At 32.5% G+C, this 144,179-nt stretch overlaps 5 protein-coding genes across 5 annotated transcripts; all 5 read right to left on the bottom strand.

The window, feature by feature from the left end:
• Nucleotides 1-42,423: 42,423 nt before the first annotated feature.
• LOC129224264 (uncharacterized) lies at nt 42,424-47,617 on the bottom strand. Its single transcript, XM_054858692.1, has 2 exons — nt 45,519-47,617; nt 42,424-42,514 (listed from the first exon to the last, which is right to left on the bottom strand). The coding sequence occupies exons 1-2, from the start codon at nt 47,615-47,617 to the stop codon at nt 42,424-42,426; spliced, it is 2,190 nt and encodes a 729-aa protein (XP_054714667.1).
• Nucleotides 47,618-48,480: 863 nt separating this feature from the next.
• Nucleotides 48,481-53,060, bottom strand: LOC129224263 (uncharacterized). Its single transcript, XM_054858691.1, has 4 exons — nt 52,452-53,060; nt 52,163-52,355; nt 49,183-52,064; nt 48,481-49,071 (listed from the first exon to the last, which is right to left on the bottom strand). Exons 1-4 carry the CDS (start codon nt 53,058-53,060, stop codon nt 48,481-48,483), a joined length of 4,275 nt encoding a protein of 1,424 aa, XP_054714666.1.
• A 24,143-nt stretch (nt 53,061-77,203) lies between these two features.
• LOC129224262 (uncharacterized) lies at nt 77,204-79,349 on the bottom strand. Its single transcript, XM_054858690.1, has 2 exons — nt 77,909-79,349; nt 77,204-77,379 (listed from the first exon to the last, which is right to left on the bottom strand). Exons 1-2 carry the CDS (start codon nt 79,347-79,349, stop codon nt 77,204-77,206), a joined length of 1,617 nt encoding a protein of 538 aa, XP_054714665.1.
• A 3,371-nt stretch (nt 79,350-82,720) lies between these two features.
• LOC129224261 (uncharacterized protein F54H12.2-like) lies at nt 82,721-84,004 on the bottom strand. The gene has a single exon (XM_054858689.1). The coding sequence runs from the start codon at nt 84,002-84,004 to the stop codon at nt 82,721-82,723; it is 1,284 nt and encodes a 427-aa protein (XP_054714664.1).
• A 1,862-nt stretch (nt 84,005-85,866) lies between these two features.
• On the bottom strand, nt 85,867-86,713 carry LOC129224259 (uncharacterized). The gene is made up of 2 exons (XM_054858686.1): nt 86,706-86,713; nt 85,867-86,356 (listed from the first exon to the last, which is right to left on the bottom strand). The coding sequence occupies exons 1-2, from the start codon at nt 86,711-86,713 to the stop codon at nt 85,867-85,869; spliced, it is 498 nt and encodes a 165-aa protein (XP_054714661.1).
• Between the last annotated feature and the right edge of the window lie 57,466 nt (nt 86,714-144,179).

Below are 144,179 nucleotides of genomic sequence, written 5' to 3'. Positions count from 1 at the left end.
TAATCGTAAGGATAATTTGTTTACGTTAAATATATTTTGCTGTGTGTTTTCTCTTCTTTATGCGCAAGCATTTAAAAATTAAAGAAATGCTTAAAAATATATACAACATTGAATAAATTAGAGTTTATTTATAATTGAAGTTCAACTTTAACCTAACATTTTAAAGAAAACTAGTATTTCGAAATGTATCAAAATTGGTACGAAAAGATGCATTATTATTTCAGGTGGGGGAAAAAAGCATTACCTAATGGTACGCTGTATTGGTAAGAAAAACAAAATATTAACCGAAATAGTTGCGATAAAAGTCCAAAAGCTATAATTTTCGAGCGTTCTTCGAAAACCCACGCGCTTTGTGCCACCCTCCCCTATACTGGAAGAATTTTGGCTTAATATTTTAACTGAAAGAGAGTGCTCAACCCCCTCCCCCAAAATTTATAAGTTTGGGGAGGGAGGTTAAAAATACAGTGAACTAAAAAAACACCACTACATATGATAATATACACGAGTAATATGCATATACATTGGTTGCGTTCGACGAAACTCACCGGTCGACCGGTAAGTAACTGGTTACTAACCGAAGCGTTCTATGATCAACCGGTTACCACAGCGGTTACCATTCTAAGCAATTGATTGGTTGATTGGAGCACGTGATTATTAACTGTCACGTGATTAACTAACCGGTCGCTCCCGGTCGAGCGCAACCATTTTATGTTCCTCTTAACCGAAAAAAAAACAGTTTAGAAAATAAATCTATTTCCTATAATTTATTGTTAGTTGTAGTGTTTATTGATCACATGTTGTAAATATTTGTAAGTTACGCATTGACTTTTTAATTTTGAGAATGTAGTTCATCGATGGAAAATCGATGGTCCATCCAAAGCTAGTGGTTGCCATGAATGGACCACATGCTAAAGAATTTATTTTTAATTTTTATTCTTTATTGTGCATATATATCATGAAAGTGAATATTATTATTAAAAGAGAAAAATACTGAAAAATTGCTCCTATAATTAACGTGAAATTTAAGTTGGATTTATTTTCTAAAAAAATCGAAAACTGTTATGTGGTTCATTGACGGCAACCTTCCCCTACATTCGTTAAGCGCGTGGGTGAAAATCCTGATTTAAATACATACAGCTGTTCTTTTTTTTTCTTTTTTCTAAATTTTAAACACGGTTTTTGCCACTTTTATTGGTTGTTGTTTTGATTTGGCAGTAGTGTCAGCGGAGTTTCAGGGAAAGTCAGTTAGCGGAGATTGTAAAAAAAAAGAGCACTTGGGCTTTGGTTCAGAAAAAATCCTTGTAAAATTAATGTAAGTCTTTAACGTTTCTCTATAGCTCGGTGGTTCCCTTAAGTCCGTACATAATGCTTAACTTGGAAAAAAATATATTTGGGGAGCTTCCCTTGGGAAAGGGGGGAGGGACCCACCAAAGGAAAATGTGGCTTAACACAAATTCACGTTACATTTGCATTATTTCTACAACATCAACAAAAATATTTCGTGGTACGGCGCGGCGTGCCTTTTTCCCGACCACTCCCAAAAAAATTGCCTTTCGTCCATACAATCAAAAATTTTAGGCGTCCATCCCTTTAGACCCGGGAGAACTCGCATCAGGCCTCTCAGGCCCGGTCATTACAAAACTACACTGCGAAAAATCACCCATTCAACGGAATTGAATGAGGTCCTCAGTAGCTGCGTTCGAGGTGACCGACATACTGACCACATGCTTTTCACAAATGTACATTACCCCTTTTCCCCAGAAAATTCCGGTTCGGGTCTCAGAGGACCGGAGCGAGCGCTCACGCTTTTCATTTCAGATTGTGAATGTAAAGGAAGAGGTTGTGAAATGCATCGCTATTTAAGCTACAAAGATGAAATGAAGAGGTTGCAGACCTTGTTAGTTGAGGTTTCAACTGATGAGAACTCCCTTAATGAAGATGATGAAGAAGAAGTTGACACAGAACAGTAAAGCGATCATCAGTAATGCTTAGAAGAAGATTTAGTTTCATGTATCATAAAACTTTCTTAAACCTTACTTTTTAAAATATATTTTAGAGGCTGTTTATCTATTTATAATTCAGTGTTGAAAACACATTTTTTTTCTGTTTTGCAAACTTAATTTACTGAAATGACCACGCCGGGCCTACGGAGCCCCCCGCGAACGTTCGTGTGACGAAAAGTATCGCGAGTTCTCCCGGGTTAAAATCTCAACATTTCTCCCGGGTTAAAATCTCTACATCTTGATTTTAGAAACTACAAGACTCCACAAAATAATACAAGCGTTTAAATAGGTTCTAAATGTGATAAATATACTTTAATCCGAACTTTTTTCTTGAAACACTCAAAAAAAGTTCTTGCATAACCGCTCCTTCTTGGAGATAAGCTTTCAATTTTTCTTCACAGAACTAAACTCCACAATGACCTGTGCTCAAGGGTGTATTAAAACGATTTTGTGTACCCTTTTATAGTAATTTCAACGAACTTAAGTTTTAAGGAAAGTTTGAATACACAGACTAAAGTAGTGCTTCTTTTAAACACAAAATTTTCTTTTCTTAGAAATAAGTTGAGGAATATATTTAGGTTCTGAATTGTAGTAAAAAATATAACAATTTTCTTCAATGAGAATTCGATGAAAATTCAATGATGAGCGACCATGTTTTTGTTTAATTTTAATTTTTTTTTTTTTTTTTTGAAAAAATACAGCTGTTGTCATAACAGGCAAATTAGCTGGTAGCCGTATTGCGAAACTATTAAACCTGTCAAAAAATATAGCAAGATCTTGAAAAATAAATATACGTATAATGAAAGTTTACTGTAATAATGCAGGTGGACCAAATGATCTTTTAATTTTCTACCTCGAGCAAAGTCATGCGGGTACGACTGGTATAAAAGAAAATGAATACAGGTATTAAAAAACAGCAAACAATTACAGAAATTTGTTTTACGTAAATTATGTAAATTAATAATAATAATAATAATAATAATAATAATAATAATAATAATAAAATAATAATAGTAATGATAATAACAATAATAACAATTTTAATCGCAATAATAATAATAATAAAACGATAAAAGTAATTATAATAACGATAATAATAATCGCATCATACCATGCAAAACTATTACTACAAAAAAGCTATTCAACAAGAGAAATATTCAATATTTTCCAAGAATCAGCGAAAAAGAGAAATGTAAATTTATTAGTTTCGCTCACACAAAGCATTTACAGAAAATTTGGGAAAACATTTCATTGTGTCTGAGAGAATTCAATTTTAAGCCAAATAACGACAAAAATCCTGGTGTTTGGTTCAATCGTGCAAAGAATAAAATACTTTTGTTCGATATTGCTAAAGAATCCTGGAGGAACTCTTGCGTACGCTTACCATTCAATGTGCGTAAATTCTTCAATAAAACTTGGAATAAGAAACACTTTATATAGTTCTTTTATCTATATATATAAAAATGGAGTTTGGTAAATTTGTTCCCTAAGATCTCAGAAACTACCCGGCAGATTTGCCTGAAACTTTCACCGTTTGTTCTTTTTGGTACTGGGGAGGTTTGTAGACCAGTTCGAAAAAAATCCGATTGATAGTTCCTTTTTTATTCCAATTTTAGTCCCAATTATCGCATAAAAGACCCAATATGGGGGTGAAAAAAACCGTGTACATATCAAAATTATGTATCCATCGAAAGCGCTAATTTTTCTGCTGAAGATGGCATCTGTTAGAAAATTCTAAGTTGTATAAAAAACGAATTATGAGCTTTTTTGTTCCATGTTCGAAGGCTTTCATCAACCCAATTCATTATTTAGTGTATCATCTCAACTCCCAGTTGATAGCTTGAATTGTTGTATTGTTGAATATTTTTGCGTTTCGCCTGACTATTCGAGGCTTTTCTCAAGTTAAATCTTAAAGAAGAGTTTTTCCACAAGATTGGCAACTGGATTTGGCTGATTATCTTCCATTTAAATTTAAACAATCGCCAAATTTTACTACTTAGTTTGTAAACATTTCGGATGAAACTGTTTAGCGACATTTTATGGTGACCAAAAGTATCTCAGCATCTGGTGACAATATTTCTTTAACGAAAATTAGTAACATATACCGTTTTACAAAGTAATGAGGAGGAGCATTATCCAACGTATCTCAAAACGATTCCTGCAAATTCGGTAAGATTTAAAATCACACAAAGAACCCACAAAAATTGAAATTTCCCAAAGTAACTAAAGCAAGTATAAAGGGATTACGGATACATTTTTTTAAACAGTTCGTACTTCAATAGACATACAGAGAAGGTACGACTCCAAGATAAAAAAAAAAGTATTAACTGATAAATCTTTTGAAACATGTGAAGTTAAATTTCATATTTCGGAAATTGGGTTGTTTCCTTCAGTCAAAAATACTACTTTTTGTCACTGAAATTGATAGAATAAGCAAAAGAAAAATAATAACATGGACCCAGAAAATACTCTCATTTTCCCAACAGTTATTTTTTAATTAGTTTTTAAAAATGTCTGATCTTTCGTGGTCTTTATGACGTCACAAATGATGCTCTTTGGCACATCTTTCTACTACGTTTCCACGTTATGCGTTCCCAATAAGCGAATTAAAATTGCGCTCTACGCTTGCTATCATCCATATTGTTGCCAATACACGTGAGTTAAGATGCGAATTAAATATTTTGCTCTGTGAATGGCAACACTGAATGGCATTTCATTATTTGTGATAACATCGGCAGGAGCGTAAACCATGAAAGGACACCGATTTAAACATTTTTTTTAAATATTAAACTTAAACATTTTTTTAAAAAAATGGTCAGAGCCTATGTTTTTAAGCATGCTCTTTCAGAAAAAAATACTTTTATAATTTTGGAAACGACCCCATTCTTCAATTTTATATATGCTTTAATTTCGTGCTTTCGTTTCAAAATGAATACTATTTTTCTCTTTATAACCTTTTGCTATTTTACTTTTATGGGTAAGGAAGAAGCTGGATTTTTAATCATGTCCAAAAGGTGTGTTTTAAATTCTTTCATTTAAAGCAGAAAACAAGTGCAAGTAACGATTGTTTCTCATGATTATTACTGATCCAGGCAACGCCGGGTATTTTTGCTAGTTCTTATATAATCCATGTTTTCAATAAACATTTTTAAAATCTCGTCTTTTTTAGAATGTCGGCTAATTAACTAAAACCTGTGTATAACGATATTGTCTATACCGATAACCTGTCTATATATATATATATATATATATATATATATATATATATATATATATATATATATTTTTTTTTTTGACCCCAGCAAAATGTCTGCATGAATAATCAAACTGTCTACAACGATAATCTGTCTATTACGATATTTTTTTTAGGCTCCAACAATATCGTTGTAGACAGGTTTTGCTTATGTGGTTAAACTATAAATTTGATTTTGTAGTATCATTTTTTAGCCTACTTTCCCAGTAAAAGTCAGAAAAAGAAGAAAAAAGCATGAAAAAAGGCTTAATGCATTTTAAAAATATCGCGATAAACAAAAAAAAAGTCAAAAATAAACAAAATAATTGAATAAATATTGAAAATTAAAAAATTGGAAAGTAGGGTATTGAGATGGGGGAAAATGTCTGTCGGTCTGTCTGTCGGTCCGTCGGTCTGTCTGTCTGTCCCCCCTAATAACTTTTGAATGAACAGTCCGATTCGAACAAACTTTTTTTTGTTCGAAACATCTCCATGAGGACACCTCATTCCCAAATTTCACGTTTTGATTTGAACTGTTTTTGTTCAATTTTGAACAATTCAAAAAACCTTAACATTAGCGCCTACGGGGAAAATCAAGGCAATTCCGAACTGTGAGGCGAATTTGCTTCAAACAAACTTTGTTGGAAAAAGCTTTTGATAAAAACTTGTATGTAAAATATCTTTTTGATCTGAACAAATTTCCGTTCAATTTTGAACATTTCAAATCCCTTAACATTAGCGCATACAGGGAAACTGAAAGTTAATATAGATTTCGTGCTTGAAGACAGATTTACTTCAAACAAATTTTGTTGGAAATAGCTCTTGACGCCAAACTCCAAACTCCGACTCCGAGAATTTAGGAGCACTTGACTCCGACTCCGACTCTTGTGCCTGACAACTAATCGGACTCCGACTCCCTGACTTCGACTCTGACTTCGTAGCTTTGGCAAAAATTTATACACGGAGGACAAATGACTGACTCCGATTCTTGGATATTCGACTCCGACACCTTTATTCCAAAATGAAATTGACTCCGACTCCGCAGCTATGTTATAACTGTGAAATACTTATTCTTTATATGACTTGTTTTTATTTTATGCTAAAGTTTTAATTTAAGTATTCAGTTTTCGTCGAATAAACTCGAAGTCATTTATGTTTCTACATAAAGATATGCGCAGACGATTTTTTTTTTTTTGACAATTAAAATTATTTCTTTAAGTTGACGTTTTGTTGTTTTTATTTATTTTAATAAGTGCATTAATTCATTAAAAAAAATATTTTTGGCAACAGGGGAAAAAGAAACGATTTTTTTTTTTGATATGATATTTTTATTTTAATAAGCTTATTAATTTTAATTATTATTTTTTCGTTTCTAAAGCTGTTAAAGATTTTTTTAACGGAAAAAAGTGTATTAGCTGCTTTGTTTAAAAAGTGCTGTTATTTTTATTTGTTCGTTTTTTTTTTTTTTTTTTTTGTAACAATTTGCGAAAATTCTTGTTTATTTATAGGTGAGAGTGGAGAAAGTCGAGACTTTTTTCTTACTTGTTTTAAATTATTCACTTTGGTTTTTATGTTCGGTAAAAACACGTTAATATATTTTTCTCCTTTGTGCATTTAACCATGCCACTATAAACTTAAAAATTTTCCACCTTTTTTTTAAATTATTTTTTGCTGCACCATCAAGTGTATGAACCTTCTCTAGATAGGGTAAGACGAACCTGTGTATAACGTCTTTACATAATAAGAACACAAATACCAAATGTTTATGTTCTTGGTAAACTTGGAAAAAGCTGCACCAATTTCATTAAATGTTTCCGTTTGTGTTGGTAAGTGATAGGAAGATTTATAGACAGCTTCGAGAAAAAAATCGTTAATTAGGTTTTTTTTTTTTTTTTTTTTTTTTTTTTTTTGCATTCGAAATTTAATTTTTCGACCATACAATGGATATTTGTACTTGAAATAATTATCATATTGTCTGGATTTTAGTTACTTGGGAAAGCGAAACAGAAATGGCCCCTTTGAAGATTTTCTACCAAAGAAGGACCATAATTAACGAGGGAAAAAGTTAGAAGCATTTTGAGTGACGGAAAATTAATTTAATTTGAAATTTGAATTGTTGGCATTTTTCTTAAAATATAGACAGGTAAAATTTTTAAGTTCTTTTTAGACGATAGATAAAGTGTTTTACTGTTTGACCTGTAAGCCCCTTTATTCGCAAATGTCAGTCCTAGATGCATAATTCCAACTGAAAAAAATGTTCAAAATCATATTCAGAACCCAGATATTGAAAGTTTGAAAAAAAAAAAAAAAATCGGACGAGCAAGACAAAATGTTATTTTTTGTATTGCCTATAATTCCTAACTTTTATTCACGGAAAAATTCTCTATTGAAAAATAATTTCAACACAAAATTTTTGACAATAGTACGATCAATATTCATTCCAATTTCATCTTTTGCATGGTCCCTAAAAGCTTTGAACACGAATATCTCCTCGAACTTTGGTCGCCCAAATGTCAAACTTGTTGTATTTTAGTAATACTTTTCGATGGAAATTATTTCCCTAAACATACGTAAGTGGATCTAGGGCCCGTATAAAAAAGTTAAATTGTGTATTTCTTTATTTTATTTTATTTATTCTTTTTTTGGAAATATGCATCTAGTACTAACGGTTGCAAAAATTGAGGTCTTTCAGGTAAAACGGGAATATCCTAAACACATATATATACATAGTATATAGGTGTCAAAAGCACCCTTAAAAACCTCCCAAGGTGATAGTAAACGACGCCGCAATTTTTCGACATGAAAGCATATTTTCACCTAGAACAACTATTTTAATAAAGTAAGAGAAAACAACGTTAGAAGAAGCGTGCTTCTTCTAACGTTGTTTTGTCTTACTTTACTGTTCAGCACAAAGGTATTTATTTAACTATTTTAATATTGAATTTCATTATAATTCAAACGAAGATTCTATTTCACCACACAACGTATGCTACCCCCAATATGCATGCTTGTAACGCATCTAGTAGTATGAAATCAATAATACACCAGTAAAATGTAGTGACCTTATTTTACTAGAATACACCTAATACAAGATCGTTCTTTTTATATAACTAGATTTCATGAGAACATCAGGGAATCCGGTAAACGAGAAGAAATACATCGGAAAACGATATCGAAATAAATGCTGTTTTATCGCATTTTTTTTTATTACAGTGCCAAAACTAACTACTAGAAACGTGAATTGAATTTTGCATCAGTTCTTTTAGTGTGGATTCGGGATTTCATTTTTTCCCCATAAGAAACGTGGTTAGAATAAATTTTTGGTACACTACTATTTATGAGCGTAAAGAACTAAAAGAGAAAAACGGGGAAATTGTGTCTTATCTTTATTTTCCCTATTAAGACTCACAAATGGCTGTTTAGAGTCTAGGTTGATTTATACTATTAGGATAATAAAGTACTATTGCATTATATTTGTTTGTTTTTATTTGCTATACATGTTCAAAGAAATTAAAGACACAAAATAATTGATTATATGTAAGGATTCTATGATACTTTAAAGCTAACCGGAGAACCACTCAAATATTGTAATAGTGAAAAAAAAATATGTAGGTAGCAGTTGAAAGAGCATATTGAAACTTTTTTGACAAAAAATGTCATTGTCCTCTTACCGCCGTTCCGAGGTATGTAAGTTAAGGGGGGGGGGGGGGTGCAATTTCAAAAATGCGATTTTTTCTTTTTCGTTTCGTCTTGTAGTAAAACATTTCAAAAATATATTTTCAAAATTTCAAGTCGTTTCGAGCAAAGTTCTCAAAGTTATCAAGCAGAAAACAACTGTTATGACAAATGCGGATTGCCAGGATGTCAGTGCTGCTTGCTTGAGGTTAGTTAAATATAATATAAATAAATAATGGGAAAAGAAAAGGCTGAGAAAATCGAAGCTTCTACAGGGACTGTCTTCTATGGAACTAGAATTGATGCTTTTAGTTTCTAAAACTTTAAACGCGTTTTTCTGAAAACCACTTGTTCAGTGTCGGTGTTCACTCCCATTTTAAAAACCAATTGGCCGATACATTTCAAATTTTGTACACACATTAAAAAACCTCCCCCATATATTGAGTTTTAGGGAGGGGGTTTATGCGTTAAAAAAAAATACCAGAATTTTTCGTGAAAAATAGCACTTTTAGTTTCAAATGACCGCCAAAAATTTTAAAGTCAAACAAAAAAAGATCTGAGAACGTAGGGGGAAGGATTAATTAATACTTTGACTAAATTCAAATATAATTTGATTTCAGATAAATGTCAGCGGAGATACATTGAACATCACAAATCCTCTTTCTCCAAAGGCGCTCCAGGAAAAGCTCTGTCACCGGCTTGTCTGTGGAAGTTTTTGATCACAAATTTGTAGAATATTCTTAAAACCACACAAAATAATACAAAAAAAAATCTAATTTGAATTCTGAAACTTTGAATTCGAATTATGTTTTTCGCAATCACGAGTTGCGACAAGACCATACTCATTAGAGTTATTGTTTCTATAAATGGCTCCCCCCCCCCCCAAGCATATCCCTCCTCCTGGGTGGTTAAGTGTGTATAGTTGTGTGTGCAGGCTTAAGTGTGTGCACGTAGGCCTGTGTATGTGTGTAAAGGCGCTCACGCGTTGGCGAGTGTGTATGAGCATGCGTGTGAAGGACATAGACGCCACCAACCAGCAGAAGTGGATTCCGGGGGACAGTGCTCAGGAACAGAGCAGCCGTGCCGCCGCCGCGCCGGTGGGCGGTGGTGCTGCTGGTCCAAGCTGAAAAATAATCCCAACGTCAAGGACTGTCAAATGAGAACAATAAGCAATCTTGATTGCTCAAAAAAGGTTTTAATAAATTTAATCAAACCATTTTCTTTTTAAAAAAAGTAAAAGAAGTGAGCTTTTTGACGCTGAAAACCCTCTTCCCCCTTTCTCCCTTCCATTAAAGTCTGCTAAAATTGAAAAAAAAAGCCCCAAGTTTAAAGAATTGGAGAGAAAATTGAAAGTGAACGTTATTTCACCGTCTGCATTGGGAGGGACCTGAAATAGGGTATGTCATAAAAATGCATGTTTTGATTTCGATTTGGAACGTCTGTTTTCCTACCTATCAACCAATTTTGAGCTGATAGGTATGAAAACAATTTTTAGAAAATGAATTTTGGTTACCGGGAAAACACATTTTACGTAAAATATTAAGTTTTCTTCAAAAGATAAAATACAACTGCTTAAAATTGTTTCTTTACTTTCACAAGAAGCAGGAGAATACTAATATTAGTACCAAAGTAAATGAACAGTGATTCTCGCATCAGAATTGATAGAATAGCATACTGACTGAAGTTTCGGTCTCACAAAATGACACAGCATAATAAGAGGATAGATGCTGATTCAAAGGCTGTGTGCTGGTATGATGATATTGACTCTACCGGTAGACAACTAATGAACAATCCTTCGCTTTCTCATATTGAGCATTTTTTTGTCTACCAGTATAGTCATTTACAGAAAACCTGCAGCCGGTACCAGGTTGTGTGCTGATACAATATTATTGATTCTACCGGTAGACAACTAATGTGCAATCCTTCGCTTTCTCATGTTGAGCATTTTTTTGTCTACCGGTGGAGAAATTTCAAGAAATCGTACAGTGGCAGTGAAAAAAAAAATATTGCATCACCCACAAAATCTAAATATTTTTAGCATTTATAAGTAATTATGAAATATTTAACGGTACTTGCATCATATAACACGAATTGGCATCGGTAAATGACGCAAGCTATTGCGTAAGATTGCATCATTCTTCTATTTATAAAAAACCAGTGGAACGTTCGACGTATTCGTTTACGATCTGGACTTCTGAGTTTCAATATGCCGAAATACGTTCAACTGACACCACAAAGGAAAAGTGTTGCCGTTGCATTGGACAAACAGGGATTGCCGTCACGTTTCATAGCAAAAATATCAAACTGTTCGCAATCGACCTGTTGTTCGACTACTGAATAAGCTAAAAAGCACCGGAAGCACATTAAGAAAGAGTGGCAGTAGTCGTCCACGAATATCCTATGCAGCGCAGGACAGGTATTTGATACGACTCAGTCTTCGGAACAGACAATCATCTTCTACAGACCTTAGAACAGCATGGGAAAACGAATCGGGTGTTCATGCATTCACGTCTACTGTACGAAAACGACTGTGTGGTGCGGATTTGGTCGGACGTCAACCACGAAAGAAGCCATTGTTGACCAAAAAATGAGGAAACAGCGTCTAGACAGGGCAAAAGTTCACCAAAGATGGACGGTCGATCAATGGAAATCAGTTGTGTTTTCGGACGAGTCCAAGTTCAATCTGCATTGGTCCGACGGACAGCACACAGTTAGACGCCGCAAAGGAGAAGAATATCATCCCGTCTGCATTCAACACACAGTCAAGCCTTCCGTACCCCAGATGATTTGGGGATGTACTTCTGATCAAGGAATTGGTGGACTTCACTTTCTGCAAGGAACAGTAAACGCTCAGGTGTATATTGGCATTTTAGAGGAGAAATTATTTCCTACTATCCGGGATCACTTTACTTCTGTTCAAACGTCATTTTCCAGGATGATTCTGCTCTGTGCCATAGGGCAAAACTGGTAAGTAACAATTTAAAACCTTTTATTCTGCCATTAGACTTAAATTGACATGGGGTTAAGTAAATTCTTTACTCTAAACTCACACGCAGTTTTAGAAACAGAAAAATGATCATGTGGTCAGCAGTTTGCCTTGGCCCAGAAACAGCCCCGATTTAGATCCGATCAAAAACTGTTGCAATAGAATGGGTGTAGAAGTGATGAAACATAAGCCAACATCACTTGCAAAACTCCGGGAATCAATAATTCGTATCTCGCGCCATGAACTCAGTACAGAAAACATTCAATCACTCATCCGTTCAGTGCCCCGTAGATGTCAAGCTGTTATTAAAGCTATAGGTGGACCAACCAAATTTTAGGTTATATTTTATGATGTTCAATTTCCATGTTATACTTAAAATACACCGCCAACTCAGTTATTCCATCCGATGACTGTTCCTATTCCGGGCTGATGAGTGCTAAAAAGCACGAAACTGCAGTCCTCGGATGGAATAACTGAGCTGGCGGTGTATTTTAAGTTCTTCTGCCTTAGCCCTGGATTTAGGGCTGTAACTTACTACAGAATTTCCATGTTACTTTTGTTTCTTTTTGAACAGAAAGACTGTTACAATTAAAACTTCTGCTTACTTTTTCGTCGTCCACTTGGCAACGTGGATGCACTTTACATTGTACTTGTTACAGTTTCGGTCATGTATTTCCATAAATAAAGTAAACGATTATCGGATTCCTGCTGTTAAATAATTATTTCATATGATTTGCAGAATTTCACATACATTCATCGTTAATCGGTCGACCAAAACTTCTCACATATCCCATTGTAGTGAAAAAGCGATGGTGATGCATTTTTTTTTTACTAGCACTGTACAACCGGTATCAGTACTTAAGATATGGCTACAACCATTAAGCGAGTTGCCACAAACATATGACAGTCGTAGGTATTCGTTTGTATCTATAGAAATCCTGTACGTGCTTGTGGGGCAAAGGGATATTTAGCAACTGCTCTTCCATAGCTTTCGGTCTTAGCGGAAATTTAGTGAACGATGAGTAGTTATAAACAACGGGTTTAAGAAATTTTGATAAAGTTCAGAAGTTTTGAAATTTTGACAAGTTAAGAAATTTTGACAATTTTCTTGAGCACCTTAACATTTTAATTTTTGCTCAAAAATAAAACATCCACACAAATTTTAGACTAAAAAAAGATTTTTAGGGGTCGCTACCGAGCTTCAAAGTTTTGAAAATTCAACAGTTTTCCTAGATCGATTAAACTCCACGTGTTGACTTAATCCCCTAAAGTTAGGGTTAAAATTTCAACTCTCAAACTACCACCAAGCAGGCAATTGCTTCGTTTAAATCTAGAAACAATTTTCATCCGGCGTACCTTAACGTGCGATGTTCTATTTATAATAAAAAAACATCATACTGTCACCTTTGTAATGAGAGAAGCTGAATCCACATATTTAGTCAAACATTTGTAACTCAGAGAAAAATAGCCTTAACATCTTGGTTATAGGTATTACGGTAAAGGATATCAATTTTAGGAGCAATAAGTATAGTTTATTATTGCTGAAGTATGCATTGACTGTTACCCCCGGACCACACTCCAGTTAAAGAGTAATTTGTTATGAACAAACATGCGAATAGCTGATTAGGTTTTCTGAGAGGCAACAGCTCTCAGCATGCGATTGAAAAGCATTTGATCTCGAAAGCATTGCGAGATGTAACAAAACTACAGATATGCCAAAGTAAAGATTTCCTTTCAAATGATAAATAGGTAAACATTATTGTAAATAACTAATGTTTATAATCTATATGGACTAAATTTTTTTGTTCCTGGATTATTTTAAATTTAAGGTGCTGTATTAAATTCTATATAGTGTGATGTTGACATTTTCTAGAAAAATAAAGAAACGATGAAGAAAGAAACCTTTTTATTAATATAAAAACGAGTAAAATCAGTTCTTTTATAAAACATTGGATATGTGTATAGGTCAGATTCAACTGAAAAGTACTTTTTTTTATGGAATAGGAGAATGTACGATGTCCAACTTTATCCGACATACACATATCAAAGCTCACAATTCAAAAGAACATGACCCTCAAAAAATAAAAATAAGCCATATATTAACCCTAAAATATAGCAAAAACATTCCTTTCATTTTACATCCGACTTTGTTCTTGTTTTACCGGCGTAATACTTTTATTTATCACGAAACATTACTTTATTTTCCAAAATAAGATTAAGAACATCCACTTCTTTTGCCGTTTGGAATTCAATCCTGTTTTCGACTTTTACTCCCATATGAATTATGAGTGATAAATGTAGATAAGTTTCAACATTGTAAAGGGACCATCTGTTTTCTGACGCTATCATTTTATCTTTGCACTTCATCTATCACTAAAAACTTCCTACTACAGAAATGTAAAATAAAAGACACCAAAACGTGTTTGTGTAACGGTTTTATACTATGTCGCAGGGTATTTTATCATTATTTTTTGTAATGTACGTATAAATAAAAATAATAAATAAGCAATAAAGATACAAAACAATTTATTTTCTAAAAACATGATATTGGCAAAAAAAAATTTGTCAGCAAATACAAAGGTTTGTGCTGTTTATATATTTGCGTAATCCGTTCTTGGGGTACTTTTCTGCGCAAATGCTCTCCACAATTTTAACGCACTGCTTTCCTGTTAGTAATATAACTCAGTGTTGAAAGAATAATTTATTTTTAAACTTCATTCAAATGCCATAGATCATTTATCAATAACTGTACGGGATATTGAAAGCTAAGTTTACGTGCATATTGCTCCAATTTTTTACGAATATGTCTACGTTTTTGTCGTGTCTAACACTAAGCATTAGTCATTTTTTTGGTGCAAAAATATTTGGAGTTGGAATTGTTAGAGTTTTAGTTGTAATTTTAGTTGTAGTTTTTGTAAAAGAGTGAGTTATATTTCGATAAATAACAATTTTATTAATAATGACAATACTGTTAGCTTTATTAACATAGCACTAAACTGTTTATTGCAGTAAGTAATAATTTATTCCACTTACATCGTTTGAAACGTAGAAAAAACGATTCAAATCGTCTAATGAGAAAAAACAAAATTCGTTTGAAAGCTTTTAATAATAAATTTTGGAGTTCCATGAGCAAAATATCCGTACGCCCCTCCCCTCTCCTCATTTTGATAGTGAAAATATGACTTATAAAACTGCAGAATGTGAGTGAAACTTCTAAAAAATTGCGAAAAAAGTGTTTAAAGTTTTCTTTTCTTTTTTTTCCAATAATGAAAATGTATTTCGTTTTAACTAATCAAGGTATTTTATTCATTTTTAAATTTCAATTCAAATGATTGATTTAAGTTGTGAAAAAAATACTAGACATTCTTAGTTTTGTAATCAGTTTTTATCAGTAAACTAGCTGCGTGCCCGGCGTTGCACGGGCTACCTAAAAAATGTAAGAGCAGTCCAGTTGATGCTTTTTAGTACACTGACACTAGTTTCTAACGCGTTAAGGAATAAATAAATGCGCGTAAAGCAAGGTTTGCAAAACACCACTAAAACATATTTTTGCCAAAACACCTCATCAACGTTAATAATCGTTATCAATGATACAAGTTATGAGTACATTTTCAGTCAGCACAAAAGGGGAAAATATATGCATTATCAACTATAATCTTTACTCACGTTAAACTGAATTACATCTGATAGACTATATCGGAAATATTTATGCACAATAACAATCCGCTTTTTACATAAAATAGTCTACTACCCGGCGTTGCCCGGGTGTTTATTAATGCAACATACCACTCAGATAAATATCTGGATAGATTCTATCCACATGGTCGTACAAGAATTACATCAATCCGTTTTCCAGGTACAAACCCTCAAAGAACTCAAATAACTTGTAAATCACTCATTTACTTTACGACGTGCACGGTCCTCCTCGAAAATGAAAGTTATGTCATGTGACGCGTATTTAACAATCAGGCTTGAACAAAAAAAAAAAAAACAGCAAAATTTTGCTGCAGATTACGGCAAAATAATCGAAAAGTAAACAACTTAAACACCCTGATTACAGGAAAAGCCTTAAAACAAAAGCCTAATTTTATTTCTTTATATTCGAGAAAAAGAAATGGCAACAGATCTTTCATCTCAATGATTTTCTTCACGCTGTAAATTTTAATAAAAGCGTTCATCCGGAAAGTTGAGTTGAAGCACTGAATAATAATTTGAATGGAGGAAAGCCTTCGAAAAATAGGGATTTGATTTTGAAATCTAAGAGTCATAATTAATAGTTTTTAATTGATATCTCCGCTAATTATTATCGGAGGATTATGTTAAATAGCCAAACATGAAGACGGGAAGATGACGAATCCATCGATACCTGGTTCGATGGTCAGTTCACTGTCGTTCGGGAGAAGAAGCTTGGACATAGATAGATAGATAGATAGATAGATACTCAGATTTTATATGTATAAGATTTTAAAACATATGTTCAGATTTTCAACTGTTTCGGATTTCTGGGGTTAGGATTATTGGGTTCTACTGTAATGTAATTGATTTTCTTTAACATAGTGCTTTAAAATACATAAAAAAAACATTTCTCAAACAACCCCTCCAGCAGAGGTGAAAAAGACTTTAGTTAGTTAAAGTTTCGTTTAAAAAAATCAGTTTTTGAAGTTACTATGAACATTAAGAAATTAAGAGATATTTTGATAGCTTTCTATCATTTAGTAAGCATAATAGAACTCTCAAAAGAGGATACAGTGGGTGTTTTTCTAAAAATAAAAAGTAAAAGCAATTTTGGATTTCTGACCAAAAATGGCCGCCAGGAGGTTTAGAGGAGGAATTTTGAAATATCTCCCCTCCTAAAAATGTTTGTAAGGACATGTTCTATATGCATGCCAAGTTTCGTGATTTTATCACAAAATGCTGTTTCCGGCTATATTTTCTGCCAAATATTTTTGCTTCTGCGTGAGTACTTTATACTCTCACACCATGTTAAGTATTGCATTATGATTTTATTATCAACATTTCTGATTAGTACAATTTTGAATTAATCATCCTCAATACCAAGTTACGTGGTTTGTTTCGTTTCCTCGATATTGCCAACATGCTTAAACTTTAAACTCAAAATACATTACACTTTTGAAGATCTTTTTAATTTTAAATATTTTCGTTCCTTTTTAAAGCTATTTTAGAGGTTTTACATGGAAACAAAAATGTGTTGCATATTTAAACAATGCTGCTACTTTATTTCTTTGTTTTTAATTTTTCTAGAAAATAGCTTAGAATTTTAAATAGGTATGTTTAACATACTTTACAGATTTATTTAACTAAGATTGATTAGATATCAGAAAGTTTATGTTGGTATACGGGATGGTAGGCTCGTTTAGTTTTGGACGGAACTTCATATTTTCTTATTCTTTACTGTTAATAATTAGTGAAAATTTCAATTTTGAGCGAAAGAAATGGGTTTTGCATCATTACATATTGTAAACAAATAGCATTTTCTTCTTTAATATACAAGCGTACGTATTTTTAAAAATTCAAATATTAAAAATTATTTTCGAATGATAAAATAAAGAAAGGAAAAGTACAGTTTATGATGTTTTCGACTAACATCCCTTTTTGAGAATGGTTTCCTAAAGAAATTCCACCTGTTACAATAAGGAGGTTATAAAAGATTTAAGTTCATCCGTAGAGCTTAATACTTTAGTATGTTTTCATTTTTTTTTCAAAAATACAAACAATGAGCGTAAGAAAAAACAGGGCCTTAAACTTTTTTGGAAAGGATCTTTCATCTAAAAAAGAATAAGTTTGAATCAGAATATTTTCTCAAGAGGTTTCAGAACACAAAATAAGTTTTTGATATATTTCTAAGGTAATAAAACTTAAAATTTACCTTTTAAAAATAACTATTAAATGAATTTACCTGCTTTTGAGCATTTTTTGATTTTATTTAAGCAGGGTGTTAATAAAGTATTTCACAGATAAGGAACATGTATTTATAAAAACTAGTAGTACCCGCACGGCTTTGCCCGTAATCGAAAAATTAAAAGGTCTTTTGGTTCGCCTGTATATTTACAAATAATGTATGGTGAATTTTCTCGCCAATTGGCTTGTACATATGTTACGGTTCCACGTTATGATAATATCGTATTTCGCCAATTGGCTTGTGCTCATGTTACGGTTCCACCTTATGATAATTTCGTAATTTACTCGTCCATCTTATGATAATTTTGCTCTTAAAATTGGAATAGAAAAATAACCACATCAAATTTTCAAAAAATCGCTTCGAGGTGCACACCCCCATGCTACAAACTAACTTTTTCCCAAATTTCATGAAAATCGACCGAACGGTCTAGACGCTATGGGCGTAACAGACATCCTCCGGACAGACTTTCAGCTTTATTATTAGTAACTAGTGGCACCCGCACGGCTTCGCCCGTAATAGAAAAATTAAAGGTCTTTTGGTTCGCCTGTATATTTACAAATAATATATAGTGAATTTTCTCGCCAGTTGGCTTGTACCGACATTACGGTTCCACGTTATGATAATTTCGTATCTCGCCAATTGGCTTGTGCCCATGTTACGGTTCCACGTTACGATAATTTCTTAATTTATGATACTTTTTTTCTTAAAATTGGAACAAAAAAAGAACCACATCGAATTTTCGAAAAATCGCTTCGAGGTGCACACCCCCATGCTACATACTAACTTTGTGCCAAATTTCATGAAAATCGGCCGAACGGTTTAAGCGCTATGCGCGTAGACATCCTACGGACATCCTACAGACATCCTACAGACATCCTCCGGACAGAGAGACTTTCTGCTTTATTATTAGTAAAGAAGAAGATGATAATTTCGTATCTCGCCAATTGGCTTGTGCCCATGTTACGGTTACACGTTATGATAATTTCGTAATTTATGATAGTTTTTTTTTTCTTAAAATTGGAATAAAAAAAGAACCACATCGAATTTTCGAAAAATCGCTTCGAGGTGCACACCCCCATGCTACATACTAACTTTGTGCCAAATTTCATGAAAATCGGCCGAACGGTTTAGGCGCTATGCGCGTCACAGACATCCTACAGATATCCTACAGACATCCTACAGACATCCTACAGACATCCAGACATCCAGACATCCTCCGGACAGAGAGACATTCAGCTTTATTATTAGTAAAGAAGATAGACTTTTCATGATCTCAGCGTAATTCTATTTTTATTTCTATCCTTATCGCAATAGTTTTTCCACTATAGTTACAATATTAGCTAAAGGTACGAAGGTGGCACTAACAGCGAAAGCTACATGTGGTAACTATAAAGAGAAACATTTTGCGTCACCATGAGAGAGATTTTTACGGCCAACCAAGAATCTTTTGATTTAACACCTATTGTCAACTCTTATACGAGTATAATTAAGAAAACGTCCGTCAAGATATGACAAATGAAAATTGCTTCTACTATTCTACTTTTGCACGAAGCAACTGCCTGTTTGATGATATTTTGATATTTGAAATTTTGACCTCAATTTAAGTGGATTAAGCTTAAACTCCAGTGGATAGCCTAAACTCCAGTGGATCAAAACAGTGGAATTTTCAACCACTTCCACCGTGTTTTGATTCTTCATTCCCGAAAAATGACTGTCTTACCAGTGAAACAGTTACCGAATGGAGTTCAACCTTGTCACGATAAAACCTTTCCCTGCATGTCAAACATTTAAAAAAAAAACATATTATCAAAGTATCATGCCGTGGCACGAGTTTCATTGTCGGGTTACTCGATCATTGGCTATTATTTATATAAGGATTAAGTATTTTATGACAGGAAACTTACTCCTTAGAACATAAATTCTAGCGGCGCTACAATTTATGCTCTGGCGCGAAGTTGAAAATCGTCTTTATCTTCTCAGAAATACGAAAGATGCACATGTAGAAGTATGATAATGCTGTGAAATGAACTTATAGAGATAAGGGATCAAAACCGAAAAATAATTATTTTTAAATCTTAAGTCTTTATTAATGTTTTTTTTTTAAACCAGACTTTATAGCCAACTAATTTATTAAAACATAAATATGTTTCAATCATAAATTTGTGTTTCATTTTTTTTTCTAAATTGCACTAGAAATTAAGTTGAAAAAATTACAGAGAGCGCCCTAGATGTCCAACTAATAATATAGGATTATCTCCGAGATCTGTTAACGAACGGAGGAAAACAAAGCTACATGACACTTGGCGAGCTGTCTGCTTGTCACAGGAACTATTGGTTACATCGCGATTTTGAATAAACATTTTGTGGGTAAAATACGTTTTTTGATAATAGAAATTTCAATGTATAATCGCGTTAAAAAATCTCATTAAAAAATCTAAAGGGAGAAAAGTACAAGCCAGATCAGCAATTTAACAGCTGAATGATGAAACTTTAATGTGTTGGTGAGAGACAAAACAGCATTCCTCTTTGTTTACTTCAACCATTTAATCTTCGTAAATAGGGCACGATGAACATTGATAATCCTATATTTAAGCGATAACTTATGAATTCCAAACAGACAAACTAGAGAATTTCGAGGTATCATGCCCCGCCGAATAAAATACTCAGGCAACTGTATTTCGTGGTTTCAGTCAGAGTACGCCTGTCTTAAGTTTTTCAAGATCATTTGTGCATAAAGAAGTTTTACGCTTACACTACAGCCATTTTCGACGAATTTTTAGAAGTAATTTCAGATTTATAGCAAAGTAAAAGATAAGAGTGACATTTTTTGACGCAATTTAAAACCGTTTTCCATTTCAATTTCCCAACATTTTCATTTTTCTAAAATATAATTGATTTTGATTTTGATTTTTCACTTCGTTCCTCATATGATATCTGTTGGTTTATTAGCATTAATTTAGTTTTAGTTGCATTCATTTTAAACCATTTTTGTAAAGTATAACAAGTTAAATGATGTTACCTCAAGTGGAGTATAGTTGGACGAATTGCCCAACTGTTAGGGCAATATAGGGGAGAATTGTCCAAAGTGGGTAGGTTTTCGAAGAACGTACTAAAAAATTGCGGTTTTTTAATATTTATCGCAACAATTTCGGTTAAATTTCATTGCAGGGTTCTTGAATTTCATAATGTAAAGCGATTTTTTCATTTTTCCGAACCCAATATTTATTTATTATCGAACTTGAGAAACTTCTGAAAACCCCATTTTGCCCTACCAGAGAGCCCAAAGAGGGTAAGCTTAACTAATTGTAATTTGGTACATTTGCAAATCAAGTTTGAAGTTATAAATGATTAATATAATTGACTAGCTACCTGCCGTTGTAGAAATATGTATAAAAAGGTTGCAGATTTGTTTATAAACATAAATAAATTACTGATTAAATTAATAGACAAATAATTTGCCATCCTAAAAAAATACATTTTTAAAGTAATCCTATTGAAATAGAGAATCTAAGTCAGCACATAAGTCAAAAAATTATAAATAACTACGTGATTAAATCCTATACCCGTCTTTTGCTCGAAGGCACATTTTTTATTTTAATAATTAAAATCCTAAATTTAAAAAAGAAACAAACGAAATGACTATCGTAGTTTGTAGGTGGAATGTATCAGAATAACGTAGTATTATTAACAATAAAAAAAATAAGCTGATCTTCGACTAATCACAAATAACAAAACTTCATTTTTTAAGAAATGTATATATATATTTTTTTAATTTTAAGCCTGGTTGCGCCATGCAGATTCACTGCTGCTTCGCTGGGTCTGATTAAAACTCGGGAGTTTTCATATAAACATGACATACGTATGCATCGCTGCTTACAAACCATGGGGCGGGGGGCGGCATACGAAAGCCTACCCGCTTCTCCTTACCCCAAAAATGCATTTTGTTTGAGACTTGGTTTTTGGTCACAATACATTTTATACAGCATCTGGACCTATACATTAAGAGAGACTGGAGGCATTATGTTTTATTTTTCGTTGACATATCTTTTTCTTCGTTTACAAAAAGTTTCTACTTTGGTGGAGCCTGAAACCCGACTATCTCTATGTGTCAGAAAAGGAATGAACAACAAAATGGCTGAAACAAGTACGCATAAAGAATCACACGTTGATGACAGTATCACTAAAACTGATATTCAAAAATATTTTTAGACGCATTATTTTTTCGTTTCACAAGTAAAAACGAGCTGATGTGTGCATCACATGACTTCCTTTTACTCCAATATAATGTCATTTTCCCATTATTGGCAATTTTAATGTGATTCAATAGTTTACTACCTAAATATCACCACCAGTAGCCAAATTGAAACCAGATTAAAAAAAAAAATCAAAAAATTTGTTGCCAAGTTGGCGACAAACTTAGCGACCAAAAGGCTGGCGATATATTGCCAAGTGTCCGCTAAATTATAACACCACTTAAGTATCCATCTAAATTAACAATGATTTACCCCCAAAAAGGAACAAAAGACCCCTTTAGAAACACCCGACTGCAACCAAAAGGGGAAGTGCGCAACTAGACCCCACTAGGAGTCTACGTACCAAATTTCAAATTCTAGGACATACCGTTCTTGAGTTATGCGACATACATCCGCACATACGCACGTATATACATACGCACATATAGAACCACTCGAATGCAACCAAAAAGGGGGGTGCATAAGTAGACCCCACTACGGGAACTAGGACTCTACGTACCAAATTTCAACTTTCTAGGACATACCGTTCTTGAGTTATGCGACATACATTCGCACGTACTCACATCCGCTTATACGCACATGCATACATACGTACATACGGACGTCACGAGAAAAGTCGTTGAAATTAACTCGGAGAATGTCAAAATAGATAATTCGAGTGTTTATACGTTCTTAGACACTTATCCGCGTGTGGTCGGGTTGAAAAAAAACCTCAACATTTATTCGGGGGTGAATAAAATAGAAATTAAGGGCGATTTTTGATTGAAATTTTTTTCGCGAATATAATACTTCCTTTTTTGTAAAAGGAAGTAAAAAACAATTGACATAACTGTACAGCACGTTAATGAAATTTGTTAAGAGTAGAACGAAACATAACAGGAAAACACTAATTCTTAATAAAACTTCTACTGAAACGCTGTTTTCCTTTTTTGGTTGCAAGTTTGTGCCTTAAGTAGGGTCCTTTAAGTAAATTTATTACCTTGCCACATATATGGGTTAAAATGATAATTAGAATACTTTTTTTAATAACACTGGTCAACAAGGTTTCTGTTCATCATTAAGTAAGTGGTGACTTTTATATTTTAGGGTGTGCTAAAAAAGAATATAATAAAAAAATCCTATCACCAACAAATTTTTGAAAAATTAAAAACCTTTAAAATCTCAATTTAATGACATTTATTCAATACGTGTTATTTTTTTTTTCATTTGCCATTTTAAAATCAATTACGAACCTTAAAACTAGTATAAAACGCACAAAATATATATAGTTTAAAAAGTTGTAGAAGAATGGTAGAGAATTTTTAAGAAAAAATTAAAAAAAAAAAAAAACACCTCCTAAATTTTATTTTTTTTATGTAGCTGTAAATACCTTAACTGCGGATGCTATATTATTGGCACTAATACAAAGTTAAGGAGGATATAACATTCTAATAAGATTCCAACAGTAATCCCAAGCTTATTAGGAGAACACCGTCCGTGATATCCCGCTTAGATTGCAGAAATATCCTTATGGAAGCGCTTCCCATGCTTGTCGCTCACAGCTTCCATGCTTTCAGGAGGAAACATTCAGTGACATGGAACATCCACATTTTTTGTAATTTTTTAACATGTCTTAAATTAATTTTTCGCAATAGAACTTTTATTATTCCTTTAGAACTGTGTCACAACATTTTTGAAATCAATCCATGACGTTCTTTCTAATAACTTAAACTAACTTCAAAACTTTGGTCCTTCATAAGCTTTCTTATATGTGGTTCAATGAAAATAGCGTCATTAATTTTTGTATAAATGAGTGATGGGAACTGTTCGCACAAATATTGAAATTCACACCCTTTTTATCCATTGATTTGACGAAATTCTTCATCAAACCCAACTTTATGAGTAAAAGTGGGGGAATTTTTTTTAATCGATTAGAGGAACGTTTTACATGTTTTTTTTTTTTTGAGCAATCACGATTGCTTATTTCATTTGACTGTTTTGTTGTGCTATCATTGTATTTTCCCGCTAGCAGTCTCTGCAGCACCACCATCCGTCGGCCGGCCGCCTCACGATGCTGTTCCTCTAGCGGAAACCGTGTCCAGGTTGCGTCAATATCTTACACGCATACATACACGCACGTACACACACACAAACACATACATTAACCTGCACACACATACACAAACACATACACACACACGCATGCATACAGACACCTACACATACACATACACTCATGCCTGCACACAGACACAAACACATATGCCTACACACACATACACATTCCCCCACACACACAAACACTCGCACACACAACTACCCACACACTCATACCTGCACACAGACATACACACACATGCCTACACACATACACATACCCCTACACAGAAACACTTATATCCCCCCACACACACAAACACACACGCCTACATACACACACACACTCGTGATTGCGAAAAACATAATTTGAATTCAAGATGTCAAAATTCAAATTGATTTTTTTTTTCACCTGCAATCTAATGTTTGCGCTCTGGCCATTTCTTTTCTGATATAATGTTCATGTAAATCGCCCTACTGTTCCACTCAATAGAAAATAGCAGTATATTGTTTAATCAAGTAGCAGACTAATGAGAGCGGTAATTTCGTAAAGAAAGTGTCCATATGCTCCAATTATGATGTGAAAAGTCAATTTCATGAATCAATGTCTTCATATTTTCGTAGGATTCTTTCATTGTGCAAGAATAAGCTATGCGAACCGAAGGCAGAGAATTTCCACGCGCCGAAAGACAACTTCAACTACCGTGATTGTGCGTGAAACCGAAATGATACGCAGTGCCTAGCCCCATCTGCTCAAGGTCACATATATAAAACTTATCAACGTGGATTTTTTACTGCTATAAGATAGCATATATGATCCAAAATTTATAAATAAAATTTCTTAATATTGGAAGGTCATGGAAAATTTTTGCATGCATATTCTTTTTCAGCACTTTGGAATCTATGAGAAACACCCAAAGTACATTGAGGAACAGAAATTTTGTTAAAATTTGTTTTTCAGTGTAATCGTTCTTTTACTTAATCACTAAAAATATTTCTTTTCATTTGAACAAATAATAATGATGAAGCCATAAATGAATAAAAATATTTAGCAATGAATGTATACAGAAATAAATAAATAAAAAAACTTATTGAATGAGATAATAAATAAGTGAACCGATTAATGGAGAAATATGAGTGACTAAATTGATGTATGAATACGTAAATGATTTAATTAGTAACTGAGCAAATTAATAAAATAAATCATTTAACTTTGCCACGAACGCACTAGATAAATTTTATTAAACGTTTAAAATTATTCATTTTTCTTTTTATTTTCTAGTGGCATATAATGAACAGTTACAACAAAAAATATAAAACATGTTAAAAAAAACGAAAATACAATAAGAAAAAAACTACAACAGAGTCAAATCTTCTAACATATCTCTCGCCTCCCAGTAACGCTCAGTGAAGAACTGGTTTGCAGTACATGATCAGTGCAGTGCGGAGTCCATCAGATCTTCAGAGCTGCACGGAGTGCATATCGGAGAAGAAATAATTAGATCAAAGCATACCATGTAACAAATATATAAATTAAGTACATAACGTCAATTATTTCCTTGCAAAAATATATATATTTTTCATATGCCACAAAAAATTACTAATCAAATTTTCAAAATGACTTGCGCAATCATACTTTGGTCTTTTAAAGTTACAGGTAAATAGGTGTTTCTGTTGACAAAATTTGATAGAAAATAGTTTTTCTTTAATGGGGGTGAATTGCTCAACAAAATAAAAAAGCATAAATATATTTAAAAGCTGCACAGCCTGACTCTAGCACATTCATCAATGTAATCTCACTTTTAAAAAAATAATAACTTAATCATTTAATTGCAACTGAATTTACATTTAAGAAATAAATTGGTCTTTAAACACTTGTGTATACTACTTTCGAATGATCCATTTATATATATATATAAAAAGTAGTTTTAAAATTACATTTAAAAAAAATCGGAGAGGCTTTTCCTCAGAGAGGTTTTTTCGTGATTTCTTTTTTCCTTAAGAAAGTTTCAATTCTTTAGCAAATAAGTCTTTAAAAGTGTTAATGGCTGTTAAGAGCTATATTATTTGATTATGACACTTTTAAGCCATCAGCAATTAAATTAGAAATGATTTTATGCTTAACAGATACTATCAACATCCTTCGAAAAAGCATAGAAAAAATAAATATGGGTGAAAGATAAACTCGTAATTCAATGAACAAGAGGAAAAAAAGAAATTATTTATTAAGCTTTCAAATATGCTGCAAAAAATACCCCTGAAGTACTTTATTGATCATAAATTTCTTAATGGGTTCTCAGGGAAATTACGGAATCTTTTGAAAAAAGTATATAAACCAGTTAACTTTGAGGACATATTTTAAATTAAAAAAAAAACAAGATATGTCCAACACCTGCATTTTTAAAATTTTGCATTTATATTAGTGTTTTAAGAGGGTACATTTAAAAAAGCTTTACTTAGATGAAAGATTGTTGAGAAAATACAGAAGGAATAGTTATAAAACTATCTACCCAGCTGATTGATTTCTTTTTCTAGTAGTATATCTTTTCATCTTCAAATGGAGCTGATTTTAATTATAGGGTAGAGCCGACTAGTTGAGATATTTTTCGTATTTTAATTTATTTTTATTTTTTCTCTTAGTCTTTTTAAATCGGCAAAAACATATTAATATTATTTCATGTTTGCGCACGTAACCAGGCTATTTTTAACTTATAGATATTTCCTACTTTTTTTCAAAATAATTTTTGAAGGTTAAACTTTCAAGTGTATTAACCTTCTCCACGTTGGGGCAAGTTGATATTTGCTTGAGGCAAGTTGACACCAGTGTATAAAATCTTATATAATGCAATTTAGGCACTATAGAAGAGTATTGTATCAAGATTATATAAGTATTTCATTATTGAAAGATATTTCAAAAGTAAAAATTAAACACGTTAACTGATAAATGCAAACAATTAGTGTCTGAACTATCAGTTTCAAAGAGCTAATCAGAATCAGAAAGTTCGAAGTCAGATGCAAAATTAATGCAAAAATACCATTTTGAGTCCTATACCGGTGTGACTTCTCCAGTTGTTTGCTATTTTGATTCAATGTGTGGGGTCGGTCTAGAAATTCTTTCCCAGACCACACTCATCGTGAGAAAAACCTGTTACGCGGGTGTTTTATATCTGTCACCAGTATGGGAGCTGGATAAGTATAAGACCACACGTAAATACGGTTTTTGCTCCCCTTTTCTGAGAAATGTTCGAAATTAGATCTTCAGAATAGCTGAATTCTATCCGAAGCTGGACATTTGTTGTGCACATAAACTTTCTCCGTTTGGTGTGATATGATGTCTGTGACACTATAGGGAACATTTTTCAGCCATCTTGTCAACGCAGTTGAAAACCACAGACAGCAGGAGGAAAAGATCTTAACGCATTTTGTCAACATCGTCTGACTGTTGTAAACAGGGGTGCATTCCCCGCCAAACGAATCCCCGTATATAAGAGAAAGTAAATAGGTCAAAAGGGGGAGACTCTCGTAATGCAAAAAGCTAGCTGATGAGTCGCGGAGTGTGGCTCTCGCAGTTCAAAATATCTTTGTAACATTAAATAATCTGTAATTTGTAATATAGCTGTAAATATTGATATGTTGATTAAACGTCTCTAAAAGACCATGCATTCTCTTGTCGTCTTTACACAAGAGGTGGAAACGGTACAGCTTAAATTGGTGTCAGAAGTGGGGTACGAAAGATAACCCTGAACTGACTCTTTGCTCATAAAGAAAACGAGGGGAGAAGAAAAGTCGATGCTTGCTCCCGCTCCTCGAAGAATTCCCGAACAGCTATTTGAAGCGGAGTTTGTTTCCCTTCTTGCGAAAAGGGGGCTTTTCGTTTTCGTCTTCTTGTAAAGCGGAGAAAAAGGAGAAATGACGAACGAAACTGAAACTTTCGCGTCTCTTAAAGATTTGCTGTTCGCTTTGTGAGTGGTCAACCTGACCACAAGATTGTGAGATCACCCTGATCTTAGGATTGCAGCGTTGGAAACGGTCAAACTGACCGAAGGTTTCTGAGTTCTCCAGGATCTCGCTATTTGCGCTGGAAGGGTCAAACTGACCATATGCTGAAGAGATCACCTTGATCTGTGCACCGTTGGAAACGGTCAAACTGGCCGCAAGTTGCTGTAGCGGAATCCAGTCACGGAGGCTTGTGTTCGCGCTGAAGAGAGGGTCAACCGGACCTGTTTAAGAGCAGAAACGCCGTCAACGTTCTGCTTTTGTGATCATATTGATCAACCGATAAATGGTCAAACTGACCATACTGTGAAAAGGTCAAGCTGACCTTCAAAAAAGTGTGTGTGTGTGTTAGTGGACAAATCTTGCCGAAGAAAATCTATTGTGCACGTGCCAATTGTGGATTACAAAAAGAAGAAAGGCGCTCAAGAAAATCTGGGGTATGTACCTTTGCTTTTTCTTGAGTTGTCATTGACTTGTTGCTATATTAAGTTTTAAGTTTTGGAATTAGCTTAATTCTAATTAGTTAAATGTATGACAGTGCAAATCTTGTACGGGAAAATTGTGTACATTTTAAGTCATTTAAAAGTTAACTGTGGAAACTCAAGTACGAGTACATTAACTTTCTTTTGCTTTCTAATTAGCTAATTAAGTAATTTCTTGTTGTAAATTTTGTATTCTTTGAAATGGCATTCCTCGGAAAAGGAAAGAAGCAGGATTTGCTAATCCTGGCGGAGAATTTATGGGTAACCGTTACTCCGGAGTGGAAACTTGTCGAACTTAAAAAGGCAATTACGAGTTCCGACGATTACGAAGAGGATTTTGTTAGGACCCTCTTCGAAAATATAATCTCCACTAGGAAATTAGAGGAAGAAATGGCTGAAAAAGCGAGGGTAGAAGAATTACAAAGGGCTGAAAAGGCGAGGGTAGAAGAATTACAAAGGGCTGAAAAGGCGATGGTAGAAGAATTACAAAGGGCTGAAAAGGCGAGGGTAGAAGAATTACAAAGGGCTGAACAGGAGAAACAAAGGGAACATGCATTAAAAGAAAAAGAAATTCAAATGAAACACGAGCTAGAAATGTTAAAATTAAAATGTGAAAACCCTTCCCTTTTTGAAAATAATAATGTAGGACCGCCATCTATCGTGTCGCGCTTAAACATTAAGAAACTAATTCCTGAATTTGATGCGAAACAATCGGACATCAGCCTATATCTGGTGATCTTCGAGCGACAAGCAAAGAGAGCTGAAATTCCCGAGGAAAATTGGGTCGCTCATTTGCTTAGCTTGTTGCCACTGGATATAGTGCAGCTGATCGCGAGGGAACCCGAAGAAGTAGCATCGGATTACCATCATGTAAAACAAGTGTTGCTAAAAAGATATAAATTAAGTTCAGAAGTCTTTCGACAAAAGTTCACTCAACATCAGAAGAAACCCGAAAATTCCTGGAAAGATTTTACTTTTGAAATCACAAATTATTTAAATGAATGGTTAGCGGGGCTGGAAATAGAAAGTTTTGACCAATTGAAAGAGCTCATGGTAGTGGATCAGTTAAAAAAACGTGCCGGTCCAGAAATGAAAAGTCATTTTCTAGACGACTGGACTAGTTACAAATCATCCGCCAAACTTTCAGAACAATTTGATAATTACGACGAAGCCCGAAAACATAATTCAAAATCTGAGGAAAATTCTAAGAGAAATTTTAAATTTTCTGCGGAAGGAACTGGTTTTAAAGAAACAGGAAGTAAGACGGGAGAATTAAAACAGACATCTAAGTCGGCAAATTCTTCTAACGTGCAAATGCGGAAAGATTTCGAAAAACGCGCGGCTCCGCGGTGTTACTACTGCCATGAGGTAGGCCACATTAAGCCTGCCTGTCCAAAACTGGGAAAGGGAGCCGGAGTGGAGTCTGTCAATTGTATCTATTCTGAAATAGAAACTATAAATTTTATAAAGACGGCAGAACTAACAGAGGGCTTGATTTCGTACACCGAGGGTACCGTGGATGGGAATCCGATATATTTATATCGGGATACAGGATCGACCATTGATTTAGTCAACGCTAAATATGTAAAACAATCGAGTTGGTGCGATCAAAAGGTAAGGATAAGGCAACCATTAAGTCTGGATTTAGTAACATTACCGTTAGCTCAAATCGAAATTTCAGGACCTTTCGGTACAGTGAAAACAAAAGCCGCAGTTTGCGGAGATGTGTTTGATCGAAATCGGTATCTGTTGGGAAATCGGACGACCGCGTTGATCAAAGAAAGGACCGGCTATGAATTTTCCCTGGTAGATTCGATGAGCGGGAGCCCCCCGGGTTCTGATATGAATTTCTCACTGACCAGATATGGGAATGGGGCAGTAGTTGATATAAATTCAGATCGGAAGGATATCCTTGATGACAAGAAAAAACTGGTCTTTATGTTGAGGGGCAGGTTTTGGTTTCCGGAACAGAGGAAAACTCCTCGCAAGTGGTCCTTTTTGATAATAATAGAAATGAGTTGAGCACAGCTCGCAACATGGGTTCAAATCGTGATCTGAAAATTAGAAAGAGGGACGGCTCCGAAGCCGAAAATACGAATCAAACAGATTCATTCGATAACGTAATGCCGTGCAATCCTCAGGAAAACATTCCATTAAAATGTAAACATTTTATTGAATTAGGAAAGGAAATTGTGCCGGTTCTCGTTACAGAATTAGTAAATGATTTAATTAAGAGTTTTGGAAATTCGATAGTACTTTGTTCGGATAATACAGAGGCATCTTCGAGCATAGGGAAGTTTCTTTATAGGATCCCGAAAGCAAAACTAACTGCTATCAGCACGTCCAAGTGTAGAGTTTCTCCGGGGCGAGAGAGAGGGAACGCAGTAGCTCTGCAAGTAAAAGATCATCGCTTCTTCGTTTTTCGGAATCCCCTTACGCGGGTTCAACTTAGGATACTTCTCAAGTTACTGTGTTTTGCGCATTATACGAAGTGTCGCGAGCGGGAAGGATTCCTTTTGGAACGAAAGAAACGAGTGACCTAGTTTGTTTTGCTAACTTGGGGGAAAGACTAGCATATGTCAGGATGCCGGTAAAATATGCTGAATATTTATGTTAAATGTTGTTAATCTTAACTATAACAAATTGTATAATTTTAAATTGCATTGTATAGTTTGGTTAATTGTTGTGTACTCGTACTGCGTTCTAATGAATAGCACGTTAACAATGTTCATGAATAATCAAAGTAGTTGGATGTGCTTACTTTTAATTATGTTATGTATGAACGCGTTATTTTTATGATTAATTTTGTTGTTGTTTTCTTTTGTAATTCATATATGATTTTTCTATTTTAATTATATGACCCTTACAAGTTTCGCACTGTGTTTACATTGAAGAAGTAAATTTGTAAAGTTGTTTATTTGTTTTAAAATGTAAATTGAGTTATTGAGTCAATTACAACTCCAGAATTAGCATAGTACTGCCTATAGAAGTGCTATTTTTGTAATCAACTGTACTTGAGTGTCATCACCAGAAAAATGAAACTTTTCTCTTAATCGAAAAGTTCTTCTAAGAGGGAAGGAGCTATACCGATGTGACTTCTCCAGTTGTTTGCTATTTTGATTCAATGTGTGGGGTCGGTCTAGAAATTCTTTCCCAGACCACACTCATCGTGAGAAAAACCTGTTACGCGGGTGTTTTATATCTGTCACCAGTATGGGAGCTGGATAAGTATAAGACCACACGTAAATACGGTTTTTGCTCCCCTTTTCTGAGAAATGTTCGAAATTAGATCTTCAGAATAGCTGAATTCTATCCGAAGCTGGACATTTGTTGTGCACATAAACTTTCTCCGTTTGGTGTGATATGATGTCTGTGACACTATAGGGAACATTTTTCAGCCATCTTGTCAACGCAGTTGAAAACCACAGACAGCAGGAGGAAAAGATCTTAACGCATTTTGTCAACATCGTCTGACTGTTGTAAACAGGGGTACAGGGGGGTCAACATGATATGTACATCTTTAATGTTTCTTGATGTATTCACGACATTGAAAAGATGCTGAATTTATATATGGATTTCCAGAATATTATATAGTTTAAACTCTGCTGCTGTAGTGGATTGAATGTTATCCAGGTTGCACCAGGAGGAGGCTCACTATATTATACCCCTGTAAAAAAGCAACAGGAACTGATTGACTCTATTATTACTTTCTTCTATATCTAATATATAGAAGAAAGTATTGGATTCGTGCAAATTTTCGAATTTTGACGGATTCGAACGTTTTGAGGTGTGCTGAGTCCATTTCAACTATTTTTGGAAAATGTCTGTCTGTCTGTGTGTATGTGTGTGTATGTGTGTGTGTGTATGTGTGTGTGTCACGTCTGTGTGTGACCAGTTTTTTGTGGCCGCTCTACAGCAAAAACTGCCGCATGAAATCGAACGAAATTTGGTACACATATGTGCCCCTATGTGAACTTGTGCCCATTGGTTTTTGGCGCGAATTCCTCCAAGGGGGGGGTGGAGCAATGGGACGTTTTTTGAGTTACGCGTGCTTGCTATTCCTCAGGAAGTAACTGGCGGAATCAAACAAAATTTGGTCCATATGTTGCCATTAACAGGAACAGGTGCTGATTCAATTTTGGTGTCAATAACTCAAACGGGGATTGAGCTACAGAACGTTTTTTGTCGTCAATTGTGACTGCTGTATCTCAAGAAATAATAAACGGAATGAAAGAAAACTTTATCGACAAGTAGCCCCTAGAGGGTATAAGTGCTGATTCTATTTTGGTGTCAATAGCTCAAAAAGGGGGTAGCGCAATCGCCCGTTCATTTTTCCCATTGTGAGTGCCCTATCTCAAGAAGTAATGCTTCGTTCTGGTTGAATTTTGGAATATATGTGAATCCATATGTAAACAGGCTTTGGTTCAATTTTGGCGCCAATCGCGCCAAGAGGTGCTGATTTATTTTTATTATCATTATTTTTCAGCGAATAAAAATAGCTTTATTAATGCAACAATAAGAAAGATAAATCGTAATAGATTGTCGTCTGCGTTTTTCTCGTGATTTTAATTGTATGGAAATGATCGGAAATATTATCTCAATGATTTAAAATTTTTTAATTGTTGCCATCTTATGTTTGTTAACAAATAAAATATTTTTAATTAATTCAAGCAATGCTTTTAAAATAACTTTCAATTTTCGCTCTTTGCTTTGCTTTTGCAATAATTCAGACATTGGGATGGTCGTCAAGTTTTTGCATGTGTAATTTTGTTTTTGTTGGGAATATTGCTTCCTCGTCAAGAATGGGGAGGGTTAGAAAAAAAAAGAAAAATATAGAAGAAAGTTTCGTGATGGCTACAACATACTAGTCTTTTTCCTTGTTTTACACTCGATCCTTTTACACTTTATATTTTACATTTTTGTAATTTTTCATTTCACATTTTAACTCTGTACTTTTTTAACCTTTTAATTTATAAATTCTTACATTTCACCTTTTTATGGTTTTTCTTTAATATTCCTTATATATTATTTCTGTAGCCTGTTTTTGGTTTCTACGCCAAATTTCCCTCAATTCTTGATCGATTTCTTTGATTTATGGCTTATTTTATAGCTTATGGTGCTGGCTACTGACGAAAAATAGACCCAAGGTCTGAAAATTGTTTCTTTTAGCCGAAAAACCTGTTTTAAAGAACCAGAATAAGGTTTTCGGTCAAACTTATAACTTTAATTTGCGCTATGACCGACAGAGCTGAGTAGCTTGATCGGCAGAGCGTTCTCTTCGTAACCATAACCAGGAGATAACGTGTTCGGGCCCTCGCACAGTGGGGCAGCCTAATGTTAATTTTGGACATTGGGCGGAAAATTAAACCATTTAGTTTTGCATTTTTACTGTTGTATTGATAAACTAAGAACATATTCCCACTAATCTTACTAGTTTTTAACATTATTACCCGAAGATAATACCTTGAATTCGAAGAATTAACTAGCTACTTCGTTAGAAGACAATTTAGTAAACAGTAGATAACTTGTTTAAGAACTGTTCAAATTTAATAGTGTGATGTGCTGGGCTTTATGCACTCCTAATAAATAAGAAAAACACCCAAAAACGTTTCTTAGAAAATACGAAAATTTTGGAGATAATTTTCAAAGTATTTTGAATGTATTTTTGAATTACGAAAATCGCTAACAAACGCTAACAAAACTATTATATCCCAAGCATTGTAGAGAGTTTCAGCTTTCATAATCCGGTTTCAGTTTTTGCCTAAACCTGCCTATTCAAAAGACATTGAAAATTAAAGATAAGTAAATATTTTACTACGAGGACGACGAAACGAATACGAAATGAACGTTGCACGAAACGTATTATTTACGTTGGTTTTTTCACTTTAATCAAGCAAACATGTTTACAGTTTTCAGTTTGTTTACTTTTTATTGCAAATTATTTCAATTAAATACTTCGAGGAATCAGTTTCATTGTGTCATTTGTCGACAGTGGGACAAAATCATATGAGATGCTTAGAAGCATGGTTTCGTTTGCTTATTTCGGGGACTACAAAAATTGGTACTATTTTGAGTTATAAGTGACAGCAGACGAAAAAGACACAATAATCTCCCAAAAATGCTTCTCATAAATTGTATGTACACAATAACAAACACATCACAAAATGAGTAAAAATGAAAACAAGGAGCAGGCATATTTTGAAAAGATCAAAATATTATACATGTACATGAAGAAAAGTGTTTTTCTTCAAAAAGCAAACGTTTGTCCTTAATAAACATCTAATTTCTTTTAGTACATTCTATATTAGAACTTACAGCAAGCTATTTACTTTTTAGAGCATTAAAAGCTATTTACTTTTGATTTTAGTCCAGCAAGTTGTCTAACAAACAAAAGTAAACACTTTTTAATTTAAATATCCATTTAATACTTCACCAGATTTATCCAAAATAAATTCTGAAGGAATTATCATGCCTAAAAATTTCATCTTTTACTCTGAAGTATCATCGTCAGAATCCCCAAGTTCAGCTATCCAATATCTGAAAGTAATCAGTGACGCTTCGGATTTTTTTCGTGTATGCCAAGTTGTAAAAAGTCATTAAAAAATAATTTAAAATATCGTCTGTTATTAAACAGCCATAAACGAAAAAACTAGAACAATGTGATAAAAAATGAATTTAACTTTAATGTTTAATCTATCGTCTGCTCATGCTTCATTTAATGATATTTTCTAAATAGGTCTTGGTATTAGTTAGAGTTGTTGTTTATGTTCTAAAGATTTCGCTTATCAATTATTGCTATTCGGTGATCTATAAATACGTTTCTTGTGCAGTCTAAAGTTTTGTACTTAAGAATGTAATTCTACAATGGCTCTAGTGTATATGAATTCTAGTGTACGCTCGCTTTGGTAAGCAAACTTGAATGATATCGGTGCTTGACCCCATAGACTTGCTGGTGAAAGATGAGTTTCAAAACCAACGTGGCCTTTTTATTTTTTTAAAGACAAATTCTATTCCTTTTACCGATTACGACCTGGCTCTGGAAAAATTTATTGACACTCTTGGTTCTGAGATTACAAATACGACAAAGACGAAATTAAGAGATAAATTGAGAAAATGGTGCAATTATTTATCAACGAAGTGGTCTTCGTCAAATAGAACTTTGGAACCGTTTCTCAGGAAAAATGAACAGTGGCTGAATATGGATTTGTCTTTTTTGGAAGAATTCATTTATGAACTTGTGCCTTGTTCATCAACAGGTATTTCTCCTCCATTACGCTCGAAATCGTTTGAACATTTGTCAGATCGACAAAAACGCAGAAAAACTGAACATTGAAGAAACTGTTCCGACGAAATGTTTAATTTTGTCTTAAACAAAAAGCTCAGGTCTGACGACGAGGCAGTATATATTTTTAATTTTAATCCAAAACCATCCCGAGCATATTGAAACAATAAAAGAATTTTGTGAAAATCTCTCTAAACCTAATAATATTCCTGATTACAATGAAAAAATGTTAGCCATGTATGCAACTGCTAAACTTACGCGGTTTCAATATGATGCTCTCAGAAAAAATGCAAAAGATTTGGGCAGGAACATTTATCCGAGTTATAAAAAAATTCAAATTACTAAAACAGAGTGCTATCCTGATAATGTAAAAGTTACAGATTCCGGAGTTAACGTAGGTTTACAAAATTTATTAGATCATACTTCTTCCCGATTCATAAAATTGTTATCTGATAAAATTGAAAAAAGCTCCCCTCAGAACCTCACTATGATATTAAAATGGGGATGTGACGGTGCTTCCAACCAGTCGCAGTACAAACAATCTTCTAGCACTGAAATAGATGACTCAACGGTATTTATTATTAGTGTAGTCCCCCTTAAAATTATCATGAAAGATATAGATATGGTGGTTTGGATCAATGAAAAGCCTTCTTCTACTAGATTTTGTCGACCAATAAGTTTCGAATTTGTAAAGGAAACGAAAGAAACAGCGACAAATTTCGTAGAAAAAGTGCAATCGCAAATAGATACCCTTCAGCCATACATACTCGTAGATCAAGATCATGTTATTACCATAAATTATGAATTGCATTTAACTATGGTGGATGGCAAAATTTGCAACTACTTAACGGAAACTACTTCCTCGATGCGTTGTTATATTTGCGACGCGTTACCTAAAGAAATAAATAATTTAAGTGTGGTGAACAAAAAAGAAATTAAAGAAGACCATTTTAGTTTTGGTTTATCACCTCTGCATTGTTGGATACGTTATTTTGAATGCCTCATACACATTGCATATAGGCTTGACTTCAAGGAGTGGAGTGCGAAGTCACCTGTCCACAAAAAATTGTTACAACAAAGAAAGACAAGAATACAAAACGACTTTAAATCTAAGCTGGGATTGATGGTAGATTATGTAAAACAAGGCCATGGAACATCCAACGACGGAAATACGTCACGAAAGTTCTTTGCGAATGCAGAATTATCAGCTTCCATTACCGGAATAAATCTTGACATGATAAAACGATTTTCAACGATTTTGCAAGTTATTTCATCTGGATTCACGATTAAATTTAAAAAATTTGAAATATATATGAAAGAGACAGTTCAGATGTATGTGAATGTATATGGTTGGTATTTTATGCCCGTTACAGTACATACTTATACACGGACCCAAAATAGCTAAATATGCTATAGTACCAATCGGTCAACTCTCCGAAGACGCTCAAGAGACAAACCATAAGTATTTTCGATCGTATAGGGAATTGCATTCAAGGAAAACGTCCAGAATAGATAACAATAGAGACGTTTTTAATAATTTATTAATCAATTCTGATCCTCTTATCTCAAATTTGCGTCCAAAGATTTGCAGTTTGCACCACAAAATGTCACAACAAGTGAAGAATTTGCTTGAAGATGATGGAATAGAAATTGGCTAAAATACTGTTACTTATTTCTTTAAAAATAGTTTTTAAATGTTAATTAAATATTTTATTTTGCACTAATGACTTAGTATTTGATTATCTTTACATTTTAAATAACAAAATATTATCACATTTTTAAGTAGAAATTGGTTTTACTGAAATGTCCAAGCTCTCCGTACACTTGCCCCACTGTGCCTCGTCCGAACAATCTGCAACAAAAAAATTAGAGAAATATCGCGCATTACATGAACACTGAATTAAATGGATAACAACTATGAGAAGGAAATGCTCCTTGCTGATATGAAAACATTCAGTGATTTTGTGCTAAATTACTTCGAAATTGCACGTGTTTTTTTTTTTTTTTTTTTTTTTTGAAGCTTTGTCTCTGGAAAGAAAATTAAAGCATATTGTAAGCGAAAATATAAGTAAAAGGTTTAAGATTTCAGACTACAATAGAATTGTTTTTTGTTCAGCAAAAAAATAATAAATCGTATATTGAAATATATATTCTTCTAATGAGTTTTTGACTCTTTGTACAAATAAATAAAATACTATCTCAATTTGAAGGGTAAAATATATATTTTTTCTTCTTTTTGCTAAAAAACAAATACCTTATCACATTTTTACTACATTCGAAAGCATAGTTCAATTTATTTTGTATTTTAACCGTGCTGTTAAATGATGAACACGTGCTGCCATCTAAGTTATAACGGTTTAAGCAGCCTGCGATAACAAATTGTAAAAATTTTCAAAAATAAAAACATTTTTCTTCAATATCTTATCTTATATATTAATCCCCTCTCATTTTAAAACTTATCAGGCTGGCCAATGACGAAAAAAAGACTTACGGTCGAAAATTCAAGTTTTCGAAATCGCCTCTTGCTGTTTCAAAACCTTGATGCTGCCTGTAGTTCTTATGCATTTTTTAAAGCAAAGTTCTAATGCAGTTTTCCATTTTTTACGTCGCTTTCGGCAAAAAAAAAAAAAAAAAATAGCCTGTGTGTGTGTTCATATTTTAATAAAGCTTAACAGCACTGGACTTAATTGTTCGGTTTAATTGATAAGTTTTTTTCGGTAGAGCGTTTGGCTATAAACTATCTGAACTTCGGGCAAGCTTGGGCTGTCCGACATAATATCAAATTTATATTAGTATTACGCATTACATGTGCTCATAACATACACACCTAATAAAATAAATGCAGTGGGAATGCTACTTGGTGTTTCGACTCCTTTATGCAGGCTACAGTTATCATTCGGATAAGTTGATTATTAATCGAACTGTGTTCTTTGACTACATCCAGACCACTCAACATAATGTAAGCATAAAAAAGTATTAGATTTACCTAAAGAAATCCTTTTTGTGCAGAAAAACATTTTTATTGTATGCTAAAATGTAGATGTTTCTAATAGCAGTGTTCGACCTTTTGTACAAATGAAAAAATACTACGCCCGATTAAAACTACGAGTTTCACTCAGTAAACCTTTAATTTTTTATTCGCGCGAATACGATATAAAGCATTAAAAGTATTATCAACTTCATTAGCAAGAAATTATTTTCTACTCCTCTGCTTTCTGCTGAAAAAAAAATACATTTTGTCTACGTTCGAAAAATTACACTTAAGAACGGACTCAGTTCAACTGGTTTTGGTTTTGAATTTTAAGTGTTCGATTAAAAGAGAAACATGTGAGGGCATTTAAGCCGTAACGGTTAAAGCAACCTTCTATGTGAAATAGTTCAATATTCAAAGATAAAAACACTTATTTTCAATCAAAATTATTACTTCTCTAGAATGTTTGCTTCAATCGCTACGTGAGATCTTGGTCATTCTTTAATCAAATTCCATGCTTTGCGAATAATTTTAAATCGTATCATGCTGGTTAATGACAAAACACAGATGCATGATCTTATTATTATTATTATTTTTTTTGGCAAAAAGCTTTTTTGCTGTTTTTTACTACGCATTCCTTCAATGAATAGCTTTCGAAAAGGAAGGCGCAATTGCTAGGTTTGTTGGGGTGTCGGGCTGTTAGTTAGAATGGCGCCAATTCGAATGCGTGCCAATAAATATCTCTTTAATGTTTCTTTTTTTCCCGTCAGATGCTGACATGTGCAGGACTGTATTTGCCACAACCTGTTTTTTCACATGCACAATTATTTTTTCACGAGTCACCACTCAGCCACACTTTTAATGACATTTATGTTTGCATTGAAAATATGTACGATTAAAAGGGGAGCTATGATCAAATTATCACAACGTTGTATTTAACGAGGTTTTGTTACTGAGGTCTTTAAATTACATGCCTTCTCTTCTGCGCTTACTTTTTTTTCGGTTCTTCGTCATAATGTTCTTCCTTTGAAATTCTTAAAGAGCGAAATGCCTTATGAAACGATTTGAAGCACAGTGCGGAGTTCCGCACGGGTCGACTAGTTTACCTTGTTGCATTTTTACATTTTACTCATTCTTCATGTGTTTGTGCTAAATGCACCATCTGCTAAAAAAAAAAAAAGTGAAACCGTTTTAAAATTTTTGAAATAAACTAAATGATACTATTCCAAAAATGAATTGGAATTGGTACATTTATCTCAAAAGGACAAAAAAAAAATGTCGCTAAGCAAACAAACGATTATGTTAAAAAGCTAAGATTATGTTAAAAAGCTAAGACAAATTCACAACGGAAACAGTCCCGGAAAAATAATGAACGATTTTGAATGAATCTAAGGTCTAAAAATGTAAGAATAGAAAAACTGTCTTAATAAATTATTTTTATTCATCCTTTTTTAACACCTTATACACAGTGTAAGTCAATTTAAAATATTTTTAACAATTTTTTCTGCATTATTTTAATAACCAGCTGCGTCGTCCGGTTTTGTCTAGTCTTCCTCGTCAGTGACGCGTGTTCCACAATCAGACACACACAAAAAAAAAAAAAAAAAAAAGGAAAGAAATACTGTAAAATTTCCCGACTGATCGCGTAAAAATAACCGAAAGGGAAAAAAATCAAAATCCAATCCCCTGATTTTAGGAAAAGTCTCAGAAAAAAAAAAAAGCAAGAATTTTATTTTTTCACAGTCGATGGAAAAAAAATAGCATTTATCTTCTCAATGATTTTACTCACGTCAATTAAAACTAAACTCGCGGCAGACATAAATTCCAATTTAATATTGATGTTCATTTGCTTAAAAATGCTTAAAACTTTTATCTATGTCATTTTACAGCCTTGGTGTTTTGAAATCAGGGAAAAATAAACCACTTCATTTTTCGCAGGCTTTCGAAGGAGGAAGGTAATCGGATGATTGTTTTAGGTAGAATGATCCAGTTAATGCCGTTTTCGGATCCTAAAAATAAAATTCGAACGGTTCAGTACATTTTTGGCGCTTAAAAATAGGCGCCCTTTACGTTCCTTCTCTGGTGCTCAAGTATCTCCCTGCCAAATTTCGTCGAGATCTGACGTAAAGTGTGGACTTGCATAGAGAATATACACACATACATAAAAATTCTGTTTTATTTGCGTATTCTTTTGTTGTTCAAATCATTTGCATGAATGTGGCATTTTTATTGTTTACTCACATATTTGTGCTTTATTCCCTTAATTTAAAACTTTGACTTTCATTATTATTTTTTTATTTATTCGATCATAAAGGAACGATTGTGTATCATAATATGAAGTATTATTTCAAAAGAAATATTCTTGTATTAAAAAACAATGATGTGCACGTGTTTCGAACGTGACAGCACGATCACACAAATACGATAACACAATAAATCTTCCACTACAATTTTTCATTCCCTACATTCGAATTTATGTTTCCATGTACCTTAGATTTGAACGTATCTGAATTATAAGCGAACGCATAAAATTAAGTCGATCAAGTGAAAATAAAGGGTGTCCATAAATGGGCTCAAGATTTGAATTCGCCATTATTTTTGCAGTAAATTGTAAGCAACCTAGAAAAAAGAACAATTCGACAACTGGGAGTTTAGGTTAAGTATACGCGGCGTGTTATGCGATATAACAACGTGTTTATCTACACTATTAAATTTATTTAAAAAATAATGAAATTTGAGCCTGATGAAACAATAACTGTTACGGCTGCTGGATATCGTAACACGATAATGCACAGTTGGTTGTGGACTTGTTGATATAGACCTTTGACTTGAAAAAAAAAACAAAAAGAAAATGAGCTGATGTGTGCATCACATGACTTCCTTTTACTCCAATTTAATGTCATTTCCCCATTACTAGCAATTTTAATATGATTCAATAATTTACTCTCTAAATATCACCAACACTGGCCAAATTAAAACAAATTTAAAAAAAAAACGCCAAATATGTCGCCAAGTTGACGACAAAACTTAGCGACCAAATGGCTGGCGATATATCGCCAAGTGTCCGCCAAATTGTAACACCACTTGAGTTTACATCGAAATTAACAATGATTCCCCCCCAAAAAGGGGCAAAAGACTTCTTAAGAAACACCTGAATGCAACCAAAAGAGGGGGTGCACAACTAAACCCCACTATGAGTCTACGTACCAAATTTCAACCTTCTAGGACTAACCGTTGTTGAGTTATGCGACATACATACGCACATAAATACATACGTACATACAGACGTCACAAAAAAATTCGTTGTAATTAACTCGGGAATCATCATTATGGATATTTCGCGTGTCTATAGGTTCTTAGGCATTTATCCACGTGTGGTCGAGTCGAAAAGAAAACTCAATGTTCATTCGGAGGTGAGTAAAATAGAAATTAAGGTCGATTTTTCAGTGGAAATTTTTTTCGCGAATACAATACTTCCTTTTTTGTAAAAGGAAGTAAAAAACATAAGAAAAAAAAATGGTGTTAACACATGATCTAGGTACCAATTTTAACCTTTGAAACAAGAGACTACACGACCAGGAAATGTCTCATGCAGTAATTGAACTCCTTCACTGGCATGTGGCACCGTCTTGTTGCAACTACATATTGGACACACCAAAATTATCCAATTTCATCAGAAACAACAGCGTAATCATGTCGCGATATCGAGTAACAGTTATTGCTAACCAGACCCAACTTTCCTTACATCAAAAATATTTCTCAAAAATGAAAACACGCTATATTGTATCGTATAACAGTCCATTTTTACTTAACTCTCAGCTGTTGAGTTGTTCTTTTTTACAAGTTGCTAACAAATTACTGCAAAAACCGCGGAAGTTCAAGTTTTGCTTTAATTTTGGGACACCATTTATATAAGTATAAACGTCACATTCGTGAAAATGGAATGAACACTTACACCATTAAGTAATCTCTAGCTTGAAATATTTCTTTAGTTAGAATATGAATATTTCAAATATTGAATATATACTGAAATATTTCAGTTAGCCCTGATTCCTGTTCCAACTTGAGTCTTTTACTTCGAGCTTCTCTCCGTATTTTTTAGCTTTTTCTAAAACTAAATTTATGCCCATGAATCAAAATGTATCGTCATCATCATATATGTACGTCATTACCATCATTCATATGGATGTAAGCTCAATTCCAAAATTAAATGCCAGTTCTTTCAATAGTAATTATACCATAATGTGTCAACCACATACATAAAGTCAACTCATTTTCTCTGTTTATACGAAAATCCTCTGTCAGTGCTGAAAAATTTGAAATAAATGTTGCACACACATAAAAGAGCGCTTAGAGCTAAAAAATGCTAACTTTGTTTTTATCCAGGATTAAACATGGTTAAAAATATTTCTTCTACAGGTCACAAAGCAGAAAAGAGTCAATAAACTGAACTTTTCACTATCCAATATCAATAACCAAACTATTCATTTGAATACAAGATCAAACAAATGTAAGCATTGAAAATTGTTTTCTGCAGCTATCAGATTCAGTATTTCAGAGGATTTTCTAAATAATACGAGCTGATGTGTGCACCACATGACTTCCTTTTACTCCAATTTAAAGTCATTTCCCCATTACTGGCAATTTTAATGTGATTCAATAGTTTACTGTCTAAATATCACCAACAGCGGCCAAATTAAAATCAGATTTTTAACAAAAAGCGCCAAATTTGTCGCCAAATTGGCGACCAAAAGACTGGCGATACATCGCCAAGTGTCCGCAAAACTATAACAACACTTGAGTTTACATCGAAATTAACAATGATTTGGCAATAGATTCCTTTAGAAAAACCCGAATGCAATTAAAAATGGAGGTGCACAACTAGACCCCACTGCGGGGACTAGGAGTCTACGTACCAAACTTTTAACTTTCTAGGATATACCGTTCTTGAGTTATGCGACATACATACGCACATATGCACATACGCACATACATGCATACGTACATACAGACGTCACGGGACAACTCATTGTAATTAACTCGGGAATCGTCAAAATGGATATTTCGCGTGTCTATATGTTCCTAGGCACTTATCCGCGTGTGGCCGAGTCGAGAAAAAAAAAAAAAAAAAAAAAAACTCAACATTTATTCGGGGGTGAGTAAAATGGAAATTAATGTCGATTTTTGAGTGAAACTTTTTTCGCGAATTCAATACTTCCTTTTTTCGTAAAAGGAAGTAATAACTAATTTTGCAGTTAACTTTAACATGTTAACTTTGTTTACCTGTAAAGAAATTGTTTGCAATAAACTTCTGATTTTTAAGAAAGTGATCACATTGGCTTTTTACAAAGCGCATAAACTTCAATTGCATAAAAAATAAAAAGTTTGAGTCAGATAACTCCCGATTTAAAATAACACATAGTTTGACTTAAATATAGGCGAAAGTGGTCCATAATTTAATATTTCCTCATTTGCACATGTGCTATTCACTGTACATACAAACGCTTTTAAAGTCCATTAATTAGTACACGAAAATCTAATTCATTTTTCCATTAGTTCTCCAAATATGCCATTCTCATTTCCTTTTAACATCTTGTTTCATTATGTTGATTAATGGTTATCTTATTTAGTAATGTTATTAATTACTATCGATAAGATGTTAACAGTTTTCCCTCTGGACTTTTAACTTCAATTACTTTAACATCAGGCCTAATGGGAGCTCCGCTAAGCTATTTGCATTTTGAAATTAAGATTCATGTTTCCTGCTAGCAATTTAAAACGAAGAGTTAAAAGGGAAGCGGAAACCCTTTCTAAATTTTTTAGAGCATTTTTATGTTAAATATTACAGACACATTGCTTATTTATTGTTAACATAGATGGAGATTTTAAAAAATCTCTTTTACGATTAAAAAGTTTTCTTACTTTTAAATATTTTACTACTTTTCATTTGTGCACTTTTTCTTCTGCACTACATATTTTGCGGATAATAAATCCGGAAACTGGCAAAAGTTGACATTACCTGTTAAATAGTTAGATATGTACATAAAAGTGAATATTAATGTATGGTAACATGAGAAAGAAATCTATTCATGTTTATTTAATACTAGCATTCCCATACCCGGCATTGCTCGGGTAATGGAATTAGCAGGGGATAACAGTGTTTGGTGCACGTAGTAAATAAAAATCTCCTATAATAATTACTTATTACCTATATTTTTCTAATTTTAGGAGGGTCCCGGGGCCCCTGGACTCCTTATATATATGCCCTTGGCCTGAACCGATCCTTAATTGTCATTAACGATCATTTTAAAGTATTGATTTTCTTTGAAAACGCAGACCATCCACATTTTATTGTTATGCCTGTGTGTTTAAGCAAGAACTTCCTTGTATACAACATTTTTGGTTTTTTTTTTCTGGTGCTAAAATTATTAAACTGCTTGATGAACTGACTCTGGAGCAAGGTACATAAAATAGGCCGTGTGAAAAACAGTCTTCTCTTAAATCGATCCCCGCTACTTTTAACGTCTGCCCTTGCGACTTATTAATGGTTATTGCAAAGCAAACTTTTACAGGAACTGCACTCTTCTAAATTCAAAAGGATAGTCCGACGGAATTAATGGAATGCGGGGTATTAAAACCAACTCTCCTCGAGCACATCCAGTCATTATCGTAGCTTCGATAACATACTTATTAAGTCTAATCACTTGTAGTCTGGTGCCATTGCATAACTTTGGTGGACAAAGGTTTCGTAGTAGCATTACTGGTGTTCCAACTTTCAGGTGATGTAGGTGAGGTGGAAAACCTGGAGGGTCTAAGGTATTAAGAAACTCTTCTGGATACTGCACTGCATCATCACGATTTGTTGTTGTATCAAAAGATTTGTAGTAAATATCTTCTCCACTAAACGACTTTAATAAGATACTGTTGACTTCTGCGGCTGTGTCATTTTCTGGAGATAAGATGGCACGCTCGCACAACCATTCAATGGGCTTATTTTTTATATCAGCAACATCAGGATAAATCTTGGCGATGAGATCTGGCAATTCCGTGACTACCGTAGCGAGTGCGTGGGGTATAATAATTTTGCCAGCACATTCAGGATATAATCCGTCTCCTATTTTAAGGAGAAGATTAGAAAACAATTCCGCTGACGCATCTCCATGTAAATGAACTCTCATATTCTTACTCAAACGAAGTTTCTGCACTTTAGGCCATAGATACGACGATTTGATGCATGCGTTAACTTCATTTGCACGTGTTCCTCTAGGTACAACCGGTAATGTTTGCCGAAAATCTCCTGCTAGTAGAACAGTTACTCCACCCGTTACTTCCTCAGAATTTCTTAGATCTTTGAGAGTTGCATTAAGAGCCTCGAATCCTGCTTTATGAGCCATAGTACTCTCATCCCAGATAATGAGTTTACAATCACGTAAAACCTTAGCCAAATTACTCTGTTTTTTAATATTGCACGTTGGATTCTCTGAGTAATTGAGGTTAAGGGGTAATCTAAAAGCAGAATGAGCTGTCTTTCCACCCTCCAATAACGTTGCAGCTATTCCAGATGATGCAGTTGCCAAGGCAATGCCTTTATTGCTTCTGACCTTTGAAAGAAGTAAATTTAAGAGAAATGTTTTTCCAGTTCTACCAGGTGAATCTAAGAAAAACATTTGGCCTGAACCAGACTCGAGGCTGTTGAGGACCTTTTGATATACGCTGGACTGTTCACCTGTTAGAGAGACTTCAGCATTATGTACTTTTTTCTTCAAATCTTCAAGATCAAAATTTGTTTCTCGCATGTACTCTCTGTTTTGCAAATTAGTCTCAAATCGCTCAGGCTGAGGTAAACCATAATCCATTAAGCGCTGACCTCCCAGAGTCTGAACAGTGTCTTCAATCAGAATCAAGCATTGGTTGTACGCTTTGTCCTTAGTTGAAAGAGCGGAGTCTTGCAGTTGTCTTTCATGCTGAAACTGGATGTCTTCTGAAAAACTGTCCTTGTACTTTTCCCAAAGGCTTCGGGGATCAGAGGGATGACAAAATACCAAGATCACTGAAAAAAGTTCTCGCAGTTTGAATGATGAGCTGCTTAAAATAGCTTCCTCAATAGTGTATTGCCACTGTTTATCATCCTCGAGCAATCCCATTGCCATGCATGCAGATTTGAATGTAGGATATTCAACATTGCTTACAGTTTTTAAATAAGAAAACGATGTTGGACCTCTAACATGATGGAGGAGGAGGCGTAGGTGGTAACACTCAACATTGTTAGGATGAATTGTGTAAACGCGTCCTAAAGCAGAATCTATCTTTATCCCTGGCCATTGATCAATTTTCTCTCCCCGCCTACGTCTTGTAAACTTTTTACTCTGTTGCCACACATAATACGAAGGAACTTCAACATACAGAAGTGTTCTGGCAAACTCGTCAATTTTGCAAAGGTTGAAGAATGCCGAAAGTGTTGTCTCTGGAGGTTTTACAACTTTGTTATGAATATTATGTGCGGTGAAGTAAACACGTTGGCCATTTTCCAGATGCACAGCAAGATGAATTACTGCAGGGTATCTCTCATGAATAGGAAATCCCAATATTTTCCACACTGCTTCTGAACTACTGATATATCTGCCAGATTCGTATATCTCTATCTCATCAATATCTTTATCATTTTTTAAAATGAAGGCTGCTTGATCATTTCCTTTAGTGATGTATTTACAAACATACTTTATGGATTTTACGGAATTCATTATCTCAACAACAATATGAGATTCAAAAGTACGCAACAAAACGGGATTGTATGCTTGCTTAATTTTTTTTTCTAATTTTGGGAGGGTCCCGGACCCCTGGACTCCTAATATATATGCCCTTGGCCTAAACCGATCCTTAACTGTTATTAACGATCATTTTAAAGTATTGATTTTCTTTGAAAACGCAGACCATCCACATTTTATTGTTATGCCTGTGTGTTTAAGCAAGAACTTCTTTGTATACAACATTTTTGGTTTTTTTTTCTGGTGCTAAAATTATTAAACTGCTTGATGAACTGACTCTGGAGCAAGCTACATAAAATTGGCCGTGTGAAAAACAGTCTTCTCTTAAATCGATCCCCGCTACTTTTAACGTCTGCCCTTGCGACTTATTAATGGTTATTGCAAAGCAAACTTTTACAGGAAACTGCACTCTTCTAAATTCAAAAGGATAGTCCGACGGAATTAATGGAATGCGGGGTATTAAAACCAACTCTCCTCGAGCACATCCAGTCATTATCGTAGCTTCGATAACATACTTATTAAGTCTAATCACTTGTAGTCTGGTGCCATTGCATAACTTTGGTGGACAAAGGTTTCGTAGTAGCATTATTGGTGTTCCAACTTTCAGGTGAAGTAGGTGAGGTGGAAAACCTGGAGGGTCTAAGGTATTAAGAAACTCCTTTGGATACTGCACTGCATCATCACGATTTGTTGTTGTATCAAAAGATTTGTAGTAAATATCTTCTCCAGTAAACGACTTTAATAAGATGCTGTTGACTTCTGCGGCTGTATCATTTTTTGGAGATAAGATGGCACGCTCGCACAACCATTCAATGGGCTTATTTTTTATATCAGCAACATCAGGATAAATCTTGGCGATGAGATCTGGCAATTCCGTTACTATCGTAGCGAGTGCGTGGGGTACAATAATTTTTGCCAGCACATTCAGGATATAATCCGTCTCCTATTTTAAGGAGAAGATTAGAAAACAATTCCGCTGACGCATCTCCATGTAAATGAACTCTCATATTCTTACTCAAACGAAGTTTCTGCACTTTAGGCCATAGATAAGACGATTTGATGCATGCGTTAACTTCATTTGCACGTGTTCCTCTAGGTACAACCGGTAACGTTTGCCGAAAATCTCCTGCTAGTAGAACAGTTACTCCACCCATTACTTCCTCAGAATTTCTTAGATCTTTGAGAGTTGCATTAAGAGCCTCGAATCCTGCTTTATGAGCCATAGTACTCTCATCCCAGATAATGAGTTTACAATCACGTAAAACCTTAGCCAAATTACTCTGTTTTTTAATATTGCACGTTGGATTCTCTGAGTAATTGAGGTTAAGGGGTAATCTAAAAGCAGAATGAGCTGTCTTTCCACCCTCCAATAACGTTGCAGCTATTCCAGATGATGCAGTTGCCAAGGCAATGCCTTTATTGCTTCTGACCTTTGAAAGAAGTAAATTTAAGAGAAATGTTTTTCCAGTTCCACCAGGTGAATCTAAGAAAAATATTTTGCCTGTACCAGACTCGAGGCTGTTGAGGACCTTTTGATATACGCTGGACTGTTCGCCTGTTAGAGAGGCTTCAGCATTATGTACTTTTTTCTTCAAATCTTCAAGATCAAAATGTGTTTCTCGCATGTACTCTCTGTTTTGCAAATTAGTCTCAAATCGCTCAGGCTGAGGTAAACCATAATCCATTAAGCGCTGACCTCCCAGAGTCTGAACAGTGTCTTCAATCAGAATCAAGCATTGGTTGTACGCTTTGTCCTTAGTTGAAAGAGCGGAGTCTTGCAGTTGTCTTTCATGCTGAAACTGGATGTCTTCTGAAAAACTGTCCTTGTACTTTTCCCAAAGGCTTCGTGGATCAGAGGGATGACAAAATACCAAGATCACTGAAAAAAGTTCTCGCAGTTTGAATGATGAGCTGCTTAAAATAGCTTCCTCAATAGTGTATTGCCACTGTTTATCATCCTCGAGCAATCCCATTGCCATGCATGCAGCTTTGAATGTAGGGTATTCAACATTGCTTACAGTTTTTAAATAAGAAAAAGATGTTGGACCTCTAACATGATGGAGGAGGAGGCGTAGGTGGTAACACTCAACATTGTTAGGATGAATTGTGTAAACGCGTCCTAAAGCAGAATCTTTCTTTATCCCTGGCCATTGATCAATTTTCTCTCCCCGCCTACGTCTTGTAAACTTTTTATTCTGTTGCCACACATAATACGAAGGAACTTCAACATACAGAAGTGTTCTGGCAAACTCATCAATTTTGCAAAGGTTGAAGAATGCCGAAAGTGTTGTCTCTGGAGGTTTTACAACTTTGTTATGAATATTTTGTGCGGTGAAGTAAACACGTTGGCCATTTTCCAGATGCACAGCAAGATGAATTACTGCAGGGTATCTCTCATGAATAGGAAATCCCAATATTTTCCACACTGCTTCTGAACTGCTGATATATCTACCAGATTCGTATATCTCTATCTCATCAATATCTTTATCATTCTTTAAAATGAAGGCTGCTTGATCATTTCCTTTAGTGATGTATTTGCAAACATACTTTATGGATTTTACGGAATTCGTTATCTCAACATTGATATGAGATTCAAAAGTACGCAACAAAACGGGATTGTATGGTACAACCCATCTGTTATCTAACTGAAATCCTTTAAGATTAACTGTGAAACCACCGTCCTCTGGAGTTCTCCTACGATACAAAGGATAACCATCTAGTCCCCTCTGCGTTTCTTGGACGAAAGGGCGAGGATATCGTTTTGTGCAGCAACCATCTTTCATGCAAGGAGAAAATGTATTTACTCTTCCGCATGGCCCATGAATCATATTAGCCTTAACAATATCATAGAGAAGGGGATCACGATCAACATCTGGAATTTCAGCACACACAACTTTATCAACCATATCAGCAGTAATGGCTTCTTCCAGCCACAGCAGGCAATGAATATGGGGCAACCCTCGTTTTTGCCACTCTACAGATAACATGTGACACCGAACTTTACCAAAAACTTGTCCTTTAACTATAAGATCCATAAACTCCTTCACTTTCATATGGAAAACTCTCGCAATGATGTCATGACGTTGATAATGCTTCTGTCCGGGATACAATTCTCGCTGAATCTCTTTCCATTTTGGGTTACACGTGAAAGTTATAAATAAATCTGAACTTCCATAATGACGTACATATGACATGGCATCTTGAGCTCGTTCGTGCATGTAACGGGGTCCACCGATAAACGATGATGGTAATACCACTCTCTGTCCTATTTGATCAGCATCATACCTTCCTACTTCATCTCTTAAATGAATGTATTCCTCTGATCTCAGTTTGCTTTGATTGTATTTGAGAAAATTCAGTTTTTCAGTTTCTATCTTAGCATACTCATCAACTAAAAATTGACTTAGAAGAGCACAGTAGCGTAACAGATAATTTTCTTCTGTATCTCGTAACATTATACGCCAGGAATAAAACTGAGCTGCAGAAACAGTTTTCTTGACAGGTAATTTAGTAGTAGGCCCCAACTTATCAGCAGTATCTTGCTGAAGTACATCAACTGAATATCCATCTTCCCCATAGCAAAACATGAGAGGATATTGCAGAGCATCATATGCCCTATGGAGTTCGCTTATTCGTTGCTGTTTTGCATTGCGGCTTTCAAGGATGATGTCTCTCTGCTGAAACTGCTGTCCTACAATCACCAGAGCCACCTCGTTGGCTGATGGTGCATTGAAACGTCCTTTATGTGCATTGGCAGGCATACGATCTGCATGAATCATTACTTGAAAATTTCGACACTCAAGTGGCACCTTATCTAACGCAGTTTTTAAATCCTTGATGTAATTATTTACTTCATGCAGCATATGTTGAAGTTGCTTTACCAAGTCTGGCTTGACACCAGGATAGTTGTGTGACCTTATGTGAGCTTCTTTTTCATCATCACCTACGAAATATATCTGTAAGAATTGAGCCTGTTGCTCTGTTTCTGGGAGCAAACTTCCACACAAATGGTAAACTTGTCCTTGAACTTTGAATGTTGGCATGAAACCAGTCTCCTTAATTTGCTTGGCTCCAAACGATGTCATTTGAAAACATCCGTTGTATTGCCGAATACGATCAATAAAATGGCGGTGATCTGGATGATGGCCCATGAGCAAACTATACAGTGGTTCTGGTGGAGGTGGTAGTGGTGGAAGCTGTACTTTACCCCCGCTGCAGCACAAACCTGGGCTTTCACGTTTGAACTTTTTTGCATGGCACACTGGGCATTTATTGTCCATAGTACCAATATCATTTTCATATTCTGTATTACAATCATATGCAAAACCTGAGTAGGTTTTCGTGTTCCATGGACGTAAACGGCGTTCAGTTCGTAAACCAGGATTTTGTTTCTCATAATTTTTTTGAGCAGATCTCTGAGCTTCTGGGTGATTTTTTTATATTTTTTGACTGATGCAGCTAAAGCTTCTGGGTGACTTGTTTGACATTTCTTGACAGCAGCAGCTAAAGCTTCTGGGTGACTTGTTTGATATTTCTTGACAGCAGCAGATAAAGCTTCTGGGTGGCTTGTTTGATATTTCTTGACAGCAGCAGCTACAGCTTCTGGATGGCTTGTTTGATATTTCTTGACAGCAGCAGCTACAGCTTCTGGGTGGCTTGTTTGATATTTCTTCACAGCAGCAGCTACAGCTTCTGGTTGACTTGTTTGATATTTCTTGACAGCAGCAGCTAAAGCTTCTGGGTGACTTGTTTGATATTTCTTGACAGCAGCAGCTAAAGCTTCTGGGTGACTTGTTTGATATTTCTTCACAGCAGCAGCTAAAGTTTCTGGGTGACTTTGTTGATATTTTTTGACCGCAGTTTTCAACTGCTTTTTATGTGTAGCATTTGAAAATCTGGCTCGTCTTTTTTTCCTTTTTTCCTTAGTGTTTTCAAAATCAGTGGTATTATGGAGTGATTCTGTGCTACTTTCAGAGACTATACTGGCTTCATTTACCGGTATGTAAACATCAAAGTGTCCATTTGAAAGATCACCACTAAATTTCAGTCTTCTCACTGGAAAAGTGTCATTTCCAAATTTTGCATAAAATTTGCCTTCAAAATAAACTTCAAATAAGAACTGAAAAATGTCTCCAGCAGCGAATAATTCACAGAATCCACCAAAAACATGAACCTGCGACATATCCACTAAGTAATCTTCGGAGCTTTCATAATTATTACCGTGTTTATCACATGACATAATAGAAAATTGATCCCAATGATTATAAACGTAATTAACTATGGTAGCACGAATTTCATTAAACATAGCTTCACTATTATACAATAAAAACGAAAGAGATCGGAAAAGACATGCACCATCACCTGTAATATTAACGACATGATGAGGAAGAATAGTTCCGTTCACATTGATGTGCTCCATCCTCAATGAGTTTTTAAAAAAGTAAGTTTTATAATAAAATCAAACAAAATAACAAATTAAACCTTTCTAATTACATTTGCAAGAAACAAATGATGTTATTTAAAAACCAAAAATTGAATAGTAAAACAGCTTGCCAACAAAATTTACACAAAGTAAGAAAAAAAGGGTCCGATCTGTAATACTGAAAATTATTTGCGAATTATTTGACTTAAGAAAAGCCTCGAAGAATCACGTGAGAAACAAAAACAATATTAAATTTATAGTTCACTATCGACCAAAAGTTGAGATGAAGTACTGAATAATGATTTGAATGGAGGAAAGCCTTCGAAAATAAGGGATTTGAATTCAATGACAGGTTTTAATTTCTCAGAAATTAAGAGGTTTTAATTAATTTCTCCCGAACTAATTGAGATTTCGAAAAATCCTTTCTTAGTGGTTACTTTCGTAATCATGCGGACATGCCTGCCAAATTTCAAGTCTGAAGCTTCAGCGGTTTCGGCTGTGCGTTGATATATATATATATGTATATATATATGTATATATATTATCTCAGGACATTGATTTTTATATATTAAGATGAACCATTATGACGACATCTAGGTAACGACATCTAACAACATTAAATGGATTATTCTACAGTAAATCCCGTATATATTCGGGCTTAAATACCAAGGCTTAAATGCTCAACAAGCTTAAAAATCTAATGACTTAAACACGCAACGGACAATCTAAAGGCATTAATACTCAACGTGATTAAAAATCTAAAGGCATTGATATTCAACGGACTGAAAAATCTAAAGGTTTAGATGCGCAATGAAACAAAGCAAGTTATAAATATAATTAAATATACGTTTAGAAAGTTCTTACTAAATTAAATTAATTTCTTTTCAAATTATAAATGTATGAGTTTTACACATTTTTCATAATCTAATATCAATGTGAAATACCATTGCACTATTTCCGCCGCAATTGACCCTATTGGGGGTGAAGGTTGAACACAGTATCCTCACCTAACACAGCCCTTACATGTAAAACTACTATATTAAGATTCTCAATATGTGTTAAAACATATAAAAGTGGGGTTACACTAAATCCTGAACCATTGATTAATGTGTAATTAATTTTTTTAAATAAACATATATTTGCAAATGTGTGACAAAGTATAATAGGATAGTTTATTAAGAAAGTAATAACCGGAAGTATTGTAGCATTTTCTCCAAGCAATTAACTTTACATAAATAGAAATGAAGCACTTTGTGGCTAATTTTTGGGAAGTACTGAAAAGTTAAGGTTCATTTACTTTCTATATTTCTGAATAGCACACGCGCTTTCCAATTTTGCGTTTTCTAACAAACTATTACGAAAACATATGTTGCACAAAAGGGAAATATACAAAAGTAATTACTAATATGTTGCTCACAAAATGTTTAATCATGGTATTTGCGTTCATGGAGAATTAAACTAATCATATTCGAGAAAAGTTGTTGTTTAAAGGATCTAAGACTTGTTAATAATTTAAGAAGCTTAGTTTTGTGAATTAATTAACTAAGACTCAATTTTGCGAGAGGACTACTGGTTAAATAATTTTTTTTTCTTACGCTTTTTCAATTAAGACTATTAAAGTTATAATTATTTTCGCCATTAACTCTTATGGCGAAATTTCCTGCAAAGCTTACTTGTTATCGGGTTATAAGTGACTCTCCTTTGTGGTTATTTTTTAGGAAAACTGCAACTATTTTGTTTAAAAAAAAAAAAACTTTCAAACTCATATAAAAACCACAAAAGCTGGTTTTTTGGCTGATGTTGAACTTTTTTTTTCTAATAGCAAGGAACAAAATAGATAGGTTATTTTAATATATAATTCACAATTTATTTTACCATTTTTTAATACTTTGTACTAAAACTTTACATAATGTGTTTGGTGAAAACGGTCTTCTTGCTGAGAAATTATTTAAAGAACTATGTATTAGTTTTATTTTTTGCAGATTTAAGGCTAGTAATTTGGACCATTTTTTTTCCAAGAGGATCAGCTTTATGAATCATGGAAAGATACTCAACTCCTCCCGTATAATAAGGCATGTTTTAAGCTTCAAGCTAAATGGTAGATAGTTGTTATGGAAAAGATAGAAGTTGGCATGGTTAAAGATGCAAAAAGTATTTTAAGGGCTGTTTTAGGGAAAATGTATTTATATTATGTATTACCATTGCATTTTGGAATGCAAAGATGAATCTTATAACTCTTGTGTTTCGAAGATGAAATTTTGCTCCTGAAAATCCTCATATATATAATAGCGAATGATTGAGTAACGCTCCTAACGTCACCAGCAATAAAACTGGCTCCACGGCATGATAATTTGATAATATTGTTTGGTAATATTTGACATGCAGAGAAATGCTTTATTTTGACAAGGCTGAAATTGATCTGGTATCTTAACTGTTTTACTGATAAAACTGTCATTTAAGAAAAATGAAGAAACGAAAATGTGGTAGACAATGAACTGCTGGAGTTTAGGTTTAATCCACTGGAGTTAGGGTTAAAATTTAAACTATACAAATATCACCTAAAGGGCAATTGCTTCCTATAAGCAATTTTCAAACGTTATACTTTGAAGGAAGATTTTCTGGAGAATTCTTAATACTCCTCAAGAAAAAAAGGGGGGGGGGGGGTCTGAATAAACTATGCAGGAGATTCTGACTGTTGATATAGCAACACTCCTGGCTGGTAAAGTCTCTTTTGAAGACTTCCAAACAAGTTGACTCTGTGAAGACCGCCGCAGTTTTTTAGGAAGTCTTCAGACAATTTTTGAATTTAAAAGATTTTTTTTCCCTTCACGTTCTCCACGAATGTTTCGGAATTTAATTTGAAAAAAACAGAACGTGAAAAGTAACAAAACAAACGCATATAAAAGATTTTATGAAAAAAAAAACCTAAAATATAAGCAGGAGTTCTCAGAAGCGTATAGTAAAAAAAAAAAAAAAAAATTCGTCAGCTACCTGCTCCTCAGTTTTCGATGTTTTTATTTTCGAGGTTTTTAGCCTACTTTACATTAAGCATTTCATTTTCAGGCATTTCTTGTCAACGATTTACAATAAATGTTATGACTAATCTAGAAATGGTTCACCTTGCACGCTATTTTGGGAATTTTGAAACTGTGTCGCAGACTGTTAAAAACAAATTCTGCTGCGGGGTTGTGTTCTTTTGAATATTTTGGATGTAATCTTCCTCATCTTATAGTAGAATGATATTTAGGTTTCCTCTATTACCACGGGTGGCTAGGAAAAGGTTTTTATTTTATTTTGAATTGAATATCTGATTTTTGAAAGGCTCTTAGATAAGGTCCAAAGGTCATTTGAGTTTTTTTTTTTTTTTTGAACCCAAGCAACTTTTTTAGTACCAATACAGTTTATTTTCGTTGAATGCAGCAAGCGATAGAGTCCGAGAAAAATAACTACTTTACTTTTGTAATAAATAGTATCTTGAACTATTTTAATGAAACATTTTTTTTTTTTTTACAAAATATAGCTATTTTGAACAACTGCTCTTTTTTGATAAAAGAAAATATTTGAAGCATAGTTTTCAATGCCCACGTTGACACGACAGTGTATGTTCATCTATTATCTTTGCTAGTTAATTTTCAATGATCTAAACTAATCTAACTTAACTCAATTTACATGTATTTAAAAATGATAGAGCATATTTCAGTATATGATTCAAATTTCTAACTAAGCCTCCAGATAACTAATTATCTGATACATCGAAATAATTTTATCGAGCACTGAAAGTGAATATTATGTCGTTGGGATAAATGAGGGAATGTGATCTATTCGTCATGCCTCATCAGCGTTTTGTGTTTCCTACGAGAAAATTGAACCTCGTACATATTGATAACTATTTCAGTATTTTATGCATTTAATTCGAATCTTTGTAAAAATTCCTCCAATTTATTTCAGATTAAAATAATGAACTAAATTAGATAATAAAGTATAAAAAGTGTTTTAAAGTAAATCCCAAATATTTATAGACTTTGACCAATGTTTAATGTGAAAAAAAAAGAACGTTGTAAACAAGAGAAAGAAAGAAAAGCATTATTTCAACTCATACCTGCTTAGTAAAAATTGATATATTACAATAAAACTGTATATAAATTTTAATGTGACTAGTTAGTTAGCTGTTTGGTTTTCTCCAACTTGTTCGAATGAACCTAAAATAATGATTGGTTTAATTGAGTTTCCGTAATTAAGACTTTATACGACTTTTACTCTTTGTATTGCAGAAAAAGCATGCTGTTTGCTGTAAATTTCTTTTTATTTAAAACCTTGTGTATATATATTAGGGTGGTCCTTATTTTTGAAGTTGCAGATATTTTACACGGCGCCCCCTCAATTTGTTCCATTATACAAATAAATGATCCTTGCAAAATTTTAAGTCAATCCATGAACATTAACAAGTGCCCCTAGGGGCCCCCTTCTTTGAGTTTCGAAGAAAAAATTGCGAATTTTCTACTTTTTATGTAAAAATATTCTAACGTTTTATATTTAAAGTAATTTTGAACCTCAATAGGTGCTGTTACTTCCAGATTGACCATTCTCTCACTTTCATTCTGTAAAATTTAACATGTTGAAGATGGTACATGTACACTAATGGCCTTGGGTCAAGCGTAACGCTTTTCTGCGGATGTTCCAACCAAGCGGCATGGGAACTTTTCCTCCCACCAAGATGGACACAAGGGATTCTATAGGCCATTAATGAATGATCTCTGACAGCAACAAATTGCCTCCTCCAGAATTTCGGAGTGTTGATATACAAAACTCCCCGTGTATGTAATAGGTGTGGCAAATAGAGTCGCAAGGTTTCAATGCTATAAATATAAGTAATTGCAATTATATTTTAATTCGCTGTTCTTTAGTTATAAACATAATTAAATGCTTATTCAATTTTTAATTTTTAAAATATAAATTTCGAAAAATCCTCAATTACTCCTAACATAAAAATATACTGTATTTTAAATAGCTAAAATATAATTTAAAAAAATATCCAGATCGGAACAATGTAGAAATCTATAAATTAATTTTCTTCAATTTCTTAGTCCTTTATTATCATCAAATTCTTGCGATTCACAAGATTTAGAAGCCGAAATGGGTATCTATCCTAACCTGTTGAACTTTTGTTTTCTACAGCTGGTCTACCACAATGCAAAAAAGCTTGCCAACTATTGATATCATCTCGCCTTTCATCATTGTTAGACAAATGCCATATTAGGGATAAAAATGTTGTTCATTTATTTACAGTCTTTGTAGATGCAGTAAATTTAAATCCAAATGACCAAGTAATCAATCGTACATTCCTAAAGAGAGCAAGAGAAAATCTTCGAGAGGTAAAATTAAATTTCATGAATTTAAATTTAGATTTTGTAGTTATTCACTGGGATACAAAGTTACATCCAGATGTAACTGGAAAAAGAACGCCGACAGGATTGCCGTGATAGCTTCAGGTCCTAATATTGAACATCTACTCGGAATTCCTTAGATATTTCTTCAGATGTACATGATATCTTAGATGATAGCTCTTTATTGCTAACTGCTCTTGTAGTGTTTCATATAACGACTTGCAACACCAACCGTATAAATTTTGCATACATTTTTTTAGAGCAAAAACTGAACGGTGATCTATTACATTTGGATTGCCATCATGATGCACTTGAAATCGTACTGCGGAGTGTGTCCTTAAAGTTCTTGCCTTTCTTAGTTTTAGATCAAATATTCAATTATTTAAGCGCTTCAAAATTTTGTGGAAAGATCTCCATCATTCGGAATTTATAACTTTTCAATCAAGTACACATACCACTTAAATTCTAACAGACGAAGTTGATGACATATTATTGTTCGTAAAAAGCGGAATTGAGAAAGATTACAGAGAATTATCGTAACTTGTAATAATATTTCCTCCTACAAGGATATATTTTCGGCAACCTGGAGCTTATCCCTGAGCCACGTGGGTGGCAAAAAGAATTTTTGTTTGAAACTTTTTACGTTTAAGAAACAATTTAAATTGACCTTACATGAAAAGAAAGCCCTTCAATGCTGTTTTACAATACCATGTGAAACTAGCAAAACATTTCTCATTTTGCCAATTTTTGCAGAAATATGACCTAATTATGACATCGCATTATCCGTTGCATCACCTGGCATTGCAGTAACTTTACTGGATGCATGCCAAACAGCTCATTCAGCTTTTAGGCTGCCAATGAATATTCAAAATAACACGTGTACAACAAATATATATATATATATATATATATATATATATATATATATATATATATATATATATATATATATATATATATATATATATATATATATATATATATATATATATATATATATATATATATATATATTAGGGTGGTCCTTATTTTTGAAGTTGTAGATATTTTACACGACGCACCCTCAATTTGTTCCATTATACAAATAAATGATCAATGCAAAATTTTAAGTCAATCCATGAATATTAACACGTGCCCCTAGGGCCCCCTTTTTTGAGTTTTACAGAAAAAATTGTGGATTTTCTCATTTTTATGTAAAAATAATCATAGGTTTCATTTTCAAAGTAATTTCGAACCTCAATAGATGTTGCTACTTCCAGACCAACCATTCTCTCACTTTCATTCTGTAAAATTTTACATATTACATAGGGTACATTTACACCAATGGCTATGGGACAGGCATACCGCTATTCGCGCTCGTTTCAAACCAAACGGCAGGGGGACATTTCTTTCCACCAAGATGGACACAAGGCATTCTAAAGGCCATTAATGAATGGCCTAGGCCATTAATGAATGATTTTTGACAACAACAAATTGCCTCCTCCAGCCTTTGTGGGTGTTGATTTAGAAAAATTTCTGTGTATGTAATAGGTGTGGCAAATAGGGTCACTAGGTTTCCATGCTATAAATATAAGTAATGACATATATATTTTAATTCCCTGTTCTTTATTTATATACTTAAATGTTTATGCATTCTTAAAATTTAAATTTTGAAAAATCCCCCATTACCCAATTATAAAAATAAACTCTATTTTCCATATCTAAAATATAAATTAAAAAAAAATTCCATATCGGAATAATGTAAAAATCTATACTTTAAACTGTCTTCTATTTCAGTACATAGTCCTTTATTATCATCAAATTCCTCTTGCAATTCACAAGATTTAGAAACCGAAATGGGTATCTATCCTAACCTATTGAACCTTTTTTCTATATCTGATCTACCACAATGCAAAAAAGCTTGACAACTATTGATATCTGCTCGCCTTTCATCACGGTCAGACAAATGCCATATTAGGGACAAAGATGCTGCTTATTTATTAACAGATTATGTAGATGCAGTAAATTTAAATCCAAATAACCTTATGACAATCGTACATCCCTTAAGAGAGCAAGAGAAAATCTTCGAGAGGTAAAATCAGATTTCACGAATTTAAATTTAGATTTTTTAGTTATTCCCTGGGATACAAAGCTACATCGAGATGTAACTGGAAAAAAAACGCCGATAGGCTTACTATGATAGCTTCAGGTTCCAATGTTGAACAGCTACTCAGAATTTCTGAGATATTTCTTCAGTTGTATATGATATCTTAGATGATTGCTCTTTATTGCTAACTGTTCAAGCTGTAGTGTTTTATATAGCGGCTTACAATACCAACCGTATAAATTGTGCAGGTAATTTTTTAGAGCAAAAGCTGAACGGTGATATATCGCATTTGTATTGCTATCATCATGCACTTGAAATCGTACTGCAGAGTGTCTTTAAAGAAGTTCTTGCCTTTCTTAGTTCTAGACTCGATATTCCATTATTTAAGCGCTTCAAAATTCAAAAATTTCACTTACGATTTAAATTCTAAAAGAAGAATTCGATGACATATTATTGTTCATAGAAAGCGGAATTAAGAAATATCACACAGAATTCACATAACGTGTAATATTTCTTGGTGAAGTTCTCCCTCCTACAAGGATATGTTTTCGGCAACCTGGAGCTTATCCCTGACCCAGAGGGGTGGCAAAAGGAATTTCTTGTTTGAAAATTTATATATTTAAGAAGCATTTTAAATTGACACTACATGAAGAGATTGCCCGTACACAGTTAAATGTTGTATGATGATATAGTTTTTCGCAGCAACCCATTCTAGGCCTTTAAATTAATATAAAGTCTAGTGTCTCAAGAACCTGCAGCGTACAAAATGATGAAAAACATGCAGCAGAAGCAGTGATTGAAAAATTCATAAATCACTTATGGTACTTAAGGGGATGAACTAGTAGCTTTGTCCGTATTGGATGAAGGAATTAACTTTGAAGATAGGAAAAGACTACTTCAAAAAATGCTTGCTGAATAGGAAGACATGTCTGATGACTGTATAAAAAATTTCAAATAACAGTAGATGATTTGGAATACTTTCTTAGTAAAGATCTTCCTCTTTATAGAATCAATTACAAGTCAATAAAACTGTTTGATAAGTTATAAACACCAAAAGATGTTTTCCTATTTGATCCTGATTCATGACAAAATGAAGGAAGCTATTTAAAGGGAAGATATATCGTTAAAATGCTGAAAGTTGTGATTGATACAACTGAAAGAGGAGCACAATTAATCGAAGAATTTTACAATCAATTTACCAAATATGAGTCACAAAAGCAATTTAGTTTTTTACACACACTCCAAGACTATCGGGAAAAAAATTCACACGATTGAGATGCATTGAGAAAAGCGTACGATTAAGGTAAAGTTTCTAAAGCAATATTTCATTCTTATTTAATGTAAAACCTTTAGACGATATGAAATAATTAAAAAGATTAATTTTAGTGCTACCTCGCTGTAAAAATATTTTACAAACATAGGAGAAACGATGTAGAGGGTCTGAAGTAAAAACTCGAAGATTTGTGAGAAAATTATCAAAAGTGTTAAAGTTCAACGTCCTAGGGGCACGTGTTATTATTGACCGATCGAGTTCAAATTTTGCACCGATTACTTTTTATTATAGTTTCACAAAACTAGGGGGCGTCACTTGTTGAATTCCGAATTTTTTTTTTCCCATATAAATAAGGACCACCCTAATATATATATATATATATATATATATATATATATATATATATATATATATATATACATACATAATGTGTGTGTGTGTGTGATAACTTAAGCGATTTTATTTTTTATGTTTATGATATTTCTGCATTTTTCCGAATACGTGGTAAAAATTAGAACAGCTGTTTTTTCTAAACCTTATCGCATAATTTCGAAAGTAGTACACAATAAGTTCATGGAAATATGCTTTCGCACCTATGCTTACTGTTCGATAAATCATTATTTCGAACGATATCAAAGACGAACGTCTACGCAGTGAAACAAGATATAGAATTCACCCGCTGCTCTTCAAAAATTCATAAGAAATGTGAACATATCACGTTTCGAGTTTGCCTTCAGTAGCAAGTGACACATGCAGACATTTCCATTTTAAAATGACTGAAATTTTAAGGGTAGATACTGCGGTGAGAAATGAGTTATTTTTTTTTCTTTTATCGTAATGTCTTGCAAGAATGTAATCATAAATAATATTACCTAATACCATGTATTTCAATCTGATTTAAAAAATAAAAACGTTTAACTCTAAAGACTCATTTCACTTATATTACAATTTTAAACTTTATTTTAATGAAACGTCTACCGTTTGAAAAAAACCATCGAAAAATTTAGTATATTGTAAGTAGTGTGTATCATTGTAATATGAAATTGCGACGAGGAATTGTAAGTTACAAACAAATACATTAATAAACCCTTATTTCTTGTCAAAATTAGAAAAATAACTTGAAAAAAATAACAATAAAAAAAATTAATAAAGCCTCAGCATTTGTATCATTTGTATATTTTGCACAATAATGTATAATGCAAAAATAGTGCAAATTCTGGTGGACTACTAAGTAGAAATCAATTATCTTTCGCACCTTTTATGTTACAAAATTAAAGTGAATTTTAGTATCACGAACTATAGAAAATGATTCCATGGTACGTTATAATTTGTCCTATGATCTATGCTTAAATATAGAATTGAAAATTTATGTATTTCATAAATTTTTAATGCATGATGCCTAGATTTTTCCTTCCTCGTGAATTTTTGTAGAATCGCGTTTCGGATTCAATGCTATCAACAAGGAAATTCTGGAATTAGAAGTTTTTTTACCTTTTTTTTTTAACGGGAAACCAATAAACAAGCTGGTACAATAAAGTTATTATACAGACATACAATAGGTGGCAAAAATGCAAAAATGCAAAAAAAAAAAAAAAACATGAGGAATGAAAAACTTGCAGTTGCTGCAATTTACCTGCCCACGGCAGAGTAAAAGAGTCTATTCCCGGAAGAAAAAAAACTTATTTTCAGGCATACATTTTTTTCATTTGTGTGATATTTTTTATTTAATATATTTTCATCTGTTAAAAACTGCTACCAGGTAGTCTTGTACAAAAAATGAATACGGAAAATCTTCTACGCAATATGTTTTGCTAATTAATTGACTTATGAACTATCGGGCGATTAGGTGCACATTGCTTTTAAAAACTACAAATGTTTGCCAATTTTCGGTGTGTCTAAGCTTAACCGTTTTCCCTGGAAGCAGTCAACACAGAAACGGACAAATACTATCTTATTTGATTTATTGTATGTACTATATAGTTTAACAAGACGACTGATCAATATGTTTTGGTAATTATCGACTTCATGTAAATAACATTTTCGATAAAATGACATTTATTTCATTTATAATATAAAACACTAACAAAAAAAACTGATCCTATACTAATAATTTACGAGTCATAGATTATGATTCATGAATTTTGCATTAGTTGTAATATAACATAACTGGTTACACATAATTTCACTTACTGATAGATGAATGACCAGACGACGTGAACTGATAATGTAAGCTACATGGAAAGCTTGTATCATTCCTGCCCGCAACAGCAATTTATCATCATTATGAACAGACTAGACAATTGCATTGCTGCAATCCAGCCATTCTGTCAAGAAAACGTGTTTCACCTTTATTTGTGCTATTCACAAGAATCCTTTTTGAAGACTAACTTTTTGGTACATTGTTGAAATTGATTGTTCAACTGTGAAATTAGGGGTGATATGAGTCACAGATCGGGATATTTGTTGCTAACATAGTGGCAGAATGTGAATTAAGAACAGTCAATTTATCTTATTTATGAAAGCAAATACGGAGCAAAATGCTTAGAATGAATATGATTAGAATTAGATAAATTAGAATTAGAATATGATCTTTCAAAATTAGTGTTTTCGCTACGATATAAACTGATTTTCGTCTTTTTAATTCCATAGATAGTGTTTAGGATTTTTTTGTTTAATATGAATTAGTATATGACAATTTTTCTGAGTTAAAAAAATCATACAAACGAACACATACCCAAATATATGTGGGATGCCCAGCAACTGATAATAACTATCAAAATGTTTATACTAATTTATCATACTACTCACAAATTGACGAAATCACTATTGAAATATTACTAAACGTTAAAAAATATATAGAATGCACATAATTAATACAAATGTTCAGAAATGAAAATGGTGTTGCATCCATCCTGCTGCAACATGTCTATTCGTCTTTTACCTCAAAGAAGCCGTCATCCTCCCCGTCATCACCACTTCGTCACCTCAGAGAAACAGCAGGATATCCTGCTATTATTTCTGGGACTAGATGTCTTACGGTTGCTCTGAGGAGACGACTTGGCGAATTTGATGTAGACGAAAGGGCTAAAATGTGAGGATGGTTAAGCAAGTGTACCAGGGCTGACACCACATACTGGTGGGATGGTGCCAAAGTCTTGAACCATTACCAATCCAATATGTATTAAACTAATATTTTATAACATAACACATGCACTAAAAAAAAAAAAAAAAAAACAGTTAACACTTAGCAATCGAAATCTATTAACAAAAACTTAGGCCTATGATCTCGTGCCACTTACGTCTCTTTACACTAGAATGATTAACAACCTGTATCCATGAGCGTCTCCTTCTTACAAAAGTGCACCAAAATATGATTTTTTTTCTTTTAACTTTATTCTATAATATATATGTTAAAATTGTAGATTTTTGAAGTAGTTTTAAAAATATTTACCGTTTCTAATATAAGTTGTTCATTAATGTACGATATTAACTAACAAAAGTATACAAAATGATTTTCCTTTTTAAAAACGTCATTACAAACGCTTGTTTACTCACGCTTCGGCACAGCTTAGCATTTTGTTCTACCAAAGGGGAAAAAGTGCAGTAATTTCTCTCGAAACTTGGTAAAAACGATAAAATGTAAGCGTACATTCATGTAAAACATTATCACTTGTCCTTCATAAATATTTTCACAATCTACGTTTAATTTAAAAGTAGATTACAAACAACTCTTAATACATTCCCTCCAATTCAAAAGAAATACTAGTTTTCGCTCAGACGCTTGGATTTACCCTACTTCCTTATTTGGTCTAACATTTTCCATCAAGTCGTCCTAACGTTAGATCTTATTACAGACATATTTGGAAACTTAGGGTAACTTCAGTTCATGCAACAATCATCCCAAGTACAAGAAATAAAATAAAAGGACGCTCATTAAAGAAAGTACGGTCACTTCTGTTCTGCTCGCTACATTTAATCCATATAATCAACCATGCATCTCTCTCTTTCTCTTTGTTTCCGTTGTGAACTCTAGAATAGCAAGGGCACTAAATATACGTTTTGATAGATACTGGTGGTTTATTGCGTATTGAGCAGACTGATAGCAGTTTATTATTAAAAATGGGTGGTGTTTTTTACCCACTTTTATAAAATAAATTCGCTGTTTATAAAATTTACCTGTACATTAATACGCTCAATTCTAATGCTATGATTATACAAACTGTAATTTACAGGTTTGAGCTAGTTTTGAATGTTATATTTCACTACTTAAAAAATTTACAGAAGTCCATAATTTTCATATTTAAATCAATGTATTTAAATTAATCACTTTTTTGGCAATTACACAATACATTAAAATGCGTATGTGAACAGATATGTATTACCTTTTTTTCCCAGGGATGTTATTGGTTAACGGAGGAGGATATTTTCTACGCCTGATTAAGAAACCTGACATTTTTATATTTCGTTTTATATCCACTCTGTGCTTTTCGTATAAAAATGAATTTAAAAAAAAATCGAAGTTATAATATAACGTAAAGTTATGAAATGTCTTTTAGAGCAAAAGGGGCTCGATTTTGTATGCTTAATATCGTTTTTTTAAACATGAGATCAATCTATGCACTTTTTTAGGCTGCAAACTACTTAATTATACATTTTAAATGTAACTTTGTAACATCAAAAACCGTCTCCATAAAAAAAGAAACCACGAAAAACAACGCGTCTTTCGCATCAACGTAAAATGATTTTATTACATGAAATAATATAAAATTATTTTGTTGGATTGTCACCCGTTATGTTCATCAACTAGAAAAATGCATTTTTTTCTCCGACCTCAACTATATAAAAAATAAATAAAATAATGAAGGGAAAAAAAAGCAATGAACATGGTAATTTCTCTATTAAGCGTCTCCAAAATTTTTTTTTACATATTTATACGGTGGCTTACATTGGAAAAAAACTTAGTGAAACAAATTCCACCAAGTCAATTATGTCTGTCGCGCTGAACTGCAAATAAAAATGTAATGCCCATCCAATTCCGTGCTGACCAGGAAACCACACGATAGTGTAAAAATAAAACTAATAAATAAATAAGAATCAATCAAAAGAAAAAAAAAACATTTTTCTGATGGATGCATAAATGAGTTCTTGAGCTTCAAATATATAAATGAGTTTTTCGATCATAAATTTCTTAATTAAGTAATCTCATTAGCTTTCTGCAAAAATTGTTACCAATTAAAGACGGGTAGTGAGGTTACTTAATCACTTGACAGAAATAAATGATGTGATGATACTAAACTGATGTTCGCCTCTAGTTCGCCTGAGGAGAGTACTGATATCACATTTTTAAATTTTGTAAGATATTTATAATACTTTTAAGTGTATTTACCGCATATAAGAAAAAATTTATTGCTTTGACGAAATACACATTGGTACAGATTAATTTTTATTAATCAGATAAATATGTATTTATCACGTTTTAAATTTGTGTATAAATTTGCAAGCGAGAAATAGTTTTGCAATAATATGATTTCCTGATTCGCATTTGGATTTCATTTAATATTACAGTTTTTCACAGATATCACGTTTGATACGAAGAACATTTTTACTGAAATAAAATGAATATAATTGAGAAAAAAAACATACATGGCGCTTTGCTTTTTTTCGGAAATATTTTTTAAATACTAACATATACTTTTAGTGTTTTGCGTGCTGTAAACTGTCTTCTGATCGGTTTTAAAGGCGACAAGAAAAGTCACTAAGTTCAGTGCTTGCCTACTGCTTTCAAAATTTTATAACCGTGCACTGTATTTAAAAAAATGAGCTTGTTTTTTCAAATTTGTTTTTGTAAGTTGTTGTTTGAGGCGTGACCACTCAAATTTGAAATTTAGTATTTTTTTTTTTCTTTTAGAAAACATGCAATCATCGGAAATGTAATACGGCTGAAAGCAACACTGAGTTAAAAACTGGCATTGTCTTTCTCAAAGTCTGCAACTTATTTACACTTAAAGCACGTTTTGCCCAAGTTCAATCACGTTGAAAAGTTTAATTTAAATTTTAACAACAGTTTTACAAATAGTGCAACGATCTATACATTTTAAACATGTCAAAAACAAAGCCGTTTTTTTTCACTATCAGAGTTATAAATGAAATTTTTGCTCTTACAACGAATATCATGACTGAGAATATCCAATATCAATATAACTAATTTTTGCAATATGCCTTTTATACTCATTTCATATTTGAGAAAATTGCTGCTTACTTTATATCCCTTCTGTTTTATGTAACAACGTTTTATTCACTTTTTAGACTAAAACAGGTAGCTTTCATCAGCATTACGATCATTTCATGTAAAGTTTCAACTTTGCTGCCATTTATACTACGGGATTAAAAAAGGTAAAATCATAATAAGGTAAATTATAAACCACTAGTAGGTTTCGAATTTCATATAAATTCTGTAGCGGCATAGCTTTTCTAAAATATAATTCAACAGATACACATTCACAGCTCCGATTCTGACTGCGAAGTTCCTGTGGACTTCGGTTAGCAAAGACATAATTAGATTTTTTAAATTTATTTTTTAAGCACTTTTATTATACTTGTCATGGTTAAAAATTTTAAGCCTTTTGCTTATATATTTTTGGTATTATATGCGTACATTATTGTATCCGTATTTATATGGGATCATAACCGTATGTACTTCTGAAATATTTTATAAATAAACATAAAGTTTGGGCTATTTGCCCTTGATGTTGTTTTGACCTGTCGTTGATGAGTGTGCAAAAATTAGTAATTCTTTGTACTTCTAAAATTTTCTTATTTTTTTCTTAACTCAGTTTAAGAGTAAGCATATTTGATCTCGGACATGTTTCATCAGTAGCAATATAGGTATGTCCTCCTAAAATTAAAACACAATACTTGAAGGAACATTTATACATGATAAAAAATAAATAAATATATTTGTGTTAAATGCAAAAAGCAAAATCCGTCATGTACTATTTTAAGTTAAATAAATAAATAAATAATTGCTATCTATAGAGCCCAAGAAAATTAATTATATACAAGCCAAATTTCGTTTTTTAGCTTATTGAACGGAAGTTCTTTCACAGTTTAAATAGATTGCGCTGGACAAGGAAAGGGCTTAACAAATTGGCACTTGCTCCACAGAACTGAGGTTCTTTGGTACAAGATTATTAACGTTTATTTAAGTCGTGATTTTCCAGAAACCAAAATGTGAACTTAGGCAAACAGTTATTCATTACATGTACAGCATAATGAGTTAACTTATTTTGAACCCCTGACACAAAGGAAGGGGGTTATAAGTTTGACGTGTATGTGTTACTGTGTATCTGTGTGTCTGGCACTCTAGCGCCTAAACGGATGGACCGATATTGAAAAAAAAAATGTTTGAAAGGAGAATTGATCGAGCATGTTCTTAGCTAGGCTGCATCTTTAAATGACATTAATTAACGAAGATGTTTATTAAAAACCTCTAAAAGATTTTTCTCGATTTTTACAGTGAAAACATAGTTACAATTTTAAAAATTTAATACCAAAATGAAGACAATTTTTTCCGCGTCTGATAAAATGTGTTTGGAACTTTCATGTTTCATAGAATTCGAGTTATAACCTTTTTTTATAGCAGATTTTAATAACGGCTAAGCCTTTATTCACGCGATTGATAACCGAATTCATTGTTGGCCGACAAGGAAACAAAACGCAATGATTTAAAATGTTTACCTGTTGCCAGTTTCCAAAGCAAATAAAATACTTCACATTGATTTTTAATATTGTTCAGGATCTTAAAAGTATTTTCAATTTTCTCTCTTGATTCTAAAGTTACAACTCAGTCACGGGTTTTTAAAATTTTTAATTTTATCGCTGCTTGTCAATTCTTGGAATAACTTCCATTACAGCTTTTCTAGATACAAACTATTTGAAAACCAAACGGTTTTAAGACATGTAAGCGATCGGTATTGGATGTAACGATTTTTTTCTTTCTTATAGCGATGATTGAACTTTTAATTATGGACACATAACTAAACAAGCTAAAATGTGAACACGTGCATTTCAATTAGTGAATTATTCCGACGAAATTTAATTTACGAAGAAACATCATTTATTCGCAGAATAAAAGAAACAAAGCAATCTAATTATAGTATACTAGCAAACATCCCAGCGTCGTCTGTGCCAGTAAAAATATGAAGAAACAATTTATATTCCTTTTTTTTCATATATTTTTATTTTTATTTTTGTCCTGCGGTTTCACCCGTGTTAATAAGAATACGATGTATTAAAAAACTATTTTAAATACATCACGTTGTGAAATATATATATATATATATATATATATATATATATATATATATATATATATATATATATATATATATATATATATATATATATATATATATAGTAAAATGTTCCACACCCTTATCCACATCGATGATAAATAAGAAAATCTTTTTCTTTCTCTCAATTAAAATTAATTCAAAATCCTTGATTTATAAATTCATGAATTTTTGAATGAGCCGGGTAATAAATTCTGATAACATTCCCACCCGCTGCCGATTTCTAACACGAGACCCTCGGGTTGCTGGCCCAGGGCTTTACCGACTGTGCTATTCGGACAACAACAGTTAGAGATAAATAATTCATTATCTTTATGATTGATGTAATTTCAATTCCTTCCTATTAGTCATAGCGTGATGTTATATAGCCTATATCCCTTCTCAATAAATGGACTATTCGAAACTAAAATAATTTTATATTCGAACCAGTTCCTGAGATTAACGCGTTCAAAAAAAAAAAAAAAAAAAAAAAAAAACGAACTCTTCAGCATTATATTATTAGCATGGATTTGTCGATCAATATGTATTTCCCTTGTTACAACCCAAATGGAATAAGTTTACTGCGAAAAAATTTTGCAGCAGTATTCTGAAAAAGGTTATCTGATATTTACATAAGAGTTTTGAATTATTACAGGTTTTACACATATAATTCAAATCATCTGTACGTGACCAGCTATTTGCTGATGTCGACTGATAAAAGGCATACCGGTGAATAAGGATTGATTTATATAGTTTTTATGAAATAATACATGCAAAAAGAAATTCAAGATGTATCAATTACGGAAAAGTGCAAAGTATTAGCTAAAAATGTCGACATAGTCGAATCCATAAAAATCGATCGTTGCATAAAAATATTAATAATACACGCTTACAACTTGGATATTTATGTAAAAAGGTTTCTAAGAGTAAAAACATAAGCTACATATTTTGAAATTAAAACGAGCTTATGTGTGCCTCACATGACTTCCTTTTACTTCAAGTTAATGTAATTTTTCCATTATTGGTAATTTTAATGTCATTCAATTGTTTACTCTCTAAATATTATGATTTGGATGATTTGACGGATTCTGATGACGGAGAAGAAACTGAAGAAGAGGAAGCATCTGCATAAAATCTTAGTTCTTTCGTTTTTTAATTCAATTTCCCTTTTGTGATAATGTTCATAATTTTGCATTCATCTTGCATGTGCCAGTAAAAATTTCTAAATTTCTAAATATCACCAACAGTGGCCAAATTGAAACCAGATTTAAAAAAAAAATATTTTAAAAAATTGCCAAATTTGGCGACAAAAAGACTGGCAATATGTCGCCAAGAGTCCGCCAAATTGTAACACCACTTGAGTTAACATCGAAATTAGCAATGACCCCCCCCCCCCCAAAGAAGGGCAAAAGACCCCCTTAGAAATACTGGACGCAACCAAAAGGAGAGGTGCACAACTAGACCCCACTAGGAGTCTCCATACCGAATTTTAACTTTCTAGGACATACTGTTCTCGAGTCATGCGACATACATACGCACATTCGCACATCCGCACATACGAACATACGCACATCCGTACATCCGCACATACGCACATACATAAATGCGTACATACAGACATCACGAGAAAACTTGTTGTAACTAACTCGGGAACCGTCAAAATGGATATTTCGCGTGTCTATACGTTCTTAGGCACTTATCCACGAGTGGTCGAGTCGAAAAAAAAAAACTCAACATTCATTCGGGGGTGAGTAAAATGGAAATAAATGTCGATTTTTGAGTGAAAATTTTTTCGCCAATACAATACTTCCTTTTTGTAAAACGAAGTAAAAAAATGAAATTATCCTTTTTTGTTTATTTTACGGGTTTTGTTACATAAGACCGCAAAATCGCGCTAAAATATATGACGTGTTTAACTGCCTTTTGGGTCGATTTTCATTAGAAATATTTTTAAAATATAGTATTTTTTAAAATATAGTACTTGTGTATTTTTCTTTTGCTTTTGGTTTGTTATTTTTTTGTAAATTATATTTTGATTATTTTTTTAAACATTTTTTTTTTTCAAAAAAATACGTTATAGTTAAAAATGATAATTTTTATTTATGTTTTCTTATTTTAACAATTTCAAATTTCATATTATACATACTAATTTTTTTGCCTCACTTGTAAGATGGGCGAACTTTTATGTGTTCCTATATTTGCTTTTCTTATTAATTAAATAATAACTGTGACTGAAAATGGGTCTGGTTTATGACAAAACCTCTAGTAAAAGCTTTTCAAAAATTGTAGAAATTAAACAGAAACATGAAAGTAAGACTAAGCACTTTTTTTACGTAATTATCATTAATGAATAATTATAGAAAAATAAATGTTACTAGTTGCAATTAGATATGCTTAATATAAAAGAATATTTTGTTCTTTACATTTTTTATCTGTAAGGCGTATATTTTAATTACATTTTTGCTTTTAATTTTATGTGGATAATTATAAACAGGACACGAAATTTTAATTTTGTTTTTTACGTTTAATCTTTTATATTAAGCTTATTTGAGATTTATCCACCAATTCGAATTGTTAAAAAAAATCCTTTAAGATTGCCCAGAAAGCTGCACTCAGTGATCGCCATGTCTGCTAAATGCAGTACACGCAACCACGGGCTACCGGAAATAAAGAAAACTAGAAAAGCGCATGTGTGACTTTTTGTCACACGAAAAACAACTGATATGTCACATCCGTTACACAAAAAGGTAGAATTTCAAAGCCCTCAAATAAAAAGTTTTATTTCAAAAAGTTGCTGTAGGTTGAATTGAATAAAAGTTGCCCATTTTAGAGTTTTTTTGACTTTAACAAAAACAAAATAAAATAATGCGTATGAAGTAAGCAAAATCATTTTACACAACCTAAAAGAATGTGACAGTTTCAAAATTAGATGAGTTTCAGTTAAGAGTAGGGAAAAAATACATTTTGAACTGTATGCTTTAACCTTTACTCCTTTTTTCATAACAAAAAATCCTCTTAAAATCTTTGTGACGTGACTAAAATCTAAACAATAAGGTTACACTAAACAAGTAAATTTTTTTCTCGACAAAGAACGTATAAAAACGCAGAACTAAGAAAAAGAGAATGTAGTTAGAAAGGATATAGTTTGCGAAGTTTGAGTCCATTTTAAGCAGTTGTTTTCTTTAGATCAGATGGAACTTTTCAAATACTAATTTTTTTCAAACCTACTATAGAGAAAAATACTATTAAGCGATATTCCAAATGAAGTTTCATGTAATGCAGTCTTACCAGTAAGTGCACAAGTAAGCCCAATTTAAATTTAAACTGATACTAATATACGTTTTATTGATGTATGTATGCAATGGCATTAGGAAATCAAAATATGCTAAATTAAGTAACATCAGATAGTTCTATTGTTTATAAATTTTGGCAAAAAAAAAAAAAAAAAAACCTACTGCGTAATAGTAGCGTAGATCTACATCAGTAACTAGTCTAGATCTACATCAGTAACTAGTGCAGATTTAAAAATCAGGTAACAACTTGTCAGATTTCGGTGATCTTCGAAGGTTTATGTCATTCAAGGGGGGGGGAAGGAGAATGAAATAGGAATGTTTGAATATAGATTTTGCGCTTGTAAAGTTGAAATGTACATTCCGTGAATCATCGCCATTTTTTATTTATTTATTTATGTATTGTTTTTTTAAAGTGTGAAATTCCGCGAAATATCTGTCTCGCGGATAATCGAAATTTTACTGCATTACATAAGGAAACGGTCGGTTTCCGCTTCAAGTTCACTCACCAGCTCTCCATGGTCAAACTAAGGCCCCTATATATACGAGACGACAAATCAGCTTAAGATCAACCATTTTGGATAGGAGAGCGTGTTTGAGTGGTTGTCCGTTCTGGCAAGCTATCACGTTTGGCGATTTTTCACGGCGAGCAATTATTAGCGGCACCTGAATTGTTTATTAAATAAAATATTACTTTTGGTCAATTTGGCAGAAGCCCGAAACTTTACTCTGGTAACCCTAGCTCCGTAACAATGAAAAGTCCGATCCAAAATGGCTAAACTTAAGCTGATGCATCGGTCTGTATATATAGCGGCTCTAGGTCAAGATTTGCAGTTTTTCGAACTCCGGAGATTAGTCGAGCTGAGAGAACACCCTGCGAAATAAATACATGAATCAATAGGGTCGTTATGCAGGATCATAACATTTAAAACATAAATTACAATCCAAAAGTATTTATATGAGAGTTGGTGGCTTGATCGCAATGGCTCCGGGTTCGTAACTAGTAAGTTCCGGGTTAGATCCCATCAGGTCAAAGATCCTCCGTGTAGACAAATATGTCATGGTCATAAAGCCCTCCACGTGAAGCAATATCTCTGCAAATGCTGGGTCAGTAGTTATTAAGTTTTTGGTTTGGTTCACACCTTCGAAATGGTGATAAATGAGGTTTCCATTCATCGTGTGGTATCTTAGCCAATTTAGACTTACACATAATGGTGCTCGTAAAAACGGAAGCCGTCCCACGATGCTTTCAATCGACTGGCAATTGCTACTCGGGCTCGGTTTACCGAGTGGTATAAGACAACAAAAACAACTTATATGTATGAACTTAGCAAAGCAGGTCAACAAATGCTATCACTTAGTTTCATTCAGAGTCACAACTGCACTGCGAAAACTCTTCCTGTATCAATAGTGAAAAAAATTCATTGATGTTGGCACACTGTAAAAACAAGTTCAAAAACGACGAAACAGTAGTCAAATTTGAACATATCGCAGAGTCAAAATGGCTCCGAACATGTGGTATTCAAATTTGAAACATTCATATACTCATTAAATACTCAAATCAACTCATGTGTTAAAAATGTGCTCATTTTTAAGGTGTTTGTGCTCCTCTTTGAATATGTAATAATTTCAAAATTGAGTATTAACCGAAGTTATGTACTCATTTTTGAAAATGAAATAATTCAGCACCCTATTCGAAAACATGGGTACTCATAGTTGAAACAAAAGGATTCAAGAAAAATTTAAAAGCATGAACGTACTCATTTTTGAAAACTTCATTTTTCTCAGTGCAGTGGTTTTTACCGTAAAACCCTATTCAACAATGCAATTTTACAGTAAAAAAGAGCAAGAAGACTGAGTCTAGTTGCATTGAACACAAAACTCGAGATATAAAAAGCGGATATTGAACCAATCTACTCAATGTTACGAGAAATGTGCGTTAGTAGTAGTCAAATGATGACTTTCAGATCAAATGTGGTGTTTTGAAACTAAAGGTTCAAGTTGGGGAGCATTCCATCCAGACCCAAGAGGTTGCTCAAACCGCTGGATCTTTGTCCCGAGGGACATCACCTTATCTCAGAAAGAAAATAATCTTTCACTGAGATAAACTCCTACTTTATAATTTTATTTTTCAAAGTTGATAATAGTGTTACACAAAACAGTATTACAGTAACCCCCTGATTATCCATAATTTATTAGCGAGTTAATCATAAATCAGAAACATGTATTTTCTCTATGAAAAACTAATATCAAAAACTTTTTTTTGTCTAAAATTTAAATTTAAACTTGTTTGATTTTTGGTTTAAATATTTATAGATTTTTTGTGCTATTTCACATACTTACATTTATTCTTTATTGATGTTAAGTTCTCTTGTACGAAACTACAAGCATTGTTACTGTATTGTATGTATTTTTAGTTTTGAAGAAAGTTTTGTGTATCAATACAGTCTCGTTTTCGAGAAAAATCAATTTTACCTTATTTGACGCCGCTCATTTAAACCTTTTTGTGGTTTATCCACAATTTTTATTATGTGTGACATTTGTGTCATCCAATACTGCGGATAATAAAGAGTTTACTGAATTATATATTCATAACTTTTTTTTTTTTTTGCTGATCAAAGATCAGTTTTTATATTTTAGTGTATAAAGTTTATATCAATAATACATAAATAGTCTTACTATTATACAACATATATTTTTTTTTTTTGCTGATCAAAGATCAGTTTTTTATATTTTAATGTATAAAGTTTATATCATTAATACATAAATAGTCTTACTATATTATACAACATATATAACTTTTTTTTTTGCTGATCAAAGAACATATTTTATATTTTGATGTACAAAGTTCATATCAATGATACATAAATAGCCTTATTATTATACAACACCTTTTTTTTTTGCTGATCAAAGAACAGTTTTTATATTTTGATGTACAAAGTTCATATCAATGATACATAAATAACCTTATTATTATACAACACATTTTTTTTTGATGATCAAAGAACAGTTTTTATATTTTGATGGACAAAGTCTATATAAATGACATAAATAGCTTTAATATATATATACATATATCATCATCATTTTTTGTTTGTTCTAAAATCATTTTTTATACTTTGATGCACAGTGCTTTTTAAAAGACAAATAATTAGGCTTGTTACAACACTAACGTTTCTGTTCAAAGATCAGTTTTTATATTTTTATGAACAAAGTTTAAACAAATGACTATAAAATACCATTATTTTACAACAATAACTTTTTCTGTTCAATGATCAGTTTTTCTATTTTTATATAAAATTTTTCCAAGCATTATTGATGTGTTATTTCATATCAGTGACTTGTTAAATTTTTCCAAATAGTATACATTTTTAATTTTTGAGGTATTACAAATGTTTAATAAAACTGAATTTTTTAAATTATTGTGAAAAATTTTTATATTTTAATACATGGTCATAGCAGCTCATTATCACTGTTGTTTTCCAAAGAAGGTATAAGAAAATGACCGTACGGTAAACCATTGATTCCATCATTAAACAGATATTTTTTGTCATAAAAACATGACAATCCTAATTTGTTTTGAACAACCGTTTCAATGTTATGATTTTTTACGCTTATGTTTTGTTGGTTATGTCTTAAAAAAAGATTTTTATCCAATACTTCTTTGTATAAATCAGAATTAAAATTTTCAGTATATGATTTTGTTATACCTTTGGCTGTTTTCTTTGATCCATTGCTATAAACTAGTGAATACATTTTACATTTTAACCCAATAAATTATTTTATAGGATCAGTGGATTCATGTTTTAACGCTCCTAATCGACCAGAATTTTCTGAGTTGAACAAGTAATGATCTTTTGGAAAATTACTAGAATCTATTATGGGCTTAAATATTGTTTGTAAATCTTCAAAAACATGAGGCGCAACTATTTCCAAGTAGAAACTATCTGTATCTGTATAAAGCAAAGAACAGTTTTCTTTGTAATATTTTTTAAAGTATTTATAATACATTCTGAAAAGGTGCAATTTACTAAGTTCAAGAACAGTAAAGCCTAAAAAATTTGGCTCGTTAAGATGTAAAGTTTTTTGTTTCATTTTAAATAAAACAAAGTTATCATTAATTATTTCAAAGTGTTCTAATAATGGATTGGACAGTTTTTTTTTACACTGATGTACATTGAATGTACCTTCAACGTTAATTCTGTTTCTAGGATTTTGTAACGTTTTCCCAAAAAATGCGTTGTTTATTAGTTTAAACACCGATTTTTCAAATTTGTATTTGGATTTAAGTCTTTCATTGTTGTTAAACTCGATATAAGGTTTTAGCCATGGTTCTTGTTTAAAAGCTAATATTCTATGAATTTTTTTTTTAAATTAAACCATTTTTTAAATAGAATTTTAAATTTTGATAGTGAATTACATAGTTTTTTTTTTCATAAAAGTTAGGAGTTAATTTTCGATTTTGTTTTGTAAGTGTGAAACCTCCACTTTTCAACAACTTTTTTTGATAATTGGAAAGCATGTCATAGTTTATAGTTATGTGATCAGGAGCAAGAGGCCAGTCCTGAGTTATTTGAGCTTCATTCGAATAAGTAATATCCACCTCCAAGATATAGCCTACTTCAGAAGTTGAAATCGTGTTTAAAACATTGAATTTTTTAATTTCATTATCAGATAACCATTTGAATGCTCCAATTGGTAGATATTGACTCATAGAATGACCATATAAGTTGTTAGCATCTAGAGCTAAAATATATGATTCTTTTTCATTTTTGTTATAAGTTTCTGGAATGTATCTATTATTTGCACATGCGTATCTCTTTCCTAAAAAACATATACCTCCTCTAATACTGTTTTCTATCCATATATACATATTAACATCTGCAAAAAGTTCTAGTTCTGCTTTAGTAAATTTTAAACCTGCGTTCCATGTGAAATCGGCAAGACTTATAAAATGAAATATGTCTAACCCATAACACAAAAAACACTTCCGGCGAAAAAAAGAGACGCATTCTGCTAAAAGCAGAACATCTAATTCTTGATATAACTTTAAATAATCAGAAAAAAATTTGCAATTAAATGTTCTAAATACTAATAAAGCAAATTCATAATCTTCGTCAGCAATTGGTTTATTTGTTAATTTGTTGAAAAATTCGTGTTTCGGAGGAAGTCCTGGTTTTTTTAATATTTCTGGATTTGAAAAATATGAATATGGAAATACACCTTTTCTTTTTAATAAAAATCTGTTTTTTTCATTCGCATAGTAGGAATTAAAAATCTTAAAATCATGGTTTGAATTATTGAGATTTTCAACAAGTGTAGCTAACGATGGGTTTAAAAATTGCATACTATCTATAAATTTAATTTCATCAATTTGAGAGGTAGTAAATTTTTGTGTATTTACTGGAATGATGCGAATAGATTTTCCATATTTTCCACTTAGATGTTTTAATATCAAGTGTGAGTCATATCCTTTAAGGTTGTGAAATATTACCGGAATGAAATATCGAATTCTATAATTTAAATTGCAATGATTATGAGCAAATCCGCGAAATATACCAGTAAAATGACAATGATCTCTGACAACTTTATCTGTTTCTGTAAAAATCTTATCACATATGTGACATTTAGAGTTCTTATGAAAATTGGATTCTGATAATGGAACGACTAACTTCATTTTTTTAAGTAAAGTTTTGCAAAGTTTTTTTAAGACCCCAAGAAAATTTTCTACGGCATTTTCACCACAATAATATTTTTTGAAAACAATAGAATCATGTTGATCCAAACATAATATGCTATAGCTATATGCCACATGTTCCTCAGTAGGTGTGGTGAAACTTTTAGATGTAGAAGGGTAACAAGTGGAGACTGGTTTAACCATACATTCAAAATCAGAAAATATAACATATGGATGATAAACCATTTTATCAAATCTATCAAATCTGATATATTTTTTATCTTCTGGTGGCATTACAATTTTTTGTGACTCATTTTTGAAACAAAGTTTTTGATGTAGTAATAATGTTTGTTTCCTCTGAAATCCTGCCAAACAGTTGAAACAAAATTTATTGATACCTTTTTTTGTTTTCATAAGACTATTAAATCGTCGTATCACAAAAAAATGATTTTTGTACAGTAACAAATTTACCAGTTTTCCAGCTCTTTTGCTTACATAATAAGGAAATATTTCATTTTCATAACCATATACATTAATTTGTACTTTATTTTTTTTTTCAAATTTTTGAATTTGATCTATTTTTACAGGAAATTCTAAAAAATTATAATCAAATCGTGAAAAATATTTCTTATAATTTTTTGCTCTATTGGAGTTAATAATTGAAGGATAAATCGAAGCTATAACAGAGTATAAAAAACAACGGTTGCCTTCACATTTGATGTTTAATAAAGCACGTTTACGTTTTAAATAAGATGCTAATTTTATGTTTTCACACCCACCAAAGAGCCCTGAGTAGTTTCCTTTGTGCACATCTAAATAAAGAATATGTTTGATAATCCATCTACTTCCATTTGATACAAAGTTTTCAATGTCTAATTTTATTTTTCTAAACGCCGAATCTATTGCACTGTAAATTTGGTATCTACTCAAAATACGCTCAGCACGAGAACAAAAGTAAAAAGTTTGTGAAACTTCTTCCCCTTCAATTAATTTTGAAAAAACAATGTTCAAACAAATAATAATTCTTATTCTCAAAGATACTGAGCTATTAAGCAAGTTAAATATGCTCACTCTTGCATCTCTGTGCAAGCTATCAATGTCATAATAATTAGTAACTTGAGCTCTTACACTTCGGATATATCCTCTAAATGCTGATCGGATAGTATTAAATTTATAGTGATTGTTATTTTCAATCATTACTCGCTTTGAAACACATAGTAGTAATAACTTTGTAATAATTATTAACTTGTGTTTTCGCTCCTAAATGATAGTCTGAAACTCTACCATTCACTGGATTACATAGTAGTAATAACTTTAATAATTATTAACTAGTGATCTCATTATAATGGTATTCATGATCACACATTTAGGTTTAAAAAGAATTTAGAAAAAAAGAAAAAAACATTATTACTGATTTTTTACATACTCTGTCCACACTTCAACTGCTTTTTTTTAAGGTTAGTAATTGGTTCAGATTTATGTTAAAACGTTTTTTATCTCCTCAGTTAAAAAATTATCAAATCTCCGACTGTTACACATTTTTTGGAACAATGAAGAGATAACGAATAAATATTTCAGAGAAACAAACTTATTACCGATTCTTAATCAACTGAAAAAAATAACAAGTCACTGAGTGTTACATATTTTGGTTAGTTACAATAAAAAGATAACTGTACAAATTTCAAAAAAAAAAAATCATTACTGATTTTTTACGTACTCTGTCAACACTTCAACTGCTTTTTTTAATGTTGGTAATTGGTCCAGATTCATATTAAAACGGTGTTTTATCTCACCCGTTGGTAATGACTTCGAAAATGCCAAGTAGTAACTATGTCTGTATTCTTTTATTTCAATTGCAGTGTTTTTACCCCGGTAAATACTATAACTTTCTATATTTTTTCCTGATGTTGATGATGTTGGGGACAAGTTTAGATCGTAATGCTTTTGTTTTTTTTTTACACCCTCATCAACTCTTAGAGGAGAGAATTCGTCCTCCTCTTCGCTTTGAAGAGGTTCTGGACGCTTTCCAGTCTTTACTCGTTTAGCTTCTAGTCAAAAGAAATGTTTAAAAAAAAACTTTAAATTTTTTGTTAAGTTAAATGTAAAGAGATTTAGTACAATAAAAGAAAAGTAATCTCACCTCTTGAAGCCATTCTTCTTACGTTGTAAAAGTCTTCTTAAGTAAAGAAGGTTCTACTGAGAATGATCATTGCTCAGAGGTTTATATACCGAAATACCTATTTTTTATAATTACATCTATTATGAGCTTTAATGATTTCACCACTTTAAAGCAAGACCGCTTGTGTGTGTGTATACTAGTGACCTTAAAACATAATCTACCTTCATAACAAAAACTTTTGTGAAAACTTTCATATACGAAATGGTTTGGTAGTCATTACCCTGAAATGAAGGTCAAATGAATAAATTTGATTAATTTTTTGATTTATTACTATGATCATTAACGATTGCACCATTTTAAAGCAAGACAACGTGTGTGTGTCTATACTATCGACCTTAAAACATAATCTATCTTTATAACAAAAACTTTTGTTAAAACGTATTCTTCGATATGGTTTGGTAGTTATTACCTTGAAATGAAGGACAAGAGAATATATTAGTTTAATCTTTTTATTTTGTATTCGAGTTACATAAAACAGGATTAGTTTTACAATGTGTGAAGAGTTTCCACAAGTTCATCAGGTGATAATATCTTAAAATAACCAAATATTAATTTTGAAGAATTAGGAATGTCCATGTTTGTTTCTCGTGCTGTTAAAATACAGTCCAACAGATGAGTAAATAATGTTTTGTTTGGTCCGAATACTTGAAATCTTTCTTGTACATCACGTCTGTGCAATTGACAGTATCCAAACCAATCATCCAGAGGGTCCTTGTGAATAAATTGAAAAATTTCAGAGTTGTTTAGAATTTTAAAATAAACCACCTTGTTTGAATCGTCACGTTGCAACGCATCTTTCACACATTCAACAATGTTATTGAATAGAGCTGGGTGAAGGTAAAAGTAATCTCTCGCTGAACAGCAGTTGCAGAGAATATAACCGTATTTCTCCATGGTTGATCTTCTTCCAAATTGATATCTTTATGATGATTCCTTATATTCTTTGTTCAGTGGTTGACAGTATTGAATGTAGAGGGGACGAGGAATCTTGATTAGCTTAAAATATCGTTGTGCAAAATTTTGAACAATTCGTTCATTTTGGCAAGTATTATTTGGGTGTAAGCGATTAATGGGTAATTTTCGACAAACATGCCACAGAAAATAAAGGCAGAACAACCCACATGATGAAGTGTATACATGTTGTAAAAGGTTATCGTTCCATTCTAAGCTTGATGAATTTTTATCGATAAATTTTTGAATATTATGTAATGGTGGAGTACCATATGAACAAAAAAAAAATACAGTTTGCGTTTTTTTCGAAATACATTGCTTGCCAGTGTTGTCCTTTACATTGGGAAGGGTCCGTATTAACAATAAAAGAGCGATGATGTTTCCTTCGATCTGGGAGCGTATCGCTTGCAAACACTCCACCAAAGTTTGATTTAATTTTTTTATCGCTCAGAGCTAATTTTATTAACGCAAAAGTATCCATGCTCATTTAAAAATCTGTAAAGACGTTTCGGCTTTTATCTATTTCAATGAGTGCTTGCATTTCCATATATGCAATTAAAGTAACTGTTTCCGGAAGATCGTCATCAAATTTAAGGTGAATTGATATATCACCGCTTCGAGTTATATTCGCAAAAGGGGAACTAGCTGAGTAATCTTGTGTGAGGTTAAAACAGTAAAAACACGAGTTTTCCATGTATGAATTACAAGAAATATTTGTTTTATGCTGTGTCATATCAGTGAATAAGCTTAAATAGTTTCTGGCGAATAAATTTTTCCCATAACTAGGAGTATATGGTGAGCTTGGAACTTGAATACCATTTTCAGTAAGAAATATATGATTCAACTTGTAATTTTTAAAATTAAAAGGATTTTTTTTTAAATCTCCGGTATAAGCAGAATTTGATACTAACCCTAAGATTATGCGTGAAGGAAGAGCACCATTGACTGCATTTGGTATAGTGATACTTTTTATCCCAGAACTTAATGTAAACGTTTTTATTTCGATTCGAGTAAACGGCATTTGGACAAGTGATTGTTCTAGTGCCTTTTCGTGAGCTACGAGAATGGAACTTGATATTTCACATTTTCTAACAAACAAACTTATATATTCAATTTGAATATGATAATCGCCTGCAGCCGCTAATAACCCAAATTCATTTTTAGCTTTTAACAACCGAATGCGGATTGAGGTTCCGTTTATTAATAATTTAGACTGAGTTCCTAAATCGGTATGAAGAATCCCACACATGTCAAACACTTTTCCATTTTTGACACGCTCCCATCTTTTTTTTAATCCTTCATTTTTTCCAGCTGCTACCAAACTTACATCATCAAATTCGCGAGCTGTGTCTTTTTCAAATAATCCTGCACTTAATAAATTCTTCTGAGAAGATTCTGGATGAAATAACATGCTTTGGATGTAAGCTTTGTAAGCATAATTGGTTTCTGAAGAAATCTGACGATCGTTAAGTGACACATGACATTCTGAAAACATTGTATTTAGGAGGTAATTAATTGGACCGCACCTATCTGTATCTTGAAAAGCTGTACCATCTGCTTTTAAAATTTTTGCTTGAACGTAAAGAAAAATATGAGAGGGATCATAGTAGCTTTCACCTAATCCGCATAAAAGGAATTCTATATTATTATTATGATCTGAAATCGATGCAACAGGATGAATTTCCACAAATGATGATCGATCTATTGCTAATTGTATGGGTGTAGATGTGAACAAATCTAATTCACTTTTAGTGCAATAACATTTTTCCATTTTCACAGATTTGCAAACACGTCTTTTGTGCAAGATTTCTTTCGTTTCATCTGTCGTTTTGGTGTACGTTTTTTTCTTTTAATGCCTCTGCCACCTCTCAATTTGCGGAGAATATCTTCTTTAATTTCATTTCTAGCTTGGCGGAATTGATTACGTGAGGCTTCACGAAAAGATGTACCTCGTGACATATCTTCCAACATGTTTCGACCTGATGTTAGTAAATGTTTTCCTAAATATTTGCTAGCCTTTATCATAATTGGCATTGCATACCTTTTTAAATTACTAAATAGACCATATCCTCTTTGTATGGGATAATTTGAGGCAAAATAGGGTCCTCTTCCTTCTTGTTGATTACAGTAGTAATCAATACATTCGTGAGGATCTAATCTTTGACCATGTGTCTCCATGACCAATAAAGTTATCTATAAAATTTAATTCCATTGTAAGCTCATTTTATGCAATTTTCTTTCGAAATGAAAGTACCATATTTGTTTTACCTGACAAAAATTTGATGGGAGTGCCACTACTTGTAACTAACTCAATCTCAATAACGTGAAAATAGTGTTTTTTTACCGGGAAATATAAAGGTACTGTAAATTGTTTCACAATTTGTTCTTTATATTCATTAGCAATGGGTATTATTTTTAAGATAGGTGCGGATACATCTCCCACTAATGAGGAAGAAACAATATCACAATAAACATAAACTTCAGTAATTCCAGCTCGTAATTCCAAAATGTAATCCGATTTATAACGTCCTTCTGTAAAAGTGTTTGTAAGAAATCCAAGCATATTTGAAAGTTTTTCGTTAAAAATGACTTTAGTATTTTCGGGAACAACCAATTCAACTTTTGAATCAAATAATTTTTTTAGAAAAATATGATGAAATTCTTTAAAAAAATCTTTAGGTTCTTGGTACATGCCACTTGGAAGGTTTAAATAAAATGTATTTGGTTTTTTACGATTAACTAAAAAACTTTCATATTCCATAATTTGAAATTTTTCTCCTTCAAATCGGTCAATTAACTCTGAATACTCAAATTCATTTTTACCTTGAATTATGTGAATTTCATTTTTAAGATTTAGTGCATCCATTAATTTGGGACATGAGTTACGTTTCATTGCGAGTTCTACATTTGATTGTAGTTGAAGAATCACCTTATTCTCATGCTTTTTAAAAAAAGCTAAATTATTTCTGGTTTCATAAATAATTTTCTCTGAAATTTGATCAAAAACATCTCTTTCTTCCATTTCACGAAGTAAGATTTCATGTCTTTTTTTCAATATTGGTTTTTTAACTGTAATTTTAATTTCTTGATTTTTAAACATTTCAACATTTGGAGGATTATATTTACGTGTTATTATGGTTGCTCCTCTGTCATATGCCGGTGTAATATCATCAATATTTGGATTGAGATTTAAAAGTCGTAAAAAATTATAACCTTTTTCAGCTGAAATATACAACTCACAATGAGGTTTTAAGGATATTTTTAATTTTGTGCTGTTCTCTATGAGTGAAAATGATATTATTGGAACTTTAGTAATAGCTCTGATATTAGCGGTTACACCCTGAACAAAATCCGAGAAGTTTTCATTATACAATGGAATGACAAATTCAGGTAATAACGTAGTATCTTCAACATCTTCGATGGTTTCTATAGTATAACTATCGTTGTAGTCAGGGTGAATGGTAAAATATTTCCCTGGCAAAGTAACTTCGGACAAACAACACTCCCAGTCACCAGTCAACGTTATTGGGTGAGCTAATTTGGTTTTAAAATGATCAGGAGTGTTATTTGGAAAATAATTCATGCTCGCATTTGAAGGTAACAAAATATGAAAATCATTCACTGATTGATCCATTATAAATCTTTCACAATCTGATCAGCTTGTATCCACGAGTTTTGAGAGCTTGGAAAGCCAACCCATTTAACAAACAGCTGACAATTTTTTCCCCTACCTCTTGTTCGAATTACTTTTTCAATTGCCCAAAATTCTTTCGATGATTTGTCTATTTTCTGCAATTCTTCGTTATAAAACCGCCCTTCAATTTCTTTAGAGTCAAAATCTTGTAGAACATAAGTAGCTGGGATTGTAGGATATCTTTTGTAAATGCGAAAAACTTCTTCCGTCCACCTCGGCAAATAGCCTTTGCGAAAAACTTTGCGAGCTTTCGATATTCTAACTACATCTCCTACTGCAAAACGGAATTGTGGTAGTGAACTGTAACTGTACAAACGTTTATATAGTTTTGGTTCATCGTCTACAGTTACTTTAAAAGGTGCAAATCCGTGAGCGCTGTGAATAGAATGATTATATGAATCAACTAATGCTGGTAAAACATCATAATATCTATAAGAGTTGCGAAAAGTAAAAACTTTGTATAATCTTTCTAAAAGTGTTCTATGAACACGTTCTAAAATTGCACATTTTGTTTCACTTTTTGTTGAATAGTGGTGAATATTATGTTTTTTTAACACCTCGTTAACATTTTTGTTATAAAATTCAGCTCCCTTATCTGTTTGAAGATTTTTGGGTTTTGTTTTTTTAAATAATTTTTGAAAAACTTGTGCTACTGTTTTTGCTTTTTTATTTTTAACAGGAAATACTCTTAAATATCTAGAGAATACATCGATAATTGTTAAAATGTAACGATAACCTTTGTTAAATCGAGATAACTTTTTCACATCAATTAAATCACTTTGCCATAATTCATTTATTCCATATGCAATTGTTTTGCATCTCTGAAATTTGTAACGAACTGGACGATGAAGTGTGTAAACGTCTTGTTTAGAAAGCCATTTCTGTACAATACTTTTATGCACTCCGCTTGCTTTAGACAATCGTTTTACCCCTCCGAAAGACCCTGGTTCTTTTGGATTGAAGTATAATTTTTTCAATCTGCCCAAGTTTGCCATTTTAATGGAGCTTTGTCTTCCTGAGATGAATGTGAGCTTGTCTCCTCAAATTCTGTCCATTTTGGCAAAGTGACTTTTAAATCTGATTCTTGGGCTCCATTTTTTTCAAGGTCTGGGATTACTTTTTCTACAGATGATTCAGAACTTGACCTTCTGAATGCAGGATTTGTATCTGTTAATGCCAATTGTTCACGCAGATTTGAATTTCCTATCCACTGAATTGGAATGTTACTTTTTAGTATAGCATCGAAAAAGGCATTAAATCCTCTAGGAGGAGTTACTCCTTTTATATCTTTCATCATATAACTAAATAAGTCTATTATATTACTACGATATTCTGGTTTGCCATTTACTTCCAACTCATTTTGATCATTAAATGTGTAACCATTAGTATGTAAACTTTCTAATATTGGTAAAATGAATTTTTTTTTATTTTTTGGTACAACATATCCTATATATTTTGACAAATTAAAGCTCCTAGATAAAGTTTTAGGTGCTTTTTCTGCAATACTTTTCATCAAAATGTCTGGAGTCTTATCTGGTGAAAGTTCTGCCATCAGTTCTTTTGGAATCTCAAACGGTTTGCGAGGAGGAGGGGGTTGCATTACTCTCTGATATTTGGGTATTAAATCTGATAATAGTTTTGCCTTAATATCATCAGATGTTAATTTTTCATGTAGCACACTAGCAATGTTATCCTCCAATCGAATCTCAGGTTTGCTTAGTTGATAATATTCTGAAACCAATTCAGGTAGAACCAATGCCATCTTCTTAGACATAATTCTATATGCGTTTGCCAATTGCTTTGCTCGCAATGCCTCCTAAGAGACTTAGAACAGCAGGTAAAATTAGAGGAAGAAAACCACCTACTTGACGATTTGTAACAAAAAGTTTACGCTTGCGAGAAAGTGGAACTCTTCTATCAGCTAATAATCGTATTACCCTTTTGTAACTACACAATTTTTTAATTTTACTCGTTGCTATGTTTCCAGCTAGCAAATTTTGACAAATTTCACACAGAGTTTTTATTTGGTCATCTGATGCGGTTTTTAGTATTGCTTTTCGCTGATTAGGATTTGCATTAGCAAGTACGTGCAACAAATGAACATGACGATTTAGTCGCTTCATTTTGTAGCAGGAACAAATACCCAATTAATCATGTCACAATCAGGAAATATAGACTGACGGAGACGATGTTCCTCTGGTGTTCTTGGGTGAACATCAACTAACAAATAACTAAACGGAGCCTTTGTCGCTTTTTTATAAGCGTCCATAAAGTATTTTGATTGTCCCGGAAATGCCTGTCTAGCAAAACAGGATACTTGGGACAAATCACGGTTGTTACGAAATAAAACAATGTAATGTGTATTCAAACTTATATCTCTCATTGCTTTTACTCTTGGAAAAAGGTTTTGCGTTATAAGTATTATGCTGTACTTTTTGTGATGAGATCCAACAGTAAACATTTGAGATATTTCAGGTGTTAAACTATTCATCATATCATCCAAGACAATCAAATCACTTTCTTCTTCTTCTGACGGTAACCCACATACAAATTTATAGGTTTTCTCTCTTAAAAACCATGGTTGCCAAACTGTGTAACACCAGACAATTTGTTTTATAGGGTGGTCATAAACTTGTTCAGAAATAATTTGGCGAGCGAGTTCGGTCTTGCCCGATTGGGAAGGACCAGTGATCATACGGGTAGAAGGATGTCTCAATTTTAACATTTTAACCAATCTAGCAAATTTCACAAATTTTTTCAAATTCTTCTCTTTTTAATTGTACACCAATTATTTCGGGTTTTAAAGTCTTAGTTTCATTTGACCAGAAATATCTTATATCAACCACTTCTTCGTTATTCTTTCTACAAACATGAAGAAATATCTTTCGACCAATATGTTTCGATATTGTGCAAGGGGTGTTAGTTATGTTTATGATTTTTTCTTCATTTTTGGTACTCACGTGAACGTAGCTTATGAAAAAAAACAGTTTCAATTGCAATAGCAACTAATACAAGTATAATAAAATAATTTTGCTTCAGCATTCTAAATTTGAACAACTGCGTTGGAAACTTTTCCAGAAATAATCTAATTCTAGAGTGCAATTAAATTTATAGTTAAAAAAATCCAATTCATTACATTACTTTACCTTTGGATTGGACTAAAGTTAAACCGTGGGGAGACAAAATTGATTTAAAAAAAAAAAAAAAAAAAAACATGCTAAAACTTTTGTTTTAACCTCTTGGGTCTGGATGGAATGCTCCCCAACTTGAACCTTTAGTTTCAAAACACCACATTTGATCTGAAAGTCATCATTTGACTACTACTTGCGTTAACTTTTATTTCGAATGTGAAAGTAGGAACAAAAGCCTCGATGCGTTAGTCACGGGATAAACCGATTAGCACTTCACGTATTTACTTTTTACAGGACAATTTAATGTAAAATGTTCAACGTGCTTTGAACATTCTTTTTTACGGCAATACTAACCTTGAAACGTTCCAGTGCGCTTTGCAGCATCGCTAAGTTTAAATGAAAAAAAAATCATTTGATGTAATTGTAGTTTGCTAAAGAAATTACACGAGAATTTTCCTTCTGTATGTCTTCATTACGCCAGCAGAAGATTAATACTTTAAGTACTATTATCATTACTTTTATAGCATCCTGATTAACTTACTATATGACTTCGTAATTTTGAAGGACGAGGCAAAGTTACTTGTTATATCACATAAATGAGTCAAGTGATAGAGACGATTAAACGCAAAAACGTTTTGTCATACTTCACGTGCAAAACGCACGTACAATGTGTACATGATCTCGTATCTAAATAAAAAAGGCAATACAAACTTAAATATTTGCTTTAAAAAATCAGATTTTGATTTAGTTAATGTGTTTTTCTTTTTAAAATTTTTGCACCAGAAAAAAAAAGAAAAAAAAAAAGAAAAAGAAAGAAAGAAAAATGAGCACTGTAAGTCATATGAGGAAAAAAAAACAGTAGGGGAGACCGGGGATGGTTAGCTTTAGGAGCAGGTAGACTAAGCAACAGTAACTCGTAACCATCACGTGGTTTTCATGAACTAATCACAAGCGTCGATGCCTCCCCGTGACCCGCGAACTTATGCGAAGTGAGCCACAGCAGTCTTGAGGCGTTCGTAAGTGAGATCACATGTTGTGCTTTTGGTCTCGGTAAGTATTTTTCCGTTCGTACTTTTTTTGTTATTGTGCTTATAAATCTGTTAGAAACAATCAGAAAATATACAAATAATTAATCTTACTTATTGTTATTTTTTAAGGGTTTTTATTTTAAATCTTTAAAATAAGAGAATTGCATGTATCAAAGTTCTTTGTGAACGGAGAATGGATCTCAAATTTAAGTTTGTTTATATTGAATAAAAAGTTTCAATCATTTAGTAAATTTTGGTGTTTTATTTTATACTAATCCTCTGTATTTACACTAATTACTGCCTAGGTCAACCAACCCCATGCGTATGGTCAACTTATCCCGGGCATGGGGTAGGTTGACCAAGCGTCAGGAGTTTATAAAATCGGCTAAATAAGTATTATAGTTATGAATATATAGGTCATATTTTAGTGTTTCAGGTACCTGAGTAGTTCTTTTATCTGTAGCAATTGTTGTTTTTGTCATAATAAGTTAAACATCAGAGATATACGAGCTTAAATCAAAAGTAAGTCAACCATTCCCGGTCTCCCCTACACTATTTTACGAATACATCTTGGTTTAATCAATGTATATGTATTTCAGAACATCATCTTTGAATAAAATAACATTTTTATGCAGATAAGTTTCATCACTAGTCTGCAACAACAGAAAAGCTTCCTATCAGTAAAAATTTCACTGAAATTATGGTTTTAACTTTTCAAGCATAACGTCTCGTTTTCAAGTAAAACATCAATCTTGATGATTCAAAGCGTCGTAATTATCAAATCAATGTAATGCAAGACGCAATTGAACCTCAGGGCACTTCTTGAGTCACAAGTTAACGCAACTACATGGTTAAGAAGTCTTATCTAACATAATGCTAACTAGTATCCGAACTACTTTGCATGTAAATAGGAATCATTTCATTAAACACTAAAAGCTCATTTGAAAGATGTCGCCATACTTTCCTACTTTACATGCTGCAGTATTGTAAGTAGATTATTAAGGTAGGACAATTACGTAATTTAACGATTTTTGGGGGTAGAGAAGTTGTTGCGGTGAATATTTTGATGTTGTTACATTGAGTAAAAATGATAATTATCGACATTTTTAGCGGATATTGGATGTTTATTTACAATCGGCTCAAAGGAGAAGGAATGTTTACAATTACAATACATTAATTTTACATTAAGGTTCAGACTACAAAAATTGAGTGATTGTTCTGGACAACCTTCTGTCGTAATATATGTCTCTTCAGATACGTCATGTGATCCTAGTTCTAGCGACTCTATTGGTTAAATTTGTTGTTTGTTTCATTCTGTATAATATTTTCTGTACATATACGAAGAAATTGGTACATGTTTGTGTTTTAGGAACTGCGAGAAGATGTTACAATTATTCAACCCTAACTCTGACAAATGTCTATGAAAAAAGGAACTGTCCAAAAAATGCTATTGTTTCTCAGCCTGTTTCCAATTAGATTACACTGAATAACGAACAGAAGATTCAGTGAAGGTAACTGAATGTCTCGTGGATTATTTCATCCAGATGACAGTTCTGGACGCTTTTGATTATAAATTTTAAGCTTCCTGAACACCATCATTTTCTGAAAAAAAAAAGCAGATATTCTCTGTATGATATTAATGTTATCTGTCTCAGGTAGCATTAATAACATAACATAGTGACATTAATTAATCATAGTGTTTAAAAGAATGACACTAGATTTCAAAGTCATGTTGAAATTTACAAGGTATAGAAAAGTTATTTTATCGTTAAATAATTTTATATATAAACCAGAAGAGAAATTGACATCATTAAATGATATTTTAAAACTTTGGACATGCTCCTTTGAAATATATATCCTCATAAAACAGGGAGTTTCCGAATTCTTGGGCAAAACTTTAAGGGGTGATGTTATACATCAGGACAAACAATATATTGTTAAAAAAAAAGTCCCAAACGTTTTCTGAAGAGGATTGGTGCCATCATATTTTAGGGCCCAAAATTTCAAGTGATCATAAAAAACGAAAAAAATGGTCGTTTCGTTTGCGGTTTTCGCTAAAATTATTCTTTTTGTTGTGTTTTCTTGAAAATAAATTTTGATGAAGGCGTTTTAGACTTTGGTGTAACAAATAACATTTCTTTACCGCTATTTTTGAATCTCATTAGATGTCTAATGCTTGGATATAAACTTAACTTTTGTGCTTAAAACCTAAATTGTTGGGTGTGATTTTAAGTGTAGCGAAAAAAGAACTGTGTTCAGGAGTTTAAGTACACTCTGTCAAAAAAAAAGCATTCACCCGGAAGGAAGCGAGCGACCTTAACGAAACTTAGCTTACAGGAAGATAAAGAAATGATTAAAAATTCAGAACAAAAGCTAGTTTTATTAAGAAGTTATTACGCAATAAGGGTTTTTCCAAACCATAAGTAGTATAGTCTGCTCTAGCAGCTATACCAGATAAAACACGCCGTGGTATGGAGTGACATAGGTTACCTATGACCACTGGGAGTAAATTCTGTCTGTCACAGCTCAACAAAATTAGACCAAAAAATGGCGAAACCGAACATTAAAAAAAAAAAAAAAAAAGTTGAAACCTGTTGCAAATTATTTCTTACTCTTCCAGCAAGAAAAGTCCCAACGTTGAGTTTTGGGGGAAAGGGGGGGGGGGGTGAAGTAATCCTCTTTTTAAATAAAAATACTTAATACTTAATAACTTTCTATTACTTAAAAAAATGCTCAAAAGTCGCAGAAACCACACTTTATAGTAGTAAAATAATAATTTGTCATAGAAAAAAGTGCCAATTAATTGGGGTGCACAGATAGGGGGAGGGGAGTGTCCATCGCGCAGATTGCGTCATTGGGATTTTGAAGGCAGTTTTTTCAAGGCGTATTTCTTCCTTTTTTGAGGGTTTTCACTCTGGATGGGTACACCATCGCTTTGGGGGGGGGGGACCCTGAATTTGCATTCTAAAATCAACGATTGCAGTGAAGTTCACTAAAGGATTTCACTAATTTTAAACTTTTCCAAAGTGCAAAATGCTACACAATGATATGGCAATGTCAGAAAGATAATTTTAAAAGATCTAAGCGGGCTCAGTAACCAGTTTCGTTGTGTTTGGAATTATTAAACTGTTTAGAGCGCTGGAGTGATATTGAAAACAAAATCCATGTGAAGCATAAAAAGAAGTCCAAATTGACTGAAGTTTCCCTCCTTCTTCTTAATTAATTTACTTCAACTTTTCTATATCTTTTGCCATCACCATACGGGGGGATAAACCGAAATTGCCAATATGTAGTGAGACGGGCAATGCTGCAATTCTGCACCCTCTAAGTTGGTGGGGGTTCTCGTTTGCCAACACCTAGCCGCCTCTCTTTTACGCAGCTGGTTATGTGAAGTATGCTTAATATGCGCACATATACTTGCAGCACTCTCAGAAACTTTTGAGTACATTATGCGATAAAAAAATTGATAAAGGTGTTACATCAGCTACCCAACAATCCAACGTAGTGACAAATTTAGGTGGTCCAGAACCTGCAGTGATTCACCGATAGAAGAAGTCTTGATGAGAGCAATGAGCAATACAACAGTAGAATGCTAAATACTGCTCTTCCCTCTCTATGGGTACTGACTCAAGTTGGTAGTGGTATTGCTCGCCGATATTGGTCGGTCGCTGATAATAAGGTGAAAAGTGATGAGGCCTTTAACGTTACAGTAGTAAAGTAAAAGGATATGGAAAAGCAAAAAAAAAAAAAAGGTGGCCTTTCTTTGTAAAGGAGGTATGAAGTTATGTCTCTAGCTTCTGTTACGAGAGTAGTTACTATCTGTAGAGATGTGTAAACCCAAAGGAAGATACCTTCCCGATCATGTTTTCCTTTTTCGGTATTATTTTTTTCGGCAAACTGTAAAGAAATATGCTAGCAATGCTGTTTGTACGTCACAAGTTTGTAAGTATGTATGGGAAAGCTAGTGTCATTTTTGATGGGTACAAAAAAGGGGGAAGCACCACAGAAATATTATCTGAGTCCTATTACAGCCTAGCCTTCTGCTCTTGAAGACTTTCTGCGCCTCATATCTTTAGCTTGCTTTGAGCTGTTCATTGGATATGGTGAATGTTTGAAAAGTCTGAAAATGGACTGAAGTGCTCAACTATGTGCACAAACCATTTTAGACATAGCTGTAACAATAACGATTTTGCCGAGGATCTTGGATCCATAAAATTTTATTTTTTAGACTTCCACATTTCCCTAAAATGCTAATTTTTCTAGCCAAAAACCGAGTTTTTTCATTGATAAAATACTTATTAGTTAAATTTGGATAAATTATAAAGCAAACAGAATTGTCTTAAAATGTTTCTTCCGTAGACTCAAAATATGTATTACTAAAACTGACATTTAGTAATTTAACATTATGCTTCAACAGCGTATCAACTACCTTTCAATCCACCCTATACTGATAAATAAAGAGGCTTACGGAACATTTTTCTGTGTCTATGTAGTTAATGTATTGTAATATCATTTTCCATAAGTTTCATTATTTGAAACTTACTTGTACACATTGTAATTAAGTTGAAGCAAAGTTTGCTTCAACATTACATCAGATAATTAGAAACTAAAACACTTGACCATTAATTAGCCCAAATTATGTTTTTGTTTACACTAAGTACACGAGAAGCCTCCATATCCTAAATTATTTCTGGCTTTAATGTACTGTATGGTTTCTTGAAATATAAACTGCTTAATGCTATAATGACTAAATTGATTGATAATTTGCATTGAGCTAAATGAGCAGGTGTTTCGTCATGCCTAAGCAAAGTAATTACTACGATAAGGTTTCAGAAAATCAATCACCGTTTTATGCGCATCGTCGCACTGAAGTCGAATCTTATTCGATAATTCTTATTAATATTTATTGCGGGTGAAAACATTTTTGAGTTTATTTTATTAAGCAAGAACCTTTTTGGAAAAATGTTTATTTATATTTTTCGTGAATTATATATTTTTTGTACGAAATACGTATTCTTAAAAGTAGTGCGTGTAACATTAATGAAAATAAGTTCCTGTAAAGAAAGTCACTTTAACATTTAAATTAAAGTTAAACATTTTGTGTTTCTACTGCGAAAAAAAAATAATCATCAAAATATTCAAAATATATAAAAAAAAAAAAAAAAAAGAAAAATTGAAGTTCAAGTGCAAATTATCCTTTCAAAGCTTTCAGATGCGGTACAAGGTAAGTAGTATCTGCTACCATTAGAACATTTCCAACGTACAAGTATTTTTAATTGATGGAAAATTCTATCAGAACAAAGTCTCTTTCAAGTGTCTCACGAACTAGCTTCTCAAACCCAGAAGGTAGTTTTTCGGGTATGTCAATATGGTCTGATAAAATTTCTTCAGATCCCCATTTATTTTTTTCTACCTCCTAACAATAATACCCTTAATAATTGACGGTAGATGATGAATACAAGAATATAAACCAATAAACACCAAAACATCAACAACAATACTTCCAACTCCACCCCCCCCCCCCCTCGCGATATTCTCTCTCATTCTTCCCACCAATTCTGGCAGCGTCACGCACGATATCTTGTTTTTTTTTTTATTTTATTTTTATTATTTTTTATGTGTTTCTTTTTCTACAATTTGTTTTCCAGGAGTATCACTTGAAAGGGAAATTTTTATCTTTTTATGCTTTTTCTTTATTTCTCAATCTTTTTCTCTCTTCGGTTATTGGATATGGATATCTTCTGAAAATCTAAGAACACAAGCAAACTCTAACAGCTAAACTGTAGTAAGAAGGCTCTTTTATATCAGTTATATCAATAATTTACTGATTATAGATTATTATGATCTACTTCACATGAAATGCCACTTAGAATCAAAAGGTTAATTACAAAAAAAAATTCTCCTGGAATATTCAGAATGTGTCCCTACTTTTGCCTTACGTGGTTTTATTCGCATTCTTGACAAAGGAAAAATACCTGTAAACTAAATAACCAGCAAGTTGAAAACTTTTAAATCATAAAATATACGTTTTTAAAAAAAATCCCTTTCGAATCAAAGTTCAAAATGGGGCGCAAAGGGGCAATCTGACTCGGCTTCGACTACAATCCCTCACAACCACACTCCACCTTTTTCTTCTAATTCAATATATTAAGTAGTTCGTTGCAAGCCTGTCCAAAATGCTTTGAAGGATAATTAGCTATACAGGTAGAACAATGACAGTGATAAACGAGCTAATTTTTATTCATAAAAGAAGATGTTATAAATCGATACATGGGAGAGTCAAGAAAAAAACTTTGCTTGCCTGAAATCTGAAAAGTAACGATCATTTGATTGCAAGACCAACCAGCAACTTCATATTCAAGAATCCACCTAGCCAATTACTGTAGATTCATGGGTACCTAGCACCATTTACCGAATTAAATAAAACTGTAAAAAAAGTTTTGTCTCAGTGTTCCCCATGTCTCAAGGTGCCCATCCTTCCCTATACATAAATGGTTAGAACGCAATAGCGTTTCTAGAACGAACATTGGAAAGCGTTTAGCTGTGAATTCAATGTCTATAAAAATTGGTTTTTAAGTTTCTTAGAGATTATGTAAAACATTTGACCTAACGTGGAATAATTATTGTGTTATGTAACTTACTGGTTTCTGTTTTTTTTTTTTTTTTTTTTTTGTTTTTTTTTCTACGCAGTATTTTCTTCTGAAAATAAAACTGTTACACTTTTATAATTGGTCCGTTACTGCCACGAACGTTTTTTTACTAGTTGATTTCAATGAAAACAAATTATGAGAAATTATTAGCCTTCACATTAGTATTGAGTCTTAAGAAAATAAAAAGCTAGCAAGGGTATTTTTACATTTTTTTTTCTTTTCCAAAAATCATGTTTCCACTCGCAGATCAATTTAACGAGTTTCTCCATTTTTTTTAAAAATTCTCACCAGCATGATTCCAGCATCCCGTGTATTAGTTATAGTCGGAGAGCTGGTGACATAGTTTGGGAGCGTATTTTAGGCACTTAGAAACTGGAAAAACTGAAGAATTTGAATATTAGGGAATCTGAAATCGAGAGTCTGAAAAGCCGTTTGCTGTTACTTTGCTACTTTTATGATTACGCAGCTAGTTGAAGTTGCATAGTGGCAAAAAAAAAAAAAAAATCGTCCTCTAGGCGCTTTGGAAATGTTTAAATTTCTGATTTTGGAGCTTGATGAATGCAAAAATAACACTCCCAGACAGTGTGGGAATGATTACAAAATGCTACTAGACATTCTCTTGCATGCGGAAAACCATTTTAAAAACAAATCCTATAGGCATTTGCAAAAAAAAAAAATCCCCACCTTTTTGTCAAATTGGAAACACTTTATGTTATCAGTTTAGCTCTTGCAGAATACATATATAACGCTGCCAGACTGTGTGAACGATTATAAATCCTCCTGGATGTCCTCGAACTTGCCAAAACCCTTTTAAAAAGCAAATTCTTTAGTAATTTCCAAAAAAAATCAATAAAACCCCGTCTTTCAGGCAAATTGCAACTACTTTATATTATCAATTTAGCTCCCACACAATGCAGATATTCCACTCCCAGACTGTTAGAACAATTATAAAATGCTCCCAGACGTCCTCTAACTTGCAAAAACTAAATTTAAAAACGAATCCTTTAGGCATTTGCGAAAAAAAATCAATAAACAACCCCATTCTTTAGCAAATTGGAAATACTTTGTTTTATCAGTTTTGCTCTTTCAGAATGCTTAAATTGGACTCCCAGACAGTTTAGACGGTACAAATACTTCCAGAATGTTCTAAACTTTCGTAAAATCAGCGAAAAAAAACAGACCTTCAGGCCTTGCAAAAATCAATCAAAAAACTAATGTTTTAGGCGAATTGGAAATATTCTAATTTCTTAGCTTACTTCCTACGGAATACAGAACTAGAACTCCCACGTTGTTTAGACGGCCTTAAAGTACTACCAGACGTCCTCGGGCATGTAAAAGAATCAAATTAAAAAAAAAAAAACTTGGGAATGTTTTTAGTGTCTTATTTTTGCTCTCACAGAATAAAGAACTATCACTCTAGGAATTTGGATGGCTATAAAAAAAAGCCCTGCGGCCTAAAATTTGAAAAATCAACCAAAACCCGTCCCTTTGACTTAAAAAAAAATCATTCAAAAATCCCATTCTTTAGGCGCCTTGCTGTTACATATTTCAGTGTCTTATTTTAACTCTTACAGAAGATAGACAGATCACTTCCTGACTGTTTAGATGGTTATAAATCACCCCATACGGCCTTCGAACTTCCCAAAAATCAACTAAAAACCACAACCTTTAGGCACCTTTGTTATTATTTTAGTGTTTTCTTTTATCTCTTACAGATTCAAGAAATATCTTTTCCAGATGGATTGGACGGTTAATAAACACCCCCGGCTTAGAACTTGCGAAAAAAATAGCACTTGCGAGTTTCTTAGTTTATCTGTAAGAAAAGGCAAAAATTGCGCTTTCAGGCGGTTTAGACGGTTATGAAACACGACCAAAAAGCCATAAATGATCGAAAAATAAACCGAAACGTTAAAGTAATTGTAGCTTTTCAATATAACTTTTACAAAATACAGACATTGCACTCCTATACTGTTTGGCGGTCATCCCACATTAACAATTATATGCTTTTAATTAGATACACAAAAAAATATGTTTTAGGTTCTAATAAATATTTACATTACATTTATTAATTAACGCTAAAAAGTAACAGTTCAAGACGCATGTGACTATTATAAATATTGACCTTACACGAATAAAGGTTTTATATGAATGATTTAAAAATGTCCTTTTCCGTTGATATCGGATACAAAAAAAAAAATTTAACGATGCGGTCCGCTGGAGCTCCGGTGGTTTACTGAGCGTTTTGCAGATTTTTTTTTTTTTTTTTTTTTCGGCGAAACCTGATCACACAAAAATTATTTTGTACTCTGTAAGAGCTAAACTAAGAAACTCCAATATCTCCAACTTACCTGGAAGATTGTTTTTTTCGAATGATTTTTTTTTTTGTAAGTGTCCAGAGGATGGATTTTTTTGGTTCATTTATCACATGTTCGGAGCCGTTTGGGGCATGCGGGGGGGGGGGGAGGGTATTTTTTAAGCACCCAAACAGTCTGCCTGTAAGACTTTTTTGCAAGATCGAGGTGATTTGGGAGTAATTGAAAAACCGACCAAACTTCTGAGAGTGTAAGTTCTGCATTCTGTTAGAGCTAAACTGAGAAACTAAAATGTTTCCACTTTGCCTGAACCATGGGTTTTTATTTATTTATTTATTTATTTTTGTTGTAAGTTCCCAAAGTATGGGTTTTTTGGTTGATTTTTCCGAAGTTCGAGGGCCCGTATGGGGGGGGGGGTTATCTATAATCATCCAAACAGTCAGGAAGTGCTGTTTCTGTCTGTGACTCTATATACAACTCAAATTCAAAATAATAGAATTCTTCTCACTTTTTGGAAAAATGTGAGAAATATAAATATAAGTAAAAATAAGTGCAAATTAGGTATTTAAATGAACGTGCCACCTTTCTTAGACCTTAAACTGTGCATTCCATTTCAAATATACTCAATTAAAAATAAGCTTAGACAGAATAATCCAAAAGTTTTTAGTGACGAAGATTTACATTGAGTCAAAAAATAAGAATATTCAAATTAAACGGAGAAAAACACTTTCAAAATAAACGATATCAATACTAGAATGCGTCATTTTTTGCTGGATTCAATGCTTTAATCCTTTCTCACACGGATTCTACCACCTGTTTACATTAATAGTTTCTGACACTGTTCCCATATCCTCTTCAATGCGGAAACGAGCTCAATTTTGTTGGCGGGCACCAGGTCTTGAACTGCTTTCTTTAGATTTGACGGTACCACTAATTCTTAATCGTATTGAGGCTGGTAGAGTTGCTTAACCAGTTTAATACCGAAATTTTTCTTTCTGTTAAAAACCTCCGAGTTGATTTAGAGATGTGACACGGAGTAGAATCTTGCTGAAAGGTAAAAGTGTCATTAAATGTGTAACTGCTCTGCCTCAGATGAAGTATCATGCAGCATTATTGGTAAACGGCGGAAGTCACGCATTGTTTCATTTTGCGATATACATAACTTCAAAAATTCCAGCAGCCCTCATGCACCCACAAACCAAGAAGAATGTGTCAAAGTGGAGAGAAAGTCTTAGACAAGATTTCTCATACGCTTTTTATTTAAAATGTCAAACCCGAACACCTTTTTTTAGATATTTAAAAAAAAAGAAATTCGTCACTTAATGTAATCCTTTTCCAACCTTGTTGCCCCTGTTTGAGCTTCTCTTTGCTCCAGGAGAGTCGTGCACGTTTCTGCTTCATGTTTATCTGTGGTCTTACTTCGTAGATCCTCAATTAAAACTGCAGTTTATGCAACAGTGCAAGTGTAGTTGGCGTGGATAAGATAACTATACATTCTGTCCAACAATTATTGACTTAAGAAGCATTTTTCAACAATTACTGTGGACAAATTACTTTAATTTGGGTTCATCTCTTCCAGGTGTTACAATTTTTCCACCTCGTTTACTTTTTAATTGGTCAGTCCTTCTATACTCCTTTAAACTCTTACATACCATAGATTGTAAAACGTTCATTTGAACTGTGTTGGATAGTTTTTTTTTCTAACTTTAGGAAATGATACAATATGTAACTTCGTTTTTTTCCTATTTATCACCTTGACGACCCATTTTAGAAACTAAAAGGCTTTTAAAAGAGCGTAAAATTATCCGAGCGCCAAGCTTCATACTTGTGACAAACTATAAGGTAAAAGGTATGCAAATATTTTCACTACTTTTTAAAATTCACATTGGATGAATAGATTATTCAAATTTTTTGACCCATATAAAAAATATATCTATTTTTCCAATGTGTTAAAGATCCATAAAGTGTAAAAATAATATCTGAAAAGTTGTTTAAATTGATTTACCCAATCATGAATAACGAGTTTTTGTCTTTTTAATTTTCTTGCGTTCATTTTTCCCGACTCAGGGACAAATTTTGTTCGAACAGTTCTGATTTCTTATTATTTTGAATTTGAGTTACATACCAGTCACTTAAAGAATTGATAGTTGGAACTGAAAATAAATTACAATTTACAAGAACGGATCTGATATCGGTGATCAAAAATAATCAATAACTTTATTATTGAAATGTTTGAGCCAAATATTCAAAGAATTGAAAACTATCTCATAGGCTGTTTTTATTGTTGAATAATGCTGCTAATCTAAGGGAATACGACCATCTTAGCTGAAAACACATATAGGGTCAGATCTCGAGTGTTTATTTTACTTCATTATTATTTCTTTTATTTCGATTAGTTAAAAACATATTGTAAAAAATTTGGCATCAATCGCTGTTATTCTTGTCATAGTATTTTATAAGATTACATTGCGAGACAATAGCATCTTTGAACTGAAAACAAAGGAGCCGTCAACCCTCGCTGTTCTTCTATTTCACGTGTCACTGCAGAAGATTGCGTGTCAGCGAATCCAGTACATCTAGTATTAGAAACCGAATAAGACTACATTCTTGGGCGACGAAAGTGCTCTCAATGGTTAAGATGGGGAAATTTATCTTACAAAGAATGCTACTAAAAAAACCGGGAGCACATTTAGTAGCTTTTCTTTTCCGTGCAAAAAAAAAAAAAAAAAAATCTTGTTTCTTTTTTTTTCCCCTTTTCTTTCCAATTCTTTTTCAGTGGTTTATTTAAAGAAATGCTTTTCAGATTTGTAAAAAGACAACGATGATAAATAAATGCATACTAAAATATATTTTAAAACTGGCTTGGATTTATGTAATTTTTTAATGCATGATTCGAAAACTGAACAAAAAATGTTCATTAACATTTTGTTTCACAAGGGTGGGTTTTACTGAAACACGTTTAAAAAGAACTTTTTTGACTCTTTGCGATACGTCCAAGACGCACTCACTTTCACATTAAAACTTTCCGTTGTGGTCCTCTGTATAATTTTTGCGGACTTTAAACTAAACTAATCTCTAAACAAGATCATAAGATTCTTGTATGGTGTTAATGCTCTCCCGTTACATTTTATAATCTCCTTGGATCTGCTTTTAGTAAAATTTTTGTTTTCAATGGGGTGGTTTCCTTTAGTCAAAAGTACTGCTTTTAGTCATTGAAATGGCTAGAATGAGCAAAAAAAAAAAAAAAAAAGAAATAACATAGACCCAGAAAATACTTTGATTTTCCCAACAGTTTTTTTTAAATTAATTTTTTAATATGTCCGATTTTTCATACAAGGCGTATTCTTGATGACGTCACAAATGATGCACTTTGCCACATCTTTCTACTACGTTTCTTTGTTATAATAATCAAAAAGCGAATTAAAATTGCGCTCTACGCTTGCTATGAACCATATCGTTGCCAATACACGAGAGGAAAGATTGGGATTAAATATTTTGCACTGTGAATGGCAACACTAAATAGCATTTCATCATTTTTGATGCCATCGGCGGAAGCAGTAAACAATGAAAGCGCTCCGATTTAAGTATTTTTTTTAATATTAAACTTAAACAAATTATTTAAAAAATGGTCAGATCCTATGCTTTTAAGCATTTTCTTTCAGAAAAAAATACTTTTAAAATTTAAGAAACGACCTCATTGACCGCACAGGATTATAAATAATTAAGAACAAAATCCAACAACTGGCAAGTTGCCCGTAAAGGCATGACGGGTGAAAATTGCTTATACATTTGAACGAAGTCATAGCCTGTTTGGGGATATTTTGATAGGGCATGTGTGTGTGTGTGTGTGTGTGCATATGTGCGCCTGTGCTTGTGTTGTGTATGTATGTGAGTAGTGGTGTGTGTGTGCAGGAGTGCGTGCAGACGTGTGTGTGTGAGTATGTGAGTAGGCATGTGCGTGTATGCGTATGTGAGTGAATATGCGTAGGCATGTGTGTGCGTCTGAGTGTAGGGTTTTGACACCATTGCCCAGGAGTATTCCCGCTCGCAGAGGCCGATGGACAGTAGAGTTCGCAGAGTTAAGTTTTATGCTTAAATTAAGCTTTAAATGAAAGTAAACGATTTGTAACAATAACGAGGAGCGTTTATTCTCATAAAAAAATATTAAAACAACGAGCGAAACTTGTTTCTCGTTGTCATGGTAATCTGAAAAATCAAAGTTGCGTCAACTTTAGTAAGGTGAGGATAATAAGCAATTCATGATTGCTTTAAAAAAATGAATTCTGAATTTTTGAATTCAAATTATGTTTTTCGTAATCACGAGTTGCGACAGGACCCTACTCATTGGAGTTAGTGTTTCTATAAACGTTGCAGGACTAGATTTTTAGGCTATTTATAAAAATTCTTGAAATAACGTCTTAACAAGCTCCATTTTAGATCTTGTTTGAAAGTTTGTCTTAAAACGATTCATCCATTCAAAACTAAAAAATAAAAAAATGCAGATTTATTTAACAAAAAATAATTATAAACAATGTATTTAGCATTTATGTCGGAAATTTTAAAAACGAAATTTTTGAATTATAAAACATTTTTGTATCCCCACCCACTTTATGAACCTTTGGACAGCTATTAAACAAACGACTGGACTATTCTGGCTGATTCGCGACGCATGTTAAGTCTAAGTAAGCTTTAAATGATAAATGCAAACGCCCTCCTGGGGGCGGCATAAAATGTACACCTCGTTATCTTTTATGAAATTAAAGGTAAAGTCTTAGTCTTTACCGATTATTTTTGTTTGTATCAAATTTTTATTACTTAGAGGGTTATTTTAATCAATTAAAAAAAAAGAAAGAAGCACAGTATTTTTTAAGAAAAACTCAGTATAATAGTACATTATTTACAACTTCAAAATAACTATTTACAACTCGGACTGAAAAAAACTTTGTTCCATATTCCATCAATTTTATTGAGCAATCACGATTGCTTATTGTTCTCATTTGACTGTTTTGAATTCCTATCATTTTATTTTCCCGCCAGCACCCTCTGCCAGCACCACCGTCGCGTCGACCCGCCTCACGATGCTACTCCTCTTGCGAAAACCGTCTCCAGGTTGCGTCCATATTCTACACACACACGCATACATTCACACACATACACACACTTATGCCTGCGCACAGACACAAACACACACTCCTACACACACACACATACACAGACACAAACACATATGCCTACATGCACACACACACACGCGCGTACACACACATCACTACATACACAGCACGCACACACATTCATACATACACACACACACACATACGCATCCACACACATGCGCCTACACAAACACCCTCGCGCATTCATACACACACGCTCGTGATTGCGGAAAACATAATTTGAATTCAAGACGCCACAAATTCAAATTAATATATATATATATATATATATATATATATATTTTTTTTTTGCTGAGTTCATTTCAGAAGTGAGGTGGAAAGAATAGTTCAAAATAAAAGTCCGAGGCTGACCTCGATCAGTTGCGACATGCTAAGCCTGAATAAGCGTAGCAAACAGTAGACTAGAGCGTTTTAAATAGAACAATAATAAACAATGCCTAAAAATTAAACAAGGAAATTATTTGTTTTTTCACCCCCGACGCACAAAGGAAGGGAATTATGAATTTGACGTGTCTGGACCGATTTTGACAAAAAAAAAAAAAAATGTTTTCTTTGATAGGAGAGTTGATTGATAGTGTTCTTAGCTAGGTTGCGTCTTCAGATGACACTAATTAACGAATATCTTAATTAAAACCTTTAAAGGTTTTTTCCTATTTTGCAGCAAAACATATTTCAAAATTTAAAAATTTCGATATCAAAATAAAAAGTATTTTTTTCTGATTCTAATAGAATGTGTTTAGAACTTTCATGTTATATAGAATACGAATTATGGTGTTTATAAAAGCGGATTTTAAATATAGATATTAAAGCCTTTATAAACACGATTGGTAACCGAATTCATTGTTGGCCGACAAGGAAATTAAACGCAATGATTTAAAATTTTTATATGTTTCCAGTTCCTATTTGTTAACAAATAAATTGCTTGTAATTGTTTTTAAAGGAGTTTTCAAAAGGAATTTCAATTTTTCCTCTTGATTCTATATTTGCGACTCAGTCGGGATTTCTTTTTAATTTTTAATTTCAGTTTATATTTTCATTGTGTTTAATCGCAAGCTAAACATTTCTCCTCTCCTATAAAACAGTGTGCATGTGTGCGGGGTTTTATTTTCAATCGAAACATAAGTTTTACTACGACAGTTCAATTCTTGAAGAAAACAGTTTGGTAGTCAATTGAAACAATGTTTTACAACGACAGTCCATTTCTTGAAGACGACAGTCAGGTAGTCAATTGAAACATATGTTTCACTATGAAAGTACAATTCTTGAAAAAGACAGTTTTGTAGTCAATTGAAACATAAGTTTTACTACAAAAGTTCAATTCTTGAAGAACATAGAACATACGTTGAGTACGAATGCAAACAACGATACAACATTTTCTCTGTCCAGGCTTTACTTACGATACGCCGTCGTTCTGTAATATTGCTACTATATCGAATGGTTTCTTTCCTTACCACTAGGAAATTCGTACTTACAACATAATGCTTTAACATTTGTTTCAGAGCAATGGCCTTTAAATTCTTTAGGCCTTGCTTGTTATTTTCTTTATTTGACTATGAGTTTTTAATGAGGTATTAAAAAATCAAAATCGATTCTTGTAATTAGAATTTCGTTAAAACTTTCTAAAAAAAACTTTAAGAATTTTTCCCGTATCGCTGACTTAGTTTACATTTTAATTACAAAAAAAAAAAATAAAATAAATAAAATGAAATGCTCTTACTTTGTTCAATTTATTATTTAAAACGTAGCTTGCGGCAATACTTTCTAGTAAAAAATGCGATTAAAAACCGCGAAAACCACATTTTTGACATAAACATTTTGCTTTGTTTAAGTAATAAAATAAACTTTTGTTGTAAAAATAATAATACATTAAACTTCTAAATGGTTTAATAAGCTTTAAAAGTACCCAAATTTGTAATAACGATTGTAATAAAATTAAAGTAGCGTTAATACACTGGATAGTTTTTATTCCTCATATCAGCTTTTTAGAAAATGTTTTAAGGAAAAACAATAAATAGCATGACCTGCATACATTATCAACGTTTAGAAATTACATTATTCTATGTATTTAACTTTCCTGTTTTGATTTGCAAATAAAGAAGTAAAAAAAAAATGCATTTTGTTTTCTAAAAGCATGCACTATCTTTATATTTGAAAAGAACTTGCCCACCTAGCTTATTTTCATATCAGAAGCAAGTAATATAGTTCAAAGTACAGCAATAAGCTTTAGAAAAAAAAAAATATATATATACACTTAAGGAGTTAGGCTAACATAATTGACGAAATGGTTGCTGCCAGCAACCACATGTTCATATGTTGCATATTTTTAATGTTATTTGTATTTACCCTCTGATAACATAGAATATACCATGTATATTTACATATTAATAATAAGGAATTCTTGATTAATATAAAACTAGAAACTAGACATACAAATTTAATAGCCGCAAGAAGAACAAACTTTTAAAAATGTGAAGCGTTAAGCAAATTTCAGATTTTTTATGCATTCATTTTCTTTACTAAGCTGATGTGTTTAGTTAAAATAACATAAACTAAGGTAGTTAAAAATCATTTTATTATTTCATTTTCTCTTAAACAAACCTAAAAACAGAGCTACAGCGAGAAAATATATTTCTCAAAATAAGCTCCGGAAACTTAATTAAACTAGAAATGGAGGTTTGTCTTGGAATGGTGGTTGCCATTTAAATTTTACAAAACATGAAGTAAATTTCATTTACATATAAATTGTATAGCGGATGCGAGAGTAAATCATGAAAAAATTAAAACAAGACATTTCACTGTGAAATCAAATTACGCAAGTTTTACCAAAAATATTTGCGTAAGGGAAAGGCAATTCAAAAATTTGGAAGCATTTGTTTCTTATGCCATAAATTCTAAAGCAAACGTTTGAAAATTAAGCCTTAACATTAATTTGAAAAGTTGTTTTAAAAATGTATATAATTTGTTAGAAAGTTCATACTACTCAGCTTTCTCCGCTAAATTAAAACTTTAAATTGGGAGAAAAACACTTGAAGCCAGCTCCTTCTAAATTAGATTTGAATAATGTACTAATGAAAGTTTTTTTCAGTTAACACTTTTAAGATTATTTTGTAGTACAAAGCCTAAACAAAAAACTGGTCTCATACACATTAGCTTTTCGTAATGAAGAGTAAAACTTATCATTTGTTTCTAGTATTTCCACTAATGTGACGCAATTTATAAGGCTAGACAAAAAAAAAAGGGTCACGTTTTGAAAGTGACGTTGAGGTTCACGTTGTTTTGTTTAAAAGCGGGAGCTCGGCAAAAGGGGAAGCAGGGCCTTCAAAACTAAAAATTCAATTTATCTAAGCAAAATTAGCTTCAAAACGATTTAGGATGCTTAGACCTGAAATCCATTTTTAATGCTTTAGTTAAAGAATGAAAAACAGCTGTTTGTACTTTTATTGTGCGATGAGATTAAATCAACTGAGTTATCGCACCGATGACGAATTATTTTAGTGCCCTTTTGAGTTACAGAGTGTAATTGGAGTCCTTTTCAGAAAACAATACCTGTGGATGAATCTTTTATTTCCTCCATGGTGATATAATACAGTTGTATTCTTGGCGAGCTATTTACATATGAAATATGTAAGTGCAAAATAAGTTCTCTCGAAGCAAAGATAATTTAGTAAAACACGCAAAACCATTACTGATAAATTTGTAATATGACTAATGAAGAGTCATTTATGTATTTGAGGTTCCAGTAATTTGAACTTAAGGTTTGCAGAGAAAAAGTTTACAAATATAAAATGACTAATCGAGATCATGACGGCAAACAGCCGACTTGACTGACTATGAAACTAAAATATGGCGCCTTAAAAGAGAGAGAAGCGTGTGAGGTACCGAAGCAACATATATAGCCATCCAGAGTCATTTGCATGGATTTCAAGACATGCATTTAAGATGCGCATTTCCCAATGTTAGAACGGAGGCCAACCGAATGAAAAAAAAACTTCGTCATTTCATGACGTAAGGCATGCACGTGTCTAAGATCGGGAAATACGTTACAAACATTGAAATTAGCATTTGTGACTTTGCAAGATAAAAGAAAATAGGGATTCGATTAAAGCCAAATATATCAAAATAAACGTAAATAATTGATAATATTATTTGGAATCCCGAACAAATTTTACGTAAGAAAAATATAAGTATGAAACCACGATTAAATCGAAAGTTTCACAGCTATTATTTCCAGCCATTTCTTGGATAAAAGATACAGCGATGGATTAAAGTAACAATTCATTCTTTTTTCTTTTTTTTAAACTGATGTTGATTTCAGACCATTTTGTCAGACAAAACAATTTTAAACTGTGTCACAAAACAATTTCAAATCTAGATTTTAACTGTATTAGGTTATGGACTAATAATAGATATAGAGAAACAAATTTTTAAAGTAATATTTCAACTGTTAATAAATAAATAGTTTTGTGCCGAGGAATAACAGAAAATGTCCAACGTTGTTTGGCACAAATAAACATAGTACTCTATATCCATGTTTCGGGGATGTCTTTATGTCTAGAAGCTCACACCTTTGAATTGAAAAAGGGGTTCATGGAAATCCCGAAACACGTGCATTCTGTACTGTGTTTATTTGTTCTAAACAACGTTGAGTAGTTCCTGCTATTTCAACTGTTATTGAATATGCATATAAGTATTATTTTCTATCTATAAACGATGAGTTATTTCACGTTAAATCAACACAAATAATGCAAATGGCTCCACGACATTTTTAATTATGTTAAACATGTGTGTCTAATTTTTACAGAAGTAATAAGAGTATAGGCAAAGAAAAATCCTTTTTTTTTTATTCCGGCATTTTTTTAAATTGCAGAACTAAAAGAGTTCCAAATATTAGTCAAAAAGTCATTGTTCTGTGTTATAAATGACCTACAGTAATTTCTAGTCAATCTATTTACGAAGTCTAAGTACCAGTTGACTTTGAGAGACTTTTCCAATTTAAATTTAGATAAATATTAGTCTTGAAATGTGTGCAACTTAAAAGGTTTTTCAAAATATCTAAACGTTATAAAAACTTCTTTTTTTTTTCCCTCTCAGCTCTGTGTTTAGAAATTTTAACGGAAAACGTGTGCAAAAACAAGAAAAAGTAAACCAAACGAAATTTAAAAGCAAATATAATAAAATAAGCAATAAATGTCCGCTTTGCTTGCTTGCACAAAGATTCGTTTCTGTATTTTATTTTTTTTAAAATCTTTCTTTGACAGACAAAAAGCAACTGATATTTCAATTTAAGGTCAATCTATACATATCTATACATATAATAAAATAAGATGTTTGTGTGTGTGTGTGTGTGGCGCGCATCCCGGGAAAACGGTAAGGCCTAGAAAGATGAAATTTGGCATACAGGTGTAGTTTTTGCTGAAGTTGTGCACCTCGGGCTTCGATTTTTGATATTTTAATTAGAAAAAAAGTTATTTAATGTTTTATGTGATTTTTAGCACTTTTTAGTACTTTTAACCTCACAGACCCCGAACCAATCGCGCCAGACAAATAATTTTATGGCACTATAGTGTCGGAAATTTAATTTTAAATATGATGAACAAAAAAATTTTGAAGATAGAGCAATTTTTGTATTTTTTATGAATTTTTGAAAAAAACCTTTAATTTGCATGTTTTTCTGCGTTTTATTTTTTTCTAACATCATCCTGCGAGAAGTATCAAAGTCTCATTTCTGAAATTTAAGTTGGTAATAAAAAAAACATTTCGCCCTCTTCAGAAGAAAAAAGTTCTTAAAAATACGCAATATATATATATTTTTTTTTACAATTTTTTTAATGCTGAACACATCATGTCCTTTCACGCATCAGTCGAAAAAAGCGTTCTTCAACCTTTTATGCCTGTGACGTCACTACTTGGGTTTCGATTCGATATTTACGATGGAATCTTAATCGCAAGCAATGTTAATCTTTTTTTTTACTATATAGCTTACTTCTACGTTTTCTGACGTGATGACCACGTGTTTTTTCGGCAGCGCTTGCTTTTTTTCTTTCCTTTTTTTTGTTTTATTTAGGGATTGCATTTATTTCTTTTTCCATCCCCCCCCCCCCCCAAGCTGGACCTTTCGCTGTATCTATATTACGTTACATTTCATAGTTGTGCGCATTAATTCAATAAAAACAGCGAGATTTTTTTTATCTTTGTCAAACGCTACTTTTTGCACACTACGAGGAATTTGAGCTTTTTTTTTTTTTGCTCTACTTAAATAAAAAAAAGCGATTTTTTGAGTGTTCTTTGTTTTTATTAGGAAATGGGTGAGGAGGTCAAAATAAATAGAGATGGATAAGAAAATGTAGAGATAGATTGTAAAGGCAGATAGCCGCCGAAGGCGGCAATCTTGGCGTAAAAATGTGAATAGCACAAAAAAAAGATAGAGATGGATTGATTAATACTGCTGCCAAATTTATTTAAACAACTGCCGAAGGCGGCAAACTTGAAGTAAAAAGGTAAATGACAAGTTAGCCAAACAGCCGCCGTATGTGGCTGCTTGCACATTGGATGTCAATGCCCCCCTCCCTCCCCCACATACACCATGACTTTGAAAAAACAATGCTTTCACATAAAAGTGGAAGTGCTTTTTGTTATTTTTCGACAAAATTTGCATGAAGAGTACGTCGTTTGTGTCTCCCCTGCCCCTCCTTTAAAAATATTCCAAACGACGAAACTGGAGACAGATCTAGAAAATATTTTATTCAAATTATTAATGATATAGATAGATATAGATTGATTGACACCGCCACGAAATTTATTTAAGCAGCCGCCGAAGGCGGCAACATTGGTATAAAAAAACGGATGATAATAACTGATTTGTAGAGAAAGACATTGATTAATATCGTCTCTAAATTGCTAAAGCAGCCGCCGAAGGCGGCACCCCTGGCGTAAAAAGGCAAATGGCGTAAAAAGGCGGACCAGCTGGTCGCCGCAGGCGGCTAGTAATAAAATAAGATGTTTGTGTGTGTGTGTGTGGCGCGCTTCCCGGGAAAACGGTAAGGCCTAGAAAGATGAAATTTGGTACACAGGTGCTGTTTTTGCCGAAGATGTGCACCTCGGGCTTCGATTTTTGATATTTTAATTAGAAAAAAAGTTATTTAATGTTTTATGTGTTTTTTTGCACTTTTTAGTACTTTTTACCTCACAGACCCCAAACCAATCGCACCACACAAATATTTTTTATACTATAGTGTAGGAAATTTAATTTTAAATATGATGAATGAAAAAAGTTTGAAGATAGAGCAATTTTTGTATTTTTTATGAATTTTTGAAAAAACCTTTAATTTGCACGTTTTCCTGGGTTTATTTTTTTCAAATATCATCCTGCGAGAAGTATCAAAGCCTCATTTCTGAAATTTAAGTTGGTAATAGTAAAAACATTTCGCCCTCTTCAAAAGAAAAAAGTTCTTAAAAATACGCAATGGTTTTTTTTTACAATTTTTTTAATGCTGAACACATCATGTTCTTTCACGCATCGGTCGAAAAAAGCGTTCTTCAATCTTTTATGGCTGTGACGTCACTACTTGGGTTTCGATTCGATATTTACGATGGAATCTTAATCGCAAGCAATGTTAATCTTTTTTTTTTTTTTTTTACTATATAGCTTACTTCTACATTTTCTGACATGTTGACCACGTGTTTTTCCGGCAGTGCTTGCTTTTTTTCTTTCCTTTTTTTTTGTTTTATTTAGGGATTGCATTTATTTCTTTTTCCATCCTCCCCCCCCCCAAGCTGGACCTTTCACTGTATCTATATTACGTTACATTTCATAGTTGTGCGCATTAATTCAATAAAAACAGCGAGATCTTTGTCAAACGCTACTTTTTGCACACTACGGGGAATTTGATTTTTTTTTTTTTTTTTTGCTCCACTTAAATAAAAAAAAGCGGTTTTTTGAGTGATAGATAGAGATGGATTGATTAATACTGCTGTCAAATTTATTTAAACAACCGCCAATGGCGGCAAACTTGAAGTAAAAAGGTAAATGACAAATTAGCCAAACAGCCCCCCACAGGTGGCTGCTTGCACAGAAAGGCGAATGGCGTAAGAAGGCGAACCAGCTAGTAGCCGCAGGCGGCTAGTATTGAATAGAAATCTCAAAAAAAAAAGGTTTGAAATGTGAATTGATATCTAAGTTTGTCTTTGAAGAATTTAATAACTTGCAAATAGTAAACGAACGCAGATTATCCACTAAAAATGTTCTCCCATTGGTTAGAACATTAATAGTATCGCAGTCCGAAATTAACTGATTTATTCTCCAATACAATATACGCCCAAAACTTTTTGATGTTATGTTTATGGGTTTGTAGTTGTAGTCTAAACTAATAAAGGATATACTTAAAGTTCAAACATTTTTCTCTTAAATTCTGAAATCCTAAAGCTGTGTCACTGTTGAATATATTGTTAAATACGTCTCCCCGCACCTTTTATGTAAACAAACTGTGTGCAAGTTCCGTGGCATTCGGAACTCCAGCGCTCGAATACGCTACCTTGCGGTGATTTATAAAACTGCGTCTGCACCTAAAACATTGCCACGTTGCGCATCACGTGTGTCTGTTGACGTAAACACAGGCAGTTTGTTCTGAGTATTTATTAACGCAATCGATGTGTCTTAGTTTGCTTTCAGCTACAGAAATTAATTCGTCCCTTAGTAGTATTCTCGAGCTTCTCAAAATAATGTTAGTTTTCCTTATTTCTTTCAAAAAAGTATTAAATGGTGGACGCGTAAACAAGAAAACTCTTGATTAACAAAATTGGATAACGTTATACCAGGTAAAATTTTTTATTGTACGAATTTGTAAGAATATGAGTTTTTTTTAATCTTAAATTAATTTAACTAATCATATTTTACAGCAGCATTTAGTTGGAATGGACAGTATGCAAAATATTTTCTTGAATATATTATCGTAGAACAAAATGAATAACCGAGAAAGAATTTACTTTATTCCTTTTATTCTCAGCTGAAAGGTTTCGCCAAATTTGTTTAGGGTTATAGTAGTTTTAGTATTGTGCAAGCAAAGTAGCCTTGGCGAGTTTTCGCGTTTTTAGTTAAACCATTTTTAATTTTTATCATGAGTGGAATAAAATGATAGTAAGATTACAGAATTCGATAAGTAAAAAGAAATAATGGTCAATCAACTGAAAAGAAAACTACCACCATATATAAACTGTGAGTACACATTTTATTTATTTTGTTCTGAGTGAATTTGAATAAATATCAGTTTTTCAATTCGATGAAAAAAAAACGAACTTAACAACATTGACTGGACACTTTTCTTTAACCTAATTCCACATAAATGATTTAAATAAAATTTGTTACTACAGTATCCTACTGAAATAGACAGTATGCAAATAAATTTTCTTGAAAATATTTATCGCAGAACAGATTGAAAAATCCAGAAAGAACGTTAAGAATTTGAACAATAAAAAATAAAAGTTCGCCAAAAATCTGTTTATAGTGTTATGGTTTTAAAATTATGTGAAAGAATAATGTATCTTGACAAGATTTCGCATATCAGGTAAATTATTTCCATGACGAATGAATTAAATGCATGATTTCTTTGGATATCCAATCATATAGTCATAGAAATAAATTATCTAGTGTTAAACGTTACTCTTGACAGTCTGCCACGTATGTGCACTATGTGACAAAAAAGTCAACAAATGCTGGAAATGTCACGAAACTGAACTTAATATGTACTAATGTATAGAAAAAACGGTACAAAATGAAAATGCCGTTCGAAGCGAACCAAAAATTTATGAATTCCGAATTCAACATCGTGAAAATGGCTGCTTCAGAACAACTTACTGTGTGTTCTACATTAATTGTTTACTTTCGTAATACTTTTTGGTTTCTAATCTCTTTCTATATGGGTCAGAATATCCACAAGACTTTGAAAAATCTTTTCAAACGAATAAAGCGAAAAAATCATACATACGAACAAAAATCACAACACTTTTAGCATTTTCTTCGCTACCACATGCGTTTGTTTTAGTTTTCAATTCCGCCATTAAACAGTGACTGCAGTGCCCCCTATAGTTCGTTGGAGTTGCGAATAGGAGAGCTTTAAATTTAAATTTTAAATTCTCTTCTAGTTTTTTTTTTACTTACTTTTTATCTCTATCACTTCCATTGCCAGATTCGATATACCACATGATAAGTTTTACGCAAATAAAACTTGCCAAATTGTATTTGAGTTTTAATTCATTTTATTGAATTACATTGATATTTTATCGAATTATTTATTGAAAGTAAATGAATTATACTTATTTTCTCGCGTTCTTGGAAATTTTTTAGTTTGTATTTCTTATTTGCACCAAAAAATAAGTTTTTGACAGGTAAATAATAAATAAGGAAAGTATTTTACCGATATTTTTTTTACACTCATTTATTTCAAGTTACTCGGTTTCATTCATTTTACATAAATAAAATAGACATTTCAATTTTTAAGAATTATATTTGCATTGGACAAAATATAGTTTTCATTCTTACTATTAACACCTTTTCACTTGTAATTATTATTTCGATCCAGATTTTCGTTAGTAATTTTACTTGAAACTGGTTTTAGTTATTTTTTAAAGTAAATACTTCCCTTAATGAGTTTTTAATTACATTTATTTGGGGGGACACATAGACTTCCACGTTAACTGAGTAATTATTTATTAGGTGCTTATCTACACATGGTTCTTCAGCGAGGATGATGATATATTTACACACGAATATGAACGTCCTGTATTTACTGGATACCACGGCATTCGGTCCTAATCTGCACTTGGTACCATGGTACCTTCCAGCAGTGGTACTCGAAACGTGACTCGACCTCAGCCAAGTCTTTCCAGGGTGCGAACCATGCTGGCCCCCTCTCTTGACTGCAGTCAATCGCACTCGCCACGCAATATGGTGATATGCCACGTAGACTCTGGCAGCGCCACTACACAATCTCTTGTCATGTAGTTGGTAGGGGCTTGTCATCTAGTTCGCACATTTATACTGTATAACGTTTTTATAAACACACATTTCTTTACAAAAAAAATCCATTATTTTACATATTAAAATAATTGAGAATTTTATCCGGTTTGTAACTTGAGAAAATATTACGCTGTTCTTAGCATCTTTAAAGCACTTATTCAGTTCAAATTCTAAAGATAAATTTTTTAATCACGCAAGCAAACGTAATTTGTTGGTTTTTATGCCATTTGATGTTTGTTGACCCAAACTTCTTACTTCTTCAAATTACATCTCTTTCAATTGCCCTTTCTCCCTGAAACTCATTAATTAAATAAACCTATCAATAAAAATGCGTTTGATGCAAAAACCTAATTAATGATGTTTCCTTAACTAAGTTTCATTTCATGCCTTGCTGCTTACAAATAATCAATTACTTTAAGAGCATTATCAGAAAGGCGGGAAAAAATTGCATTTTTTTCGTATTTATTTTAAGAAAAACTTCTTTAACTTGTGTGAGAATATATTTTTTTTAAAGGCTTTAGATTTTTAAAATTGTTTTAAATTGTATTTATGTCTACTTAATCAAAATGCTAGTTTTTTTATATAAAGTGAGCAGTTCTCATAATTTATATAAAACAAGAACTGAACTAAAGATGATTTTTGTATTAAAACGTTAATTTTAAAAGCGGTCCCTCCCTTTTTAAGGTACTAAATTTTAAAAGAGGGGACTGAAATTAATATCATTGAAACTGTACAACGCAGTAAATACGTAGAAATTTAATTTTCTCATTTATGTTCGTTTTAAACAAAATTTTACATAAATAAAGCATCATTTTTACATCAAGCTTTAAATTAAATAACAATTGAAATGTGTGTGTGTGGGTGTATGTGTGTGTTTGTATTTTTTTTTTCACTTTACGCAACTTTTTAAAAAATATTTTAATTGATCAAAAAGTCCGTTGTGTTGGTTTATTAAGTAATTAACCGGGACTGTAAGCAGTAAAAAGGGGATTCCTTGTAACCCCAAAACACGTGTATGCAGTAATTGCAATTTTTGTGCATTAAAAAATTGGTAATACATTCATTTAATTTTCAAGCACAAAGGTAGTATGTATTCGTTATTCGTTATACGTGCTTTGTTTAAGTAGATTTTTTTATTCGTCACAACAGACTAAAAAAAATCTGATTTGTAAACTTTTTTGTAGATATTTTTAATAACGCATAATTTTGATTGCCTAAAAATTGTCTACTGTTTTGATCATAAATCTTAACAACTGCGTTAAATAAAACAATAAAAACATAAGGAAATTTTGTAGTGCCAATACAGTTGCACTTCAATTTTTGCACACATTTTGTTTCACATAGCATCTCGAATAGCGGTTTGTAAATTGAATAAGTTATAAATTGGATTTATCCGTTCCAGATTACAGATCATTGCCTATTTAAAACTATGAAAAACAATAAACACTAAGTAATTTATTAAATGATTAAATGAAAATTAAAATACTCTCTGCTTGTACTGAGGTTAGCTGAAGACGTAAATGTAATGTGGAGAGGAGGTTGAGGGATGTTCATGTGAATGTTTGGAAGGGTAGTCACCATCTTAAAAAAACAACAGCCCTTCATGTTTTCTCTCATTTAGGAGCTTATTTAAACAGTCTGACTTTTTGAAATAGAAAAATCATGATATATTTTCTTTCAAAATCTATTTAATGTTGTCTGCCGTTAACAATTTTTCAGATTTTTTTCTAAAATATTTAATAATATTGCCGTTGAACAGGTTGCTACTCCTGTTGACCACATCAGTTTTAAGATGCCATTCTCTACCACATATGGTTTTCCTAATAACAATAACATAGTTACAGTTGATCTCGGTTAATACAAAATGTAAAAAATCCACGAATTTGTTCGCATTAGCCGTTATTCGTAACAACCGAGATTGAGTGATACTTTGAAAAAACGAAGATATATGCTTAATTATATTTAAAAATATCATTACTAATACATACATCGTAATCTATTAATACATTCAGAAAAAATCCCTTCTTATAAAAGAATGTGTTTGGAAAATATTGAAAAAGGAAAATGATAATCGAAAATCGCGGAAAAGGTTGTGAACAATAGAAGATGAATAGTTTAATCACCGAGTAAGTTGAAATGTCCACAGGTAAACATATGTACGGGCTTCATTTTCTATGCAGAATCTTTAATATTTTCTTCTCCATACACAATAGGACTCCTACTACCCAAAAAAATAATGAATAATTTCTAAAAAAGATAATTACAGCACTCAACCACAACAATTTTAGTAAAGAGGTCAGAAACTGTTGTTCGTCCTAGCCCATTCTTTCAATTTAATGTACGTATTATACGTGAAATGTTTGATGTAATTAGATAGCAAACCAAACTTGACAAAAAAAAAATGTTCGTTTTAGCCGTGATTTCGTATTAAACGTGATCGTATTAAACGAGTTTAACTGTATTTTACAACTGCACTTCAATTGATTATTTTATTTCATCTTCTTCATTCTGAAGAAACGTCTCCAACCACTTCTTGCTACTCCTTGTGCAGTTCTTTGAGTTATTTGTTAGTCACTTCATTTCTGTAGTCTTCTACCAACTCTAAAACTTCCGATGCCTGAATCGCAGGTAAGCATACAAATGGGGAGGTTCCACTGTACTCGACGGTTGGAAAAGAAAGTTTGGGAGGTCTTGAACACTGCTTTGTCCAATTCAATTCAATTAAAGTTGTTTAAATCAAGAGATTATTTAAAAAAATTACAAATAAAATTTTAAAAAATACAAATAAAAAAAATACTATATACAGTGCTGGCCAAATTATTGAACTAAATTTTTTTGTACACTATTTGTACTAAAATACTATTTATTTTACTGTTAAAGTACAGTACATACTGTACACTGATTATTACGTTATTTAAGCATAATTTAATGTATGCAGGTGGCAGCACTGTCTGCTTTGTTTATGTTCTTTGTTTATCTACCTACCAGGAACATAACCTCAATCAGCTTAAACAGTTCACTAGTTCTTTTTATTAGTGTGTTCTGTTACATTTAAAGTTTCTCATTAAGAACAAGGAAATGCATACTAAATATTAGATAATTATTTCACTGTTCGTTAATGTGTCTATAGTTATGAAATCAATAAAGAATTTGCTTTTAAAACAGTCTTAGTCTAATAATTTGGCCAGAGCTGTAAATTACAAATAAGTTACAAACATTTATATATTTTGCCCCATCTGTTTGAAACTCCGTGATTGAGTAGATGGGATTAATGGCAATAAAAGTAGCCTGACTAGCTCCCACCAATCAGAAAAAAGAGTCGGAATTTTGATAAGAGAAAATTTCTAGAAAGCCATTTGTTACATTTCTTAGCAAGAAAGAAGGAACGTGACTAACTAGACGCCTGTAAAGGTTTTACATAACAAGATTTAAAAAAAAAAAACAAAAAAACTAACGTTTTTGAGTTATGCGGGATATTTATGTAAAGAAGGACACATATATTCACCGTTCGGTTTAGTAATAATACGTATTCGCCCTTTCTGATGAATATTCTTAAGCTGCTGTTTACTAAAGTCTGGATCTTACATTAGTTTTTCTCTTCAAAATCGCCAGCTTTGCAAAATATCTGTATTTTGACGAAATCTTCGGCCTATACACCTTTCACTTTTCTTAAATGCACGTTTTCGCCTAATACACCTAAACGAGCAAAGTCGAGCATAGTATATTTATTTCGTGACTATTGAGGCATTCATCATAAGTAACGAGCTGATGTGTGCATCACATAAAGCTTGGCGGCATGTCGCCAAGTGTTTGCCAAATTACAACAGCACTTAAGTTTGCATTGATATTAACAATGATTTCCCCCAAAAATGCGTAAAAGATCCCTTTAGGAACATCGGAATGCAACCAATAGGGGAGGTGCATAACTAGACCCCAATATGAGTCTACGTACCAAACTTCAACTTTCTAGGACATACCATTTTTGAGTTATGTGAGATACATACGCACTTACACACATACGCACATGCGAACGTACGTACATACGCACATACGCTCATACATACGTACATATAGACGTCACGAGAAAACTCGTTGTAATTAATGCGGGGATCGTCAAAATGGATATTTCGGGTGTCTGGACGTTCTTAGGCATATATCCGCGAGTGTTCGAGTTGAAAAAAAAAAAAAAAAACTCAGCATTCATTCGGGGTCGAAAAAAAATGGAAATTAAGGCCTATTTTTGGGTCAATATTTTTCGTGAATAAAATACTTCTTTTACTTCGTAAAAGGAAGTAAAAATAAAAAGTTAAAACTTTAAAATGCATAAACCATCTTAAAATATTAACTTTAATAAGTTTAAAAAGCTGATAAATAATTAAAACTGATAAAATATAATTATTTCTCTTACTAGTTAACACAATAGATTGGCAATACTACTCCAAGTTCTTAGAATACATATTTTCTGTTTTGAAAAATATAAAAGTAGGAATTTTTTCCTTGAAAAGAATAGTATTGTAGCAAAAGAAAAATATATTTCTGAAAATATTACAGAAATGTTATGCTTTAAAATCCATTTGCACTGGAGTTTCAAGATAGGGTAGACCGGGACGCGTTTACGCATGGGGTACGTTTACGCAGTGCCTTTTTTTCAAAACGAATTATAATGGGGACCATCAGTCATACCCGATTGATGCTCTTCCCCAGAAAATATTCTCCCAAGTTTTTGAGCATCAGTCGAGCTTCGGTTTAGCTTTCAGATAGAAGTCTGTTTTCTACCATGTCGAGTAAATTTTGTGTGGAACATTGTTAAGCTTATTGTGAAGAAATAATGCTTTGCTAAAAACAAATAAATACAGGGTGGTCCCGAATTCATGGTACAAACTTTAATAGTAGGTACAGGACATTGTAACAAGGATTTATTGTATAGGAATGTATAGTCGCAAGTGACGCGGTAAGTGGTAAACAGGGAAAATAAAAGGAAAGAGAAATGGAGTGATCGGTTGGTATCACTGCCGGTAGAGGGCAGTAGATCTCTAGCCGCCGTTGAACATGATGCATCGCAGTAGGGAAAAGCGCCATTCACAATTGTACTGCCGTAGACGATGGGTGACTTTACGTATGCAGAAAAAGCAGATATGCATTACATGTACGGCCGTTCAAATGGTAACGCCAGAGCTGCGTTACGAATGTATCGCGCGGAGTATCCTAATCGACGAATGCCGGATCATAGAATTTTTCAACGGTTACATCGTCAACTTTGTGAAACAGGTGCGTTCGACGTCAACAGACATGATGCTGGTCGATTAAGAGCTGTACGCAGTCCAAGGCTGGAAGAAAGCTTCTTGAACATTGTGGCTGATAGACCCGAGTCAAGCACAAGAACTGTTGCGCGTGACGTAGGTGTGAGTTATGAGACTGTATGCAGAGTGTTAAAGGAAAATCGCTTACACCCCTTCCATTTTCAGAAAGTACAAGCATTGAATCCGGCAGATGATCCTCTTCGCATGAACTTCTGCCACTGGGTGTTGCAGCAATGTGCGTTGCAGCCGGATTTCCTAGGTCATGTGCTATTTACAGATGAAGCGACATTTTCACGCGAGGGTGTCTTTAATGCGCACAATTCCCATGTGTGGGCAACCGATAATCCACATGCAACGCGTCCACATGCGTTTTCAACAACGTTTCAGTATTAATGTGTGAGCTGGTATTGTGAACGACTTTTTGATTGGCCCCTACTTACAACCCACGCGACTCAGTGGTGGAAGCTATCTTATTTTTCTGCAAGAAGTGTTACCACAACTGCTGCATGATGTTCCGATCGCCATTCGTAACCGCATGTGGTTTCAGCACGATGGGGCGCCAGCACACTTCAGCATTGATGTACGGAATTACCTGAATGCCACGTTTGGTGCTAGATGGATTGGGTGTGTTGGACCAGTCCCTTGGCCACCCCGATCTCCCGAGCCTCGATTACTTTTTATGGGGACATCTAAAGAGTCTTGTTTATGAGACTCCAGTTGACTCCTGTGAGGATCTCGTCGCTCGCATATCTGTTGTTGCTGCAGGTGTGCGTGAAATGCCAGGCATCTTTGAACGTGTACGCCAATCACTGCACCGACGCTGTCAAGCATGTATCGCTAATGGTGGACGCAATTTTGAACACTTACTGTAAACATGACACTTGTCAACAACGATTTCCATAAAATCTTTTTTTTTCCTTTTGGCCGTTATTTCCCTTGTTTACGCCTAACCATGTCACTTGCGACTATACATTCCTATTCAATAAATCCTTGTTACAATGTCCTTTACCTACCATTAATGTTTGTACCATGAATTCGGGACCACCCTGTATATAAAAAAATAGCAGAATTTTATCCTTTTTTTTTTCGGGAATTGCATTTATATGGACAGAAAAGTTGTTCAACTTTGTTCAACATTGAAAATAAATCCAAATTTGCTTACGGGAACGTTTACGCATTTTCATCGGGTTAAAAAATTACGCAAGTTCATAATGTGTCTTACTACTCTGTCTTACTTCTAAACGGGCCCCGAACGCTTTTTTCGCTTTATACTGTCTCAAACCTTCGGTATGTTCAGGTCATTTAGTTTTGAAAATCACCATTCATTTTCAATTAAGTAACAGATTCGTATCTTATAGCTTACAATGATACGATATTGTCATCATGCTTGTTCAGCTTTAACTTTATACACCATTAAGCCTGTAATACATTTTATTTTTTATTTTTAAGACATTCCGTTCAAAACACTTAACATATCCATGTTATTTTTAATAATAAAAAGGATTATAAAATGATCCAAGTATTTCTCCCAATAAGATTTCCACATCGTCACATATGGACTATTCCATTTGAAATTGTATGACCAAAGCTTAAGAACCAAGAAAGGATTGTGAGCAGCCTCTTTTTTTCCCTAACAGATGCTCCGTTTAAGGAAACCCTCAGACAAGAGCAGTTAGAAGCTACAAAGAAAAAAACAAAATGGGCAGAACAAGGAGATATTACTTAAAAATTTACAAACTTCTATTGAAGCAGAAATAGAAGACATCACTGAAAAAAGTATGAAACTGAAACTTGAGACAGGGAAAAAGTTAGTACAATTTGTAAAAAGGAAATTAATGAACGATTCTGTTTACAAAGCAGAAAATTGTGCTTGCAGCTATCGTTTGAAAGCCCACAACTAATCGAAAAAAGGAAAAGACAGGGTTCAATGTCTTGGATGTCCCAACGAAGTCCCATGACAAGTATGCGAAAAGAAATATTTTATTTTTGTGAGTAAAATCTAACAGCGATTAAGAAAATTACTTAATAGTTTCTGTTTTTAATTAGCAATGAGCCCTACGATTTTTGTTTAGCCTATAAAATGTTCTTTAATTAATTATTTGTGATTTTCTTATTTTGAAAGTGTTTTAAGAGAGATAAAACATTTAAATTTGATTAAATATCTATATTACTTACTCCTTGGTATAATCTTTATTATGCGTAAACGTGCCCCACTCGATGCGTAAACTTGCCCCGTGTTCGGCGCAGGTTTACGCAACCGACCTGGACTCAAAAAACATTTTTTTTACGGTTAAACACACAAGCTGAGCAAAAACTAAATATACAAATTTTGACTTCATTAAGTGTTTTATAAAACTACAATGTCTGGAATTTCCTAGGTTCAAACATAAAAATTAGAAGATTCATTGAAAAAAAATTCTCGTAAACGTGCCCCGGTCTACCCTATATACTGCAGTAGATGGAAAGATAAGTTTTTATTAGAACCTTAACTGTAGTATATAAAATATATATACATAAAATTTTAGAAAATAATGTACTGCAAATAGTTAAATATCTTCTTAAATTAACTTACTAATGCGTAAAGCAAATTAATCAATTTTAAACGTTAACTGGCATCTATATCTTTTAAACGTTAGCTGCATATGCTATGATTTATGAAGTTATACATTTTATTAAATTCTATTGATTCCCAGTAGCCTCTGCTATTCGATTTACAGAATTTAAAAAGCAAGTTTGTGTCAAAATTCACTATCAATGCTACATCAATAAAACAAGATTTTCATTTCTATTGAGAATTTGAGCAAAAAAAAAAAAAAACACAATAATAATAAAAGGATTTTCATTTTCTAAAATGAAGAAGAACTGAAAGATATTCATCCTTATTTTAATCCTTAGCAGAAATGTTTTCGAAATCGAATTAATTTACTCAGATACCTTGAAACTTATGTACTCAAAAATAGAAAAATAATCAGGCGAAAATTGGATAATATATATACGAAAGATAAATAATATATTTTTTTTAACCTTGGTTTCCTTTCAGTAAAATAAGAAGATAATGTTTACAATTTGCGTTTTCAATGACTTACTCCTAAAAACTCATGTTTTTGATTTTTTTTTTCTGAACAAAACTCAGCACTAAATGTAAAACTTTTTTTTTCGGATCTGAATCTAAATTAGTTTTTTTAAAAAATGATTTCATTCATTCTCCTAAAAATATCCATGAGTTTCAAAATAAATACGAAAATTAAAACGCTTTGCAATACTTAATGCCGAATTTAACGAAAGGTTGTAAATTCACATGTTTTAGAATTGCTATAGGAAGAAAACAAAAGTGATTCATTCATTAATTTTGTCTCATTAAATTTGTACTATATAGGACTTTAATGCACAACTATGTACAGTTGCGAATTTAAAAAAAAACACACACATAAATAAATGATAACACAAAAATACACTGCTTAATGTGTACATTAAAAATAATAATTGTTAATGTTTAAATTGACGCAACTGATTAAGGACTTGCCTAATCAGTTGCGTCTTTACAGTTTAATTTGGAGCCTTGGAGTTTAATTTTTGGACTTTTCCTTCCGATACAGATTTGAAATGAACTGAGCTAGAAATAAAATAAATAAAAACTGATGGAACACGAAAAAGGTTTTTATGTAGCCCGATTTGTAAATAGTTACACTCCTTTTTCTGAAAATTGCAGCACCACAAAGGACTTACACGAGTGAGCTGAAAATTACAGTAAATGTAAAGTAGGGCAGATATGCAAATGATTTGAATTGCAGACCGAAAGCGCATGTGTATTTTGAGCAGCGCCCTCTAAACGTCGGATCAAACTGAATATAAATAGACGGCTGTAGCAAGGTGTGTATGATTATCGGAGGTTATATGCTAGAGTAAACGTTAGCTGAATCATTACTATACCTCTTCGACGAGAGAAAGCGAAATTTGAGCAAATTTCGGAGTTTGAACGGGGCAGAATCATCGGCAATCGTAAAGCTGGATTGTCTTATCGTGCAGTAGCCGCTCATGTGCAGCGTAACAGCAGCACAATCACGCGTGTTTGGACGCAGTGGACGGACGAGGGTCGGACAGCTCGGAAATCCGGGAGTGGACCCCAAAATGTGAAGTCAGCTCGCGATGACAGATATCTGGTGCGTATGGCGCTGACGTACCGCACGGCGTCTTCTAGACAATTGGCAGCACAGTGGTCAACAGCTACAAGTGTTCCATTGCGTGCTTCATCAATTCGGAGACGTCTGCTGCAGTGTGGGCTGCGCACAAGGATTCCTTTATACAGGATTCCTCTCACGCAAAACAATCGCCACCTGCGGCGACAATGGGCCAATGTGCATATCAGCTGGCGAGCTGATTGGCAGCAGATCGTCTTTTCTGACGAATCCCGCTTCAGTTTGTGGCACCAGGATGGCCGAATTCATGTCAGGCGCTATGCCGCTGAACGGCACATTCCGGAGTGCATAATTTAACACCATAGTGGACTAACACTCGGAGTTATGGTCTGGGGTGCCATAGTTTATCACGGACGATCACGATCATGCTACGAATTGTGGGCAATTTGAACAGTACCCGATACATAAACGAAGTTTTACAGCACCAAGTCATTTATTTCCCGCAAGGATTGCCATTGGCTGTATTCCAGCAGGATAATGCCAAGACTGTCAAAACCTACCTTGATTCGCAGCAGGTACAGCTTCTTCCTTGATCTGCATATTCCCCGGATATGTCACCGATTGAATATGTGTGGGATTTCGTTGTTCGGTTTCTCGCTCGTGATCCTCGTCCTGTTGCCTCGACGGACGAACTTTGGTTGCGCATACAATATGGAATACTATTCCGCAGGCAGATATTCAAACTTTGTTTCACTCCATGCCATGCCGAGTCGTGTGGCAGCTCTAATTGTGCCGCATGGTGGCCACACAAAATACTAATTTCTATCTCTTTTTATTGTTTGTTTGGTTTGAAAATGTAATTATTATTTTATACAATTATTACTTAATTGTGCATTAAATTTCATCCAACTATGATGCCTCCTTCATGGTGTTGCAATTTTCACAAATAGGAGTGCAGATCACAAGAAACGCTATAGAAATGTTTTTTAGTAGCAGTCATTCTCATACGTTTGAGTTTCTTTTCCCCTTGTGAAAGTGGTGATATTGTAAATTTGTCTTTTGGCTGTACTGACTGAAAAATGCTTTCCTCTTCTGTTTTGAATAGATGTGTTTTTGGAATAGCAGACAATTATTTTCGAAATTCGGGCACAAGCATTACTAAATTCTGTAAGAATGAACAATAAACAAAGTCACAAAAATATGTTGTCATTCTCAGAAATTAAAAGAGTTGGGTTGTTTGATATTACTAGAAAGACTAAAAATAAAATAATTCTGTTTTCGGGAGTATGAAAATGAATACATTGCAGTCATTTTAAAGTTAAACAGAATATCAGTCTGTTACCGTATCAAATGTATCAGCCAGTTACCGAGGAATTTTCGGTGTTCCGGTTGTAAACTTCCAATTCTACTTACTGAGCATTTAAATTATCCTGATGTAGGCAGAGTATATGAAATTTGGAATATTTCCACCAATAATTTTCATGCTAAGGGGAAAAAGTTGTTTTTTTATGGTAACTGACTGACGTTCATCAACTGATTTTAAGATTGTTTCTGAATGAAACACTATAAAGATATGTTTTGTTATGAACTTCCAGTATAAAACTATAGTATATAAGTATAACAAAATGCACTAACATTTTTCCTTTCAGTTAGAATTTGTTTACGAAAAAGCTTAATTACTACAGACCAAATTTATCCCAATAAATCCGGAAGGGACATAGACATCTGTTACGGATTATTTTTAATGCGAAAAATAATAAACGAAAATTTAACTTGGTACACTTTAAAAAAATATATTTTATGCTTTTAAATAATATACAATACTTATAGTTTTGTTAATACAGGAATTTTGGTGCTCAGGTTGACATTTTCGTGGAATTACCCTATAGTAAAAATTAAGAACTAGTTTCAAATTCAGTTTTATATAAACTGTTTAATCTCTCTATCTCTATATCTCTCTCTTAATATATAACTACTTAAAGCACAAAACATTGTTTCTTAATTCTTATAGGTCTTATTAAATTTTTCTTGCCTATTAAAAAAAAGTAAATATATTGTACATTTATGCAGAAATATTGAAAACGTAAACATCACAATTTTATAAACAGCCATTTATTTTTTTATTTTTATTTTGGGAGCTTGTTTTTTTTTATTTTTAAATTAAAGTTTCTTCATTAGATGAAGAATAAGTCTAGTGTTTTTATTAAAAAGTAAAGAATATAGAAAAAAAAGAAAAAAAAAAAACGAAATATGGTACGTTTAAAATGCATGAAATAAATTATATGCTTTCTAAGTACGCTTTTAAAACTGTTTGACATTTATGCTAATAATTTCAGAAGGAAACCAGAGGGAAATTTTAATAGTTAGCGAACGTGCTAACTTATCTTTTAAAGAGAAAATAAAGTCACGCTGCATACAGCTGAAATGTCGTATTTGTTACATGTTAATAGAAAAGAGATCCCGAAACTACTTTATAAAATACGGAAAATCAATCTCTTGGGCGAGAGAAATTTTAAATGCAGAAGTGTGAGTGTTTGGATGTAACGACATATTAAAACATTTGCCCTATTTCGAAAATTTCTTGTCTTGTTTAATAAACAAAACATCACCGCTACTTGTTTATCCTACCCCCTTCTCTCTCTCTCTCTCTCTCTCTCTCTCTATATATATATATATATATATATATATATATATATATATATATATATATATATATATATATATATATATATATATATATATATATATATATATATATATATATATATATATATATATATATATATATATTAGGTTAGAAATTTTGGTCAATTTAATGCGTAACAAGGGACGTGAGGTCTCAGAGACCTCTTTACATACATTTTACATTACATAAATAACTAACTACTCGTAATAAAAATTAATCTATTATTTATTAATAGTTTTATTTTGTTTTTTTAATATATACAGAGTATTTTAGTACCTGAAAATAGATTATATCACGTTACGGGAAAATTTTGACAAACCTTTAACTATTAGTATTTTACGCTGTATTTCGAAAAATAATCCAGTCTTCATTGTTCCTAGAACATCATGCGTGACGTTTGTAAACATTTCAAACAACTCTCAACCTCATATTGAATGTTTTGCATCTCTTCCGCATATCACGGATAAGATAAATGAACCTATATCCACGGTTCTAGCATTAAAAGCCGTGTCTACTACTGCAAAAATAGTAACACTGAAGGGGAGGTGCTGTCTCACACACCGCTTCTAAAGAATGCAAGAAATTTAAACCAGATGCACTTGCCTAAAGATACCGATAAGCATGGATCACAAAACAAAAATCTATTGGGAAAAACCATTCAAGCGGACTGAAAATGAAATAGGGTCCGCTTGAAATTTTAAGCGGTCTTTGAGACCGTACCTTCCCTGTTAAGGGTTAACAAGTAATGACCCTATTTCGAGATTTGTTCTGATGTATTCATTTAGTTTTTATGTATTTGCTGAATATTTGTTTAAGCTAATAAAAGTGGAAATATTCGCGAACAAATGAGCGTTTGACTACCTCACAACGTTTTAGGGTTATCAGTATTAACTAGGTCTACAGTATAAAGATTCTTACACAAATGAATTGTTTCAATTAAGTTCATTTAAGTTTTAATGAAGAGAAACGAAAATATTGGGAAGAAAAATCCTGTTAAAAATTTTGCAATTATTCACAATAAATATAAAATCAAAAGCTTTCGTGAAACATCTCCTACAGTGGAAAAAAAAAAGAAACCAATAATTAAAGATTTAGATTCACAGCCTATCTTAGAAACTAATTAAAGCCGGTTATTTCGAGAATTGATTGTTTGCGCATTGAAAATCACAAAGGAAGTAATTAAAATGATTAATTGTTCGCCGTAGCGTGTTCGTCAAACGATGATTAGAAAATAGGTTTTTAAAAGCGGTTAACCCTGTGTTGATTAAAAGCATCATTTAATGAAAAAGGAATTAGGAAGCGATTTCGAAATTTTGTGCACGACTTACGAACTTACCAAATAAACAGCATTTTCGAGTAAATACGTGCTAATTACGACTTATGTTCAGTGCTTTCAATTTGAAGCATATAACAGGGAAAAAATGAATAATAAATAATAACAAATTGCTGAACGAAATGAAAATTTGTTGAAATATTTTACTTTGTTTACGAAAGGTGTTTAACTATGAAATGAAAAGAAGCGTTTATGTTTTTTAAAATTTTGAAGATTCAAAATTATCATTTTGCTTTTCTGTTAATATTAATAAATCTGTAAAACAGAAGCGTTTCTTATTTTTCTCGAACAGGTTCCTTTCATTCTAAAACGAGAAAAAAAAAACACTTTGCTTACATCAAATTTTGTGTTCTTCGTATTCCACACTATTAAAGTTATAGATAAGTCACAAATGTAGTGCAGCATAGACTATAAGTTACTTAAAATTCGTTTTCTTTTAAATAAAATAATAATCAGATATTTGAATTTGTACTTCTCTGAACATACACACTGTAACGCAATGTAACCAGCAATCTAAAAGACTTTTAGAGAACTTTGCAAACATATAATTTTTACTTGGAAGTATATAGAAGTAGGTACTTATCACGAATACTTTCACAAATATTTTACAGTCGCACAAATATTTTACAGTTTCTGATTTTCTATAGCTGTATTCCAAAACTAACAGAAATTTAGCACAAATTTTACTAGTTAGTTCAGTTTCAGAAGAGGCAGAAATTTTGCTTATACAAAAGTTATTTTTGTGTAAATAATTAATCAGGTGAAATAGCTTTATTCGTTTAATGCTTCTGGGCATATAATCCAAAATTGTTGTTATAAAATTAGATTTTTTATTTATGGCATTTGTAGAGTTGGCGATATGCAATATTCAGATTTCAATGGGAGCATGGCTCAGCTTTGCCGCGCCAATTTTTGTTAACTCGCCCACTCTACGCATAATTCAGTTTTATATTGGCGATCGATGAAGTCATGATCGATGTGAACATGATTTAGCGTTGTTGCATTATCCGTAACAACATGCTCGATGTGAACATGGTTAGCTCTTCAGCAACAAAAACTATTCTCTAAAAAAAACGCATTGTTGAACTAACGTTTGGAATCATGCACTGTACCGATTCCTTCACACCAAAAGGCAAAGTCACCTCAAAAAGCATCTAATGGCGTTAGTATTCATTTCACTGGTTATTATGACCAAATTACAAAATAAAAAAAAAGTATATTTTTCTGCAAATAATTTTTTTAATCGCAAAGAAATTATGCCTATGCCCTCCCCCCCCCCTTTTTTTCATTTGAAGGATTTTAAATTTATGACAAAACCCTGCAAGGATTGGGAAACCATAGTGCATATCATTCCTAAAAAGAGTTTACCAGGTTTGTTTTAGAAAATCGAATAAAAAATTTCAGTGCAATAAAATTACTTTACATTAACTAATACTAGAACAAATAATGAATGCACAAATACATACCCAATAATGATTTCTAAAACAAGATATTTATACGTTTTATAGTCATTATTATTGTGTCCATATTTTAGAAGCTATGATAAAAACAATTTCCTAATTTTCATTAAGGGATTTTCTTTAACATGTCATGAAATATTGAATTTCTTCATACTGCTTTAATTGTTTCCATCAAAATTATAAATTCTCTATGGAAAGTGTCAGATACTGGAAAAAAAAAAACTCTTTGCGGATAAATAATTTATAAGATATAAATAATATTGATCAATTTAATGCATTTAGATAGAAACTGAGTGCCATCTGGCAGCTACTTTTTTTTCTTTTAATTTACGTGCTTTCCATTATCTCTTCGTATTGATTAAATAAACTTGTTTTTTCCTTACAGTCGAAGAGCTTATTCGGAAAGTAAATAATGATGATTCGAGGTACTCAGTAAATTCGTAAAATATATTGTTTGTTCCACATGTTCGAAAAAATGTATTTTAGAACTGTTTTTTTTTTAAATTTTTTTAAATTTTTTTTGAAATTTTTTTTAAATATTTTTTTATGAATTATAGAATAAGATTGAAAAGCAGAAAACTAATACCAAATGAACTATTCAAATATTAATACAGAGAGGATAAGCTGATTTAATTGAATTAATTAATGTACAACTGCAATACTAGTTCCTATTTGCGACAATTTTCAAAGTTTTTTCTACCTATCATATTGTTTTTACCTGCCAGACAAATGCTTCACGCAATAAAAGAAAAAATTTCGAACTAATGTTTTTTTTTCACAAACCCAGCTACATTTATTTGGTTTTTTGATTAGATACTTAAGTAAACAACACAAATTTTATTAATTGTTTACTTCTGGAGGATATTAGACTAAAAATATGAATACAACAATCTCTGGAAAATGAGAGAGGGTAATTTTCTATAAACTTAGACTTTGAAAGAAATCTAGCTGCCATGGTTGAGCGGTAATACATTTAAGAGGTATCTGCACGTATTAAATAAGTATCTTTAGTTGGATGAGTAACATATCCGGCAAACAAGTTATACCATTTTGCAGCCAATTCTCGATTATTATTTCTGAAGATACTGGGCACAAAATCTGTTTGGTGCCCCCCACCCCTCCTCCCTAAGTATTCTAGAAATTGTAACAATAAATAATTTTGATGTTTGAGTATTAACACAGTCTAGCTAAATTTCACGGCATTTTATATTACAATCGAATACATTATAAAAAATAGAATATAATAGAAGAATACGATAATCAAAGTTATATAATTTAAGATATCGTCAATTTTTGCCTGTTTCAAGTAAGCTGGGAATATTAAAATTATCTATGATATAATTTTCAATAGTGTAAATATCGACTTAACTGGGAGTGGTTTTGGGGTTAGAAAAAGAGATTGAATTTTTCGGGGATTTTTCTTCTGGATTTATATATCTGGATCTGATATAGTGCGATAGGGAATGAGTCATAAATCAAACTTTTACCTTCAGATTTGGTGCTTCCTAAATGTTTGTGCCCGGGGCTTGTGCCCCATGTGCCCATGCATTTATCTGGCTCTTAGGGGCGAAAAAATTTAAGTTTACATTAAGTGGGAAGGCGATTAAGGTGCAGGAAAAACATTAAGACTTTACTCTCGCATTTATTTTTATGTTGATCAAGTATAAATTGGTCATTAAATGACTTTTTTTACTGAGATCATTTGAAATTTTCATTGTTTTGCTTCGTTTTTCGTTTTAGTTTTTGCGCCTGTAAAGACCATCATTTTTCTTCTTTCACTGTTAACAGCCATTGCCGTGTGTTACTTCGCATAAAATGTTCAATAATGTAACATACGTTTTTTCCTCTGAAGAACAATGTTTGATCTTGTAACACGAAACGATTTTCAATCATGATAATGAGCTTCGCCTTTTTACCGTTTGATTTTTTTCCAAATAGTTTTGACACATATTTTAGCTCAGTTGTACAAATATCATCAAGTTTTGTTATTTATTTACTTCTTTTTTATATTTATGTTGTTTGTTTACATAAAGTATTGTAATATTAAAGAGAACGCATAAAGATAAGTACACAAAATCAGATATAATTATTATCAGAATTTTTGAACTCGCAAGATGGCGCTGTGGTCGGGTATTGTCCTTTGTGCATCCAAAGTTTACATGTTTGAAGACGGTCCCAGTTGGTAGATTTTCAGGTTGCAGAAATATTTAAGTAAGTTAAGTCTATATGAAAAATTTGTGATATGGAATTCCAACAAAGACAAAAAATCAGTTTGTATTTTTTTAATCTCCAAGTTAGGTGTTACTACTGAGGGTACCTTTGATCCTCAATTTCTTTGTTTTTTAACTATAACTCATACTTTAACAGTGCTTCTACATTTACAAGTAAAAATATTAAAACATACTCCTCAACTAGCGTATGGTTTATCAAGATACAATCCTATGAATAACGTTTATTATGAAATATTAGAATGTTTCAAAGATATGTTGCAATTAAGATTACTTTGAAGCAGGAGAGAAATGTGATACGAAATACAATATTTTAATAAAAGCAACGAATACGGACGATAAATTTTCTGAACTCTACCCCTAAAATTCGTATTTCTATAATAAAAATGGAGGGTGAGATATTCCATTCATTTAAAATTAGCATTCAAGAGTAGACTCCAAAGGATAACTTCAAAATAACTGTTTAACAGAAGATGGTTATGGACTCAGCAAGTGTCCAGTTAAAACGAGTCTATCTGATTGAGGGGGGGAAAGTAAAAATTTGACGTGCGTGTGTTACTCATTTCATGGTTGGTTTATTTGATTTTTATAGCGCAAGAGCCCTTGAGGGCTAAACTGCGCCAAACGAAATTTTATTATAAACTATTTATTTTTCATTCGAGAATAAAGTCAAGTAAGTAAAAGTAAGCATATTTTGAAGTAGAAAGCATAAAATTTCAAGTGCTAGTATTAAAAAAGGGCAGCCGATAAAAACATATAAACGTTAAACACATTTAAACAAATTGCAGATAAAGGAAAAATGGACGAAACAATATCTTGAAAAATATGGAAAGGACGAAATCACATAATGACGAGACAAACACTAAATTAAAAAGGAGAATCCAATCTCCTGGAGGAAGATGTAGAAATTGCGATGGGGTGACACTCATTTCAATATAACTCTGCTTAAGTCAAAGGTTGACACAGATATGAAAAACCTGGCATCCCTTGAAAACTAATAGATGTATACATTAACGCATGTAACCGGATCTTTGCCTTCCCACCTTATTGTTGACTAGACAGTACAGAAGTAAGCAAGCCTGTTTTGCTCTGAGTATACATTTCAAAAAAGACTACTGAAATTTTAAAAAAAAACAATGGCTACCATTTTTTTCACTTCAGTAGCCAGAGGGCAGTATTCAAAATTCTTAGTTGTCATAAGTCATATTGAGCTTTTATTGGAGATTTAGCTTACTTTCGTGGATTCTTCCATCTTTAGACAACTTGCGTTATCTATTATTGTGTCAGAAACCAATCACAAAAGCTCAAAGAAGTAGCTGAAAAATACATTTTTTTTTCTTTCTTGATTTCTCAAGTTAAATATGCTATGATTTCCGAAAACGCATTAAAAACTAATAATACGACCCGTGGCAATTCAATGGTAATAACAAGTCTACCTTGTACTGCTGGTATGTAATAATGTACTCTGAAAATTTAAAATAGTGAGATTTGTAAGAAAACCAATTTGCACTTGTATTTTCCTTAATAAGATCTTAATATGTATAATAGCCAATGATCGAGTAACGCTTCTGACGTCATCAATAAAACTCACGCCACGGCATGGCATGTTATTTTGGTAATATGTTTTGGTAGTGTTTAACATGCAGGGAAAGGCTTTATTGTGACAAGACTGAACTGGATCTGGTAACTTAACTTGTTTACTGGTAAGACTGTGTTGTTTCAGGGGAATAAAAACAAGAAGAAGTGGACAACAATGAACGTTATCTACTGCAGTTTAGGGTTAATCCACTGGAGTTACGGAAAAAATTTCAGTTATCAAAATATCACCAACTGGCAATTGCTTCGTTCAAAAATAGAAGCAGTTTTAACCCGTCATATCTTGACGGGCGATATTCCCGTTTTAAAATATTTACAAACATGTTACGGATCACTGCACTACGTCAAACTTCAGAACAATTATCTTTATTATAGGCTCCAGTTTGTTATATACCTTGGGATTTATTTATGTGTATCAATATGATTATTTATTTTACTATAAAAAGCTTTAGATTATTGTAAATGCAATATTGATCATTGCATTTTTGTATTTTTGCTATTTTTACAATTAATATATTTTGCTCTTAATTTTTTTTGTTTGGGCTTCTAACTAAGTACTGATACTAAATAGAGATCTATCAAATCCCATATTCTGCCGAATACAGAATAATTTTCTTTAAAATTTTCAAGGAATATTTTAATTTTATGCCAACACAAAATGCAAAATGTTAATCTAGTTTGGGAACAGAAAATGCATTTCCATTTAGCATCGTTAATTCACCTTTATTAGGCATAATTATCAATTAAAGATAAATCATTCTAAAAGCAAAACAAATTAATGTAGTAATTGGAAAATTTGCTTCATGTTTATCTGCAATTCTGCATGCATGAATAATTATTTTTTTTACGATTTATGATTTCATAACTGATAATAACGACAATATGATACGTCATAAACAAATAATTCTGCATTCACGTTTCATAGAAAAATTAAAACAAGTTGCTTAAGATATCAAATTACAAGTTACAATTTATTCAAGTGATTTTCTGTTATGTTAATCTCCTTGGTATCTGGTAAAAAAATCCCTTCATCACAAAAATTGAGGAATGAAATTCAAACATTACCAGATTTTTTTTTCTTTAGGTGGAAAGGAACATTAAACTTCACTTACCATGATTGATTTTATTTTGGTTGTATTTAAAAATAACATATAATATTTCATACGGTGTTAAACTTTAGAAATTGAAGTACTGAAAAATGTCCAATTGTAAACCTTTTTTTAGCTGCGTATTGTATATAATAAATAAGCAGTTCATGTTAAGTAGTAATAAAATGACTTTAATCACATTCATTTCGATTTAACATTATACGTTTTTTTTTTAGTTACTAATGTGTTATATATAAATGAGTTTGTAATAGTGAAGCTAATGCATGCGTCATACGATTTTAAAAATTTGAGAAACAGCACATTTAATTTCAGAATCTAAGTGTTTTCCCATACATTAAAATTACTTTGAATGTGATAATATTAATAAGCAAAAATTTGAATTAATTTCGTACTGCGGTTCAGTACCGTAATATTTATTCAAAGTAAAAATACATTTGCTTACCAATAACTGAACATTTAAGCTCGTTTACTATTCTGTTGCCAAATAATGAAGTATTCTGTCAAACGGAATGTTTCGTTTGTCTTCCAAATATCAGCAGTATACCGAATATTCGCTGCAGCTCTAGTACTGAATAATAAATCAAGGAGTTAATGTGTAGTTTTTTAACGGTGTGTTAGTTTTTAAACTCTAAAAAAAAAAGACTAAGGATAATTTATTTTTATTGAGCAATCACGATTGCTTATTGTTCTCATTTGACCGCCCTTGGCGTTCCGGTTCCTTTTTCAGCTTGGACCAGGGGCCTCTGCAGCACCACCGCCCACCGTCCTCTGCAGAAGCGACTGTCCCCCGGTAGTTGCTTTTCCTGGTCGGTGGCGTCCTAATCCTACATACACGCACGCTCACACACACGCATTGTTACGCACATACACACTCCCACACACAAGCTGTTACACACATACACAGACGCCTAAGTGCATACACACAAGTCTATGCACACACACAAGCCTACACATGCACGCACGTGCGCCTGCACACACATACCCAAATATACACACGTAACCCCCAGAAGGAAGGGCAGGCTTCGGGGGAGGGGTGACAGGAGTCGTTTCTGGTAGCAATAAGTCCAATGAATAGGGTCTTGTCGTGATTGCGAAAAACATAATTTGAATTCAAAATTTCAGAATTCAAATTGATTTTTTATTTTTTTTTAATTTATAGATTCATTTTTTTTCGTTAAATGCGCCTAACAAAATTTTTGTCTTCTGTCATAAACGACATTATTTTCTGAAGCTTAGTCGAAAAATGCATTTTATCCCAAGAAATGTGACTGCAATGCAGAGAGGAACGATTCAGTTCATTGAAACTAACAACATGAAGATATATTTGTTTACTTACTGCATACATATTCAAGTGTTTTCAAATTGCGATTTTTCATGTTTTTCAGCAGAGGAAAAGAAAAAGAAAATAGCTTTTGAGCATACCGTTGCAAATATTTGCAAACATAAAGAATGACTTGCTATGTTTCCTACTGGGCAGAAAGATTTTCATCAATCATTTTTACTAGAACAAACAGAAATAAAGCTGTTTGTTTCGCTAGAGAGATTGCTATATCGTAGGCATCTTCTTTGTTCTAATGTGCTTTATAGTGCATGTGATGTCCCATTGTTTGTTTATGCTTTTCTTCGGTTCAGTTTACGGGGGAGAATATTTTAATCCATTTAACAAAAAAATAAACATTTTATAAATTTGTACTAAAAAAATTATAAACACGATGTTTACAATACATACATTGCATTATAATGAAGAAAAATATTTAAACCATCATACGTATTATTCCCGAAAGGCCCTTTTGTGTGTGTGTGTGAAAGCTATAGTTTTGTCATTTCTTTTTCACACTTCACTATTAGTAAAAAACCTTTTCAAAGTTCAAAGGTTTTTTCCACCGTTTTTCGCAAAAATAAAAAGACAATCCATATTGGGTTTGGTTAATGAAAAAACAAACTGATTTACTCTCTTTTCATTACTTAATGCTTTAATGCAAAGCATCCCGAAATGGCGACCCATTTGCTCAGTTGCATTGACCGTTTTGCCCATAATGGGAAGGGCGTGAGTTCGAGTCTCCCTTTGCTGAAAATGTCTGTGGCTTATTTTCTTCAGCAGAATTCCGAACTGAATTTCCGCGAATATGCAGTCGAATCTCGATAACTCAATGCTTGTAACGCAAATATTGCTTTATCTCGTAGTCTTCACTGGGACCTTAACTCTTGAGACTGTTGTGAAAACGTGCCGTAACTCGAATGTTTTAGCAGGTCCCTTCGGACTTCGAAATATCGAGAGTTGACTGCATAATCAAACTTAGTACAAGATTTTGAACTACATTTCTGTCGTTATTAAAATCAGGAAACAATAAATTAGTTTTAATGTGATGCATCGCAGTATAGCAATTTAAAGTAGTTTAACAAAACAGAGGTACCGGTTTAAATTTATTTCCTTGCTTTATAACGAGTTGCTTTAATGTATAGCTTCCCAAGACCGAGGTTCATTTTTTCAGTTAGGCCAGAAACTGTATCGTTGGCAGGATAGCTTTCGAAAAAATTTTCTTGGGTGACAGGATCCTTAATCGCAGTTGTGTTGCTGCACGTATATCAGAAAAAAACTTCGACATCGAAAACCGCAGTATCATATACTTTTTTTTTTTTGGGTACGCATATCATCTTTACCACTTCATTAAACTTCAAAAATGAGATATCATTTTAATGATTTTTTACTACTTTTAGCGAAAAATAAATAAAACAAGACTTATTTTTGCTGTTATTCAAAAATAAAAATCTGGGTTCTTGGATTTCTTTTGAGAAACACAAATACTTCAAATAGTTTATCTTATAGGTTTAAGATCCAACTAGCTGTTAAAGTCAAGAAACATACGTGCAAAAGTAAAAAAAAATATTTAAATATACAGTTTATATTTTATTTCTAGTTAAAAGTATCGAATATATGATTTAGAAATAATTCTTTCGGAAATATAAAGCGTAGAAAAGTTTAAAAATAGATTAAAAATAGCTTTATATTATGAACAGTTTGCCAAGTGAATTGCAAAGTAAAAGAAACGTCTTTTTTATGGTCAAAAATCATGGGCAAAAACTACCTAAAGGATTTTGAGCAAATAGTGATTAAATATCGACTTGTATTTATAGCAACTCTTATTTGGTTAAAAGGATGCTATCCGAGAATATACATTTGATATTTTTATTTAATTGACTTGGCGTATATTTTCGTGTGTTTTATGAAGAAAAAAATCAGAGGTGTTTCAATTAAGGAGCATATGTGAACATTTGTGTCAATAAATATTAGAAATGAATATGGGGAAAGAAAATGTATATTCTTTAGTTTTGGAATTTGTGTACAATTTGGGGTCTGGAAAACGATTTTATGAATTCTGCTACATGACAGCTCTTTAATAAAAACACTTGTATTAATAGAAGTTCAGGGGTTGAGTTCGAGTGAGCTCCCATGCAATTTACGCTCTGATTGTTTTTCTTGCTACTTTTCATATTGTACTTTTTTTTTCATTAAAACAGCATTTGGTTCCCGTTTGAGTTGTTTCAAATTACAATGATATTTTGAAAATGTATTCAATCTGGGAAAATAAAAACTTGAATTTAATTATTTGATATTCAATGAATTATAGCTAACTAAACTATGAGATGCAACAAGTAGCACCTGTAAAAAGCTCGGAACAGTATATTTTTATCATCATCATCATCAAAGGCTACGTTAAAAGTCTTCCCGGCACCGTGTTACAATCACCATTTTTGAGGCATAATATTGTGTTTTGGCTATTGGTAGAAGAAATCTTTAGAAAGTCGCCACTGTTTTATACTATGGATACGTTCTTTCCAATCAATTCGGTGTTTGGTTATTTTTCCGCTGAGGCTCAAAACCTTACCTATATATTTTATGAGCTACGAAATATGCATTCGGGTGATTCTCCAAATCTCTATTAATATTATGTCCCAGTAGAAGAACACAAAAATTGTTTTACTCAGAAAGTGTTTTCATTTTTTTTAATTGTTAGAAATAACTTATCTGATGTTATTCTTCTCTTTTTAAAACAATAAATCATTTACATTTTTTTTACAAAACTTTTTAAATAACCTGAAAGTCACACTTTTGGCGTATCCCCAGTCGTTTTTCAAATAGACTTAAAATAGTCAAAAAATTTATATCAGCATTCCAAATTCAATTTGTAGTACAAAATTAAGCATACTTAAATGTGTAAAATAGCATGCTTTAAATAAATTAAATTATATAAATCATCAACGTTTATCGTTTTAAACCTGCCCTCAGGTTTTATGTCATTCTCCTGTCCTAGGAATGAGTTCAATTATTATACATCAAAAAAAGGAATTTTGGATTTGCTGTGCAATGACACTGTTTGTTATCATCATTTTGTTAAGATTCCTTGAGTATTAAGTTCATATGATTTGTCTGCTGTTCTAATTAAAACTTTGAAGTTCAAAAATGGGTATGAAACATTTTTGCTGTCATTCTCCTGGACAAAATTTCTGTGTCAAATAAAAGAAAAATAATAATTCTTCTCATAGTGTGCAGTTGAATTTAGAGTTTAGAACCGAAACATAATATTATAATAATGGGGTTACGCAACAGACAAATTGTATGGAAAGTGTCATACTCCTGTCCTAAAAAAAGTGTCATACTCCTGTCCTAAAAAAGTGTCATACACTGTCCTAAAAAATAACTTCATTAGCATTATTTCTCAAGCACTGGTAATGCATCCCGTAGAATAGAAGGATTTATTTCCAATAAATTAGTTGGAAAATAAGGTTGATTGAAAAAAAGAAAGTTAAATTCTGCAAGCGATAAATAAAAAAAATCAGTGGAATAATTCTATTTATGTATGTATGTATTTATTTATTTATTTATTTTTGTTGTTGCTTGGACGAATAGTTCTAAAAGAGATTTATTGGTTAGACATCTAAATGTTGCTCAGATATGTTAGTGAATTTACTATAAATTTTGTAGTTGCTTTAAAAGTAAAATATATGTTATTAATAATGTTGATTCCCTTTTTGTTTTATGTTTATATTTCCTGAACCGTAAAACAATTCACAGCTAATGAGAAGGTAACTTTTCTTTTTGTAAATTTTATCATACTGTGTATGGCTAACATAAAAAAAGTTTTAATGTAGCAATCGATTTTTTTCGTTGAAATGAATGTCCCTTATTCGAGTTGTAAGATATTCAGAGTGAATGATATGGAAAAACTTATGTGGGACTTGTACTCGAAGAAATTGAGGGTGTCCGTTAAGGGAAGTTTTGCACAAATTTTGTTTTGTTATTTAATAACCATACTTTTTGATTTAGGCAACAGTTATTTCTTTATTATTGTAGTTACATTTTAGATATTCCATGAAGAAATTTATTTTGTAAGTGTCATGTTCTTGTCAGAAACTTGCTGTATGAAAATTTGTCCCCTCTTTTGAGGGTGTAACATAGTATAGTTAGTTTCCTCTATTTTTCTCTTAATAAGTTCCTAGCAAAGAGCAAGTATGATTTGTGTCAATTTTTTTTCAGCATTTTTATTCTTTCAAAAATGGGATTTGAAAATGTCAGGTTTTTGGAGAATCACCCACTCAAATTTTATTTAGCACCATAATTTGTCTATTGTGCTGCATAAAACATTTTTCCAAAACTTTTACTTTTTTGGTTGAAGGTTATGTTCAAATAGAACTACCGGGTAACAATGGTGGTTAATTTCATGGCGTTTGTTACTGGCTAGTGCGGTGACTAACATGGAATGTTATCATATGCGATCAGCTAACCAAAAATCTGTTAGAACGCTCCTGGTTAGTTACCGGTGAGTCCGTGCTACCAGAATGTTCTTTATGAACATGCCAAAGGCTTTATATCTTCATCTTCACTTTTTGTTTAGAGGCATCATTTTCATGGAGTAAATTTACAAAAAATAATTTATAATTCCTTCAAGAAGAACACTAATTGTCATTAAAAATACTTCTATCCCATATGAAAATACGACGGAATCTTCTAAGTTTTTCTGCACTTGCCATAGGTTGTAGATAGTTTATATAACATGATTTTAAACATACAAAAGTGTCCAACTATCCGAAATGGCTTCACCAGAAAGTAAAATAAAAAGTTATCTTCAAGAAAATAGGCTAAATTAAATGACTTTTTAGAAGAAAATAGAGAAGTTAAAAACGACTTTCTACCAGGAAGCATAATAAACAATGAATTAATCTGCAGATGAAAGACTAATTAAAATGATTGTTTTCTGGAAAGTAGGATCGTTAGAAATTACTTTCTACGAAAAGGTGGATTCAGTGAAAATTACATTTTAATAGAAAGTAGAATCAGTCAGGTGACTTTCTGCCATTTTGCCTTCAACATTTTTTTCAATGCATTGTATATATATATATATATATATATATATATATATATATATATATATATATATATACTTTTTTTTTTCAATTTGTGTTTATTGCGTTATTTCATTATCTCTCAAATGTTAAATTAATGCATTTTGTAATTGACAAAGAAATGCTACATTTAACCTTACAACCTCAATGGAGGAACTAAGAAACAAAAAACCTTGCAACACTAAAAATCATTTCTACTTTGCTGAAAAAAAAACTGATATGAATAATTAAACAGCAGTGACAGAGTTAATCAAATTTTAAAAGTAACATGACATAAAATTCTAATTGATGAATACTAAAGACCAATTTCCATATATAAAGGTAATTTAATTTCATCATTAGTGAATGACACTCAAAAAGTGCCCTCTGTTCCGGTTTACATGACATCTTAATTCATTCGTTGTAACAATAAAAAAAATAACAACATTTAAGAAGATTGGTTAATTATGTGAGACATTAACTCGTTACTTTAACAAACTAGGTTTAAGATGTTTTGTGCTTACTTAATTTGTCTAAAAAAGTTATTTAGAGTAAGATGCTGAAAGGGGAAAGGGAGTTGTTGAAGTTTCGTAATGGAATTATTTAATTTGTTTTACATCGATGAAAACTTTTGTTTTTAAATTTTATTCACAAGAAAAAGTGTTTTTAATAACATAAATTAAAATTTTATAAAACTTTAAATTTGACACAAATAGTTCAAAACATAAAATGCTCGCTTATTTTTCGTAGGTTTAACTAAAAGTTTAATAACTTTTAACTAAAAACTTAATAACTTTTAACTAAAAGTTTAATAACTTCTAGTTAACTAAATGAATTAATTCGACTTTTAAAACTATTATAATTTTTAACTGAACGATAATAAGCTCTATCTTAATCCTTTAATAGGTAAATGTTTTTGGATATTTAGTGTAATGTTTACTATAAGAAATATATCAATAATTAACATTAAGATAATTATAAAAGTTATGGATTTTTTTCCGAATGATAATTTATGTTTACTGCTACCCCACGCACTGTAATACACAAATTGACCTATCGTCCATTCTTGATATCAGAAAGCACGATTAGGCTGCTGTATTACCACACCTATTGCTTGTTCTCACACATTTTTCTGCGCTACCTGCTACTCAGTGTAAGTGTTGGCGAAATAAAGAAAAAACTTAACTCATTATTAATCTTCAAATAAATACGAATATATATATATATATATATATATATATATATATATATATATATATATATATATATATATATATATATATATATATATATATATATATATATATATATATATATATATATATATATATATATATATATATAATTGTTTTCTGGGACAAAATTGGTTCAAGTATATGGCTGTTTCCTGAACCATGAAGAGTTTCCCATAGTACAACAGGATGTGTCCCAAGGTACAATAGGGTGTTGTACTTTGAGAATGATTGGAACTTTTACATTAAATGGTTAGCAATATTTTATTTTCAAACTGTTTGAATTAAAAAATATATATGTATTGCATAGAAATATGCGTTGGGGTATTTTAATATAACTTTTAGATTTTAAATTTGCTTCAATTGACGTTACAAAAAAAATATGAAAACTGTCCCAAGGTACAACACTCTCCCGTATTTCATACCGCATTCTACTTCTGAAGCCAAAACCGAACCTCTATTTTTAACGAATTGTACTTCGTGTACCCACTTCTTACGCTACATAAGATTGGATTATATTTGAGACTTCTATTCCCACATGTATTAGGAGTGATAAATGTGGACAGTTTTCAGCATTGTAAAGGGACCATCTGTTTTCTTCGACTATCATTTTTTCTTTGCACTCCATTCATCATTTTAAAGAACTTCCTACTTCAGTCCCCGTAAACAGAAGGACATCAATTTCTTCTCGTTTTGTATTTTTTCCATTTTACTTATTTTAAAGAGAAATACAGCAGAAAGATGAACATCGTCAGCATTAAAAGAGGAATTTTGTTTATTTTCTGATATTGTTTTGCTTTTTTCTTATATTGTAATAAACAAACGCTCCTTGTACATTTTTAAAACAGGAAGGGGGGGGGGCTTCACATATCAAATCAGGAACCTTGCAACCTGCAGTTATTTAGAAATTTCGTGTGTCAAAACTCATTTCTTTCATTGGCAGTTTCATCGCAAAGACTAAGACCAGTTTGAACTGTACAATTCTGACACCGATTTCTTGGAAAAGAAGGTGTCTGGTTTCCACGTGACGGCGAATGCTTCCATGTTTTGAGGAGTCAAAGCTCATGCTTTTAATTATTGCTTCACAACAGTTCATCCCTGGCCATTTTTGAGAGTTTGTTACCTCAAAGAAATTATATGTTCGTAAAATACAAACGCGAATTATAGAAGGATATTATTACAACAAAAAAGCTTAAAACACATTGTAAAATAATATAAAAAACGGATTATCGGACAATATAGCAGAAATTCGGCATACACGTACTTCGGAATTGACCCTCTTTTCAGTACGAAATGAGTAAACTTATAGAGCATTTATCCTTTTTTTTTTTCAAGCAAAAATATATTAGTTCATTCTTATGGGGGTCCGGGACACATTAAAAAAATTTTTTTATTAAATACTTTAGAGTTTTAAAATTTTTTGCATTGATTTATCATCTATTTAATAAGAAAAATCATAACATAAATATTAATTTTTTTTTC

This window comes from Uloborus diversus, chromosome 6, assembly GCF_026930045.1.
Source record: "Uloborus diversus isolate 005 chromosome 6, Udiv.v.3.1, whole genome shotgun sequence".
Classification (NCBI taxonomy): domain Eukaryota; kingdom Metazoa; phylum Arthropoda; class Arachnida; order Araneae; family Uloboridae; genus Uloborus; species Uloborus diversus.
The sequence above is the reverse complement of the archived record's forward strand: the minus strand, read 5'-3'. Positions and strand labels throughout refer to the sequence as shown.

Excerpts from the sequence above, each read along its gene's own strand:
- LOC129224261 (XM_054858689.1), bottom strand. The coding sequence starts at position 84,004 with ATGGAAAAATGTTATTGCACTAAAAGTGAATTAGATTTGTTCACATCT.
- LOC129224264 (XM_054858692.1), bottom strand. The coding sequence starts at position 47,617 with ATGAATTCCGTAAAATCCATAAAGTATGTTTGTAAATACATCACTAAA. Across the intron at positions 42,515-45,518 it reads ACTGGATGTGCTCGAGGAGA|TTGCAACAAGACGGTGCCAC; the intron begins GTTGGTTTTAAT and ends TCCAATATGTAG.
- LOC129224263 (XM_054858691.1), bottom strand. The coding sequence starts at position 53,060 with ATGGAGCACATCAATGTGAACGGAACTATTCTTCCTCATCATGTCGTT. Across the intron at positions 52,356-52,451 it reads CAGAAACTTTAGCTGCTGCT|AAATATCAAACAAGTCAACC; the intron begins GTGAAGAAATAT and ends GCTGCTGTCAAG. Across the intron at positions 52,065-52,162 it reads TGTCAAGAAATATCAAACAA|AAGCTCAGAGATCTGCTCAA; the intron begins GTCACCCAGAAG and ends AAAATCACCCAG.
- LOC129224262 (XM_054858690.1), bottom strand. The coding sequence starts at position 79,349 with ATGGTTTATCATCCATATGTTATATTTTCTGATTTTGAATGTATGGTT. Across the intron at positions 77,380-77,908 it reads AAAGTTGTTGAAAAGTGGAG|ATACAGATAGTTTCTACTTG; the intron begins GTTTCACACTTA and ends TGCTTTATACAG.